The sequence below is a fragment of the Catharus ustulatus genome, chromosome 2 (genome assembly GCF_009819885.2).
Source record: "Catharus ustulatus isolate bCatUst1 chromosome 2, bCatUst1.pri.v2, whole genome shotgun sequence".
Taxonomy (NCBI): Eukaryota; Metazoa; Chordata; class Aves; order Passeriformes; family Turdidae; genus Catharus; species Catharus ustulatus.
Window position 1 is genome coordinate 25986521 of NC_046222.1, and position 144179 is coordinate 26130699.

General features: G+C 44.0%; 2 protein-coding genes across 3 annotated transcripts; both read left to right on the forward strand.

Annotated features, from left to right (window-relative positions):
- Positions 1–30134: 30134 nt before the first annotated feature.
- On the forward strand, positions 30135–70616 carry SLC22A15 (solute carrier family 22 member 15). 2 transcript variants are annotated; one of them, XM_033053274.1, is made up of 12 exons: positions 30135–30424; positions 45381–45593; positions 48588–48720; positions 49758–49922; positions 52064–52193; positions 54531–54746; positions 56086–56226; positions 56950–57035; positions 59178–59298; positions 60134–60206; positions 62758–62946; positions 65837–70616. In XM_033053274.1, the coding sequence occupies exons 1-12, from the start codon at positions 30338–30340 to the stop codon at positions 65921–65923; spliced, it is 1641 nt and encodes a 546-aa protein (XP_032909165.1). In that variant the 5' UTR covers positions 30135–30337; the 3' UTR covers positions 65924–70616. The 2 variants fall into 2 exon arrangements, 1 of the variants encoding a protein (XP_032909165.1); XR_004417169.1 differs by lacking the exon at positions 65837–70616 and having other exon boundaries at positions 60134–61780; positions 62758–62836.
- On the forward strand, positions 65837–102449 carry MAB21L3 (mab-21 like 3). Its single transcript, XM_033053275.1, is given in 8 exon segments — positions 65837–65919; positions 86360–86468; positions 90634–90774; positions 95271–95562; positions 97872–98053; positions 98784–98978; positions 101631–101762; positions 101764–102449. Coding segments are annotated over 7 exon segments (1257 nt in total). The 5' UTR covers positions 65837–65919; positions 86360–86420; the 3' UTR covers positions 102031–102449.
- Positions 102450–144179: the final 41730 nt, after the last annotated feature.

Below are 144179 nucleotides of genomic sequence, written 5' to 3' on the forward strand. Positions count from 1 at the left end.
ATGATTCACTCCGCCTGTGTCTCTCAGTCCCTCTCCCCGGCTCTCGCTCTCTGGAGACAGGTCTAGTGGCCTGGTTGCCATCTGCTGCCTGGGCGGTTTTCTGCGTGAGTGCATGCGCTTATGCGCGCGCACGGGTACACGTGGGGCATTTTTTATGAGGTTGAGATCAGATGGCATCTAATCGATCGTCATGGTCTCCATGGTTACCTGGGTGACAGAGTAGTTGGGAGAGACACATACTCCAGCCTGGGGCTGTCAGACCATTCCTGAGAGAAATAATTTTTTTTAAAATTAAAAGAAAGAAAGGGTGGGGGGGGAAATCAAAGGTTTTCTACCACATTTTATGTATTTACATCTTCCTCAGATCCAGGAAAACGTAGCCTCTGCTTCTCTTTTGCATTGCCACCCTTTGACTTGGCTCGAGGAGGAACAAAGCAGACTTGTTTTTCTTTCTGCATGGCACAGGCACAAAAGTGAACCACATCTTTGGAAGAAGCTTCCCTTTCCCCTTCTGCTTTCTCTGAAAGGTTTGATTTTTTACTTTTTAAAATCACCCCTCCACCTTGCACCGCCCCCCCCCCCCCGCCGGTCACTCTTGAAACCATAATGATTATTTTTATTCTTCTAAAGTGGTTAGTCTCTTGATTTTACTAAAGGCAGTTTTCCAGGTATTATCTAGGAAAATAATTACAGTTCTGAAGAATTACAATTGATTAACTGAAGAATTACAGCATGAGAAGTATCTTTTTCTCCCTGGCCTCAGCTCCTAACACTAGACCTTCTTCAGCTCTTGTTGTAAGAAATCAGTCAATCTGTGTATGATTCTATGTTTGAAGCAAGTGGAGTGTGATCCTAAGAATGAATTATGGAATTAGGTGAGTTTCTTGTCTTTAAAAGCAGATTGAGTTTGGCATGGCAACAAGTCTGAACATGGCAATTAGTGTGTCAGGAGCACGGGAACTAAAACCACAGTGCAGAATATGAACCTGTATGAATCAGGGGAGGAGAAGGATACTGCTGCATTTCAAACAATGTCATTGTAACAGACACCCCACAATAATCCAAGAATTTCACAAAGTTTGTGTACAGTGCACCAGCCAGGTACACCCTGTCTGTTTCCCTGATAGCCATATTCTGCCTGGTCCAACACAAATTTGTGTTTGATTTGACCTCAGCACAGCCCCCAAAAGGCAATCAGATTACATCTTCTGTTGTCTGGCTGCAGCCAAGGTGTTAGTACTCATCAAAGCTCACCTATTACAGTGCTGGGGCAGCTGCTACCTGGCCATGTTCCTGCTCATGGTAGCACACAGAGCTTTGGAAATGGCAAATGTAAACACAGGCAAAGGGAGATAATAGCAGCAGTGAGCATGGCTGTGATGGGCTGAGAGGCTGATGACCCATCAGAGTTCTCCAGAGATCCAGAAGTGCTGACTTAACGCTGCTAACTATGAAATGCATCAGACCAGAGCACCCTGGACAAGCAAAGGTTTGAGAGCTGGATATATCTTTACTTTTCTGTTCCCCAGTTCTGAATTAAACTGACTTTTATTTGGAGCCCATGATCTTGCTTTGCTTTTTTGCCTTTCTGATAGAAGTACAAGATGCCCAAGTTGCTTTGCTCAGTTCAGGCTACAGATAGGCACTATCTGCAGAGGGTGGTATTAAGTTGTCTAAGGGGTGTCATTGCAGGTGATATCCTATCCAGTGTGCATGCAGAACACCCAAAAGGCACATGTCTTAAACTGTGCTTATGTGTGATCTGCCAAACTCCTTTGTTTAAAAAAAAATCCATGATCACGCCTATTTGAATTCTTATTCTGTTCCCTCTCAACAGCGTAACATCCCTGCTTATAACCAGCAGGGTGGGAAATCCTCTGCTCTTCAGTATTCTCTAATATTAAATAACATGGGCCTTCTAGATTTTCATACTGTACAAACACAAACTAATTAAAGTTGTACAAATGCATCCCACACAGAGAATGAGAATCTGCTCACTTGAGGGGAGACCGCTGGCTTCTGTGTCCCAGGGAAAGCTCCCTCACAGTTTACATTGTTCTTTTTACAAGGTATCATTTATGGTAAACCAGTTTCCACTGAAACAGCAGACATGTGCAGAGAGGGGGAAAAAAGGTAAACACAACAGCATCTTTACGAATGCAGCAAGGTGCTGGTGCCAGCCCCTGCATGCTCCATAATATATTAACACACACTGGCTGGCCAATCCCACTGGAGCATTCAATCATGCCACATTATAATAGAATTTAATGGAGTTGACAGCTAAGACCTAGTTGCTGGAGACATGTGAAAGACCTTTGCAATGAGGATAACAATTGATAAAGGAAAGTGCCGTAGATTTTTTGAGAACCTCATAAAAAGGTAAAATATCGACATTGATTACAGCATGCAAGGATATTAGACACGTAAATCAAGCTATTGCCTTTATTTATTTATTTATTTGCACATCTTTAATATTATAGGCACAGGTTTCCCCAAGGCCAAAATGCAATTTCTGTCTCCATTTCTCAGCAGGAGCTTTTCATCTCCCTATTCACCCGGTTTTGAATTGCACATTTAACAAGCGATAAAGAATTCCTGTCTCTTTTCCTTGGGCTTTCAGCCCACAGTTTTTCCCTCCCTCCCATCTTGTGATGGAAACAACAATCCCCTTTACCTGGCAGTAGGTTGCTTGGGGATGTGGAGGCAGTGTAAAAGTGGACCTGGAGCCCACAGGGAGTGTCTGGACTTCAGTGTCTCCTGATGTGCTTTGTGTGCCTTCTTGCACTGGGTAAGGCAAACAGTGCATGGGATCAATATAAAAAGAGGGAGAAAGAGCCTGTAACACTCTAAACCAGCATTTCCCCCTCTGCCTTGCCTGAAATTTTTGGTATGAGGAACAGCTTATGTCTTCACTGCCTTCATCCCTGTCTGGGGAGAGACACTCTTCACCCTTCATGGAATATTGTAGTCCTTTTAAAGAATCAATCCCGTGGGTAAACTGCACCTAGTTCAATCCTCTCCCTGATGAAGGTGGCAAAAATTTCATCAGCCTACAGCTTGGGAGTATTGCTGGTCTCCCACAGGCTCAAATCTCTCTGGATTTCCTTGGCTGTGCTCAGTTAACACGCTTCTGAATTAGAGATGGCTCCTTGACTCAGAGAAGTCCTGAACAGCATTTCCAAGAATATTTAGGTGTGAATTGGTACATGGTGGGATATTTAGAAACACAGAGGATCCTCATGCCCAGAGGTGCAGCCCTGGCCCCTGACGCTCCCTGTCCCTGTATCTGTAAATGCCTGAGTAGCACTGGAGAGCTGCCCTCACAGAATGACAGGCTTCAACTCCTTCTGGCTTCAACTTCACACCTCTACAAGCCCACTCATCTCGTTGGGCTTCCTCTTAACCTCCCCTGACGAACATTGAGGACAGGATCAGCCCCAAATGAACTCAAGTTTCTGGTAATGTAAAGGTCCAGCTTACCTAAGTTAGACTCAGTGATCCTTGTGGGATTCTTCCAACTCACTATTGCTTCATATGATTCCATGATTCTATGAGACCAGCTGTGCAACCTCAGCTGCCCTGCAGCTTGGAGCATTGAGCTCACGTCAAAGTCATTTGGAGCAGTTCGGGAAAAAAGGAGGGGTCGAATCCATCCCTGGTTTAGGAGTGTAGAGACTGATGGTGTTATAAAAGGGATGACTTTAGCATCATGTTTAGAAATTAAAAACAACTGAATGGGCATGGTGCAATTGTGAAAAAAGGACTAAATGATTAGACACTTCCATTTTACAACCAGCTGCAGTAGGTTAATTTCTGGTCAGGTAAATCAACCTTGTTTTTCTGTTACTTACCTATGCACAGATGCACTTCCTCAGGACAGGTGATGTCTTGCTTGGAACAAAAGAGGCCATTTGTCCACATCACAGCAGCAGTGACTGCACCATGTCATCTCATGCACTCCTCCAGCAAATTGAGTTTTACAGCGCTCAGCCACGCAGCTGAGTGGAGTGCTGTGTGATGCCTCACCTCTCCTGAGAGAGAGAAGTTGGCATAAGCCATATTGTAATGGGATCCAGAAACAAAGAAGCGTGAGTGAAGTGCTAATTGCATTCATAAAGACATTAACAAAGGAATTAAAATGGCAGAAGCTTCCTTTTCCCCTCAAAGTTCTTATAAAGAACCAAAATACATTAATAATCACTGAGGCTTACACTGCTTCAAAGGGATTATACAGAGATGGGCATAAGCCTTGGAAAGACCATTTCAGTGGTCTTTTTTATGGGATCCTATATTAGAGATGAGACACTCCACTGCTTCCATTTATGCAAATTTGTTATTTTCTTTCTGTCTTTTCTTTCGTCCTTATGCTCTCTTCAGAGAATAGGAAGACTGCTCATTTTGCCCTGAAACTTTTAATATGCTGTAAAAATAATGATATCATATTAAAAACTGTAAATTTTCCTAAAAACTCCTCAAAACAAAGTGACCTCAGAAGTTTGACCAATGGCACAATGCAAGTTTCTTGTATAAAATGGTCTGAAACATCCTGCCTGGGTTTTTAATATCATTCAGTTCTGCTTACTTTTCCATGGAAAAGAGCTTTCTGCTTTTTTCTCAGTAAGTTTCTATATTACTTCATCCTTCTGTTACCAAACTCTAGCACTCTGCTCTTATTTGCATTGCTACTACTGAGAAAAAAACATTTCCTGTTAAAATTCTTGCCAATTAGTGGGGTCTTTTCCCCCCATGAGAATAGTACTATTAGCCTTAAACATAGAGAGAGCTCATTTCACAGATCCTAAATTCTGAGGCTACTTTAAATCGCTTGTATCAGCAAAATGATAGCTCTTGTTTTTTCAACTACTTAGCTGTATTTATCATACCTCTCCAAGTCCTGCACTCACCTCCTTTCCACCTGCTGATGTGGGTGTTGTGCTAGTGACAGCTTCAGCTAAAGTGAGCTAAACAGTTTGTTCTGTTCATTAATCTTCAGCCACTCATAACTTTCTAAAATGTTTGTTCTGGAGGCTGCAATCTGCCAGTTTCTCACGAATCCACTGAAGGTGGATTTCTCTAGGAAAGATGAGTCCAAGCCATTCAGCAGTTCTGTAGAAGGAGACACTTCTATCACCACAATGCTGAGGCTGAGGTGCCTTGCAGAGGCACCTTGCATGGAGAAGAGGACCCTGAACCGACACAGGGAGGTTGCCAGCCCTGTGTCTCTATGTTTGCTCCATACCCAGACTCAGCACTTGTGAGTGCCAGGATTGATGTTTCCACCTCTGGAGGGCAGAAGGCAGGGAGAAGTAGGTAGCACATCCAGTGAGATGAGATGGGATATGCTACAAACACCTGAAGGAATGAAACTCAGATCTTTGTGCATGTAGGAGGTATGTGAGAGCATGGGATGGGGTCCAGGGTGAGGTTTCTGACTAGAGAAGGGGAAAAGCACTAACCAAGGGAGAGAAGTTGTATAAGGTGGGACAGGGTATGCTGAAAGCAAAGGGGCACAATCCCCCCAGTATTCTCTGCCCTTGGGAAGAGGGGCTTCTCCAAGCAATGTTGGGACATAAGCAAACAAAATAAGCCTTACCAAAAAACATTTTGAAAGAAAAAAGAGAAGAACATAAACCCCTTTGCGCCGCATGGAGTATAGAGGAAGAGATTATGCACCTAATACTCCAGCCCCTTTAAAGGATCTGAACCATTCAGGGAAGTGTTCTTGTTTCAAAAGCATACCCCTTTTCCATGGTGTGCAAAGTTCTTTCCATGAAAGCCAGATTTGAGATCATTAGGACAATGAGGACTATTGGAGCTCAAGCACAAACAATGGTGCCGTAGTTAGTATTAAATCCTAATTCTGAGGTGGATTTAAAGTCTGTAGGCCCTCCCACGCTAACATGACATCTTCCAGTCCTCACTTCCCCATCTTTGTTTCAATAAAGTTGCTACAATAAAATCCCTCAGAAATACATTCATAGCCCATCCTTTCTCCTTTGCCCCTGTCCTGTTCCCCACAAGGTCCTGTTAACACCTCCATGGAACCTCCATCCGTGGTGCTCTCCTGGCACTACTGCACTGCATCAAGAGCTCCCGAGGTCACATCATGGAAGGAGTGAAAAAAGAGTGATAAAAGAGCTGGTGCCAGGGTAAAGAACGAGCAATGCTCCCACATTAAATGCAAAAACTGAAATTTAAGCAATTTTCCATGTTAGAGACAGGAAAACTGTTACAAAAGGAAAAACTGTTACAACAGGAAAACTGGTTACCAGCTAGCAGCAGCAGGAATTTTCAGGTGCTGGGAGTCAGGATGTGGTTCAGCTGTTCTCAGTATCCCCAGTTCAGGAAGGAAACGTACCCCAGGCTGTGTCTTCAGTGCAGGTGAATGGAGTGCAAGGGCAGCCTCAGTGCAAGTCTTCTGCTTCTGAATAAATTAAATGTGTATCTTTCACACCTTCAGTTGGGAGGGAGAAGTCTATCTCAGGAGTGATTTTCCATTTTCCAGCTCTGCACCCTCAGGAACCTCTTTAATCCAAACCACCCATCAAGCTCCACTCACTGGCCCTGAAGATTAACCAGTGGATTTGGATTCATTTTTAAAGCAGTTTTTAATTTTTTTTGAAGTATCCTGCTGGCAGATTTCTGGTCTCACCTGTGACTCAAGAAGACATTTGCAAATCTCATTCTCACATTTTCAGCCATTTAAAGGGAAACATCACATCAAGAATTTAGGTTCTACTTTAAATAAAGGAATCACGGGTGTAAAGGTACATGAAAAGAAAACCAGGAGGTATAGAAATGCTTTGAAAGATTTGTTAGAGATGAAAACATTCTTTATTTGATTTCTGCATTCCCCAGGGCAGTGAGGGGAACCCATATGCAATTGCATTGAACTAAAGTATGAAAATCAGAGAGCGAATTTGACAAGAAACCCCACCAAACCCACCCAGAAACTCAGTGAAGTGCAAAATGTAAAGCTAACAGAGTAAAGAGTGGTGTAGCTCAGGGCCAAGACTTCAGGTACTATGTTCTAAGGCACTGATAACAGGAAAGGAGATAGGAAAATACACAGAAGGTACAACCCAGTGTGATCTTACTTGGGCGTTATGTTCCAGTATTGACAGTTATTGAGAGATCTCAAAAGTAGACAGTAATTTTTTCATAAATCATGCAATTTTTTAGTCAATTCTCAGAAGGAAATACGCACACATGGACATGCGTGTGCTGCTACTGTCCAAGCACCTTTTGGTGTCTCGCTTGCTGAAATGCTTTCAATTAGGCTTTGGAAACGATTAACTCAGTGAGCCTATGTGACACTTGCCAAAGACAAAATTAGTTTCAGTCACTGATGTTTTCCTTCCACAAAACCAACACTCTCCCTTTCTCTCTTTCCCTTTTATTGTGGAGACTTTCACAGGTAGATGTTTAGCTGATTTTTAATGTCATGGAAACTTCATCTGCAAATTTGTTAGAAACTCTTCAGTAAAACAGATGATTAATATTGGTAAGCTCCTCATTTGCATATTAATTAGTCTCTATACTCAACTAATTAAAACAGGTCTGCCTGTTTGTAGATTTTCTGAATTCCAGATTGTTGCTATTGCTCCTATGTAACTGCATTAAATGCAGCTAAGGCAGGTCATTAATACTAGAAACCAGGCACCCCAAGCAGCAGTAGCAATATTTTAAGACGTTTACGTCTATAGGGGAAGTACTTTCAGTGTTTTCTTTAAAAAAACCAAAACCAAGACTGATGCTTGAAATGGCAGGATGTAATCACTAAGCAGTGCTTCTACTCCCCTGTTAAGCTCTTACAGAGCAGGACAATACCAGAAACCAGACAAATCCAAGGCCAGAGGGAGAACAGCACTGCAGTGCACAAAGAAGCCCAGGGTGAGCTGCCGTTAAGCCTTGCTATACTCACTTTTCTCCAGAGATGCAGCCTGAAATGAAGCTCAGGCTGATGAGTCAAGACACAAAAATTCAAAGTTAATTCTGATCTGTGTAGCTCTGGCAGAATTCTGTTCAGTCTTCCAAGGCTGGGGATGGAACTGGGACTTGGAATCCTTGCATGTCAGCTGGATTTGCCGTTGCAAGCCTAGTTCATGGCCCCATGTGCTTTGCAGAGGTGCTGCAGTGGCCAGGCACTGGCTGAACTTTTATAGGTAAAGAGCTGCATTTTCTCCATCCCACATTTCCCTGCCGGCTGTGTAGATGGAACAATGAAGAAATTCCCCTGTTGATTCCTTGCCTTCAAGCTTTAGCACACAAAATGTAGCCCTCCTATCAGCCACAAAGTCTTCCTTCATCCCAGAGCCAGACAGTGCTGCCCTCTCCAACAGGATCCTGCCTCCTCCTCCCTTTGCCTCCCTTGAATAAACACTATTTCCTCCTCTGCCATCCAGCCAACAGGCAGCCCCCTCGTGTTTCTCAGCCTACACACCTGCTGGTGGCCATGACACTCTTCTAGTAGTAGTCTTCCTACTACCCCTTCTAACTCGTCCTGCTGTTCTTGCTTCTGGACCTTGGCTCTTTATCTTCTTCACCTTCTCATGCACCTGTTTTTTGTTCCTCCCAGCTGTTAGCATTCCCCACTTTGCTATCCCCACAGTTGTGCTGGACTCTGTAGAACTCTGTAGACTGAGGATAAAACACCCAGGGCTGAGGGGCAGTTCATGATGTATATTTACTGCCATAAAATATTTTGCATGGCAGTGACAAGTTGGTTTTCTCAAACTGTCTGTGCACTGAGACTTTTCTTCACCCCAGCTGCCGATAGCAGTTTGACAGGTTTTGTTATACTCCATTATTCACAACAAGCCAGGTCGCTGTGCCATATGCTGTCCAGTCCTTCTAAAGCTAACCATGTGCCCATGTTGGCTGCAAACCAAGGTTGGTTAAAACCTGCTTGTTTTTGCATGCCATTTGTTTTGAAAGAATTGGAGACAGGCTTCATATTTCAGTGTGTCTCATCACATCCACTTTGCTCACCCTTAGCAGCCTAAACATCAAAACAATTGGAAATTCAGGGATCCTGGTATGGTTTGTACCTGGGGCTCTTCTAGAAACATGCGCTATTCTGGAGTTGATGGAGTATAAGGCAAGAGACGAGCCTTAAATGTCTCTGGGACCACTGGCAGTGTGTTCAGCTTGGAATGAAGCTTTAGATATGGCTTCATGCACTGCTTTGTAGGACCCATGGCAAAGAAAAGTGCAATGTTTCTAAGATTAAACCTGTGCTTCACCAACAACTGTTTTAGAGGCATTGCAGCTATAGGAGTTATTGTATCTGCATGTGGCTGGACAGACTTCCTAGTGCATTCTCCAAAGCCCAGCCTCCTCCAAGCCTGCACTCACAGCTCTATGGCCCACACAACCTGCTGTTTCTTGCTCTTTAGCTGCTTTTGTTGGTCTGTTTTGTTTGAATGTTTGCTGACTTGCCAAACTCTGCAGTTACCAACACATAACCCCATCTAGAAAGAACATTTATTGCTGCCTTTCAAGTCTGCCAGACTTTGGATCCCTCTCCTACTCATTGTTTGCTCTGTTCCTGTTCTCAGATGTATGTTTTCCTTCCTCTTGTTGCATCCATTTAGCTGATCCTTCTCACTGTTTCCACAGCTTTTTCTTCCCAACTCCCCATCAGGTAAGCTGATGGCAGAGGCTACTTACAAGTGCATCCATTTCTGGACATGGCTTTTGTTTCTTTGGGTATGCTATCTGCTGGTTCTCTTGCATTGCCTTTGATGGTGTTTTCCATTTTGGGAAATGAGCAAAAACTGAAAGTTTTTGCAAAGTGGTGCATTCCTTTCATCCTGCTCCATGTCCATCACCAGCCTGTGATTTCTCTGATCACAATTTCCAGCGACCCTTGTGGTGTGTGGCACTGTAAGGACCAAACAGAGGTCTTATCTGCTAAACATTGTTCATGTAGTGTCACTATGATGGTACATGTGAACATGGTGGCAGCCTCAGGCTGGAAACTGTGTGTCTCCCACTGCCCACAGTGAAGGCATACCTAGGTCTGTACTGATGACATGAAGTATGTTTGATGTTAATTAAATACCCAGATTTGCACTTGAAACACAGTGTGATGCCTGATTCTTGCATCTTCTCATAAGGTCCTTGATTTCCATCACATCCTTAATGTATTTCAGTTTCTAAGAGTCCAGCCATTCACAGAACTTATCATTTCAGTGCTGTGTATGATCATGACTTGTAACAGACTGCATACTTCATTTTTCTTATACAGCCAGGGATCTTCTTGCCACTGTCTTTTTCTCTCCATGTTGTCATAAAACATTTATAGATATTCTTCATTGTTTTCTGGCTTTATAGTCGAGGCCAGCAAAACTCAGCTTCATTAGTCTCACAGCACAAAGGGGTTACTATCTAACTTTATCTTAGTCTTGAAGGGCTTTCACCTTCTTGAAGTATTTTTTTACAGAACTGGATAAGATCATGTATGACAAGGATGTTCTGGCATTCCACCCATACAATAAACTGACTACTAGCATCTCACACAGCCTTTTTTAGGCTATCTACCACAGGCCCAAGGTAAGCTCAGGGCACAGATGCCCAGAACTAGATTGAGATGTACCTTTGCCTTATCCTGCCTTAGTGGCTGGTTTTCCAGATCTGTGTATGTTGTAATCAGCTTTGTCCTAGCTCTGACTCCATCTCCTACAGCTTCTCATTGAGCTCTCTGACCTCACTTCATCTTGTCTGAGACATTGCTCTGCCCTGCTCCAGAACTGTGAGACCATGTGGGTGGAACTGCTGTTCTGCCTATGTTAAGGTCACCCCAAGCTTCCTGCCTGGCATCCTTAGCACAGCAGCCCTTATCATGTTGCTCATGGACAGGTATTGTGTTGATGCTGTTTTGGAATTTTTAACATTTAACATTAAATAGCAAACCAACAATTTTAATTAGAGCCTATTAACACATAACATTCAATAGTAGACCAACACTTTAATCAAGTGGAGTTGACCAAACATGACCTGCCTGACAGCACCAAGATGAATTGATGGCTTTGCTAGATCACTTGATAGACTTAAATAAGACATTGGCAGCTTCTACAAAACATCCCAGGCTACAGAAACTGAAATCTTCAACCTCTGCCCTTCAACTCTCAAGGAAGAATGATGCAACACAGTATTGTAAAAGGATCTGAAGATGATCTTACTTATTAACAGATCACAGAAATGTGCCCTAAACCCTATTGATTTCTGACCTTTACCTAACCATAAATTCTGCTCCTCTTGTCCAGCCCTGGGAAGCACCTTGAGGAGTGACATGATTGACCTTCCCTGCTTACCCACCTGACATGGTGCACTTGCATGAGCTTACTGAGGATTCTCTGCAGGATTTCTAGGCCAGAAAGAAATGTCTGTTGTATATTGTATGACTCCAGAGTGGCAATTCAGACTTGGGAACTCCTACCTCTGTCTTGCTTTGACAAGCACTATTATGGGGTGAGCGATCCAAAGAGCTTGCTGAGTCTCACATACAGGTCAGTGCCTTTGTTTAAACATTCAACACACTTCTTCCAACTGCCTGGCAAAAGGAATGTATTTGGAGGTGTAAATGATTTTGACAATTCAAGTGCTGTGTGTTAATACACTGATCAAAACGCTGAGAATTTTCAGGTCAGGGCACATCTGTTCATTTCCATGATCTTGTTAAGAGGTAAACCCTTATAGCCTGGGAGAGTCTGAGGAAGCATTGCAGGATTTCTCTGTCTGGTGGGATTCCTTTCCAGTATTAACTAGAGCTGGATCTTCACCATAGAAAGATTCCTGTCAGGGCCTTAAGCACTAAACAGAGAACTCAGTAGATCAGTGTTAAACCAAATGGGACCAAAAAGGCCAGAAGCGCCTCCACACTGTTTACCAGCCTCAGCACTGATGAATGGCAAAAGCCAACAACCATTCATCAACATGGCTAAATGAATGCAAGGAATTAGACCATGCTAAAAGAAGGAGCAGAGTCATGGGGCCAATCTGCAGAGCTATTCTTGCTCATATGAGCTATGGGTCAGTTCCCCGCCTGTGCTGCTGATTCATTAGATAAATCTGGGCACTTCTGAGGCTAACAGGAGGTTTCCTGTTGTCTGTCAGGAGTTTGGCTTTAAACTGTCATTGCCTTTCCTGCTTAGGAAATGTGGATATTTCTGCTCACTAGGGAAGCTCCTTTTACCACCTAGGATGTAACAAAAAGCTAAATCTCTCTGTCTGGGTGCAATGCAGCTTGTCTATCAAGAAATATCCCTGAGAATAAACACTTCTGTTGAGTTGCTGCACTTCATTCCTAACAAAGCAGAACAATTTGCATTACAACTCAGTTGTTCCAGAAAACAATGGGTGAAATCTGGAGCTTGACACTTGGCTTTCACTCAGTCTGTCTTCTGTGGGACTATCGCCAGCTAAAGAAGGGATAGAAGACACTGTGTAGTACCAACAGTGCATTTTTAAAGTGCTATTTGTCCAAAGGCTTCAGACTGAGTATATTTACAAAACTAAGGTAAAGCTCAGGGAAATCAGTTGAAATCTTCGCATTGACCTTAAGTAATTTTTGCATCAGTGACAAAATAAGGAGATATGTGGGCTCTGGAAAATCCTGGCATATAGACAAGAAGAATACTCTGGCTCTTCTAGGTGGGTATGGGGAAGAATAGAGGCACAGAGGTGAAATGGCTTGTCTGGTGCTGCTTGGCTAGTCTGAGACTGGCACTAGGTAAATGCATAGATCATAGAAGTACTGAGCATGGTATAAGGATGTTCAATTGATGTGAAACAGGATAAACTTCAAAATGCAAATTCAAATTGCTTCAAGAAACTTTTAAATCTAAAAAAATCCCAAACTCTCACATTTGGTGTAGCATGAATTAAGGAAAAACTTCTAATTTAATCTAAAAAGTTCTCTTGACTATTCTTTCTTCCATTTCTGCCTTTCCCCTCCTTTGGTGTCTTTGTAGCTGTTATGTTTTATTTACAGATAACTGGAAATGGAATATAAATGATCCCAACTGGAAATCCAAAGAAATCAGCAATTTATAAGTGCATTTAAAATAGTCTTTCTTAGAGGTATTTATGATGTATGGGTGGATGGACAGATCAACAGATGGATGGATGGATGGATGGATGGATGGATGGATTGAGTTGCAAAAGGTATGTTCTGACAAATGGGGTGAAAATATCTCAGATTATCCACATCTGTCCCCAGATTTTCCTGGTTTAGAGAAAAACTAAATCCCAGACCTAAAATCTAGGAACTGACTTCCTCAAGTGTTTTGGTTTCTCTGTAAGATTGACCTGCTTCTGATCACAGCTCTCAATTGACAAGCCTTTATTGACTTTCAAATAGCTGAAAATATAGATCCTTGTCTGAATTATGGAGTGTGGTTTCTTCTATTGGTATTAGGAGTATAATTTAACCAATCATATATAATGTAACTGGTAATATAATTTAAGTGGTCATGATGGGCCAGAATATGGCAGAGGAAAACACAGGAGTCTGGTCAGATAACTAAAGTTACAGCAAGTTTTGAAAATGGGGGTGTTGCATTTTACCTCAAGCATTGCATCCCCTTTCCTGGGAGGTGTTTCATTCATACTAGCTGATCATTAGTTTTTCTGTCCTCCCCATGGGCAAATCTGTGGTTCTCATCTCTTGACTATTTGCTTGTAGGTTTAACAGTGCATCACTGTCAAAAAAACCCCTCTCTACTTCCATTTTCATTTTTTCCCTTTCTGTCTACATAGACATAAATGTAACTTTTCTCACTTAACTTCTTTCTGTTGTTTCTTTATTAGCAAGTATTAAACTATAGAGAAGTTTGTAGTGAATCCATATGGCACATATGATAAAGTTGTTTCAAGTGGCACTGTGAACTAATAATTTCCCAACTGTTCTCCACTCACAAAGAGCAAAAGCTGCTTTGCCTGTATTCTTAGCAAATCTTTCCTTGCTTTTATTGGCAATGCTTCTGTTTTGGCAGCAACCTGTCAAGTTTAGAGCTCTTTCTTTCGCATTCTCAGATGGAACGTAGGCAACATGTTTTCTATGAAAACACCCTTCCTTCTCTTCATTAGTGCTTCCAACATTATTGTTCTTGGTACAGAAAGCAAACATTGGTAGTTTCCCTCTCCCAGCATTATAACTTGAATGGAACAGGGCTGAACTGACATGAAGTTTTTGACTGATAAAAAAGTGTTTAGTGAAGAAACAAAATCAAAGTCCCGCTTAGCAAGACCAGAATGACTGAGTCTGTTATGCAAGTACATAGCAAATCTAAGAGCTGGTTTTGAATGAACTGCCAGATCCACACTGTGCCATGCAGAGATACTCGATTCAGACTACTGGAAATGTTATGGTGTGTTAGCTTCACTGCACCATGTTCCATTCATGTCCCATGCATCTCTTTCAGCTCCACAAACTCTTAGAAACACATTTCACAGGAAGCAAAGCAAGTTCAAAAAGTTGGGTTTCTTTTTCCACTTGGTATAAAGAACATGGCACACTTCTGAAGCATCAACAGGATCAAGATACTCTTTGATTAAGAAATGAGCTTGTGCCTACAATCTTTCTTTAAAACCTATCTGGGTCCCTGTGCATTTCACAAATTATTTAAAATCCAAATCCCTGTAGGGAATTTATTTTATTTTCCTAGATCTCTGTTGTCCTAATGTGTCTACCCTTACTATGAATTTTCTACCTTTGGTCCCTTCCTTGCAGGAAGGATTTCAGCCCAGTCTTTGCAAAAAGACCTGAGATAGTGGCAGTCCACTTCACAGCTGTACCTAGAAAAAGATCTTGTAACATCTTCCAGCACTGCTGCTGACTCCCCATGCATCTTACAGAGCTTACAAAAATCAGCTTTGCCCATGGCCTCCATTTCCCTAAGACTCCTAAAACTGACTTGAATTCTTGCTCCACTCTAGCCCCTAGGACATCTGGTAATTTAGGGTAGGATTCAGTTCCCCATACTCCTACGTGAGGATTTAAAAAATAAACTGGGAGGCAGTGAGGAAATTAATCTCAGCTGAGAAGCTTAGAGTCCTTTCTCTTGCCCACCCTGGGGTTAGGATGGATAACCCAGCCCCAGTAAGAGTAATGCAGCTGTTCACACTTGTGCTTCCTTTATCCCTCCAAATGGAGCTTTTGCCCCCTCGACACAACGCTCTTCAGTGACTGCAATCATTAAAGGCGTTGGAAATAGGGTCTGAGACTTATGCAAACTCCTGCCTCAGGTGTCATAACCAACGAACCGATCAAAAATGCCAGCTCCTCTTAGAATGCCATCCCTGAATTCATACCCCATGGCAGATCTGTCACACAGTAGCCAAACATGTTAATACAGCTGAAGCCCTTAGGTACACTTGTACCCTCAAAACTCAGTGGAGTTGCTGTCATTCTCCAACTGTTCAGTGGCCTAGATGAAATTAGTTAGAAGTCTAAATGCAGATGCTAATGAACACACTGTATTTCCACCTCAGAAAAAGCACCAGCTCCCTTTGCTACCAGATGTCCTCCTCGGCAATTTGAGTCAATGAGGACCTAAGTGATGGAGAATGACCCCAGTATCCATGAGGACGCCTCAGGCCCTGAATGCCAATCATGGAAACTGAAGAAGGGAAGTTCTCTATTGCTGCTCCCTAATGTCAGTTCCTACTGATATTGTTTGTCACCAGAATCTAATATAGTTGCTTGTGTGAACCGTCCGCTACTCAGGAAACTTCTTTCCTTGGCTCCACGTAGGTCTCCTGAAGATCAGTCTGGGGATGGATCTGTAGAGTCATCCTATCATGAATTGTGGAGTCTGAGGCCAACTGACAAGTACAGTTTGTGGATAACCAGATTTTGGGGAAAAGAAATATGTATCCTACCTTCTCTGCCTGCTTGTTACTACCAGAAATAATTAGAATGGGAGACCAAACTCAGCTGGATGGATGGTTCTCACAGTCCAGAGTTCCCACAGAAGGAGGAAATCAAGCAGGAACATTGCCTGCAACCTTTTCTGGGAAGTCTGTAGATACAAAGGCTCTGCATAGCTTGAATTCAACACCACCGCAACCTTTGGCAGCAAAAGTGCTCTCCAGCTTTTACTTAATTTATATTAGCAACCCTAAATCAGATTGCTCCAAATAGCCAGCTCTGGACTGAAAGAAGTGCTTTGGGAGCTGGTTACAGAAAATCACACATCTGAGAACCTTTTATGCCCTTTGTCCCTGCATTTCCAGCTGAGGAGCTTTCCCAGATAGTTCTTCCTCTGTGCGCTGTCCTAAAAGAATACCAGCTGTAACAAAGTAGACAGTCTCAGAGAGTTGGGGCTGTTTAGCCTGGAGAAGAAAATGCTTTGCGGAGACCTTAGAACACCTTTCGGTACTGGATGGAGGGAGTCTAAAAGAGAGCTGGAGAAGGACTTTTCACAAGGGTGTGTAGTGAGAAGCCAAGGGACAATGGCTTAAGACTGAAAGAAGAGAGATTTAGATTGCATATTAGGAAGAACTTCTTTACTCTCAGGGTGGTGAGGCACAGGAATAGTTTGCCCAGAGAAGCTGTGGATGCCACATCACTGGAACTTTTCAAGGTCAGGTTGGTAGAAGCTCTGAGCACCCTGGTCTAGTGGAAGACCATGATGGGGGGTTTGGAACTAAGTGATCTCTAAGGTCCTTTCCAACTCAAACCATTCTATGATTCTGTGAAAGTTTACAGAACTACAAGTGACATGGAAGATGCAAAGTCTCCTCCAATTTCACCAAATGAGAACAAGGTATTGGCAGGTGTCAGGATAACAACAGGATGTCCTCTTTCAAACAACATGCAGTTACATGGGGGAAATCTTTGCTACAAGATACAGTGAACAAAAGAGTGGGCAGGACTTCCAAATGGGACCAGACAATGGAAGAGAACCTATCCAGACCTACTAGGCATAAAGGCAACAGCTGTGGCTGAACCAGCCACATATTGCAAGAAGACTGGGCAAGGGGCCTGGGAAATCTTCGGGTATACTTTCCACCTTTCCTATAGTCTTCCCTTGATATCTGCAATTCATCAGTAGTAGAGACAGGACTGATCTTGTTGAGACACACTACAGCTACTTCTATATGAAGTGCACACTAATGATACCGGCAAGGGTCAATGGGACTTAGTCAGGTCATAGAACGAACTCATTTCAAAGTCAGACAGCCCACCCCAGCCAGCATAGAGTGGGCTTCCCCCGTGGCCATAAGGCACTTTAAGGAATTCAAGTGCAGACATTCATGGCCTACGACTTTGGATTGAGGAAGACATCCAAACCCACCCTCACAGAGCTGCATAACAACTTTCACTGAAATCCACCCAGGACAGCAACATGACATTTTGGAAAGGCATCCACATTTCCAACAGATTTACAGAGCACAAAAACTGTCCTGGAAGGAACGCAGCAGAGTCACCAAGTTTGTTCAGGGAATCACCCACAATTTTCCAGGACAGAAATACTAGTGGAAATAAGATCTTCTTTTCCTTTATCATACACATCCAGAACGACCAGAAATGTGGTTACCTGTTGCTGAATGCATTTTTAATTCCTCTAGAACATGTTGATTCAGAAGACCATGTATTTTTAATGTGGATAAATCCTTCTCTATTTAGAGGACAAGGATGACTCTCAGATTTTAGCATCATCCAGATTTTCTAAAAAGCCTTTGAATTTGCTGCATAAGACATGGATTCTAGCATTTCAGTTTTCGAAAAAGATTTCTCCCATTCAGCCTACACAAACTCAAGACAAATTTGCTTCTGCGCAGTAGCCCAGAGACTTAAAAATGTATAAAACTGACACATGCATTTACCTCCAGTTCAGCTATGTGACTCTGTTGCAGTGTGTTTCTTGTTAATGGTGTGTTCTGTTACTGGCCAAGTTAATGTTTAGTCCAAAATGATACCTTCTCATCCACCTTGTCAATCTATCCTGAATTACCTGTCAATCCTGCTTTGTGCAAACCCCCTGCTTGGAATTCTCCTTTGGAAATTCTCTAAAACTCAACCTCTCATTAGTCTGTGTGACCCAGTTTCCCTCCCTACCTCCGTCACTGGACAATGCTTTTGTGAAGCCTACCCTTTACTCCTCCTCAGAATTTCTCCAATTTGCTAATAAGTTGTACCTTCCCCTTAAACCTCCCCCATATTTAAGTTGTTGCACCTTCGCCATTTTTGTCATTTGCCCCCCGGATTCCTCAGAATAATAAATCCTTTTTATCCTATGCAAAAGACCTCCCCCTCCTCCTTGCCTCCTTCGAATGCAATCTGACAGCCAAAAAGGCCACAGACCTGTAGCTCTAGCCACATCTAAGGCCTCCTGTTCACAGGGTGGAACTCACTCTAGGCACGAGAGTTGTAGTGGTAAACTGAGTGCAGCTCTGGCCATTGCATCATGACTTAGACTTGGGAAGGTTCTCATTCTGCCCTTGTCCTAGGTTTTGCCAACATAAACAAATTTTGCAGCTACTCTGTACCTGTTATGGCAATTTAAAACACTCCAGCATTCTGGAAAATGTGACTGTCATGGCCAAGAGACATTATATTGGCAAGACTGGACCTACCATTGCCATGTTGAGGAAGTCAACCCTTTGTAGAGCAGCTGCTGCTCTCACCTCTGGTAGAAAAATATTCTTTGGCTTTTGTTGTGTATTACAGCTCCATGCTGCTAAAGTGTGATGTAGTGATGGGCACAGTGACTAATAGTCATAGCAATTAAGAACTAGATCTTTACAAGCCTGAATGGCAAATTTGCAAATCTTTTGCCAGAAACATCCGATGAGACTGCTTTCATATTCTGACAAAGATTAATCCAGGCTACAGCATCCAACCCCAGATTTCAGACGTGCCTTAATTAAATAGCACATTTAAGCAGAAGATGTGCAAGTTGCTGTTACGCCCTATGCTTCAGGAGACACGCCAAGAGGGCTGATGCTCCAGTGCTGCCCTGCATAAGCGGCTTGCACGGAACTAATTAGCAGCGATCCAAAGCCCGACGCGGCGCACCGCGGCCGCTCCGCGCCCCTCCGCGGCCTCACACGGCGTGGCAGCGCTCGGCCGCCCCCTGCGGGCCCCCGCCGGCGCCGCGGCCACTCTTTGTTCCCGGCGCGCAGGGAACCTCTGCCAGCTGTTCATCTATTGATGGGTTTGGTCCCGTCCTGAAAAGAGATTTAGGCCTCTTCCTCGGCTCCTGCCTTTTGTTGGGTGGAAGGGCTCCGCCCTCACGTTTGTTTCACCCGTGCCGGGCCAGAGTTGGGGGCCAGGAGGGAGCCTCTCACCATGGAGGGCCTCGCTTTTGCCTTCTTGCCACCCTGCTTTTTCCCTAAGTGCCAATTGCTGAGGGTACCGAGCAGAAACACGAGAAACGTGGCACCAGGGTAGATTGGATATTAGGAGAAATTTCTTCACTGAAAGGGTGGTCAGATATTGGAACAGGCTGCCCAGAGACCTGGAAGTGTTCAAAACCATCTAGAAGTGGTACTTGGCCTTGTGGTGAAGATGGCAGTGCTGGGCTAATAGTTGGACTCAATGATCTTAGAGGTCTTTTCCAACCCTAACAATTCTATGATGCTATGAAACTGTGCCCTATATGTCTTCTTTTAACCTACAAATGAATTGTGATGTCAGAACACAAGGATGATTTGAAACTTCCTTTTTCTTTGGGTAATGGGAAGCACCTGGTATTCTCTTTTTCCATTGCCTACCTGCATAAGTTTCAAATGTGTTCTTCACTGCAAAATGCAGATAGTGTCACTGTCCCTTCCTGGTATTAGTGAGTGAGGGTCTTCCTTTGGAGACATCTTTTGTAGATGTTTGTCCCGGTTTAAAGGGACAGTATTACCAGGAAAAGGGAATTCAGGAACTCGCAGGCACAAAAAAAGGTATAGGTTGGGAATAACAGTTCTTTACTGAAACATTTATAAGACAAACAAAAACAGCATCAGTTATACGAAAGAAAAAAAAAACCAGTGACAGAACAGAATGGAATTCAGTCCCAGTCCCTTTTTCAGTCACCGATGGCTCTCCGATGGACCAGGGCGGGCAGCTTCTCAGTCGCGGCTGCTGCAGGGGCAGGGGAGGGGGCCAGGTGGCCTTACCGCCCCAGGTGGAAGAAAAGGGTGAGGAAGGAAACTCTGCTCACCGTGGGCGTCCCAGTTCCCAGTTGTTCAGAGGAAGCAGGAAGCTTTAGCAGTCCAAATCCAAGAAGCCTGATCCCAACAGGAGAAAAAGAACCTCTCTCCTCGAGTTCGGGCCGGTGAGCTGTAGAGTTCTCCTACCCCCAGTGTCCTCTTACTTGCCGAAAACAAAAGCAGGACTCCACCTTTCCCTAATGGGCCATCATTGCTTCAGCTAGTCCTTTGTCTCCAGCTCTTAACGGCTAATAGGAGAGCCATCCCGGCTAGCTTAACATAATAATGGGAAAAAATTTCTAAACCTCGCCAACCCACAACATTATCCACCCCAAATTTTTTCCATGCTAACATACTACATTAAATTAGAACCTTTAATTACATACATACATGCAGTTACAGACACAGTATCATAGGTAGTTCACCCCAGAACAAGGTCTCCTTGGGGTATGCATCGGGTTTCTCCATCCTTTTGCATCACCCACCAGGTACAACCTGGTCCTTGAGCAAAAACCACCCCACGGACAGGATTGTCTTTGCTGGAGGCAGAGTTTACCCAAACAGTTTTCCCTAGCATACCTCTCATGTGTACCACTGGAACCTTATCCCCATCTGGTGTTCCCAAGAGCTCAGATTGGGCAGGGCCTGCTCGGTTAGTGGAACCTCGGGTATTCACTAACCACGTGGCCTTTGGTAGATTACTTTCCCAGTTCTTGAAAGTCCCCCCACCAAGTGCCTTCAAGGTGGTTTTAAGCAGGCCATTGCACCGTTCGACCTTCCCAGCTGCAGGTGCATGGTAGGGGATATGGTACACCCACTCAATGCCGTGTTCCCTAGCCCAGCTGTTTATGAGGCTGTTGAAGGGTGAGTGGGTTTTGCTGACCACCCCTTGGCTCTCCAGCTCACGGATCATCTTGTGGATGGGGATCACAGCGTCTCGATTCGTCCGGTACTGCCGGCGGTGCACTGTTGAGGTGGCAATTGGCACTTGTTGCTCTTCCACCTTCAGGAGTCCTACTGCAGATGGGTTTTCTGACAGTCCAGGCAAGGTGTTCAACTGCTTAATGCCCTCTGCCACTACAGCAGCTATTCCAAAAGCCCATCTGTATCCCTTTGGGTCTTTGTAGTAGCCACTCCTGAGAAAATCTATGCCTAGAATGGGCGGTGCCTCTGGGCCAGTTACAATCGGATGTTTCTGCCACCCCTCTCCTGTCAGGCTCACCTCAGCTTCCAGCAAAGACAATTCCTGTGATCCCCCCGTCACCCCAACAATGGAAACACGCTCTTCCCCCACACGTTCTGATGGTATTAGAGTGCATTGTGAACCAGTATCAACTAATACCCTGTATTCTTGTGGTTCTGATGTGCCAGGCCATCGGACCCACACCATCCAATAGACTCTGTTATCCCGTGCCTCTCCCTGGCTAGAGGCAGGGCCCCTCTAGCCCTGGCTATTGCTCCTTTCCTGAACATATAGAGTGGAGGTTCCTTCAAGTGGGTCTGACAGATCATCCTCCCTTCTGTAATGCCCAGCACTTTGGTCATGGGAGGTTGAGGCTACCTTCACTTTAGTGTAGCTCCCTCGGTTAGCATTTCCCTCCCTGAGTTGACGCACCCGTGCTGCCAAGACAGAAGTGGGTTTCCCATCCCATTTTCCCATGTCTTCCCCATGGTCACGCAGGAAAAACCATAGGTCAGCTCGTGGGGTGTACCCTCTTCCACTAGCTGAGGGGCGTGGGGCTGTAACCTTGGGGTATGAGGCTCGCACTGGTGCTGCCTTGATCTTCCTGATCTCCTCCCTCATCTCACTTATGTCACCTCTCATCCCCCTCACCTCCCTGATCTCCTCCCTCATCCCCCTCATCTCTTGGACCACGGAAGAAACCTGGGCCTGCACTAAGCCATTCATCATACTGTGAAAATCCCTAAGCTTGTTAGCAACAGAGCTCACTGTTTCTCGGTGCTCATCAGCATTAATCATTGCAATGAAGGTGGTGTATTGAGATGGCCCTCGGTTTGCCAGGTTCCACAGCATGTGACCTGTGCACCTGACCTTGTCAGGGTCATTGTCATGCTGTCCATCCCTCCCAAAGAGTACCTCCAGTACCGCCACCTCTCTCAGCTGTTGAATCCCTTCCTCAACGGTTTTCCAATGCATTCTATTATGGTACTCCTGCATTCTTTCTTTGTTGACAAACCTCTCTCTTACACTCATTAAAAGCCGCTCCCAGAGGGGAAGTGGGCCTGGCTCCCTTACGAATATTTGGTCCACACCTGAGTCCTGGGACAAGGATCCCAAATTCCTTGCCTCTGTACCATCCAAGTGCACACCTGTACCCATAAGGTCCCAGACCCGAAGTAACCAAGTTGTCAAAGCCTCCCGGCCCCGTCGTGCAATATCTTTCCGCAGATTGCAGAGATTTTCATAAGACAGGGACTCAGTGATGATTTCAACCTCTGGCTCCCCTGCTGGTTGTGAGGGCCCTCCTCTCTGGTCCTCTTTGTCTAGGTGCCTTGCTTTCATTTTAGACTTCCTAGTTTCTACAGGGGCGACTGCTGCTGGCTGTGAGTGCCCTTGCAATTCAGCTGGACCCTGGGCAGATGTAACACCTATGGGTTCCACTACAGCATCACTGGATTCTCCCCCTTTATGGCAGGGCTTCTCACCAGCTGGGGAGAGGTACTCCTTCATCATCTGGCCCATCTCACTCATCTGCTTCACTAGAAGCCCCACCCACTCCGGGTGGTTTCTTTCTGAGATGGGCTGTGGGGCAGGGTCAGGCTCTGGGGCAGCATCCCTAGTCTTTGGGGTAGGGTCAGGTTCTGTGGCAGCATCCCTAGTCTCTGGGGCAGGGTCAGGTTCTGTGGCAGCATCCCTAGTCTCTGGGGCAGGGTCAGGCTCTGTGGCAGCATCCCTAGTGTCTGGGGCAGGGTCAGTCTCTGTGACCGCATCCCTAGTCTCTGGGGCAGGGTCAGGCTCTGTGGCAGCACCCCTATTTCCTGGAGTAGGTATCAGAGTTGTTATCCAGCTCAATCCCCCGTTATCTCTTAATGTTAAATAGGACAAGCCTATCAGTAACACCAGCCACTGTACAATATCATTAGCATTCAGAGGAAATCTGAACCCTTCAAAAACTGGTGGGGTAGACCCAAAAATTTGGGTGAGGGGTTGGGAGAAAATTTCCCCTGGTGTTATTCCTTCACAGTAGATGCCATTATTAAAGTAATCCCAAAAACATGCATTTAGTGTGTGGTATCCCTGAATCCATGTACCCGCCGTCCAAAGGAAGTTAAAAATCCATGAATTCCTCACCTTATCAACCCATAAAGCAAGTTCGATAACAGTTACAGTAGCCTTAGTTACAGGGCCCATGCTTATGTAAGGGTTTGCAAATGGGAGATATACATGTATGAACACGTGCAGCCCAAACCAGATTAAACTGGACCACATGTTGCTAGCACACACAAAAAAAAAAAAACAGTCTCAGGCAACCGAAGAACTGTTATTCCTTAACCTCGTGCCCCACGTTGGGCGCCAAGATCTGTCCCGGTTTAAAGGGACAGTATTACCAGGAAAAGGGAATTCAGGAACTCGCAGGCACAAAAAAAGGTATAGGTTGGGAATAACAGTTCTTTACTGAAACATTTATAAGACAAACAAAAACAGCATCAGTTATACGAAAGAAAAAAAAACCAGTGACAGAACAGAATGGAATTCAGTCCCAGTCCCTTTTTCAGTCACCGATGGCTCTCCGATGGACCAGGGCGGGCAGCTTCTCAGTCGCGGCTGCTGCAGGGGCAGGGGAGGGGGCCAGGTGGCCTTACCGCCCCAGGTGGAAGAAAAGGGTGAGGAAGGAAACTCTGCTCACCGTGGGCGTCCCAGTTCCCAGTTGTTCAGAGGAAGCAGGAAGCTTTAGCAGTCCAAATCCAAGAAGCCTGATCCCAACAGGAGAAAAAGAACCTCTCTCCTCGAGTTCGGGCCGGTGAGCTGTAGAGTTCTCCTACCCCCAGTGTCCTCTTACTTGCCGAAAACAAAAGCAGGACTCCACCTTTCCCTAATGGGCCATCATTGCTTCAGCTAGTCCTTTGTCTCCAGCTCTTAACGGCTAATAGGAGAGCCATCCCGGCTAGCTTAACATAATAATGGGAAAAAATTTCTAAACCTCGCCAACCCACAACAATGCTCTACAAGATAACTTTGAGAACTACAGTTCTTTGGAGAAACAAAGTCCACAAGACCTTTGTGTCTTTGGAATTCTCGCAAGGTTCAAATCTGTTTGCTGAAGAAATGCCCTACTACCACATATAAAAAACCTCTTTGTGGAATTCTGGTTATTCACATAATGAGTATCCCCCACCTCCCATGTCTAGAGCTGAATAAACATAATCCCATCATCCACGAATGCTTCCTCTGTTTTGTGCAGAAGCCTAAGGTACATCTACACGGTTCCTTAGATCATACTTTAGATAGCCCTGAGCTGGTGCCAGCCAGAGCCTGGCAGCCCATACAGCACAGTCTGTGCCTGCCCATCTGGTCCAACAAGCAGGGCCTCATCAGACTTTCCATGGTGCTGCCACCAGCGCTCCTAGGTCTCCAAAAATGTGATAATTTTGACTATGAGTTTCTATCTTATACTCAGCAGCACTTGCCAGGTGTCTGGCTGTCTTTACACCTTCCTTTATGAAGGGTGTTCCTAAATGATCACACTTCTTTTGCAAGAGCAGGACAGGAACAAAAGCTTTATTTTTCAGTTTGGAGTTGCTGTTGAAAGATAAGTTACTCCTGTGATAACCTGCAGCAGTGGTGATTAAGAAATTTAATGGAGGGTCAAACATACTGAGCAGAACATCAGTACTTCACTACATGGCACACCTGAGATAGAAATAGCTACTGAAATCCATGAGGTTATCCTTACTTTTTGCATTTTGAGGGAATTGTGAAAAAGCTATCACTTGCCGAATGCCCTCTCTACCTCTAAACCAGAGTGCTGTTGCCTTTGCCAGACAAACCACCTTTAAGTGTTTCTGCTTACTTCTGTAGGATCTTCAGTCTCCAGAGAAAGAGACATGGTCCAAACAAGTCTTTTGCATGCTGGTGATATGGCAAATAATGAATGGTGTAAATGTCAGGATTATGAGCAGTACTACAGCCAAATGATGACTACTTGGAAAGAAAAGAGCCTACAGAAAACACATGGATTCTCTCAAAGGCAGTGTGACTCAACTATTCAAAAGAGCCGCTTGGAAGCAGAAGCACTCACCTCTGTGTTCAACATTGTTATCTCTGTCCCAGTCACTTCTGGGAGGCCACAGAGGCCAATCCTGCTTCTTAAGACTACCCTCTTTTTTTCTTTTTCATTAATGTCTAAAATTTTAGTATGTTTAAGCACAGAGGTGTACTTCATAAACTCCTTTGCTCAACCTGAAACCCCTCACAGTGTTTGTGATGAAAGCAGAGCTCCCATCCCAGGGTGGACACTGCAGGCAATGTCTAAATGATGGGAAACTGAGCAGGATTGAGTTAAACAGGCTGCTGGCCAAGAAAGTGTTGGACACAGATGTGCACTTTGGAGCGTGACAGGGCAACTATCCACTGCCAGAGATACATGATATGTGAGCAAGCTCAGATTTCTCAGGAACTTGAACTGGATCTGTTTTGCAACAGACAACTGTCCATCTAGGAGGAGACAGGGAATCAGCTTTTAACATCATTCACAGTTCAGATAGAAATTCAGTATCCCCAAGCCTCATCTAAAATTGAAAAGTGCCTCCAGAGGAATTGTTTGTTGCTTTGTTTGCAAAAAGTACAAACAACACATCAGAGAAGCAAAAATGCCTTGGTGGATTGTTTGGCTGCACACTTAGGGTACATTGTAATGAGCCATATGCTAGCTTTGCATAGTATTATGGGGTAAGCCAGCTGCAACGAGCAGCTGATTAGTCTGGCTGGAAAAAAATCTTCATTTTTCTGTAACAGGGGGCCAGTCCAGAGGCAAGCATTCTGGCAGATACCGTCAGCCCTCTGACTGCTCCTGTCATCATGCTGTGGACCAGATGAAGTTATGAGACAAAGAGAACTTCTGTTTTATTTTCATCCTTAAGGAGGGACCCCTTCTTAGCCCTGGGCTTGTTTAATAGTAACAGGTTTTAGAAACCACAACCCTTTCATATTCTTGTGGAAGAGATTTCCACCACTCTTCCCACAGCTGCTATTCTCACTGCCACAGTCAGACCTCAGTCTTTTGCCATTGAGTGTTCAGCATTCAGTTCAGCTGATGTGGTGGAAACCTCCTGTGAGGTAAGGGGATGGAGGCTACAAGGGAACGGGAACCTAATGAAGTGCAAGATCACAAAAGCGGCAACAGAACCACAAATGTCCTTTCTGGCCCAAATGCCATCTCTTGCTGTGGCCAAAAGCTCATGCCTACACAGGAGTATCACAAGAGAGGGTAAATATTTCCTTCAGATATCAGCTTTGAACAATTTGTCTCCTGGGGACTTTTCAGAGTCAGAAATGTTTCCTTTTTTAGATAAACCTCAGAGGAATTTTGTACTTGTTAGTACTTGTTGATCCTTTATTTGAACCCACTTATCTTCAGTCATCTACAGCAGCCTGGCTACAGAATTTCCAATCTAATTCACAATAGCCACTCATGGATGATCTGAAACTTCCTCCATCAGGAACAGAACTTCTTTAGATCTCATCTGTGCCAACTGCTGAATCAACAATTTGTGTGGATACCTTTGAATGGGTAAGAAATTCCCAGCCAGAACATGGGAATATCAACAGTTCTTTTAAGGTCTTTTTTAAAACTACTATTGCTTGTGTTTCCAAGGAAAAATTATCAGTCATTATCAGAGCCTACTAGAAATGAATATAGCAAATCTGGAAACACAACATCAATGAAGCAGAATGAGTTGAATGAATTTTTAACTCTAAAGCACTAAGATACCAAATTCCTTTTGTTGTTGGGGTTTGTTTGTTTTTTTGTTTTTGGTTTTTTGTTTTTTTTTAAACATAGCTTAGGGTTATCCCTTTGCATTTACATATATCTAGTACTTTGAATGCTCTAGGTCATCATTATATTCAGACAGAAAGAGCAGAATGTATCTGTAACTATTATTTCAGAAAGGCTGAGTAAGAAGCCTGATTTGCTCTCATTAAATGAAAAATTCCCCACAGAATATTCTTATTTGACATGGTTCTTAATGAGGAGGAGGAGGGAGAAAATTCTGCATTAATGAACTTCACCAACAATAATTCGCTGGGAAGATCTGAGGGCTCCAGCAAGGATAGTTGGCTAAGTGAAGTGCAGTGCTATTGTTGACTGAAACCTCTGAACATTGTATCCAATCCTCTCCAAAACCACTGGCCTCATGGTGACAGCGGTGTAAAAGAAGGGACAGGGTCTTCATGATTTGCAAGGTGTCATGAAGCCGTTTATTGATTCACAAAGCAAAGTTTAAATACTTTTTCTATTGATACTAAAAATAGCACACCAATAATATTCGTGTAACTAAGGTATTTTGCTTACATGTAACTAGATAACATCACTCAATCTAGGCCTCATCTAAGCTAGCCAGGTAGATAAAATATTTCTCGTAAATCCCCTAGAAACTGCAGGCTAAGCACTCTGTACCAAGCACCTTCTTATCTTTTTGCATTCCATCTCCAAAATCCTGCTTTCTTCTGCCAAGGCTTAGGCCTACTCACTCCTGCCAAGGCTTGCAGCCTACTATGGCTAACAGATCCACATCGGTAGTGGCAAGCTGAGCAGTACTAGCAGTTCTGCTCTCTAGCTGTATTCCCACATCATGGGACAGTGGCCTTTCATTACCAGTGAGATTTTACTAACTTATTCCCATTGCCTCTTGTCCTGTTGGAAGGCAGCACTGAGAAGAGCCTGAGCTCCTCCACTTCATTCCTTTCTATCCCGTTATTCACACACATTGTGAAGTTCTTCCCTGAGCCTGCTTAGCTTTTGGTTAGACAGTTCTAGCTGTTAGCCTTTCTTCACAGGATAGATGCTCCAGTCCCTTAATCCCCTTCATGGTTCTCTGCTGGACTCAATTTGGGAAGCAGCCGCACAAGAGGAGACAGCTCCCTGACAGCTATTTTCCCCAGGCACAGGGCATTGACAGGCACGGTGTAGACACATGTAATGCCAATGCTGTAACTTCACTATGGTCGGGACTGGAAGCTGAGAGAGTCAGAGGTATTATCTCAGTAGAGGCATGGTAAGAGCAGGGCAGAAGCATCATCTGGAAGGCAGCACCCCATGGAGGTGAATACAGAAAGCTGACAGTTCTTCATTGCTGCCCATATAGCAGGCAGAGCCTGGAATAAGCAAGCAGGGAGCACAGGGAGGAAAATCCTCAGGCAAGAGTGCTGGAGGTCCCAAGTGAGACACAGATGCAGGGTGCACACAGCAATTCAGGAAGCAGTACAATCCTGACAGGGAGCCATGTACCACCTCCTTCCCTAGGTTCTGTTCACCTTTGCTCAAGAGTTGAGGAGCAGCTGGGTGTTGATGGTAAAGCTCCCTGTTGCTGGACAAGCTGGAATAAAGCTGTGGTTGCCACAGAGTGTGGCTGAACTGGCAAGAGTGAGAGAGATGAAGAGGAGACAAGTGCAGAGATCCCAAACACAAGGACATGTCCTCCACATCTTAGCTGAGCAATAAAATGAGACAAGTGCAATTGGGTGCACAGCAGAAAGGTCCTGACATTTCAGAAATCCTTTGCTGTTTTGCCTTTAATCAATCTGTACTAAGCCTCAAATACGAAAAGAAGTGCTTAGGGTGAATTTCATTTTAAGAGTAAATTGCTTTGATGATTGCCGATTTGCCAAGATTTTTTCAGCACAGAAATGGTATTATTTCCCAAGCTCCTGGCATGGTCCTAAAGGTCACAGCTTACGACAACTCTCTTCCTTTCTATTGTTCATACAATAAAAGCTAAAAGCATAAAGATGTTCCTGGTGCTTCTTGGTACCACTAGATAAAAGAAGTCTCAACAATCTAAGTTGTTTCATGTTCCTGGAGCTTTCTTGTAAAAGTGTAATGAAAATGAACCATGAAAAGCTCATTGCCATTTAGCAGGATGACTATTTTACTTGTATTTATCTCCCTTCCCTTCTCTATGCATTGGAGTTCATGCTCCTTCCCAAACCAGTCCCATCACTTCTAAGTGAGAACTTCTAGTCCATGTTCAAAATGAAGGCTCTCAAAATTATTTTCATAAAATGCACTACAATTACAGTTTTGTGGAGACTGGTGTAATAGAGAGAGGCATGTCCTCACCAGGCATTAAATCAAGAACAGCAAGATTTGTGTGGTTCCAGAACTGACCTCTAGTGGCACCTACACAATAGCCTTATGTCAGATTCGACTTTTTTTTTTTTTCCCCAACTATCAGCAGGTAGGCTATGAAGTATCATTACACAATATTCCACAGCTGAGGTGTGTCAGCATTTTGGAGTCCGCTGTGAGCTGACAGAACTTTGGCAGTGTGCACTACAATCGGTACAGTTTCTCAGGCATAGAGCTAGCCCTACTCAGCAGGGTGCAAACCCGCTGAGCGCACACTGTGACTCCACTGTGCTTTGCTGGATGAAAATGGGCGAGTGGACCCCAGCTGCTGGGTGGAAAGTGCCATAAAACCCAGAACACTTCGCCAGCATGGACCCAGTACAGCCTTCTCGCCCAGCCGGCAGGGTCAGCGTGCTGCCCTGCTCTAACCAAGGGTCCAGAAGCAACACCTCTGTGCCCTTTCCCCTTCCCCAGGTGTGACCTCAGGAGGCACATCGCCCCTGCACCTCGCACCCAGCTCCTTAGAGCCCGCTCAGTGTAAGTGACCCAGCCCGAAGCACCTCGGCGCTGTCTCCCTGACAGCGCTCTCACACAGCCCATCATCCCGCACTGCACCCATCTCAAATCACGGAATCTGGGCCGTGCGCCTGCGCTGAGGCGGCACCCGTTTCCGCTTCCCCGGCGGCCGCCAGGGAAGGAAGGAGGCGGCGGCGTTCTAGTTGCTCTTCTCGGAGCCTGCGTCACATCACGCGTCCCGCCCTTCTACTTCTTCTCCTTCTCCGCGAGGGCCCGGCCGCCGCTCCGCACCCCCGCCCTGGGGATGCGCTGCTCGGCGGCCACTCGTAGGAGCTGCGCGGCGTGCGGGGAATGGGATGGAGGTGGAGGAGGTATTCCCGGTGGTGGGGCAGATGGGCCCTTACCAGGTGTATCTGTGCGTCCTGCTGGCCGTGCTCCTCCAGGTGAGAGGCCGCCCTTCCTGCCCGCTTTTGTCCCGAGGGGGAAGCAGTGTCGGGAGGGGAATGCTGTGGGTGCGGTGGACAGCCATTCCCAAAATGTTGGGTGCATGTCCCTTCGGTGAGTGCTGCCCGGTGCGAAGGCTGGTGTGAGAGGGCTGCTGGGGGCTGCTAGTGGCACTAACAAGTCTTCCCCTCTGGGTCTGTCTCGTAGCAGTGTGCTGCGGTCCTGGGACACAGGTGACCTCTCCCAAAGGCAGCGCCCAGTTCTGCAGAATGAATGTGGGGCAAGCAGCTCTCTGTGCCGTATTACTTGAGCAGTTACACCTTGTACCACTGGTGGAGCACACTAGGAGCTGGTGCGGTGAAGGGCTGGCTGAGGTTAAACTGAGGTTTCTGTGGCTTGGACTGGAGGATGTGGACTTCTGTAAGAGGCTGTGCTGGGAATCCTGTGCAACCTAGACTTAATGGGCTAGACTGGGAATTTCTAGGTTGCATGTGGCTTGATTGTCACTAATAAAGTGATAGGTGACCATGATACCTCAGTGTGTAGATGCTCTCATGTAACCAGCTGAAAGACAATGGTTGCTTAGGGTGGTTTAATTTGCCTTGACTTAACCCTTAGAATACAAGGGCAGTGTCTCTCCATTAGGTATTTGGATGAGGCCCTATATTTTGGGTAATCAGGTTTGTGAGATACAAAGCTGTAACTCTCTTAAATTTTGTGATAAAAGTGGAGTCCAAAATAACAGTAGGGTGCTAGAAGAGAACACCCTTCTAGTGCTCTGGAAGAGACAGACTCTCTCTGGAGAGGGAGTTTCAGAGACTGTAAGTGATGTGCTCTGCAGCCACGTTTGTCACCTTTCAATGTTGCTTCATGACTAATACGTGTACTGTCACAGTCAGGTGTATGACTGAAGTATGGTTTGAATCTGATAGAAGTCTGGTTTACCCCATGTTAACATCAAAAACTTCATTGTCATGAATTTAGCTAGGCTGACAAGTGCTGGGTTACTTACGCTGTGGAAGTTTAATATTTACAGGAAGGAAGAGGGGAACTTAAGTGTCCTCCCTCCTATGCTGACCCATATTTTGTACTAAAAACTTCCAGTCATGACCTGTGACACTGAAGATGTCTTCTCCTGGCAGCCCCTGCTTCCCCTAGACCAGTTGAAATATTAAGAAGCTTTATGAAATGACCAAAGAAAATTCAGATGCCCAGTCCCATTGGATGGGAGCTCTACACTTGGTTGCAAAGTTATGATAAGCAACAAAAGCTTTGTAGGTTTCTATTTCTTTGCACTGGTTTTTTTTTTTTTTTTGTTCCTCCTTTTTTTTTGATACTGGTGTAGCTGATTAATTCTTTAAAATTAGACATTGCTTGTTCTGCTGGCCAGCTGGCTAGAAAATGTATATGTTCTCTGAAGATTAAGAATTACGGAAGCAATAGTTACTTCTTCTTCCAGTGCTGGTCATTTTCTGGAATGAACTGCAAACTATGACAAGTGGTCTGTGTTTCGGGAGTTTTTAATATGGGTCATCTGTTCTGTAATGTTTGTGTTCTTTTGTTTTGTTTTTAATGGACTGACTTGCATTTCTCATGGGAGAAGTAAACAGAGGGATTTTTGCAAATCCTGGAACTAATTCAGAATAAATAAAGAAGAAACAATAGCAGGTTCACAGGTCTACTTTTTTTCTTCTCGTGTTATCTTTAATTATTGAACTTTACCGATTAATATCATCCTATGACTGGTAGCTTTTCTTTACTTCAGATCATGCAGGCAAAGGAGTCTAAATGTGAACCTTATCTTTCAGTTCATGAGTAGATGTGGACTTTTCCAACTGGTTCCTAATTGGATGGCTGATTGCCTTTTGTGCTCCTTTATTGGTGCCAAGTTACATAATGTGTAGGACTGAAAAGCAAGACTGAAGGTAGGTTTCACGACTGGCATTCATCCTTTGTGGGGTGTATCATCAGCCTTTGGAGGGTGGACCCAAAGGTAAGTAATGTATCTTGTGTGTGTGATGTAGATCTGGGTAATTCTGTGGCTTCTGTAGTGGGTTACATGCAGCATATGGCAGCAGAATGAGAACTGGTAGTCTGTATCACTGGCTATGCCATGATTATTTCATTTTATTGCTAGTTTCCCTGTCCCTTTCCATGTGCTCCCTCAACTGGCCTATATTTTTATGTTGGCCTGTTGGTATAAAAAGTATTTCTACATTCTTAAAGGTAAGAATACCCAATATGTGAAAAATATTTGTCTGCTGTGTCAAGTACCTTCATCCTTGTTGCCAATATTCAGAGCTTAGACTCTGTACTTTCCCTTCCTGGTAAGATTCCCAGCAGGTGCACTTGCTTTCCTTGTAGGCTTTTATGCTTTTCATCTCTGCATGTTATTAATCTCTTTGAGTTTCATACTTCGTAAATACTTTCCTTCATTTTAATGTGGGGGTTTTTTTGAGTATAAATTTCTAAAGTAAGCTACTTCCACCATGTAGCCTTAGTGATACACCAGTGTATCTGATCTCTGAATTCTAATTACATACATAGTTTAGCTCACAGAACTTGTTTGAGTCAAGCTCTACCAAACACTTCTGTCTGTTGGGGTGAGACTTTCCACATGAGTCAATTTTCAGGTGGGCTTGAGTGAACCCATACTTGATATGTGGAATGAGTTTGTACTGACATTCTGGCAAAAACCTCCAGGTTGCTTGTATTTAGAAAAATGTTATTCTACGTTATCAGTGTAAAACTAGATTAAGTATAAGTCTTGTGGGCTCCTTCTTTCACCTTCTCTGATTTCTGTTATTCCTCTGCTGCCTGCTGCTGTTATTCATTAACCTTCTGAGCTGTTACTGTATCAAGGCATGCCTGGCTTTGTCACTACCAAGGTAATAGGAATTTGGGAGATTTTTAGGCGTATTCTGTAGCAATGGTTCCTAATGGACTGACAACAGCTAATGTAGAGAAATGTTTTTTCCAAATGACTTGGAATTACAGAAAGATCAGACTTACCTGAAGAATGTGAAGATTGACTAGTGATGTGAAATTAAGACTGGATAAATCTTGCATTTCTGGTATATCTTTAAGAAAGTGAGAAAGAAGCAAAGGGAAATGATAACTTTTAAAATACTTAGGATTTTATTTTAAGCTGAAAGTAAGTACTTGATACCTGTTGATTACTAGAAAGGTTGTTGCAACCTTTTGAAGAAATTATACTGAAGTATTATTAAAGAATAGTATTTTGGTGTTTGTTTAGTATGTGTAGCAACATGAGACAAAATCCCACACTTTTATCAGATGCTTGAGAGCACACAAACATACTTAAAAATGAAGTTTCTTTTGTGGTTCAACATATGTGCTTGAACGAGTCTGGCCTCTGCCAGTGGCTTGGAGCTACAGGATTGCCCAAGCCCAAACTGGAATGGAAATGTGCTCTTACTGTATCTCTACTGAAAGGCTTTAAAAAACATGTTAAAGTTTAAAAAGGACGTTCTTGTTTGCACAGCCGAAAAGGGTTTTGCCTTGAGTAATGTGCGTTGCATGATAATATGGGTAACTACCAAGGATGGTTGTTCCCATCCATCTTAGATGCTCTTTACTAACCGAAAGGAGGATGTAAAAACAGTTAAGGGAGTTACATAAAGTTGCTTGAGTTATACTTTTGCCTTAAACTGTTTGTGATGCAGTGCAGCTGTAATGAGTGGTGTTGCAAACATCCCTTTACTGTTGACAACAATATCATATATTATTTTTGTCATTACAATATCCCAGTGCAGAAAGATGGTCTTTAGTCATCCCATCTGCACAAGTGTTTTGAGGGAAAGCACATTCTGGGGCATGTGAGCTTAAGTAACGCAGGCTCATTCTAGATCTCTAGAAATAATTCAGAAGAAATCATATCTGCCTTCAATCAGGATGCAGATGTGATCCCCTATGTAGCCTTGCTTAACTTTTTCTTGACATTTTTTATCTATGCCCTGTACATACTTTACTACTTTTAATGTCATGAGACATCACTGTGTAGTTGCAATGACAGTTATGAGATACTTTGTCAGTGAATTTTCTTTTAATACTTATATTTGCTTGAATCTTTTAAACTTTTCTTTGAACCAGCCATAATTGATCATACTCAACTTATTCCCAGTCCTTGACGATGTATACTATTTGGACTTTATGTGAATAGGAAGGGCAAAACAAACTGGAAATGTAATGAACAATTTAAAATTAGGAGAGGAGAGGGATATTTCACAAATTGCATTACAACTCTGGTGTAGTGTGCTGCAGTTGTTACAGGAGCATGATGACAGGAATGTAGTTTACCCAAAGTTACTTGCACTGTAACTTATACACAGTTCAAATACGAGTGCCTGTACAGTAAATGAGCAAGGTGGCAGATGTAAAAAGGATTTTCAGAATTTCTGTGTAATCTTTTTGGAGTTTGGTTACCTCAATGTTTGCGATTTTTTTCTGTATGAGAGAGAAATATGAACTTTAAGCCTCTGATTCTCAATAAAGCAGTTGCAGAATGTGTGTCAGATGTGCAGCTATGGAGGAGACTTTTCAAATATAACATGAATACAAGCATAAAAAGTGAGGACCCAAATGTTTTTCTTGAGGAAATCTTTCTGTTTCCACATCTTTTTATGCATAGTATCTTACTCAGAACATGCTTATGCTGAAGGATGGTGTTGCTTTCCATGTAGATATGATGACGGCTTTTAGAGTGCTTGCGTCACTGAACATAAATCCTTGTTCTGGTATAGCATACTCCTGTTTGGGAGGACAAATAAATGAGGTGGGTATGAGTATGTAAACTATTGATGCATAAAAATGTGCTACTACTCATTTAGTTAAGAATATTTCCATCTGAAAGTTGATGGAACTTCTAAGTGAAGACAAATCCTACCATTTACTTCAATTGGGTGGGGGAAATCTTTCAAGAAAAAAAGGTAGTTGTTCATGTGTGACATTTGATTTCGGTGGTGCTAACCAACAATCCTTGGCCTCTTCATCCTTCTTTTAGTTCCATAACTAACTTCCTTAAGAGGGACAATCACATACCTTTAATGATATTATATTTATAACCTTAAAAACATGAACGCAGCTGCTGCAGACACTGTGGTATTTTCTGCAGAAAACCTGAAATAACAATGCTAGGCTGTGACATGCCTTATTAGCAGTGGGATCCTTAACTCTCAGATATAGTGCAGAAGTCTGGATGCTAAAAATTACTTCCTTACTGATTAATTTTAAAAAGCTAACTTGGTTCTGTTTGTTTTTCTCAAAAAGAATCCCTAGTGGAGAGAAGTTAGGAATAGCTGTCTATGTCTTCATCTTCTTTTAAAGTTATGTTGTATCTTAATCAAACCAGTGCATCATTCACCTATATTTACCTGCTTTACATTTATCTGCAAGAGTATGGTCAGAGCAAGCTTGAGGTAGAGAAGAAATGTGAGCTTTAACTTCAAGACCTTCCCTTCTTTAGCTATTTCTGAACTGCAAAGCACTTGCAACTGAGCTCATATTTAGTGTTCTTAAGTGCCATTTATAGTTGCTGGATGTTCTTGCTCTTCTAATGATCACAACATTCACTCTGACACTAAACCATACATTCTGTGTATGTCTGTCTGTATAAACACCTCTACTCAGATTCTGCAATTTAACTTACAAGGCTGCCTTCAGCTTCTGTGCAGTTCAGTCCAAGAAGATGCCTGTTCAATGTGCTATTGTAAAGACCTTAACGGAACTGCTGATGATGGGCATAGTGAGAGCAGGTGTTTTGGGAGAGGCACAGAGCAGACATTCTGAAGGCTTACCAACAGAGGAAAGGTAGCAGAGTATTCTGCCTGTTAAAAAAATAAATAGGCAACCCCAAAAGCAAACTAAATCCCAGCTTTTTAAAGAACAGAAAGGTGGCTACATGGTGTGTAGAGTGAAGTTGTCAGAAGGAATTTGCTCTGGGACTCTACTGGACCTGTGGCTGAATGCCTTGATTTTTGCAAAGTCTTTTTAACAACAGGGAATGGAAGGTGCCTGCAGGCGCTGTCAATAGTGATTGATTATTATCTTTGGGCTGTGGGTAAAACATGTGGGGAGATGTTTTCAGATTGTTAATAATAGAGTAGTTATTACATAGAATATTTGTTGCAGTGGAGTGGTATTTGGACTCAGTGGGAGCTGAAGCAATCTCATCTTCTGCTATTTGTTTTTAGCTTGGCAGACTGTAATCCATCTAGCCAATCTGTCCTCTGAGCACCCTTGGAAGAGCAGACTGGGAGTTAGACAGGCATAATTCTGTTGGGTAGCAAACACCGTGGGTTAAAAATATTTGTATTATGACACATTATCTCCCCTTCCTTCTTTCCTGCCCCTATGTACACACAGTCTCTAACTTCCCATGCTTTTTAGGCAGTAAATACTTGCATGAGATAGTTGCTCTTTATTTCTGACATAGATAAAGTTTTGTGTTCTCAAGTGTCTTTGTTATTTTAACTGGAGTAGTTAATATAAAACTGCTTCTTTAAGACAGTGCTTCTTGTATATTTTTTGCATTAAGCAAAACCTGTTTGCTTTTTCCAAGCATTAGCCCAGTGGGACTGGAGTCCCTCTGGGGCAATAACGTTTGTTTTCTAGGTCTTGTCTGTTTACATTATGATCTCTGACTAAGTTTGCAGTTTACCCTGGTTAAACTTTGTGTTCATCTGGTCATTTTCCTAGTCGTGGTGGGCTCAGGGTGAAAGGGTATTAAGAATTTGCCTTGGAAGGCTCGATGAAGTTTTTGAGATCCTAGTATAAGGAAAGATGGAGAGAGTTGTATGTGTAACTTACAAAAATTTGTAGTGTTTTGTTTAGTTACTGGTGTCTTTAAAATATATAAATACCAGAGTTCTTTAATATCTTTGAGTTTGTAGACCCCTGACAGACTTCCTCCTGAAGAGGTTATGCCTTTTACAGTACATTTAAGAGTAGTGAAACAGTTTTGTGAGTCTTAATTACAGTAATTTCACGACTATAAGGTGCACCCTTTTGACTAAAATTTTCCCTCAAACCCGGAAGTGCGCCTTATAGTCCGGTGCGCCTTATCTGATGTACAAAGCGGCGAAATTTGCCAAACTGGAAGTGTGAGTTGAGAGCCGTGGGGGGAGCCGGAAGTGCCACAGCAGCCGGCTGGGGGCGGGCCTGGAGGCCCGCGGCACTGCCCCTGCTGGGTGGAGGCGGGCCAGGGGGCCCGAGGCACCACCCCTCTCTGGTCCAGGCAATCCCGGGGCCCCATGGCTGCCGGGTGAATGTGAGCTAGGGGGCCGGCGGCACCCACCTTCCCGGGTGGAAGCAGTCCCAGGAGCCCATGGCTGCCGGGTGAATGCAGGCTAGGGGCCCCGCGGCACCCCCGCTCCTGGGTCCAGGCAGTCCTGGGGGCCCATGGCTGCCGCGTGAATGCGGGCTAGGGAGCCTGCGGTACCCCCGCTCCTGGGTCCAGGCAGCTCCGGGGAGCCATGGCTGCCGCGTGAATGTGGGCTGGGGGGCCGCAGCACCCCCCTTCCCGGGTGGAAGCAGTCCCAGGAGCCCACAGCTGCCGGATGAAGGTGGGCTAGGGGCCCTGCGGCACCCCCGCCCCTGGGTCCAGGCAGCCCCGCAAGCCCACGGCTGCCGGATGAAGATGGGCTAGGGGGCCGGCGGCACCCCCGCTCCTGGGTCCAGGCAGTCCCGGGGGCCCATGGCTGCCGGGTCTAGGGGGGCCCGGTGGCTAGCGGTACCGCCCCTTACCGGGTGGAGGCAGGCCCTGGGGCCAATGGCTGCCGGGTTGAGGTGGGGCCTCGGCCAGCAACCGCATGGGGTGAGCTGGGGGCGGGGCCTCGCTGCAAAAAAAAGGTGCGCCTTATAGTCCAGTGCACCTTACATGATCTACAAAGTTGCAAATTTTGCCGAATCTGGGGCGGTGCGCCTTATAGTCCGGTGCGCCTTATGGTCGTGAAATTACTGTATTTTTCTGTGCACTTTTAAGAAATAATTCAAGGAATTCTGAGGCCTGTAGACTGTAAGTTGAGAATCAGTGGTTTAGCAAGTTCCATGATGAAAGTGGAAAAACGTATTTTTCCAGTTCTGTAGCATCATGTTACTCTGAAATAGTAGTAGACAGAAGACATTTTTCAGTTTGAAAAACAAAACACAAGTGGATCTAATTGCTTACCCTCAGAGAGGTCCTTAAAATGAATAAATAAATGAAAGTAGCTTATACAAATATCACCATTGTCTTTTAGTCTGGATGCTTAACAAAAGCTTTTTAAGTACAGTAATTTCACAATTATAAGCTGTACCATTTTATCTGAGATTTTGGTCCCACCCAGGAAATGCGGCTTACACTCAGGAGTGGCTAATATATGAAAAAATTTCTGAAATTTCCAAACCTGGAAGTAGAAGCCGGGGTGCCGAGCCCAGCACCTGCCTGTAAAACCCGGGATTGTGCGATTATTACAAATTGGTTACTCTGTTGCGCAGCAGGTGGAGGCAGGCTCCGTGCCGGCAGTGTGGAGGGGGGGAGGCGGGGGGCTCCCTCCTGCCACCCCCGCGGCCCGGGAGAGAAGCAGGGGCTCCATGCCCGCCTGCTGCCGCCGCGGGAGCAGGCGGAGGGCTCCATGTCCACCTGCCGCCGTGGGGCAGCGCTGGGGCAAGCGAGCCCAGCGGCGGCGGCAGTGGTGGCCGGCCCCGAGCGGCCCTGCCGAGCTGGGCCACCTGGCCCCGTCGGCAGCCCCGAGCAGGCCGAGCCCGCCCAGCCTCAAGCCGAGCCAGTAAACCCTGCGATCCTGCGATTCTGTTAGTAATTGACAACTTTGTTGTGCGCGGGTCCTCACTGCGAACAACAGTGCGGCTTATAATCAGGTGCGGCTTATGTATGGACAAAGACCTAAAGGTTGCTGATACCTGGAGCTGCGGCTTATAATCAGGTGCGGCTTGTAATAGTGAAATTACTGTAATCAGTAAAATTACCAAGTTAAATGCTTTAGCCAAGAATATGCTTTTCTTATAGTCTTAGCAGAACTGCCTCTCTGAGATCAGGATGCTCACCCAACATTCCTTTGCAGTGTCCCAAAACATCATGCAAAGATGAGGACTTTGACCTCTTAAAGTACTGCCTGCAACTCAGAGAAATTTATGGACAACACGGGCTGGAAAGTATGGAGAGGAAGAGGGGTAAACATGAAATGAAAACAAAAGAATAATCATGCTTGTGGAAGCAGAAGACAAAACCCTGCCTCATACTTGTCAGCCCATAGTTTTTGCTTTTTTTTGCTAGTGGTTGCTTACTTTTTTTCATGTTACCCTATAATAACAATGGGATGGTCCAGTCCTGGACTGCTTTGCATTATATTAATGAACTGGAATAGGAACTTACAGCACTTACAGTAATTTCACGATTACAAGCCGCACCATTTTGACTAAAATTTTGCTCCCACACCAGAAATGCGGCTTACACTCAGGGGCAGCTAATATGTGAATAATTTTCTGACATTTCCAACCCCAGAAGTGCAAACCGAGGTACTGAGCCGAGCACTGACCAGTAAAACCCGGGTTTACGCGATTGTTACAAATTGGTTAGTCTGTTGCGCAGCGGGTGGAACCGGGATCCCTGCTGGCAGCGCAGGAGGGGGAGGGCGGCAGAGGAGCTCCCTCCTTCCCTCCTCTCCCGCAGCCTGGGGGAGGCAGGGGCTCCGTGCTGCCATCCCCGCGGCTTGGGAGGGAGGCAGGGGGCTCCCTCCTGATGGCCCCGCGGCTTGGAGGGAGGCGGAGGGCTCCCGTCCCTGCCTGCCGCCGCAGGAGCGGGGGGGCTCCTTCCTCTCCTGCCACCGCCACCGTGGGAGCAGGGGTCTCCTTCCCCTCCTGCCGCCACCGCCGCAGGAGCGGGGGGGCTCCTTCCCCTCCTGCTACCGCCGCCATGGGTGCCAGCAGGCTCCCGTCTCCTCCTGCCGCCGCTGGTGCCAGCAGCATCCATGTGCCCCTGCCACCACGGGGCAGCGCTGGGCCAGGGTGAGCGAGCCTAGAGGCGGCGGCGGCCAGCCCTGAGCGACCCTGCTGAGCGGCAGCGCCAAACCCTGATCCTGCGATCTGTTACTATTTGGCAACTTTGTTGCACGCGGGCCCTCGCTGCGAACGACAGAGCAACTTATAATCAGGTGCGGCTTGTGTATGGACAAAGAACGAAATGTTTCCCAACACCCAGAGATGAGGCTTATAGTCAGTGCGGCTTGTAATCATGAAATTACTGTATTTGCTTTTTTCTTTTCTAAGTCCTTTTTCTCAGAAGAAGAGTGGTGTGACACTTTTGATGTGATATGAGCTAAACTATGTAGCTGGTATTTGGCTGAGGAGTTGTGGCACTTGATTGCACCTTAATGTAGTTTGGCTTCCTTGAATATTCCTGTTGAAGCAGAGGCAGTATTAATAGTGGTTTTTGCAATTTTGGTTCATGTGTGTTGCCTTGGTTCTTTAACTTACCAGTCTGTGAGCTTTCTTTTTGCCTTGTGTTTTTAAAGCCGGAAAAATAATACATCCAACTTCATTATTCATGTTCAGAGACCTGTCAACATGTGCTGTGAGTGAGGGTGCTGTGTTCTCATGGCCGTGTCTGACAAAGGCGTGTATACAGGGGTCACTTGGACAGATGCTGCAGAAAGCTTGTATAGTGAAGGTATTTGCTCTTCAGATTCCAGTGTTTACCTGGGGAAAGTAAAGCAGCCCTTATCTATGAATGGCACAGTTACCTGACCCATGGGCACCCCAGGCTGAGCAGGAGCAACAAACCCGTGCTGCTGCCACTGCCCACAAAATAACACTGGGCATGAAACAGAGGTGAGAGGTGTGTGTTTGGATATTTGGAACAGGAGGGGGAAGCTAGAGAGGCATTTCCACAAACCTGTAGGAGGCAAGGCTCTAAGAGTTGTGGACTGCTGTGCAGTGTTTTTCTTCATTGTTGATATTAAAGATTTTCTAGAATGAAGTTATGTAAGGTTTTGGACAGACTTAGGATTTTTTTCTGTGGATTCTGGAGGCCGGCAGTTTCAGGCTTAAAAACTCTAAACTGTGTAGGTTTTCCCTGTTTCTCTGCAGAATCCCTATTTCAAAGTATGTGTCTGCTCTGTCCTCAATAAGTAACACGTAATTATGAACAATGGTTACATTCTACTTGGGAAGTATTTCCTGTCAGAGTGGGTCTGGACTTGGTAAGTAACTGAGATGTAATTTTCTTCTACTCATGGTGGTTCTTGGCTTTAACTGCAACAGCTTTTCCTTCTGTCTTATGATGTTCTCCCTCCTGCTGTGCCACCAGGAAGAGAAGGGCACTTTCATAGAGCAATACGTTGTCAGCAGTAAATAGTAATTTTGCTGCAAGAAGACATTGTAGGGTTTTTCTATATAAGAGTTACTGAGGAAAAAAACCATGAATTTAGAGCCAAATCACCCTTTGGAGATGACTTGGAGCAGATGAGATCATCAGGTTTTCAAAAATTAGGTTGCCCTCCAGCTTTTCAGCTGCTTGTCATGGATTCAGAAGAAATTGCTCTAATCCTGAACTGTAGCCATCTCTTTGTCAAAAGCTTCTGCCACAGCAAGATTATTCATTGTTCTTTTATTTTTCTTCAGTTGTTAATTTCTGTCTTTCCTCAGGGTACAGTTTTAATGTTTCTGTATTTGAAAGATCAGAAGTTACTGTCTTACTTATTATTTTGTTCTGCAATGAATGCTTCAACTGATACTTTTCTAGAACGACCAGGCTAGTTGGGAATTGCTGATGAGATGACTAAAGGTTGACAGCTCCTCATCCTAGAATTGAAGTCTTGCTTTTGTTTTTTCATTTGTGTTTCATAATGGGTAAATTATGAGGTCTAAAAAGAGTTTGTTAAATTATTTTTGTGTTTATTTTCACTATACACAAATGAAACTTTAAATTCATTCTCCCCCTTTCTTGCTAGTCTTATTGAAGATTCTACATCTTTCTTGGATGTAATTTATTATGAAAATGAACATCCGGAAAGCTGGTCAAGACATGGCAGGCACCTCTATTGATATTAATTTTAAGTTAATTTCAAAATCTACTAGTGAAATAGCTTTAATTGGCTAACTAAAATCCCTTCTACTTAGCAGGGAGTGTGAAAGTTTACAGGTTTTTAAGGCATTGCCTTTTAATAAATTCCCTTACACCCCAGGCTTCTAATTTAGACAGACTGTAAAATTTTAACCTAAAGAGAATATTAACAAACAGGAGAAATCTCAGCTAACAGAATATAAGTATCTCATCATCAGTGACTGGGAGCTGGTTCCTTGTCCCCCTGTGCTTGGTATTCATCTTCATTAATACAGATCAATGCAGGGAATTTGTTAGGGAACTGTTAACATCCCTATAGAGCCAATTAAAATGTTTTAGGAACAGGAAATATACACTAAATGACATATATCTGACTTGGGTTATAGAGCAAATGAAAAATGAAGGGCTTTGTTTGCCACAGTGCATATAATGTAGCCATTTTATATTTTATATAGTTGTTTTATTTCTATTTGATTTGTTACTGTTTTATGTTGTTCACCAGTCTGCACAACTGTGTTACTGTTAAGTGTAAGCATTTCAAATTCTTAAGGGAGGAATCTTCAGATTCATTGACTAAAATCTTATTTAAATGAAAACTTTATTTTGTAATTAAGCCTAGAGTTCCCTTCATCATGTTTTTAAAATCACTTCTAGAAAATGTTTCTGACCTTCAGAATTATCAATGAATTTTAGAGGGTGTTTTGTGGGCTTTTTGTTTCTGCAATGAAATTAATGGGGTTTACTGTACCTCTTATCCAAAATACAAGGCAGGTGCTCACTAGGAAGGAGAGTTTTGTGTCAGCAGTGACTCAGTGAACTTGAGTATATACTATTTGATAATATCAAAACACATCGCCACCTTCATATGGTTTACTGATTACACAAATCAATTGAAAGTGTTTCTATCTTTGTGATATTCTTGGTTGCTGCACCCACTAGCATGCAGAAGGCTGGTTGTCGGGGTTTTTTATTGAAAAATCCCTGTAGTGTTTCTCCATGTGCCTGCAATCGCTTATTTTTCTATTCAGTTTTCTGTAGCTGAATGTACCTAGTGCAAAAATGAAAAGTGTTATGTTTTCCTTCTTGAAACCAAATGCCTTGAGAATTTAGTTTCTTGATCTACTTCAAAAATATGTCTATTATTTTGCAAAACAAAAGCAAGGATGTTATCACTTAGTCCTGACACATAATTGTCTGAGTGAGTCAGAGTAGAAAGATGCACCACACAGCACAATTCACCTGTAATTCTCAACTCTCAGTAATTTCAAGCTGTTCTTGAGAGTACTGTGTCCACACATCCCTAGCAACATTGCCACTCAGCTTTTTAAAACCTCTTTTCCCATGTGATCTTAGGCATTGCCTTCTCATATGGTAATATGAGTTCTTTTAATTTTCATGTTGTTGATCTAGAAGTTCTTTAGCTTAAATAATAACTGTATTTTTCAAAACTACTTCTGATGTTTGATAATTTTAATGGAAAACAGAAAGAGAAGTATTTTTTAAAAATATTTACCTCCTGCCACTAAAGTAGCAGTTTATCATGTAAACTACAAAGAGGAACGGATGGGAAAAATTGCTTTCAGGTAATAGCTTGAGGCTCTGTTTTAATTTAGTAATAATTCTTATTTACATCTGGGTATAACTCCAGCTGCTCAGCTGTTGTACAGAACAGAGAAGTATTATCTGGTGTTGCTTGCATCAGAATTCAGAGGTCCTCAGGCTGCTTTTTTTGTAGCTATGGTTCTCCCAGCTTTGTGAATTAGCCTTCTGAGAGAACACGCCTCCTGTGGGTATGTTCTTCCCAAGAGCATGCAGAGGAGATGCTAGGAGCAGAGCAAGGGCTGTTCAGGAGATACCTAAGTGGTGTCTGAAGAATGGGGAGGCATGAACGAGGGGTTTTTTATGGAGGAAGACATTTGTTTTGTCAGGAATCACTGTGCTGGTTACAGTTCTTCAGTGAGGGCTTGAGATGAAGCTGTTTCATTTGGAGAGTGTGTGGGGTTGTAACTAGCAATGCCTTTTGTCTCTCTGAAGACTTTATGATCCATCTTCACTTGCAGGATTTGTGCCACTTCTATGTTCAAACAGGTCTCAAACCATGGAGTTTTAAAGCCGTACCTGTAACATTGTTCTTCTGAGCAAGTAGCAGCAATATAGCTCTAGACCAGGCTTGAAATGTCCAGATTTCCAGCAGTTTTATTTATTCTTTCCTAAATAAAAGCAGTTGTTCATTGCTGTTTAGACCTTGTGCCTATTTGTAAATATGTAGGTATATAAAAAATGCATGTGTGTATTCACTTGGTTGTCTCTGAGAGTAAAACAGGTCCAACAGAAGGTAGAAAACCAGCAAAGAACTAATTTTGTCAAAACTTGGAAAGATTAGATCTGAAACTGAGGAGGAGGTCTGGTCCAAATACCAAATTGGAGGAGTGAACAACACAGGTGGAAGGAGAGGATATAAGAGTAGTATACTTACATTAAAGAATAGGGGTTTTCTTCTCCTTAATACGTCTAGTAACTCCTCCTCCATCCATCATGTGTCCCTGCTATGGGTGTAAGTTTGGGGCCATCTCTGATTGAGGGAAAGGTGTTAAGAGGGGAACTTCTTTTCTCTTAAATATCCGATGCATAAAAAATGCAAGAACCACTTTGTTAAAGCTGTGGTTCTTCAGTGTGTGCTGTTTGGTAGAGAGGGGCTACCAAATGATAGTAGACATGTCATGTAGACAAAATGTCATATAGACGTGACATGTCATAGTGGTAGAAGGCGAATATAAAAATAAGGATATTTTTAATACTGATTCGATCTGGCTGTGGAGGAGACATTGCTTGGATTCAAGCTGAGCATCTCTGATGGTTTTTGCCTTTCACACCAGCTCTATGTAGCCACTGAAGCCATCCTCATCGCATTGGTGGGTGCAACACCTCCCTACCACTGGGATCTCCAAGGGCTCTCAGCTAATCAGAGCCATGGCAACTATTCAGTGAGCGAGCAGAAAGCTTTTGGAGAGTGGCTTCTAACTGCCAATGGCAGCGAGGTGCATAAACACATACACTTCAGCAGCAGCTTTACATCCATAGTCTCTGAGGTAAGTCTGAAATGTGTTTTGCAACCTCATGTGTAAGTAGTAAATCTTACTGAGATGGATTTGGAGGTCTCCTTGTACTACTTTTTTCTTACATACTAGTGCATGTTTTGATTAGTAAATGAAATGTGCTACCTCCTGTTACAGCACAGGTAATGTACTCCTGTCTTTACTGAGCTAGCTTTATATATCTATGCAGATCTTGACCAAATTCTGCTCCACCCACCGTTTCTGTGGAGGTTACATATTGCATCCTGCAACCTGGTTCCACATTTGAGCTGACATTCATTTTCCAAATTTGCTCAAAATCCTTTATGGACTCTGAGCTCTTTCTGGCCATCCCCTTGCTGAGCTCCAGTTCATGTAGAGTGTCCATCATGTAATTAGCAAGCTCTGGAGGAAGTGGCTCCTGCAGTCTTTGCAACTCCAAATACAAGAATATGGGCAGTGGTGTGTCAGATGGACAAAGCAACAATGAAGCTTTGGTTTCATTGGCATGGCTCTGTGTTTTTAAACTGATTTCTTTCATGGTCTACCCACAGTCCCTATAGGAATGACTCCAGACTGCACTGATGTGTGCAGCGCCTGCCCTTCCTGGGTCTGTCAGTATCTGTTAATGTCAAATTGTTCTTTACAAGAGCCCTGAGTGCATTGGTTACAAGGCCTGAATGTAGAGTAGAACTGTAGAGTCAAGTGTAGTGCCACTTGATAATTCATGGCTATTGTCCAGAGGTATTAATGCTGTCTAAATTACTCCTGTAAAGGAGTTTATTGGTTAGGAGCATATTAATAAAAATGGCCAACTTTGGAGTAGTACCAAGCCATTGTGTACAAAAGGCATTGCTTCTTATTCTGACAATAAAGAGGATATAAATACTTCTGCTATAATTTAAATTAAAATTTTAATGGATAGTGGATTTCTTAAGCATTATTTAAATTTCTTTTTTGGTTGTTTTTTTTTAACTTGCCCAAAAATCTTTTACTCTCTTAAACTTGACAAGTCAGACGTCCTTGTAAAACCTAGCATATAACACAGATTTTATACATTTTGGTTTCATAAATAAGTAGTGCTGGTAAAAATCAAAACCTGATTGAGCAATAAAAACCCTAAAAACACTCCCCAACCAAAACAAACAAAAAACCCCAACCCCACGGCAACCTGTGTAGATTCCACTTTCTAATTCTTTAGCGTGTGTTTCAGTAGAGGCCCATTTGAATAAAATCTTCTTACCTCTTCTGTTTCCCTCTATTAAAATAGTTTTTATTAATTTATTGGCTGAATGTTTGGTATATTTGGACGTTACGTGCTAAGCACAAACATTTTGAGTAAGAACATACATACCTGGAGAATATGTCCCCACTATTAATCTAATTTCATGATTGATGATAAAGATGTTTTTTCCCTACATTTAAAGAGGCTGTGTCAAGTGCTTAACCTTTTGGCATCACTGCTAACATGACCATTACAAATTTACACTGAAAAATATTCTGATGTAAAAAACTTGATTTGTGAATAAGCATATATGTAGCATGTTTTTATGTAGAAGAGAAAAGCCTTGAGATCTCTAAAGGGCTAAGACACTGAGAACAGATTTTGCTTTGCAACCAAATTATCCCTTGATCACTGAATGATTCAGAAAGCATCTCATGTCAGCAACTTTCATGTTGGCAGCTTTTAAAATTTTTATACCAAAAGTTAGGACATAATTCTTGTAACTATTATAAAACAAACTGACCATGTTATTTAGGATAAAATTAATCTCATATTCAGTTATTTTACAAATGTGTTTTTCTGTGAATTGTTTTTGATGTCTGCAGAAGCTTCAGAGCTGATTTATGGTCATGTGGTTAGTTCCAGTTGGATTTTGCCAGTCTTAGCACTTTAAGGGCACACTTGCTACTATTATCGTTAATCACCTCCCTGTTAAAGTAACAATTCAAAATTAAGCAGGTAGAGAAAGTAAACAAGTTATTTTCTTGGAGCTTATGAATGATGTTTTGTTAGCATCCTAATCTTTGTGAGGTTTAGTTATGTGGCTCTATTCTCCTGCTGAAGTAGTTTATAACTGAGCTTTGAAACAATACAAGCTTTGCTAGAAAGGATATTTAATGAGATTTTGGTAAAGGAAGAGGAGATTGAGGAGAAGATTAGAGAGTTATTGCAACGATAATGACATAATCACCAGCTTACCAGCACAGGAGTAAAAGTTGGTTGTCACTAAAAGGAAATATTATCTCAAGGTGCAAGAGGAATAGAAAAAGAAAAGAACAGAAGATGTGAAGTATTTAGAATGCGAAAGGAAATAACTTTTGAACATTGAGAGCATGGCATATTTTCATTGTGCATTTCTGTCAGAATTTTGTCAGGTTCAACTTGAGACATAAAGTCTGTAAGAATCAAACATTTCAAGATAAGCTTTGTATTTGGAATTGAAAAGAGCTGGAAATGATGAAGTACACTAAAAGAGCCGAGTGTGTGCAGAAAACCTTAGTAACCTGTCTAATGTTACCAGAGTATTGCTTGGGGACAAGACAGTTTATCAAGAGAAGCATGTGCAGGAGTATCTTCAGATATAAACCACAAATATTTTTTCACAATGTATGTTCTACACACTGCAGTCACACAAGTCAGTAGGAGGAACTGAGTCTATTTAGGTTAATAGCTTTATGTGAAAGAAGGCAGAAAAAGGGAAAGTGGGAGAAAACTGCAAAATAATTAGAGTATTGTGGGGAATCTGTTTTTAATTTCAAAATCAAAGACTACATTTGATTTGGGAGAACTGCAATTGTTAGTATTCCACAGTGAGTTTGGGAGGCAACAGTGGGAACTTGTGATTTACTGAATATGGTGCTTTGGAGATTTATGAAGAGTTTGATCTTCTTTAAAATATGTAACAACCCATCCAACTATTAGCTGTTGGTGAACTGTTTGGATTCTGATTAATTTGCCTTTTTGCTGGTTTATTGTTTCTGTTTTTGTCTTCCCCCTCCATCCAGTGGTTTTTAATTGGCAATGCATCATACAAAGTCAGTGCTGCCAGTTCTTTCTACTTCAGTGGTGTGTTTGTTGGAGCCATCTCCTTTGGCCAGCTGTCTGATCGCTTCGGGAGGAAGAAAGTCTATCTCACAGGTAACCCCTAAACAAAAGGAATGACATGAAGATGTCATGTCTTTGAAGATCAGTGGCAACGGTCCAGTTTCTGCTGAGAGCTTGATGCACAGCTGTTAATCATATGCTGTGCTTTTGTTTGTTTGTTTTGGTATTTCAATATACTTGTGCCATAGAAGTTGAGACAATAAATTAATATTTCACTGTTCAGTCACCATTTGAATTTCTGCAAGGTGTTTTGGGTTTGTGAGTCAGGCCATAAAGGCTTTCACTCATGCAATGTTATGCTTGTGGGATCTCTGCAAATTGCAATTTTTAGTATTTTTAATATTTGGTATTTTTAGTAGTTTTGTAACAGCATTCTTACCTGTCTAACCTGTTAGAAATTTGTGGCACCTTTTATCCCCTGTCTGCATGATTTAATTTTTATGTATTTGTGATCCTCATACTGTTTTGAAGCTCATAAGCTTTCTAGCTATCCCTAGATCAAAAAACATTTGGAACTGCATGTTTTGTGTATGTATAAAGTTGTGTATCAATGGATGAGCGTGTAGAGTTTAAAGAAATGTTTTATGCTTTTTGTTTTTCTTTTAAGGAACAGCACTTGTTGAAAACGCATAAAGGTGGTCTGCATGCAGATCCACCATGTATTGTCCCCAGCATTGTTTCTCTTCTCTGGTTTCTATACACTGCTGTCTAAAAATGAGGCGAGGTATTTGGTCATATATTTAACCTGTGGCTTTTGTATCAGAGATAAATATAAAGCCATCTTTGACAGGAGTCAGACAATGGTTCTGAGTGTATTAAAAAATTGTCTGCTATGAACTGAATTTAAAGGTTCAAACTGCAAACTATATATGAAAAAAACCACTCCTTCTGTGTCCCCTTCTTTTTGATACTGGCTCTAGGTATTTAAATTTCTTTTCAAACTTGTAGTGGTAGTGTTGATGGTGATGGCTTAGGACAGATGCCAGTGGGCATCAAGTAAAGATACCAGTTAAATGCTTCTGTTTCTTTAAGTACCCTTCTAAAATGAACCTTTATACCTTATTTTACAGGTTTTGCACTTGACATCTTGTTTGCCGTTGCAAACGGATTCTCACCCTCGTATGAATTCTTCGTCATTTGCCGATTCTTGGTAGGGATGATGAATGGTGGGATGTCACTGGTAGCCTTTGTTCTACTGAATGAGTGTGTGGGTACAGCCTACTGGGCATTAGCAGGTAAACTGCCTTTATTAGAATTCATAGATTTCAATCTCACACACCACTTGAGGCACACAAAGCAGTTGCAAATTTAGCTGCAGTTGAGCATATCTGTGATCACAGTCTTTGAAATCTGCTTGTTTCATATGGACCTTAGGAAAGCAGGATAGATTACGTGGGGGTTATTCAGATCTCTGCATCACTCAAGTTGACAAAGATCCAGCTGAGACATCTCCCATGAATGATACCTGCTAAATATTCATCCAAGGTTTGTCATAACTGAGCTTTATTAATCAGAATGTTGGACTCTGCCAAACAGAGACAAGTGTTCATGTGCTAAATATAAATTACAGTAAATTCACGAATACAAGCCGCACTGATTATAAGCCGCATCTCTGGGTGTTGGCAAATATTTTGGTTTTTGTCCATAGATAAGCCGCACACGAATATAAGCCGCTCTGTCGTTCGCAGCGAGGACCCGCGTGCAATTAGTAACAGAACGGCGGGAGGGCGGGGTTTACTGGCTGAGCTAAGGCTGTGCAGGCTCGGCCCGCTAGGGGCCGCTGACGGGGCCAGGTGGGCCAGCACGGTGCTGCAGCTCGGGGCCGGCCGCCGCTGCCACTGGGCTCGGTCACCCCGGGTCGGCGCTGCCCCGCGGTGGCAGGCAGGGACGGAGCTTCCCCCGCTCCTACGGCAGCGGCGGCGGGGGGGGACGGAGCTTTCCCGCGCCCGTGGCGCCGGCGGCAGGCAGGGACGGAGTTTCCCCGCTCCTGCCGCGGCGGCGGCGGGCGGGGACAAAGCACCCCGTCGGCTCCCCGAGCCGCGGCAATGGCTGCGCGGGGCTCCCGTCGGCTCCCCGGGCCACAGCAATGGCGGCGCGGGCTTCTCCCCCCCTCCCCGGGCCGCAGCAATGGCGGCGCGGGCTTCTCCCCCCCTCCCCGGGCCGCGGTAGGGGCGGCCCGGGTCCCCCCTCTCCTCCCCGGGCCCCGGTAGGGGCGGCCCGGGTCCCCCCTCTCCTCCCCGGGCCGCGGCAATGGCGGCGCGGGCTTCCCCCCCCCTCCCCGGGCCGCGGTAGGGGCGGCCCGGGTCCCCCCTCTCCTCCCCGGGCCCCGGTAGGGGCGGCCCGGGTCCCCCCTCTCCTCCCCGAGCTGCAGCAATGGCGGCGCCGGGGCCCCCCCCGTCTCTCCCCTGGGCTGTGGCAGAGGAGGAAAGAGAGCTCTCCCGCCTCTCTCCCCGCCCCCCGTGCTCCCTGCAGGCAGCCAGGCTCCACCCGCGGTGCAACAAAGTAGCGATTTGTAACAATCGCAAAATGCCGACTTTGCAGCAGCTCGGCTCAGCACTCTGGCAGGCACTTCTGAGGTTGTATTAGCCGCTCCTGATTATTAGCCGCATTTCCGGTTTAGGAGCAAAATCTTAGTCAAATTGGTGCGGCTTGTATTCGTGAAATTACTGTATTTCCTTCCTGGAAAGAAGGAAACTTCCTGGCAGTTGTTAAAAAGAAATCAAAAGTGTTTTTATATCATAGGAGGATGAGAAAACTGTTGCTTATATGTTATTTTAAAAGTTGTCCTATGTCGTAATTACCCTGAGAATTTAGACAATACAGACCCCCTTAACTGTCCTGATTGCTAGTGTTGGACCTGTGCTTGAGAAGTGTTTGTAAATTGTACTGCTGCAGCTCCAGGACCTGATTTACAAAGCCCAAGAAATGGTGGCTATACTGAGACTGTTTTAAAATAGGTGTCTCACAAATCATGGGAGTTACAAATGAATACTGCATATTCCTAAAACTACTAGTTTTTCAATGTTTTGTAGTATTTATTTTTACACACAGAAAGGTGCATACTTATGCTACATACATACACATACTTGCACTTGGAATTAGAAGACTTCATTGTTCAAAGGGCTTTGTTGGGTGTGGAGGATGTAGTAGACGGTTTTTGTGGCTTTTGTTGATCTTTGCAATTAGATGTAATACTTATGCTCTTCATGAATGAAGGACAGGGTGTTCTTTGGTCAAAGAGCTGTGGTTCTGCCTGAATTGCTGAATGAATTTTTGCTTACAAAAAGTTAGTTCTTGTCTGATCCCATTTGTCAAGATTTATTAATGTTTCTTACAGAAGAGATAATGTTTTGTTATGTTTTTAATTGTATGTTAGGTTCTATTGGTGGCTTGTTCTTTGCTGTGGGAATTGCCCAGTTCGCTTTATTAGGGTATTTCATTCGTTCCTGGAGGACTCTGGCTGTTGTGGTTAATCTGGAAGGAGCCGTCATCTTTTTCCTCTCTCTGTAAGTTGTTTTTCAAACCAAGTTCCATAAAGAAAGATGTCAAAAAAAAAAATCAAACAAACCAAGTACCCAAACTACTAAGTCAAGTTGGCTTTTTAGGATGGCATGAAATGATGTAAATAAGGTATTTCTCTCAACTTGTATACACCCTCCCTCCCACATGATCTGTGATTTCTTCAAATAAGAGTGCTGCAATATTTGAGCCTGTAAATCTACAATGTACTGTATGTGCAGTATTACTGTAGATGGGAGCAGTCTCTAGGGTGGTAGAGAAGCATATCCTGTTCTTTAGGTGTATGTAGATGACCTAAACTGGTGTGCTACGAGGCACTATAAATACATGTTAAAAGATACAGGAATGATTTCATATTTATGTGATATCATGGTGCTTCTCTTATGTTTATGCAGAAAGAACAGCATCAAAATTGCTTGCCTGTCCAGTCTTAAAAGTGACATGCAAAAGAAAAAATGGGCAACTCCCTGGAATTTTTCAAATGTGCTTTTTTTTGGAGATAATAGGATCTTTGTGAATTTCAGCACTGAAAGCTCTGTGATGCAGTGTGGTCTTCTTTTCTTACATGTTTTCTGATATCTAAATTTCAATAACTAAAAAGTGAAATTACTTTAGCTGCTGTTTAAATTAGAGGTCTTTTCCTTTCCAACCTCTATTTCACTTCAGTAACTCTTTGAAGAAAGCCTTTGCTCCTCAAAAAATCCACACACTCTTTCAAAGGAAGCATCACAACTCAGGCTGTGCATGAGGTGAAAGGCAGAGATGACTCTGGGTATTTCAAAACCTTGTGGTGATAGGGACCCTTGGAAAAGAAAATTAACTTTCAGATTTATGGGTACAACTTTTTAAAGTGAGTTATGCTTGTGACTTCAGAACTGTGCTCAGAAACCTATCTTTCTTGTAAGAAAAGGAGCTTTTTTTAAATTCCGAATTTAACACTACCTCCCTGCCACATTGCTTAAAAATTACTCAATGGAGAAAACGCTATCAGATTTTTTTATCCCGAGGAAGAAAATATGTTCCTTTCTAAGCTCTTTTTTTGGTGAAAACAGAATCACATTATTTTAAACTTAGAGGGTGTCCCGGTTTAAAGGGACAGTATTACCAGGAAAAGGAAATTCAGGAACTCTCAGGCACAAAAAAAGGTATAGGTTGGGAATAACAGTTCTTTACTGATATATTTATAAGACAAACAAAACCAGCATCAGCTATAGGAAAGAAAAAAAAAAACAGTGACAGAACAGAACGGAATTCAGTCCCAGTCCCTTTTTTCAGTCACCAATGGCTCTCCGATGGAGCAGGGCAGGCGGTCTCCCAGTCGCGGCTACTGCAGGAGCAGGGGGGCAAGGTGGCCTTACCGCCCCAGGTGGAAGAAAGGGTGAGGAAGGAACTCTGCTCACCGTGGGCGTCCCAGTTCCCAGTTGTTCAGAGGAAGCAGGAAACTTTAGCAGTCCGAATCCAAGAAGCCTGATCCCAACCGCGGAGAAAGGAACCTCTCTCCTCGAGTTCGGCCGGCGAGCTGTAAGAGTTCTCCTACCCCGAGTGTCCTCCTACTTACCGAAAAACAAAAGCAGGACTCCACCTTTCCCTAATGGAGCCATCAGGTTGCTTCAGCTATTCCTTTGTCTTCAGCTCTTAACGGCTAATCGGAGAGCCATCCCGGCTAGCTTAACATAATAATGGGAAAAATTTCTAAACCTCGCCAACCCACAACAGAGGGAAAATATAATTTTTTATCTGAGGCAAAAATCTTATAAAGCTTCTGGCAAAAGACTAAATTTTAAATTAGTTCTGGAAGCCTGAAAATAATAGAGAATTTGTGTAGTAGACAATGTTGGAGTTACAGGTCTTTCAAGTGAACAGTGCATGTGAGGAGCATGACCTTTGCACAGTTTCTGCCTTCTTGTCTACAGGAAAGAATTTGTCAAAAAGCTGAGGAATGGGAAATGGAAGTTGGTCTTGTGGAAAATGAGAAATTGAACTAGTGGGCCATACAAAAGCATTCTGTGTTACTTGTGTGCCTCCTTAATTCTGAATTCTCCGAAGATGGGATCCTAATCATACTGTAACTTGTAATGTTGTTCTTTCTATGTATATATATATATATGTATACACTCAGTGTAATTTCTTGGTATCTAAATTATGTATGGCTTACATTTCCTTTTAACATACTTTGTGTCTCAGTAAGTGAATTTTATACCTGAAAGGTTGTTTGAGAACTCTTTATTATACTGAAGTGCATTTCAGCCTTATTCCTTTAGAAGAGTCCAGCCTCATAGAGAAGAAAATCCCTAAAGCTGCGTGCATGTGTGTGTGTGTTTCAGATTCATTCCTGAGTCCCCCCGCTGGCTCTATTCCCAGGGCCGTCTGAATGAGGCAGAAGATGCCCTCCACCTCATTGCAAAGAGGAACTGCAAGCAGAAATGCACTTTTTCATTAAAACTCCCAGCAAAAAGTTGCTCCAGAGAGGCTGGCAGCTTTCTGGACCTCTTCCGATACAGGATTCTTCTGGGACGCACCTTGATCATGATGTTCACCTGGTACTGGAAATACTTTGTAGGCCCAGCTGTGCTACTGGGACCTCTTTAAGTCTTTCAGAGAATATGGTGCTGAGAATTCCCTTGTCCTACAGATTATTAGGGACGCTGTACCTAAAAAGGATTCTTTATGGTATTTAAGTATCTATTACAGTATTTCCTTAGTGCGTATCCAGCACAAAGCCATTTTTGCAGTCCAGTTCTGAAGTGTTTTATCTCTACATTTCTATCTTGTGTTTGGAGTCTCAAAACAGTTGAGAACTACCCCTTCAGTTCTGATCCACAAGGCTGCTGAGATTAGTCACAATGTCCTCCTCTTAGACCCAGAGCTGTCAGTATCTATTCACATGGATTACTCCTTGTTTTGTGTGTAAGGAGCCCATTGCCAGGTGGGTGGCCTACCTTGTTTAATGAATAGGCATCATAAAGTAACAGTTCTTAAGAGGAAGTTCTGGCTGTTGCTATAGTGAGGAGCAGGAACCTGTGATGCTGCCTCTAGTCACTAGCAGAAATTTAACTCCAAAAGTGCGTGGTTTTTTTCAAATATCTCACTAGCCCTGAGGTCTTTCACTGCTTCTTAAAAAAGCATGTGTGACATGGTATGCAGGTCCTTGGGCATTACTGCTCATATAGTTGCTTTTGTAATGTGTTTATTTGGGAAAGATGTGTTAGTTAAGAATAAAATAAATGTTTTTGTCAGCATACAGCACTGAGCTGTTTTTGTGTTGCTTTTCCAAGTGCTTACTGCAGAGTAAATTGTTTGTTCTGTTCCTTAAATGACAATTGTTGATTTGCTGCAAAATGAATTAGTGACCAGTTTCTTTCCTCTCTGTAAAGACAATTCCCTTTACAGGGGTTAACAAAAGGTTGCAAAAGAAAAGTTGAACAGAGTTGGAGAATGAATGAATAAATCTGGACCAGGGTGTAGAAATTAAAAGCAGGTTGAAGTGTTGTTTAAACTGCTTGAGAAACTTGGTTTATACACAATTGGAAAAACTGTGGATGAAAGTGTAACCTGATAAAAACAAAAGGGACAAAGACATTCCTGAAGTTAAGAAATATAGCCATGATGGTATTTTAATTTCATACTTAACTTTTTGCACACTGTTTGTAAGTGTAGTCTTAAGTTTTACTCAGTAGTAAGTCAGGAATTGGCTCTTGGCTGAGACAAAATTGTTTATTTGCCTTGGGGGGCATCATATCCTTACATAGAAACATTTTAGACCTGTCTGCTGAAATACTAAATATAGTTTATAGTGTATTGTGCCAGACCAGTGCTTCAGTTTGACAGGCGAAGTGTCAGCTCTGATTTCACTTTTTTTTCCCCTCCTGTCTTTTGCAGGTTTGTGTGCAGCTTAGTTTACTACGGTCTTACCCTTAATGTGGGTGATTTAGGCGGAAGTATTTATGCCAATTTAGCCCTGTCAGGCTTGATAGAAATCCCAGCGTACCCAATCTGTATTTACTTGATTAACCAAAAGTGGTAAGTATGGAATTCATTAACCCATTCAAGATTTCTTTACAACTTTTCTCAAAGATGGGTTTTCTGTCTATCACATCTCCTAGCTTGTATCTGTAGTGTGGGGCTTCCTACTTGAAAGTGAAAGTGTCATTGTTTTATCTCTATTTCACATCGCAGTTTAGCTTGTTTTCAGTCGCTCATCTAGTGGTGAAGCCGTCTTTCTGGCTTAGGTTGGGTGGATGTTGCTCGCAGGAACCTGCGTTGCCTCCAGGCTAACACTAGATAGCGTCCTTCCCACCACTGCCCTGTGATCCCGTCCTTGCTGCTGGGACAGAGGTATCCCGGCTCCACTCTGCTGGGGCTGGAATAGCAGTACCTGTGTGAGCAGAGCAGACATTCAACCTTTGCCTGAACCACAGTACTCTGGACAGAGTCTCTCAGTTCTTGTAGAATTTCCTCCCCATCTTTTCTCTGTGTCTCCTGAGGAGGTTTACTAATGTCACGCACAACGGGAAGCAACCCCAAATCCTGGAAATTGTCAGGTGCTGTATAAAGTCAGCGCTTGTTTTGTTAGGTGTGCAGCAGAAGCTTGTTTAAAAACGGTATGAGAGGAAGCATTGGTGTAAGATGGTATTCAGAATTCACAACTGCAAATAAAGAGTCAGTGTGAATTCAGAGGATTCATTGCTTTGCAACCCACCAACCTAATGCAGAATATAAACCTTTATTATCTTTGCTTATCAGGTTTGGTCGGAAGCGAACTTTGAGTGCATTTCTGTTCTTGGGAGGATTGGCTTCTCTTATTGTCATGTTTCTGCCTAAGAAGAGAGGTAAGTATTTTTTTGTTTTTGGAGTATGTGGTAAGAATTGGTAAAAGCAGCATCCTACAGCATAACAATTTGATTGGCTGATGGAAGATTAGGCTCATACCACGAGAGAGTCTCAATTTTTGAAGCTGGAGAAGCCAATTCAATAAAAGAATAAGCGGTAACCTCTCTAAGACCTTTGAGAAAACTTGTTAGTAAGGTCTGGATATGAATTTTTGCCTTTGGGTTTTGCCCTTTACTTCTGTTCACATCAGTTACTCCTTTTCAGTGTTTTTGACATAATCCCAATGAATGATATTTCTTGTGATATCTCCAGTAGCTAGATCATAGGTTAGTGTAAGTAATACTCATGCAACTTGGATGTATCTCTCCAAGTAGAAGATCAGTGTCACAAGATCTGAAGAACTGAGTGATGGAGCAAGTCTCTATCTTTCCCATACTACTTTGTAATGTTCAAGAGTAGTGTGGTTGTGTTAATAGTAATGTGACCACATAACTTACAGCTGAGAGAGCATTCTCATAAACTTCTGAACTGGGGGGGTCTTTAAGAAATGTAAAATTAAACTTCTTTTGTGTAAAGATGCGCTAATGTTAATTTTCAGATCACATAGCGATTTTTCTTTTTAAAACCAGATAGATAAATTCGTGTTGCTAGTAAGATCTATGGATGCATATTACCTTTCATAAAGTGAGAGAATGTTTCAAATGCTTGAAGAGTGATTCAAGAAGTTGAACATCTATGACACAGTACAGAATTTGCTCTAGATGGCAGATAGATAAAACATTTTTTATCTGATGGATAAAGCTTTTTTAAAGGGGTGCAACTCAAGTTTTCAGAATTATTCCGGATGCTAGAGCATGGACACTTGGAAATACTGTGGTTTGCCTGGTACCAGTCGTCGAGTATTTTTTGCATGTCATTCCAAACATGAGATGTGAAAAGAGAAGACAGAACTATGAGACCCCAGGAAATCAGCTGTGTACTGAACTGCTCGAGTCAAGGCAAGGGTGAAATGCCTTGTGAAGTGAAAGAGCTCATTGGTTAGAAGGAAGCACTTGTCTTCACTGGGCATGAGCTCTGATTTGCCTATTATAAGCAAATAAGCACTGGCTGTTCTGACAAACTAAGCTGGATGAGAAATTTGGTATGATTCTTTACAGCATCTTCCTTTCAAAGTAATAATGTTAGAAAAATACTATCATACTACAGAAATGACAATGAATAGGACTCTTGTTAAAAAAAATGTGCTCACTTTTGAAAAATGTATCTCTTATACTCTTCTTCACCTTTCTGGTAGAATTAATTTAGTATTTAATTACAGTAATTTCACGACTATAAGGCGCACCAGATTATAAGGCGCACCTCCGGGAGTCAGCAAATTTTGCAACTTTGTACATTATATAAGGCGCACTGGACTATAAGGCGCACTTTTTTTTTGCAGCGAAGATCTGTGCCATGTGCAACAAAGTAACGAATTAGTAACCGAATCCTGCAATTGTGGAGTTTACTGGCAGGTGCTCAATTTGCAAACATTTTTCACAGATTGGTGTAGCCTTTAAATGCAGCCCCAAGTGTCCTCCCCATGCGTGGGCCCCGGCAATCCCGCCTGCCCCCGGCTGCCACGGTTTGGGGTGGCTAGGGGAGGCTCGGGGCCGCCCGCGGCTCGGGATGGCGCGGGGGCCACCCATGGCTCGGGGTGGTGCAGGGGCCGCCCACTCCCTCCCTCCCCATGCGGCTCCTGCTGACCGGGGGCTGCCCGGTCCCGCCCACCCCGCATGGCTCCTGCTGACCAGGGGCTGCCCGGTCCCGCCCACCCCGCGCTGCTCCTGCCGGCCTCGGCCACCCGGTCCCGCCCCCCCCACAGCTCGGCTCACGACTCGCCTTCCAGGTTGGCAAATTTTGCAACTTTGTACATTATATAAGGCGCACCGGACTATAAGGCACACTTCTGGGTTCAGACCAAAATTTTAGTCAAAAGGGTGTGCCTTATAGTCGTGAAATTACTGTAGTGGTAGACTGAAAATACTGAGCTTTTACATTCTTTACTAGATTCCTTCTCACACCATACTATTGTGTGATTTAAATGATCAGAGGTGTATTGGAGTGCTCAAAAGCCTTACAAGGGTCACATTTTTCTCTCCCAGATACTGGAGTGTTTGCAGTGGTGAATAGTCACTCTCTCTCTTTGCTGGGAAAACTGGCAATCAGTGCTGCTTTTAACATTGTCTACATCTACACATCAGAACTTTATCCCACAGTCATAAGGTAACACAAATCAATTTTAAGTCTTCATTTTTCTGTTTCTCTTACATGATAATCTTTTATTTCTCTTATTTTTTTTCTATTCACTATAGTAGATGTAGTTTTACTTCTGAAATTTCTTCTTTTATCATCTTCTCACTCCCTCTTCCATCAAATTTGCAGTGTTCTCTTCAGACTAACCATATTTTTATGTAACAGTAAAATAGACCTTTAGCTGCTTGGCGTGCTTACAACTCCCTTTCTACTAATAAGGGTAACTATAGCACTGCTGATATTTATTTTAATGAGTGCTTTATAAAGCCAGACAACTCTATCATCATACATGCTTGCCCAGGAACATTGAAGATGGCTGATCAATAAGCTTTATAAAAGTAACTTTATACTTCACAGGCTGTGTGTCAGCAACAGTAAGGTTTCACTCACTAGGGGCAAAAATACCCCCTGCTTGTGCTGACAGAGGAGAAGGAAGCTTCTGCCATGTGGGTGTGTATGATGGTCAGCCACCAGTGAAACCATACTGTGGTTTTTTTTGATGAGTGGGTAAATCTGATGATAAGTAGGATTTGAATAAATTGACCAGAGTTTCAGACAGAGGCAAGATGCATGAACTGGAAACACGCTTGTTTTGCCTAGGTGTGTATGGAAAATTTCTGAATGTAAAGGGGATTTTTGCTTTATTTTAATCACAAAAACATGTTTCATTCCTGTCTTGGGATGCTTTCAGTTGCATTTGGCTTTTCTTTGCCAGTTAATGTACTCAGGGTCATGACTGATGAGTCTTTTTCCTTGCTCAATAACACTTTTCAAAAGAATTAATGATTTTTTGTTTTCTTCATAGGAATGTTGGAATGGGTGCCTGCTCCATGTTTTCTCGTGTTGGTGGAATCATTGCACCTTTTGTCCCTTCATTGGTTTGTCTGGACTTCTGTTACGTGTATTTTTGTTTTGTGGCTCTGGTGTATCAGAGGCTTAAAGAGATGGGAATGTTTGGTATAAATTCCATATATAAAGATACATAAATGGCCTATCTTCACAGTATCATGGAAGGCTTTCAAAAGCATTGCATTATCATGTGTATGGTTAGACAAAACCTCAACATGATTTAATTTAGAAGGTATTTTAGTTCTGTAGGAATTTTGGGACCTAGCTAGTGGATCTTAAAATATAATAATTTCAAATCACCAAGATGGTGATACCTAATTTTAAACCATGCACAAGCAATAGCAAAAGATCCATGTGTTTAAAAGAACTACTGCATCAAAATTAAGCACATGGGCTCAATAACTCATATTTTTGAGAAAAAGTTCGTTTTACTGTCAGTGCACTTCATTAAATATCCATGAGTTATAAATATCAGCAAAGCAGTTTGTCTTTCAGTAAATAAAGGTGTTGTGGAGATCTGATACACCAGCAAGGCAAGGAAACATTCTGAAGAACAAAACATGGGGATGATGCCGTTACTTTCCTGTGCTTAGAGTGTTACATGTATGTAGGTAAAAAGTGTGCCAGTTTTTTCCCAGCTATTTGCTGAGGCCCATTGACAACTCCTTTAATGTGACAGATTTCATCTCAGGTGACTTTCCTCTTTGCCATTTACATGTGAGGCAGAAGATTAGCAAAAGGGCAGGTGAGCACAGGGGGCCTTTTAATCTGCAGAACGAAGTGCTGGACAGGTGAGAGTGTGAGTACCTCTGGGAAAAACAGGCAAAGCCAAGACTGCTGCCAGTCTACCAAGTGGATTTAATAGGCAGCTTTTATGTAGCAGTTGGGGCATCCATTATATTGTGTCTGCCAGACATTTGATACTGCATAAGACACAAATCTAAGATGGTAATGAATATATGAATATTGAATAATGAAGGAGTTCCATGACAATGAAAGTAGTTCTGGTTAAGTAACAAATGAACCCTGATTTGAGAAAACAAGAAATTATTTTTGTATTTCATAATTTCTGCCAGTATTTTAATGCATTTTCAGTGTCTTTTGTCTGGAGATTTCATAATAGTAAAAATAGGAGAAGTTAACTGCTGAGATAAGAGATGAAATGTTGGTCTTATATTTGATCACAGCCTGTTATTTTCCTCAATTTAGAATTGCTCTCTATAATGTGAGTTTTTGAAACAAACAGCTAAACACTTTCCCATTTTTAAAATAAGCCTTCTTTACTGTGAAAACAGGGACAGGCATCAGAGGAGTATAAACATTGCTGTCACAGGTAATGCGAGGAATGTCAAAGCTTAGCTGAAGTTAAAACTAGCAAGGAGCATAAGTAGGGATTCTGTCAGCTTGTGGAAATTCAGTGAAAACACCTACTGATGAATGGAATGGGCATCCTATTGGTGATGGGATGACTCAGTCTTGAGAGACAAAGCTTGACTCCAATACTCTGCCTATCTGCACAGCTGAGGAAGCAGAAGGCCGGCAAACAGTAGGAGGAGCAGTGGGTTCAAGAGCACTTAGAGCTGAAGGCTTTCCATTCCGTTGGGTAAGATTACATAAGAATGGTTGTGATAGTGAAGCGAGTGTTCATCATCTGTGATGAACCACTATTGTAGTGAAGGATCACTGGTAGCTGGGAGAGGAAAAAGGCTAATCCTGTGTGTGCCTTCAGTATAAGAAAGTAGAACCTGGGTTTTACAAGCTGAGCACTTCTAATTCAGTCTGTGGGAGGATTGAGACATGACTTCCTAGAGTCTGTTTATAAGCATGTGAAGGCAAGAAAGGTAATTGGGATGAGTGAACATGGATTTATTAAGGACAATTCCTTCTCAGCCAACTTGATTTGATAGTCAGCCATTGATTGTGGAAGGCAGTATGGATGAGGAAAGGGTGGAGAGCAGGGAAGGCTTTTGTAAGGTTTTTGACACTATCCTGCATTGTTAGCATATTTTTATCACAAGTTTTGGCTTGGGATTAGATAGAAAATTTAGAAAATAATGTTTTTGAGAGGTGTAATGCAGCCTATAACAGTCTACTTGGAGGGGATATCACCATCCTTGGAGTTTCTTGGCTATTTGATTATGTGAAGCAGTGATCGATCTGATCTAATTGAGGCTGTAATTGTGCTTAGAGTAGGTGGTTGGCCTAGATGATCTCAAGAGATCTCCAAGCAGTATGTCTGTGTTTCTGAATTATCTTTTTCCCTATTACAAAGGGACACTGCATTTGTTAAAAAGTACGTATGTTAGAGGCAAGAACTGAGTTCAAATTCAGCAAGTGTTTCTTTTAATGTTCGTGACAAAATATGGGGGGTTCTAATAGTATTGACAGGATACAATTGGCAACACTGGTAGAAAACCCAACTAATCAAACAAAAAAGCCCACAGCAGAAGGGTTGGTGACTTTTGTGCTAAATAGGAGCACAAACACTGTCAGAGGGAATGGTTATAAAGGTTAGGTCCTTTAATATGCAACATGAACTACAAAGAACCAATCTCAATCTAACTCTGTTATTTTTTCCAGAAATCTGTACAGTGGTCTCTGCCTTACATTGTGTTTGGAGGAACTGGTCTGTTGTCTGGGCTCTTAAGCTTATTGTTGCCAGAGACTTTAAACAGCCCTTTGCTAGAAACTATTTCAGACCTGCAGGTGTGCTCCTACTGGAGGCTGGGTGATGAAGCTATGTCACTACAAGCGCTAGATGGTTCACAGGTATACTAGTTTTTTTTCCTAGTACTCTTCTGTTGTGTTTATTTCAGCTCTCAGCTTGAATCTGCTACTCTGAATAGATTAGGATAATGATTCTTGGCCTGTGGAGGATAGGCCCCAAGGAGAAGATAATGTAGACGCTGCCATCATGTCTGAAATGTTTTCTGGAAATGCAGGCTGAAATATAGGTGGATTAATTCATCCCTTCAAGGCCACAAGTGTACATTTCCCTTTGGGATGTAGTGGTATCTGTGTGTCTCTAATCTCTAAGACTGACTGCTGCAGTGTGCTTCAGCCAAAGCTGGACACTGAAGCTTGAGAAGCCTTAGATCTTAACAAAACCAGAAGCCTGTTTGTGAAGGGATGCTCTCAAAGGCAGCACACTACTTCTGACCTGTCCCAGCTGTTCTGCAGTGCCAGTTACCAGGTCTGTCCTAGACAGGCTCTGAATGGGTTAACACCAGACTAAATTCTGAGATCCCTCCCACTATTGGCTCTGGGAAATGAGATTCGTTGAAAACATTGGAACTACAAAACTCCCAGGTATAAGCATAAAAAATGTGGCAGCAGGATGTTTCTCAATGAGGTTTCCTTGAATTGTGTTTTTCAGATTGCTTCATTTTGTTAAACTCCTGGACACCTCTCTAGGTGTCTGTATCTTCCAGTCATGTGGAGGTTTTTTTGACATGGTTACTTCTCTGAATGAAGTGGGATTAGAAAGAAGAAGGTAGAGAGCTGGAAGTGGGTGTTTGAATTTGGATAAATTTTAAAGTTTAAATCCTGGTCCCAAAACTTTAAGTATCGAGGGACTTACAGAAATAGAATAAGCAGTCAGAAGACTTGAAGGGAAACTCGTAACAAAAAATGTTAGTTGTCCCATTAGTCTGAGAGATGAGACTGGATCCTTTTAACACCTTTATTTTCATTTGAATAGTGGTTGGTTGAGCACTCTGAGAATCACAGGTAGTCATACATATTTTCACAGAAATCATGTACTTCTAGAGTAGGGACATTTGCTTTCTATCAGAAGCTTCAATACGTTGCCTTGTTTACCAAGTTTAGCTGTAATAGTTCTTGATAGGAGAGCACTGTTTAGTGACAAAAGCACCCTTGAAGAAAGGCTGAAAAAGGCAGCCCTGTAACTGTTAATTTTATACTTTATCTAGTTTACGTGCTTATTTTATAAACATTTTCAAGCATACTCGATAATGTGTTACAGCACCACATTCTTGCTGACTACACAAATCCATCATATACATTTACATCAGCTGTTATTTTGGTAATTACATGATTGTTACATCTTACTTGTTCAGATGGTTTACCAACAAAAGCAATTTTTGCAAGCAGTGCAGGTGTTACAGATTAGAGGTGGGAAGTCACATTTTAATTTTCTTTAACCAACTACAATCGGTATTACCCTTTGAAGTGGCAAGTATTGTCTGTTAGTGTTCCCACAAATTGGTTTGCTTATGTCAGTCAGTACTCTCAGGTTTAAATCTTCTTTGTTTGTGCTTCTGTAGGCTTCTTAAAAATCCCAACCTGAACAGGACCCACGAAAGCGAATATTGTTCCGAATGTTCTTCAGGAATGTTTTGCCCAGATGGATTAAAATTACTGAATCCAAATGAAAAAGTCATTGGTTCAGGCCTTAACAAGGCGATGAGAAGTCTTATGAAGCTGTTGTAAAAAAGATTTAGAATTTATTTGGCATACCCGGAATTTGCCCTGTGGAATCCGTTGTCCTTTTGTACTGTTTTCAAGATAATGTGTTCTGATTGCCCAGAACAGAGGTTTTGTTCCTGTTAACATACATGAATGTGATATTCAAGTTGGACAGCATCCAATGACAGCCTGACTTTCCTCAAATAGGTTTAGAATTCTAGGGAAAAAAATGCCTAACATGATTCCCTTTACATCTTCTGACAGGTCATAGTGCTCAAACTGCTTGAAATTCCTTTGCAGTTAACCCACATTGCTGTAGCAAAGCTCCTCTGCAGAGAGATCTGAAGCTACTGATTTTGCTTGCATGGTACTGTCAGTCAGGAGCACTATTTCCATTTCTCTATTTTTCACCCTCTGTCTCACTCTTCTTAGCATATGACTAGGCAGGCAGAGGTCTTAGGATGAATGCAAGCATACTGGGGAAAAATCCTAAATAATCAAAGTAGATGGAGTTTATACTAGCAGGTGACCCTTTTTGATTGGAATAATTTGTGTCAGTTCCATGGAAAAATGCTACACTGGCCAAATAAAAATCAATTAGCTATAACAGCTGACTTTATTTTGGATATATGGTATAAATTATGTTGTGAAAAGGACTCTGACTGGAGTAGGTGTGCTATAATAGGGATTTTGCCTTCTGAACATACAGCGTGGTAATGGTTTTTCCCTTTTCTGTAACCCTTTGATTTGGTATTGCAGGGATATTGTTTAATTCAATTTGCACAGTAAAATATCTGTGCTACCCAAGGGAAAGTATTACTTCTGGATGGAGAAGCTTACCTAAACAAGTAATGTGTGTTCTGAGCTGTGGTGAGCTATGTTTCCAGTAATTCTCCACAGAGTAGGCACCTTCGACTAAATTTAAGAAAGTTTAGTAGATTAACCACTTCAGAACCACTCTAGCCAGTCTCTCCTGCATGTATTCTCTAGTGTACTGGTGGAGCAGAAAAAGTCCACCCACTACAATTCCATGTCTCTTAAGGCTACTTGGAGGAAGCAAGGATTTGAATTCACATAATGTCTTTTACAAAATTTTAATGCAGTAGTTTCACCTGTGTTTTCTTACCTTTTCTATACCAGCATTTTATAGAAGTGTAATGGTTCATGCTCATGTACGTTGAGATTGATTTAGTGGCTTCAGTCTAACTAATGACTTTCTTTTTGCTTCTAGTCTGGAGACGAAGACAGCTCTACAGGGAGTGGAAGTGAATATGAGGAGTTCTGTGATGCTGATGAAGAGACTCATATGATCAAGTAATGAAAAGAAGAAACACTGACCTATTTTATGCCTCTTCTTGCCCAGTCAGTCCAGCAGTATGACAAGTACTGGGGACCTTGCTTTCCAGGCAATGTAATTGGGCAAGTGCTTGTGTTTTTTCTTACTAGGAGAGGGATTTAAGTACTGTTCAGACTAATGACATCACTGATGCTCTCCATATGAGGCAGGCATTTCAATTCTTGTGGTTCAGAATGACAGTGCGTGGACTGTATTTGAAGCCAGGTGAGACAGCAAGAGCGGGATGATGTATTTCAGAAGCCCAGGAAATAATCTAGGCTTAGACAGATTTGGACAGATCATTAGTGCACATGTATTTCCTTTTCTTCTTAGTATTTCTTTTCAAGGTGGTGGATTTTGTTTCAGTACAGATTGGTAAACCTGGAAGCAACCACTGATATTTTTCCGAAAGGGTAAAAGTGGTCAGAGACTGTGTTGTGTGTTACTTCAATGGGAACAAATTGCTGAACTTGTATGTTAAAATGGCTTTTGCATATTTGGTAGAGAAGAGACAGCTGTGAACAAAAGGTTTTTCTGTGTGGGCACCTGTGCAGAGTTACAGGTGCAGCTGATTAGTCATGAGCTAGGCTTAAACTTAGTGATAATGGAAGGCTGGGAGGACGGACTACACAAAAGAGCAGCCACAAAGCCTGTGAGCGTAAGGAACATTACTGACTTTTTTCCTTCTTTTCATACACAAAGCTTTTTCTTGGTCTGTCTTGAGCATATGTTTGCTACATTTTCCCCACATCTCAGCATGTCTGTTCATAGCTTTGCCTACTTTTGCCTTGTCCTCACTTTACCATAAGTATTGAAGCTCAGCAACTTCTCTGTGGAGTGAAATAATTCTGTGATGGATATAATTTCCTGGGTGTGACAAAGGTAAGGTATTTATCATGTACCGTGTGTGTGGTGTATTAGAATGTATAGCTCACTTTTCTGGACCTATCTGGGTCTTTATTTCTGGAAAGGCTTAACTCTGAGTGGTAAGAGGAACTGTGGGGTGCTGTTATATTTTGGGTGTTGTCAGGAAGCTGCTAGTGTTTATTTTAAAATCTTGTATGTAGCTATGATTTTCCTTTAAAAAGAAAGCAAATCTCTTTTGAATCTTTTTGGTTACTTGATATTTTTAACCAGTGCTTGCTCAAGCACTTGGTTACTTGACCTTGTTAAGGAAAACAACTTCACTTTCCTGTTTTCACTGAGCTTTCTATAAGTGCTGCATTAGAGGGATATGTAATCCTGAAATATGAAACATGAACATGTGAAATGTTCAAACTACAAAAATGAGGCCTTACAAAGATTCACTTTTCTTGATTGCATTGTCATCTTCATCCTCTAACCTGTGGCTTTCTCTTTGTTAAGATTGGTTTCCATGAAATGTTGATCTTTCCTACTTTGAGTTCCTAGCAAAGTGCCACACAGTGGCAGCAAATATATTTTCAGGCTGATGAACCATTTTCTGCTGATCCAGGAATTAAAAAAGGTGGGTCTAAAAATATTAAAAAGCTGTCTGCTGGATATTTCATGGTTAAACTGAGTTCTTTTACTCTGCAAGGAAGTGAAAGTAAACAGCATCTGGAGTTTGCATCTAGCTGCTTGAACTTCATTCACTGGGAGGTGTAATGCTGAGCAAGGTGCAGCTGCCCTGGTTGGTGCAGAGGACAGCCCAGAGTCTGCAGTTTCACACATGCAACAATCCATTTGGATCTGAACTTGATCCAGGTGTTGACTGTGAGACAAGTTGGGAACTTCAGTCCGCATGGACTGTCTGTAATATTGTTATGTTTTTTGCCTGCATTATGAGTGTCACTGGAAGAATTCTCAATCATGGTCTTTGTTCCCCACCCCCAACTGATGAGTAGTTGTTTGTAGGTGTGGCACTTTTTAACACAAGTGGGTAGTCTTTCTGCCTTATTTGGCCCTTTTGTGTATAAGAAAATTTCACCAAATAGGGTACTCAGAAATAGTTGGAAAAGTTGAATCTATTCAAATATTTTTAAATTTTTTACTCACACTTTAATTTATGGACAGCTGTTAAAATGACTTTTTATTGCTGATGGCAAACAACAGTAAGCCTGACAGTATTAACATGTTGCCAAGAGCTAACAGTTGTTTTTAGGTGTTTGTTGCCTGTGTCCTTCTTTGGGTGTTGGGTGGAATGTGTCAGGAACTGTCATTATCTTCTCCTGGCAGCCCTGTGTAATGCCACAAGACCCTCAATAGAATTTTCATTAACAGTAGAATGCTGCAATTGTTCAAGTGGAGAAGATTACTCTTTACAGGACCTGAGCTAGATTTTGTTGGTCTTCAATTAAAATTTATCTCTTCACTCATGCACTTTTATATCATTGGTATGCATATGTAAAATTGCAAAAACAAGAGTGAAGACATAATGAGTGATTTTTTGGCATAGGAATTGCTGCTCTTCTTTTAACTTTAAATCTGTCCAGTGTTTTCACCTTTGGAATTTTGAAGGGAATATTTAAAAGAGAATTTTAAATCTTCCATTGTTACTTTCCCATATCAGTTAATTAAGAAAGTTTAGAGCAGAGAATCCCTGCAGGAGGAGCTCAGCAACATAAGCATGAGACTTTGCTCTCCAGTTTTGTGTTCTGAAGTTCAAATCCATTAGATTAATAAAGTTTCTTTTTTGTTCATTTGTACTATAAGCTGGCCTTCTGGTACTGAAACCTGTAGGATCAATTTTCTTCTTACCCGTGATATGTAATGCTCTACAATATTGAGATTAGTTGTGTCTGAGTGTCTGGGTAGTAAGTTTGTCATGAGGAACTATTGGAAAGCAGAGGATGATGCAGCATTGGATAGTCAGTTTAGTGCATGTTGTAGTGCTAGGAGTCTGAGACCAAGGTTCTTGCTGTAGTTTAGTGCAGTATAATAATCTTCTGCCATGTTTTTGCTAGAGTAGCCAGTAGTGTTAGCTATTTTCATGTTGTGCAGGCACTAAGATACCACTTTTCCCAAGACAGAATTTCTTCTCTGAATTCCTTTGGCTGTGGTTTTTTGGTTTTGTTTTGATTTGGTTTTTTTTTCCAGGTAGCTCGCTTAGTGGGGTTATGCCAGAGAGAAGAGAGCCTTTCCCATGGTGCTGATTAGTCAGGTCTCAGCAGAATCCCAAACATACCTCACATACCTGGGGAGCTCACAAGTGATAAGTGAATACAGCTAAGAGTGACAAGTCATGTGAGGCAGCACGGAGGAGAATGAGCTGGAAGAAGTTAAAAAAAAAGATTCAACTGAAACACTTTAGGGCTAGGGTAAATAAAGCACAAAATAACAGCTGTTGGGTAGAAATGCCCTTCTTGCTCCTTGTCTTGTCTTGACTTGAAGCTTTTGCTTTCAGAGCTAGTATTGGTTCCAGGATGACATATTGGGGATATCAGTTTCATAATTTCCTTTTTAATGTCTACTGTGTCCAGCACTGCCTCTTCAGTGATGAAACATTTATTTGGATCAAAATAAAATGTGGCCTGCCTCTTTTCTTTTGGTCTCAGCTTCTTTATGAAATGGCATTGCACCAATATAATTAAAATTGCAAAGCCCTGTTTTGGAGATTGTTGTATAACTGGTCATTGTGGCTTAATTTGCCAGCTTTCCTTTAGGATAGGAAGGTTAGAATTATTTGTTGTGTTTGTCATACAAACTCTTGTGAAATTATGCTTCAGCCTTCTAAAAGGATTTTACTACCTGGCTTCTTTTGGTAGGCTGAAGAGAATACAATACAAAAGTGATTAGACAAGTTCATTTTTTTAAATTTCTCCTGAAAACAAAGCTAGTGCTCTCTGTTTAGGAATTGGGAAAGTGTTGTTCAGAGACCCCTGACATACCAGAAATTTAGAAGCTATGTTTTAATGGAAAGCCAGAGATGACTCTGTATTCAGGTCAGGATACTGAGTGAAGAACCTCTCCAGAGATACCTAACTAACATGGAGCAGGTTGTAGCTTGTTTCTGGCATTGTTATAGTCAAGGCTTTAAGGATAGGAGCCACATGCTCATCAGCTCCATGCCAATGTTTCCAAACTGTGTGGATCTTCTGAGGTAAGTAGGATATCATTTACGAAACCATGGGGGATGCAGTTGAGCCATACATTTTACACTGTATTTCAGCTAAGCATATAAAAGCAGTTTGCAAGAGAATGTTTTTCTTGCACTGAGGAAAAGGGAAAAGTGAGGAATTTTTTCATGGAGTGTGTTAAAGGATCATTTGAGCTAAAACTCTTGTTCCTATGTCTTCTCAATGCAGATAATAATCACTGAATAGAGATTGGGTTAGTAGTATTTTGTTTTAGCTGAAGGTTGATGTGCTGTTTATCGCTTTTCCCACCCTATGAGAGCCTCTCTGGTCATGCTCTTTGACACAGCTGAATCTGTGACAGCAAACTGTGAGCTGTGCAGTAAAGATGTCAGAAAAGCCTAAGAGCGGTGCTGTCATTTGATGGTGAAAGTTAGTCTAGCCTGACACAATGCTTGTATCAGAAATATCTATATTCAGCTGTTTACCAAACCGGAGACTTAGGGTATAGCTATATTTTGAGTCTCATTCATTGTATCTTACTGCAAGATGTGTGGTAGAAAGACACCTACCTAAGAAAACCTCTTTTGGCAGATCTAAATGTAGAATTGGAAGATGAATAAATTTATACATGATTTTTCCATGCTGTGTATTTTAATGTATTTTAATTTTGTCTAGTTTGTTGTAGCCTTCAGATTTTCCAGGTGCTACTGTTATTTAAGGCTAGTAGAGCTGGGTAAAACTTTTACCCAGATAGTCTGAATTTACTGAACCTTCTCATCTTAATTTTGGTACTGTTCTCTGTTTCTGTCATTCTGAAAAATGCTCCTGTATTGCCTAATAGGGAACTGATTTTTTTGTTCTAATTTGAAGTACCTGTTATGTAAAAGTAGTCTTTCATTTCCGCAGTCAGTTTTATATGGGACTATGTGTAAAGTAACATCATAGAATTGGATTATGTAAGTGCCAAAGACAGTTTTTGCTGCAAAGCAATACTCCAAAACTAGTTCTAGTTGCCTACATTTAGAATTTATCTATGCAACCTGCCAGAACTGGTATTTACAAGCATCCCTGAGACTATAGGGACAGAGTGTTACCTTTGTTTACTTGTCTTTCATTGCTCAGTTCACTTAAGTAGCTTTTGTTTCTGAGTAACCAAAGAAATTAAATGAAGGATAAAAGTGTTTGTTTTGTAGAACATTCAGAATTTATACTATGTAGCCATTACAGAGAAATCTGCAGGACCTGTTTGATTCTGAGTCGCAAATGTCAAAGTTTAATTTAAGACTGATAAAACCTGGTTAAAAACTGCACACTGTAATTTGTTAATTCATTCATCAGTCTTACAAATTAGCATTGCTAGTAAACAGTTTGCCTGGAACTTCATGGGATCTAGCAGAATTTTATAAAATGCACACTCTGTTTAAAGCATTGCTAAATAATAATTTATGGATTTTAAATCCCTATTACAACTAATATTCACTGCAAGTCAACTTTGTCATGACTGCATGTTTGTCAGCAAAAAAGCAGGTGGGTAAAACTTCGTGCAGCAAGGACTGATTAGACCCAGAAGAAGGATTATTTCTTTCAAGCCATTCCCCACTATGCATACAGAATAAAGGGGGGAGCACAGGGTGTATACAGCAAGACTGTAGGATATATTTAAATACTTGCCTGCCCTCATTCACTAAAGGTTTCTAGAGAAAATCTGTCTTTATCATGCATGTTACTGCTTCTTACCAATACACCTGAAGTGCTCATATTATACCTACTCTGTCAGGAGCCAGGCAGAAAGTACAGCGGTAAGAAAACTTTTGCCAGTATTGAAAGTTGTATTTACAGTAATTTCATGATTACAAGCCGCACCTAATTATGAGCCGCATCTCCGAGTGTTGGCAACCTTTACCTATTTGTCCATACATAAGCCGCACCTGATTATAAACCGCTCTGTCGTTCACAGCGAGGACCCGCGTGCAGCAAAGTTGGCAATCAGTAACAGAATCGCGGGATCGTGGGGTTTACTGGCTTGGCTCAGGGCCACGTGGGCTCAGCCTGCTCGGGGCTGCCGACAGGGTCGAGTGAGCCAGCTCAGCAGGGCCGCTCAGGGCCGGCCACCGCTGCTGCTGGGCTCGCTTGCCCTGGTCCGGCTCTACCCTGTGGCGGCAGGCGGGCACGGAGCCCCCCCCACCCGCTCCCGTGGCACCGGTGAGAGGTGGGCACGGAGCCCCACCGCCCACTCCCGCGGCGCCGGTGAGAGGCGGGCACGGAACCTCCCCGCCTCTCCCTCGGGCCACGGGGCCAACAGGAGGGAGCCCCCCACCTCTCCCTTGGGCAGCAGGGCCGGCAGGAGGGAGCCCCCATCCCCTCCCCCGCGCTGCTGACGCGGAACCCACCTCCACCCGCCGTGCAACAGACTAACCAATTTGTAACAGTCGCACAATCCCGGGTTTTACTGGCAGGTGCTGGGCTCCTCACCTCGGCTTCTACTTCTGGGTTTGGAAATTTCAGAATTTTTTTCATATATTAGCCACTCCTGAGTGTAAGCCGCATTTCTGGGGTGGGATCAAAATTTTAGTCAAAATGGTGCGACTTATAATCGTGAAATTGAAAATATCCTGAGAGAGGTATCTGGTACACCTGTTTTCAAACAAAATGTTTTTAAATTATGGAAGTCTGATTGGGAGACGTGAATTTCTGATGTTAGTCTGTAGGAATAATCAGTTTTGCAGATGCTGATGAAAGTAGTTACAGAGCAAACAACTGCTAGGTGATTTGTGATGAGAGTTGTGTATGCTTTGATTTCAAACATGCCTCTAAAATACTGGTTTCTAGTATTTGATCCCTTTCACTCCTCAAAATCCAAACCAAGTTTTATTTTGTTCTTCTTAAAACTTGAATGGAAAAAAAAAATGTGGAAATGGAAAGTGTACAGTAATTTCACGACTATAAGGCGCACCCTTTTGACTAAAATTTTCCCTCAAACCTGGAAGTGCGCCTTATAGTCCGGTGCGCCTTATCTGATGTACAAAGTTGCGAAATTTGCCAAACCGGAAGTGTGAGCTGTGAGCCGTGGGGGGAGCCGGAAGTGCCACGGCAGCCGGCTGGGGGCGGGCCTGGAGGCCCACGGCACCGCCCCTGCTGGGTGGAGGCGGGCCAGGGGGCCCGAGGCACCGCCCCCCTCAGGTCCAGGCAGTCCCGGGGGCCCATGGCTGCCGGGTGAAGGCGGGCCTGGGGGCCCACGGCACTGCCCCTTCCTGGGTCCAGGCAGTCCCGGGGGCCCACGACTGCCGGGTGAATGCCGCCCAGGTGGCTCGCGGCACCCGCCTTCCCGGGTCCAGGCAGTCCCGGGAGCACGTGGCTGCCGGGTGAATGCGGGCTAGGGGGCCCGTGGCACCCGCCTTCCCAGGTCCAGGCAGTCCCGGGGTCCCATGGTTGCCGGGTCCAGGGGGGCCCGGTGGCTCGCGGCACTGCCCCTGCCGGGTGGAGGCGGGCCTGGGGGCCAATGGCTGCCGGGTTGAGGTGGGGCCTTGGCCAACAACCGCGCGGGGTGAGCTGGGGGCAGAGCCTCGCTGCAAAAAAAAAGTGTGCCTTATAGTCCCGTGTGCCTTACCTGATCTACAAAGTTGCAAATTTTGCCGACTCCGGGGGGGGTGCGCCTTATAGTCCAGTGCCTTATGGTCGTGAAATTACTGTATTTTTCATATGGATAGTTTTATTGCACTCTCTTTGCTTCCTGAATCAAATACTGTTTTGATTTTGTAAGATACCTCTTTATGTTGAGCTTTTTTTTTTGTTACTTTTGTATTTAATTGATTTTGGGAAAACTACAAATAATTCCTTTTTTTATTTGTGTGGGAATACATGACTTAAAGTACTGAAGTCATCCTTTTCTTTCAAAGGTTCTGTCAAAGGCCTCTTAAATTTAGTTAAAAGACTGGAAACTTCCAAGGAGCATCATAATTGCACACTTAGAACATGGTTTTTCTGTATATATTATTTGCCTTTGAAAGGGACAGAAAGCCCTTAATTTTATACTAATGTCAGCTGAAGATATGACTTTTCAGGGGCGGTAAGTTTTGAGTTGCGAGCTTTCATCAATTTAATTTATTGCCAGTTAGAGTTTTTTATTACTGCTTTGGTATTGGAATTAAAAATAATGAAAACAATTAGGGAAAACACTGCTACTTTTCTCCAGACACCGGTCTTCCTTCTCTTTCCCCATGCCATCCTCCTTGGCTGCTTGTTATGCTCAGTCTCTTCAGCAAGGCAGCAGGCAGTGCAGGAGACTGAGAGCAGGCTGTTCTGCTTCTGTTTGTTCACTGCTCTTTGTTTCTTGTTCCACTGCTCTCTCCTGGGTTTCACCACCAGCCTCAGTCCCTTTAGAGTTGTAGCTCCTTTTGAGTCCACTCTCAGCCTCTGCTCAGGCTGATTTTTCTTTGGTGTTTCTCTTGCTCAGCTGTATCTCAGTTTCTCTTGTGCTGGCATAGGCTTATCCTTTTTCCTTATCCTATTGTAGCACTGTAATCTCTTTTTCTTGGCATCTACAGCCCTGTCTTAAACATGCTTTTGTCCACATGCCAGCAACTCCTCTGGCAGTGTTGGAGTGCAGTGGATCAGTGCTCACTAGGCCCAAGAGGCAGTGGGCTCTACCTGAAACATCTGAACATAAGGAAGCACCTTTTTAATGTCAGGGAGATGGAGCACTGGCAAGGGTTGCCTGGAGAGGTTGTGGAGTCTCCCCATGTATGCAGATGACCAGGAATCATGGTGACATGGTCCTAGGCAGTCTGCTTTAGTAGTTGACTCTGCTTGAGCAGGGAGGCTGGGCCAGGTGAGCTCCAGAGGTGCCTTCCATCCTCAGCCATTCTGTGATTCCTGTACTGGCTGCTGCTGAGCTGTCTGCAACCAGCACTGGCAGTCCCTGGCATCTCCCCTCACAAGACACCCTGCAGCTCTCTCACTGCCGAAGCCCTGACAGTCATGCTCGTACACCACTCTACAAGGTTTTCTTGCAAATCAAGTCCTGGGCTTGGGCTGACAGGTGGTTGGTACTGTGTTGCCTTTGTGTGTTGCTGTTGTCTTAGGTCAAGTAACTGCAACTCCTAAGGACATAAACGGACATTTCTAGCCAAGCTCTGTGTCTGTGTGCATTTACATCCTTGCTGATTTCAGAAGACAGAAGTTAGACCTCCTTTTGACCACAGGACCAGCCGAAGGAGTAAACTACTTTTTTTGCTGCTCCACATTTCATCAACATGAAAACAAATCTTTGTCTTGTCTCTATATCCTGTAGACTTTTGCATTGTTTTCTCATTCCTGCTTAATTTGAACTAACAATCAAAAGTCCTTTGAGAGATGATTAACAGGGAATTGGTAATGGGGGCAGGGAGAGCAGATTCAGTTCAAAAATGAAGTTGTATAGAGTTGATGTATGTACTGTTAATATTTAGTTTGGATTAAAGGAATACTGAGTCTTATGATTCTTCTATGTTAAAGTGAGGACTGATATATTTCAGAAGTACTTTCTCTTTAACTGTATTACCATGGTGTTATTAACTCAGGGCTGTACTGTTGGAAAGTCTGTTTGTAGAATACTATGTCTGAGAAGTCACAACTGAGACAGCATAAACTTTTCCATAGTAGACCTTTTACAGTGCTCTTTTCATATGTTCTGTGAATCTGTTGCATCCATCTTTTTAAGATATTCTTTGCCATAGGTGAGGGGCCATAACAAATGTTGAAATATTCAGAATAATTGCACTTATCTATTCTGTTTTCTTAATGTATTTTCTATGCATACTGCCTTACCTGTATGTATTGTACTGCACTGGAGGTATGAAAAGTAAATGTCAGGTTCTTAATTTGCAATATGTTAATGAGCTTTTAAAATAATTCTGTAATACTAAATATTTTCCATATTCAGTAATACTAAATATTATTCTCTGTCTACTAAGAGAGGGTGATAATGAGTAAGCCCAGGCGAATTTAGTCAAAAATTAATATTGGTGATCTTTACTTTCTCTTTTAATTTCAGAATTATTTCAATAATTTTAAATACATCTTTTAAGAATTTTGTAGAGGCTAACCTATGTTAGTAAGCCAACTTTTAGGTGATTTGTAACAACTCTGATACTGCCTCTGACTCATACAGTTCATCCAATGTCTTTGTAACTTATTTTGTGCCTTTACTTCCCCTGACACAAAATGTCTCAATAAAAACAAGTTCTTTTGCAACACCACAAACCTATTTTATTGTACTGATTTTTTTTTTTACTTGCCTGACCCTTTTGTTTTGTTTTGTGGAGGGACATGAAGCTGTCCGAATAGAATGGGTATTTCTAATGGACACTGCAGAAGAAAATTGACAAGGTAGAAAGCAGATCATTTTGGAAAGGCAGTGCTATAAAGCACCTGGGAAGCTGGGACTGTCAGTACTAATCAATATATTCCACCATATCTATCACAAACCATTTCTAACAAAATCTGGCACCAGTGAAATGTGAGAATCAATTTACTGCTGGATTCAGTTGTACTGGTTGATATTGAAAGAGTGGAAACACTTTGGGGGTTTTAGCATAGCGAAATGTCTATGGTGGTGTTACTAAAGTGTACTGGGACTGTAGTTGTCTCTTTTACTCCCTTTCTTAAAGTGGGATACAAATGCACAAGACCATAATCCCTGTTCTCAGTACTCCTGCCAAAACATCTTGTCAAGGAACGGCAGAATTTGAACATTTGTCTTCATTACCTGGCAATGAGGTGATAAACAGCTTGACTCCATTTTCTGTTCCCTGTCCAGTGGCAAAGAAAATACTGTCAGAATCTGGGAAAAGTGATTGTGGGGAATAGGGATCAGTGCTGTCTTCTAAACTGCCATCTGATTGTTTTCTCTGCCAGCCTTTGCTTTGTTAGATGGCAGTTCATGGAGTCCCTGGTAGCATAAACTGAGTAACATGTGCTCTCATGAATGTTGTTCTTCCCTCTTGACCCAAACTGTCCCTCTCCCACCAGACTACTGCTAGCATTATTTCACCTCATTTTCCCTTTGAAGCACATCTACCCTGTTCCCTCCTTCCATGAAAACCCAAGGAGCAGAGGGATGGCTTGCTCCTTCATGCACTAGCCTAGCCAAGCAACTTGCTCTGCATATTCCCAGTGGTTTTATTCCACTGTTGTTTTTCCTCCCCCACTCCTGTTTTCAGTGCCCTTAGTCTGCATTTAACTAGTTCTAGCCCTGAATATCCTGTGACCTGTCACCGCCTGGAGCAGATGCAGCATAAACGATTGACCCTCTCCCTTTGGCAGTTTAGCTTTGACTGCAAAAAACAACCAATAAAGTGGAAAGGGCTGGGCAGCTGATTATGGGAATTAGCTTGACGCTGTATAGTTTAATGGGTCTGAGATGAAGGAGGAAGTGTTTGCTTAAGAGTGAAATTGCTTGCTTACTTTCTCCTGCTGCCTGCTCTTGAGGATGACAAATTTTCAGAAGTTCTAGACTAAAAGATTGTCATATGTATTAGCCAGACATAGGTTAGACTGGAGGCTGTTAGTTCATCTTCCAGTGACTGAAGCTGGAGTGTGTAGCTATGGAGGTCATTATCTAATCTGTCCAGAAATTCTCTGAAAAGACTTGACTGAAGTCTCTGTAGAGATTCTCGCTAGTTTGCCAGTTATCTTGGTCTGCATTGTGGTACTTGCATCATACTTCTAATAAAAAGCAAATTATTTCTCACCTCTGCTGGTGCTCCCATTGTACAGTAATTGTAGCCTCATGGCAGTTGCTTCCCTCTGGGCCCATGCATTGCAGAGTCCTAGTGACTTTCCTCCCCTTTCTTCCCACACAAAGCATGTAGGTGTCTGGGCCTTCCCCTGTGCTTTTTTTTAAATCCTGGTTGCCTCTTCAGCTTCTCTTTTCCATCCTCTCCACAGTGCCATGTTAGCCCTGCGACGCAACACGGTGTCCAAGTTGAAATATCCCAAGGAACACCTGGGAAATTTGGTACCTTTGTGTATAAGGTGGCAATCTTAGGAGTTTGATCAGACAGCTTTTATAACAGGTTGGCAATACTGCTAACCAATATCATACAAAAACACATCTGCTTTTCATGCAGTTCAGACAGAATGTGGTTGTCAGCTGTCTTCACTCTGTTGGAAGATTTTTGTGGGTTTTTGTTTGTTTTGAGTGGGACAGGATGGGGGTTTTTTGCTTCCTTTTTTGTTATTGTTGTGGGCATTTTTGTTGTTTTTTGTTTTTTGGTTTAGCTTTTTTTTTTTAAACCTCGTTCTCCTGCCACACAACTATTTCGTCTAGCACTCTTAAATAGCTCCCAGGGATGAGGCTTTTTTGGGCCTGGGGACCCTTCTCAGTTTCCTTGCTCAGGCTGACCTGTTTGTTCTGCAGTAATTGTGTTTTGATCAAGAGAAGGCAATAGATCTTGTGGGTATGTAACTGTTATTGGTCTGTGATATATGAGACCTGGTTTCTAACTCTGACTCCAGTGAACTCTTGTACATTTTTTATTAGCCAGTGACTGGATGAAGCACATAAACAGGTATACCAGTCTGAGTATTCTCTCTCTCTGGTGAGTTTGGAGTGACTGTTCTCACCTAGCACTGGTCATTTACTCAATTTGCTTCAAACTGTCATGGGCTCAAGCAATAAGTTCTGAATCAGGTAAATTTGGACACAACAGCAAAGTGTAAAAATAATAGAAGCTAACATTGTCCTCTGAGAACAGTCATGAAAAAAATACCAGCTCCTGGAAATGCGATCTCCTTCAGCCCCTCTTGTTGACAGAGCATCATTGCAAGCATGCTTCTTGGTTTGGCTCTTTTAAATCTCAGGCTTGGTCGGTCTGTCCAAGTTAGATTTAAAAGATTTAAAGTCCTTTTCTTGACACCTGAAAATAGTCAGCAAACCTATGCTGAGACCAAAAGTGAGGCAGCTTTTTTTCACCTGGAAAGACTTCCAGTGCTAAAAGTTTTTCCAGTTGCACTGTGCTTTGCCAAACACGTTTTTTCCAGATGCTGTTTTTCTAACCATGTGTTTAAATCAGTGGTATCAAGTATTTCATTTATGGCATGCCAGCTTTTAACCTAGGCATATAGATAAAAGTACTGCAGGATGTTGGTGTTGCCCGACAGAGAGACACGAAACAACTAGGTTGTTTAGTGCGGTGCTTTATTGAGGGCCCTGGGGTCTGAGGACTAGTGTCCAAAGTCAGAGCCCACCATTCCCCTTTTCCGACAGGTTTTTATATCCTTTACAAAGTGATTTACATACAATAGTACAATAGCACATATTCTTCAAGACAATACAGTTACGTAAATCCCATAGATATTATTTCTAAAAAGTCATAAATTCTACACGCTTGTCTACTCAAAACTATAGGTTACCCCCCTTTAATCCCCCTTGCTTGTCATCCCACCACCAGAACCCTTTATCATTGATTATACATTAACCTTTATCATTTATTTATTTTACTGTGTTCTACATGCCCTGCTAGATCCTTTAATTATTAGTTTTGCTGTGTTCTGCATGCCCTACTAGATTCTTTAATTATCAGTTTGTGGTTCTTAGTACATTCCCAGGGCCTGCTTGTGAACTGCTGCTTTCTAAGCCTTAGCATAACTACTGCTATTGCTATATCTACATTAGCTCTTTTCTCGTTATTTTCGGTATCATTGGTTGCAGGTAGGTTTTCAAGATGGTGGGACATCCTGATTGAAACAGTAGAACAGTAGGTGTAGTTTAGTGATGAATAAAACATAGAGGAAAAATATCCTTACAAATTCTTGGAAATGGTCTAGTGGAATATTTTATGTTTAGATTATGGTGTACAGAACTTACACTATTTCAGTGAACTTTCAGTACATGGATTCAAAACTCAAAATGCCAGTTTTCCTGCCCAATATCTCAGTAAACTTTCCTGGAAACCTCAGAGCTGATGCTGCCAGGGCTCCCCAGCTTCCTGCTTTGTAAGAACTGGACGGAGAGATGGAGACTTCAGATGGCTCTTAAGATGCTGTTTATTGCATAGATGAGGTTACAGTAGTTGTGGGTCGTGGGTGAGGCTATAGCTGCTGACTATATTGGCAAGCTGAGTGTTCTGAAGCTTTGTTCTATTCATGTTACAATGCATTATATTTCTTTCTCTGCTGTACATTTTATTACATAACAACCAATCAACACCTTTACTATTGCTTACAGCCTATCATAACTGCTAACATTACCATATTTATGTTACTGTTTTCCAATCACAAAAAGTTAGTATGTTACAGTTTTAGCTAGAAGTTGTTTTTCAGTTTTCTTGCAGTGGAAGATCTGAGATCTTTCCTTTACTTGCAACATTGGTTTTTTTGTTTGTCTGTGAAAATCTTTTTGCTTGGTAAAAACATTTTTTTGTTTGAGGTGGATTTATCCTTTGCTCAGAGTCATAAAAGCCCCTTCCAACTCACTTGCTTTTTGCCTTCTAGTTACTCAGCAAGACTGGCTCAACAATTCTTTTCTTCTATCTCAAAACTTGCTATCATTTCTATTCCTTCTTCAGATTCTACATTTAAAGATCTTTCTGTTATACATACATATCTGTGAGATCTTGCTGTCAAATCCTTATCCTTCCCAACACTGCCTCTCCGGCTATCTTCTGAACTGACTATTTTAAACTTGGAAACTTCCAGACCCTGAACACATCACCACGCTGGCCCCCAGTGATGTTGGCAATACTAGAAGTACTGCTCCATGACCTATGTTTGCTGCCCAGCGGCTTGATGCTTAACAGCAGCTGCAAAATGGACTGGATTCTGATGAATTCCCTGGTTGAGGCTGGTCAGTGGTGGGTAGCAGCATTATAATCTCATCATTTTTCAGAATTTCCCACATCCTCAGCCAGTGATCCTGGAGTTACCACTTTCTTTGGAAATACTACACTGCAGCCTGAAAAGATTCAGGGTGTAAACAATTTTGGGTTTCAAATCCTTCCCAGGTTAAGAGAACTCATTTCTAGCAAAAACTGTCATTTTACTAGCCTTTTTTTGATGTGTCTGGTATGACCACAAATGAAAAAACCACGAGACCTGATCCAATGCTGTGTGTAGTTTGGAAAGCATATAAACCTTTAAGTTGCATGATATAAAGTGCAAGCCCAAGGCTAATGCGAGATCATGTGGCAGTGAGAACAAGCAGCATAGGCATTCAGAGCATTTTGACCCTGCTAAGTTTTGATTGGTAACAGAAGAGAATGAGTGGAGAACCATTTTCATTTGGTATCCATATGTGATTCTGGTGCTGTCACAGTGAATTAGCAGGACTTTCTTTTCCCTGTAGTCAATCCCAGGCTTTTGTCATTGAAGTACCCCTTTGCTCATACCAACTTGTTAAAAGACAAAGTGGAAAAAAAACCCAAATAAATTCCCAGAACTTTTGCCCCCAAAATGCCTGATTATGTTATGCTGCTATCCTCCGAATGGAGGCTGAATGAATGTTCGTAAATGTTGCAACATGTTGCAAGGGAATTCAAGCTAGAATTACTCATTTTGTACAGTCACTTAATCCACTAATGGGGAGAAATGGGACAACAGTTTAAGAGGGCAAGAGAACTGTTAGAGATTATTAAATCTGTTGGGATCATTTGCTTTAGTAGTCTATCTTGACCCAAGTACATGCTTCAACTAATGCAACAGACTTAATGCCTCTGGTAATTAGAGCTAGAAGAGATGGGTCATCCTTAGCAACTAGAAATTCAGAGTTGTATTTCATCTGGCAGGCAGCATCTTCAACAGGGCTTATTTGTTGCCACTGCAGGATCCATCTGTGAGTCACAAGTGGTACATTGGACTGACTCATTTGTGTGATTTAGCAGAGGCTTTTTAATACATGATCGCTATTCCGTATGTTTTTCTAAATAGTTGCCCAACAGAAAAAAAGCACAATATTGGACAGTCTTGTGGAGTTAATACTACTGCTCTTATTTTACAAGATGTTGGTGATTTCTTTATTGTTGTGCAGTTCACAGTTCAGATTACTTTTGATTGTAGATTTGAAATGTCTTTGTCATATCTGTGAAAGTGAAGAAAGGAAAGCCAAGCAAGCATGGAAAGCATCAGTAATTGGTACCTTCAGAAGATACAAGAGCCTGTCTAATGCCATTCAAGGCATATATTCACAGAATACTTTTACAAGGGTTTCACAGGTCCAAAATCATATTCAGTCCTGCATATTGCCAATAGCATGAATGAAAACTATATGCCACAGATTCAGTGTTTTTGAAAATACTAGGAAATTTTTAAATCCTCTTCAAAGAGTACTGATAAGTAAATGAAGATGCAGTTACAAAGGAAAATTACTCACAATCTTAACACTCATTACAAAGTACTATGAAGTGGGAACTGAAATAATATAAATGAAGTGATGTAATATAGCTGAGTAATTTTATATGATCTTATGCAGATCACCAGGCAGGGAACTGTGACTTGAGAAGACTAAAGTATTGAAGTGTGGCTTGAAACTGCTTGAGAGAAACTGTATAAATCAATGGATGTTCATCAAGCAGAATTTGGGTGGCTGTGGTTGTCTAGTTAGGTATGTGATGCCAAATCCTCCTCAGGGACGCCACCAAAGAGGGAAGGAAGGTTTCAGTGCTTCAGCAAGAACTGTCTGGAGATACTGTCTCTCAGAAATATGCCAAGATCCCAGCAGGGGCTTACGGCACTTCTAACAATCGCTAGAAAGAGATTCTGAGATGTCAAAAAGATAGCTGTTTTCAGTGTGGATGGGAACAAGTATACTTGGGAGTTTAATTTGCCAAATTAATCAAGTTCGAAAGCTCTTAACAGTGCCCATGATATCTGATGGATTGTGAGCTAACTAGAACTGGAGAGACCTTCTGTGGTTTTGCCTTCACATGGTTGCCTGGCTTCAGCAGAGTGCTTTTTGTCTCCCTGAGGCTGTTGTGAGCTTTTTGCAAAAGAATGGGTCATCTGGTCCAACCTCCTTGCTCAAGCAGGATCATCCCAGAGCATCCCAGATAGCACACGATTGCATACAAACAGTTGTGGAATATTTCCAGAGAGGGAGACTCCACAATCTCTCTGGGCAACCTGTTCCAGTGCTCAATCAGCCCCACATTTAAGAAGTTCTTTCTCATATCCTGTGTATCCATTTCTGCTCATTGCCTCTAGTCCTGATGCTTGAAACCACCGAGAGGAGCCTGGCTTCATCCTCTTGATGCCCTCTTTCTGTGCTTCTTGAAGAGTGAGAAAAAAGAAGGAGCCATTCTTCATTCCCTCTTGCTGGTGTGCCTGGGTAATTAAGATGTTGTAGGCTCAGAGGAAATATTTTGTCACGAGATTGTGTTTATCAGCCTTTGGAGCTTGAATCCATCTCAGATTTTCTCCACCTTAGTCTTACTTTATACAAGCACTATCATGGTAGAAGGTTCCTTAGAAGGACCAATATGATGGAGGTTTCTCTGCAGTAACACTACAGCAGCTCAGTAGACCTCATTGGAGAAGCCTGGATTCTTCCCACTTCGTGTCTACATCCTCTTTTTTCTATATAGATGTTCCAATTTCTGCACTGTTCTTTCTCTTTACTCCTTCCTTCTGATGCAGATTCTTCCCACAGTAACATTCCCTCTTCACGCATGGCCGTCTGCCTCTACTTTTCTGTTGCATTCTGTGCTATCTGGTCCTCATGTGTCAAACACAAGTTCTTATCAGGTCAAGACTGTCAAGAATGGCTGCTGCCTCCCATACCACTCTAATCTGTATTTTCCTGGTGGTGTAAAGGTCTTTATCAATTGTAGTATTTACTGTCAGCCAAATAGCACTCTTCCCATCCTATAAGCAGCATAATGTGTCCTACTTACACGATGGAAATAGTAGATGGATTATAATAATAAGGATTATGAACACTAGGGATGTTATTATATAATATAAAAATGACCAAAACTACTTCATCTCTCTGCCAGCACCATGTCTCTGGACAGCTGTCATGAGGAGAGACCTTACAGGTGCAAGAAAGAGAGACCCTTAAATCTCTCCTTGGTACATAATACATGTCTGAGGTTCTGAGTATTGAAGTAATGTGTGGTGGTGTCAAGAGCATTAAGGAAGTTGTCTGCTGTATGTGCAACTGACGGTCTGAAGGGGCAAAAGGGACTTAATGTTTTAGGGGCATGCTTTTAATGGAATCTGACCATTTAAAAGGCTAATTCTCCTCTCCTGTACACTCTTGCTTTGATGTAATCCCATCCAACCTGCCCCTACAAATTCTGTTCCAACCTTGTTCCTCCGTTCCAAGTTGTTCTTGTTGCCTTCTTTCAGACCCTGCCTTTTTTCTGGCTTCCCTAGCAGAGTTCACATAAACTGCTGGCCCCTCAGGGGAAAGATAGCCAGTAAGTCTTGAAGTGAGCAAGAATGTGGTATGAGTCCCTAAACACTGAGGAAACAAGAAAATCTTTTTTAGTGCCCAGCTCTAGTGGAAGCTGGTTTGGGAAGTACAGTAATTTCACGACTATAAGGGGCACCCTTTTGACTAAAATTTTCCCTCAAACCCGGAAGTGCGCCTTATAGTCCGGTGCGCCTTATCTGATGTACAAAGTTGAGAAATTTGCCAACCCAGAAGTGTGAGCTGTGAGCCGTGGGGGGAGCCGGCAGTGCCGCGGCAGCTGGGTGGAGGCGGGCCCAGGGGGCCACGGCACCGCCCCTGCCAGGTGGAGGCGGGCCTGGGGGCCCATGGCTGCCGCGTGCAACAAAGTTGCCAAATAGTTACAGAATCACGGCATGGCGGGGTTTACTGGCTTGGCTCGGACAGTGAGGGCTCGGGGCTGGGCCAGGTGGCCCAGCTCGGCGCTGCCGCTCGGCGGGGTCGCTCGGGGCCGGCTGCCGCCACTGCTGGGCTCACTCGCCCCAGCCCGGCGCTGCGCTGCAGTGGCATGCGGGGACGTAGCCCGCCGGCTCCCGCGGTGGTGGTGGGAGGTGGGGATGGAGCCCCCCTGCTCCCGCGGCGGCAGGAGGGGAAGGAGCCTGCTGGCACCCACGGCGGCAGCGGCAGGAGGGGACGGGAGCCCCCTGCCTCTCCCGGGCTGGGCTGCCTGAAGGAGAGAGTACCCCGCCTTCCCCACCCCCTGTGCTGCCTGCACGGAGCCAGCTCCACCCGTGGCGCAACAGAGTAACCAATGTGTAACAATCACGCAGTCCCGGTTTTTACTGGCAGGTTGCTCAACTTGGCACCTCAGTTTGCACTTCCGGGGTTGTAAGTGTCAGAAAATTATTCACATATTAGCTGCTCCTGAGTGTAAGCTGCATTTCTGGTGTGGGAGCAAAATTTTAGTCAAAACGGTGCGGCTTGTAATCATGAAATGACTGTACTTCATATTTGACTCAATGAAGGACATAATGAAGGACAACTAGCAACAACAGTACCTGTCCTGACGTAGCATCCAGTGCCCACACAAGTACTGCCTTTTGCCAGCTGCTGCAGAGGCAGTAAATCAGTGAAGGGATGTCATAGTTCATTTTCTGGGGGGATATAGTGATTTTACTCAAAAGCTGAGTGTGCCTTCCTTAATAAGGAATGCTTAGCAGCATAGGATCTCATCTCTATACTCTGTCAGTCCCTTCTATGTGCTGATGTATCCTTCTCTCTAAAAACCACCAAGCTTCACTGGATCAATGAGGCCTGATCAATTGTTTTTGCCTCTGAATCATCCATATGGGGTTGTTAGCTGAGCTGCTGGCAGAAAACGAGAGGCAGCTTTCTGTCTGTTTACTGTAAAGAAAGCGAAGCAAGCTATAGGAGGGGACAGGCTGCACAATATTTACTGTAAATACAGCTGGAGAGAGAGAGGAGATAAGAGGAGGGGGGAGCAGGGGCTGCAGACTGCAACCCCAGTGAATGACCTGAGTGTAAAAATATCCATGCATTTTCAGATGGAAAGAGAGTGGGTTAGTCAACAAGGAATAACTGAGAACATTTAAGAAAGGGTGTAGTGAAGGTCTGGTGAGGCAGAGACGTATAGTGGCATGCAGAGAATAATGCTGTGTATGAATGTACTGAAGCTGCACTGCAATCTGAAAAGCACTTCCAGATCTGTCCTAAGACAAAGCGGTTGCTGGAATATTTTTGTGTATGCCTACATGCAAGATCCACCATTTAAAAGTAATAAGATGAATAATAACAGTTGAACTTAGAGAATAATATTTGGAGCTAGTTTTCCAAGGGAGCTAATTGTAGCTGAGACCAGAAAAGGAAAATTATTTAAAATAGGCATACTTCCTTGTTTCTCTCTCCTTTTATTCATCCACAGAGGTATTAGGTGACTGAGCTTCACAGGGCAAGAAGGCTCTGAGCAGCTCTCTCTGAGTGTTCCTCTACTTCCAGAGGCAGGTGACCAAATGAAGAGCGAATTCTCACTTTAAAGAGCAGTGAAGACCATCTTGCCATGAAATCATTCACAGATGAAGATGTAGAAATCTACATCCAGAGCAAGGTAAGACTTTATCTGACCAGATTTTCTGTCTCCCACACTAGGTGTTGATTCTAAGGGTGCCAAATTTGACAGTTAGTTGCTCGCCTGCTGTCTTCATTTCTGAGACAAGATTGGGTGAAGTTTCACAAGAATTGTATTTCTAATGAGATTTCTAGGTTTCTGTTGCAGAACCTTGTCTGCTGGTAGCCTAATTTTTCCAGGTGCTTGTCCTCTTCTTCTAGGTGTCCTGAATTTTTGCTCCTGATCTGGAATCCTAGATGTGAGACTAGCTGCAATTGCCAGCATTTATCTAAGGAAACATCCTTGCCTCTCTCCCTGTTTGGTGGTCTTGGCTTGACCGAAACAAGACCAACCCCAGGTGTTGCCTCTAAGAAAGATCTAAGATATAGGAACTGCAGAGACAGACCAATATTGTTAGAATTCAGTGATCAGTCTGTCACCTCAGTTTAGCATACTTCTCTATATACCATAATTAAAATAACATGTCTCATTAGCACATGCAGACTAGAATCTCATTTTCTATTTTATAAGATATTTCCGCCCTCAATTTTTTCCCATTATGAAATGAAGTAGAATAAAATCCTCTGTGAAACTATACTGTTTAATAAAATCTCTAAGTGAGCCATAATATTTTTTAAAGCTGACATGTTTCATGGCAGTACTTAGCTAGATCTTGTTTTATAATCTGCTTTCCCCAACAAAAAGCAAGCTACCAAAGTGACAAATAATTTCAAAGTCAGAAAGTGTAAGGCTTTATTTTCTGTAAAAGATCACATATTCTAGTACAATCAAGGGGCTGGTAAGGAAAGTTTGTTTTCTCTACGGAAATGTTTTGGTGGCAAGTATGAAAGTTCTCACAGAAATATACTTTCTTCGGGTGTGCAGTGTTGTGCACAGGAAAAAGATTCCATGAGAATCTGTTCAGTGAGCTATAACAGTGAATGCTTCTCTGAATATTTAAAAAGCAGAGTTACAAAAGAGGGAACAGAGGGAAGCCATGCACTGGAAGATGTTCATATGACAGCCATAGGTACAAGGAACAGAAGCAGACTGTAGTTAAGTGAGGCTCATAGTTGCCAATATTTTAGCTTATACTGAAAGTCTGTTTTCTAGCAGCCCTCTAGCTCTGGTGGATTCCTAGTTTCTACCTGCTTCTGAGTTTCTTGTCCAAGTGATGCTGCCTAACCTTCAGGCAGTTCAGCTTGTCAAATGCTGCCTGGTTTTGGAAATAGATCAACCACCTGGTGCAATGAATCTCAATAATACCAGAGATTTCGTCCTTAAGCCTCTCATCAAAGGAAAAATTTGAATGCATATGGAGTGGATGTGGCTGGGTAAATAAGAGAAAGCCCAAATGTTCTTAACAGTTCCTAATAAATCCCAATCCTGCTTCCTTCCCCCTTAATAAAACCTTAATTGACATTGTTATTCAGGTTTTGTGCATTTGTTTTGGCACAATTCCCCAAGTTAAGACCTGATAAGGGAAATGCCAGACAGAAGTGACTGTTGAGCAAAGACCTTACAATGTCTTTCTCCCAATGTGTCTATGCTGATACTAGAAGTATCTGATACCTTGGCTTTCCAGACGCATGTTGTTTTCTGTTTTTTTGCCCTCTCTTCTGTAGGAAGGTTATATTTTCCAACAGCATAATTAGGGAGCTAATTATGGTTAGTTAATTATAGTGAACACTCTCTGTCAGTCACATGCCCGTTGTTCTTTTATCCCTGCTCCAGGGATGGGGAGTACACATTGAATTGTTTAGTCACACTCCCTCAACTGGTTTTTTGAGTATGTACTCTTATAAAGAATTCATGACAACTGCTGTAGCCTAGCCAGTAGGTGATGAGGATGGAATTAAATGAGGCCAGGCTGGGTTGAATTATTCTCCCTGGATACTGGAGGTGGCAAAAAATTTCCAGCAGGTGCCCCTTAGAGAGAGCAGAGCATGAGCAATGCATACAGAGGGCATTCTAGGCCTCTGTTTGAGCTGACCCATTGTGAGATTGTATACTTTTTATACTTTTCCATTTTAAAAAGTCTATTTTTTTTGTCTAAAAGCACTTAGCGTTGGACAACTTTCTTTGCCACTCACCATTCGCTTACTGGAGAAACCATTAGGTATCTTGTTGAGCAAGAAAAGCTTATTGGACTGTTCTAAAGGGTTGTTCTGGATGAACAAATATAAAGTGGAGAAAATAGATACAGTATAGTACAGCTAAAATCTTTCGGTGTTTTTGGTTTTTTTTAAATACATGTAAGAAGTGAAAACTGCTCTTAGAGAAAAGGATGCACTGGAATGAGGAGGACAGTGAATTACTAGGGAAATTAAAGACCATTATATAAACATAAAGGACTAGGTGGTGTTAAGATAGCAAAGAAACAGGAGTGGATGAGAGCCCAGTGAAGGGAATATGATGTTTCTGTCTGACATATTTCCCACTTCCAAAAGCTATTCAGGCTTAGTAAAAATACTGTTAACTTTGTTGTCTGAGAGAGGAAGGTATTCAAATTCAGCTCATCTTCAAGTTCAGTACTAGTCAATTGCTCTTTACTGGTCAATGGAGGAGGCAAGCACTAATCCACTTTAGTCCATTGAATGGTTCCTTGTTGTGAAGAAGTGAATCTATTTGACCCCTTCCAGGGCCTGGGGATGCATTTCAACACACTTGTGGTTTTGGCTGATGGTTCAACATTTGGCATAAAGGTATCCATCCAAGAAGACTTTAAAAGAAGTACTGGTCAATTATATTTTTTAAAAGAGAAAAGGGCATTGTTTAGATGCTGCAGAAGATGCTGAGTAAACAGGACACATGAATTTTAGAAAGCCATAGGCTTGTTTGGGTTGGAACACGCATTAAAGATCATGTAGTGCAATTTCTGTGCCAAGGACTGTGACACCTTCTACTAGACTAGGGCTCAAAGCCCCATTCAGCCTGGCCTCGAACAGTTGCAGGAATGGGCCATCCACAGCTTCTCTGAGCGACCTGTGGCAGGGCCTCACCACCCTCACAGTACAGAATTTTTTACTTGTTTTTGCTTCCTTTTGGTGTTTGATAATAACAAAAGACACTAGTGATTGTGTTTGACTATCATGATTATGCTTTATCATTCACATTCTTTTTTTCTTGCCTGCAAACAATAAGATTTAGTAGAATATGGTGAGGGAAACGAAGAGTCAAGAAGAAGGCAAAAACTGCAACCAAATGAGATGAAGCATAGGGTCCAAAAAAGAACAGTAGACAGTCTTAATACTTCACTCTACATAAGTAATTCTGGTCATATAAGTAATGACAAATATGTTAATGAACTTCATTAACAGTAGCTGAATCTCCTCACTTCAGTAAATGTGTAAGGATATTTGGGAAATATTAGATGTCTTTTACATGGTTCCTTCATGTCCTTCCTGTTGAATCTCCTTGTTCAGATTGTAACATGCTCCCTTCATTTTTAGTCATAAGTGAATGTTCAGGTTCATCTTATATTTTTCTGAATTGTCCAACCCTCACCTCAGTCTTTCCAAGACTCAGACATTTCACTGAAGTAATTTTCAATAATCATACTTCTACTTCTTGAATTGAAGAACTACCCTTTAAGCCACACAAACTTCTAGTTCCCAATGGGACCAGGTTTGGAAAGATGCTTTCTCACTATCTAGGAGTAGTCTCATCTGTACTTCAGCTATAAATAGAGTGTGGAGACATTCAGTGTATAAGGTAGGCATCTAAATGATGCCACGTACATCTACCACCTGACTAATGGGCAGATCTGTAGCTCTTGATGTCCTGTCAGTTCTTGGAATGAAACATATTCTGTCTTTGAGAATGGCTACCATGTGCAGGGGAGTAACTGATGTTCTGCATCAAATAGATAAAGAATTGATACTGTAGCTGTAGTTGATAACAAATTTATCTGTGTAATGAACTCCTTCCCTTCCATCCAAAGGTGTTGGCATGGAAATATTAATTAATGCTCAGTAGTCTTGAATATTGACCCTTTGGTGTTCACAGCTCTGTTTCCTAGTAAATTGGTTGCAATACACAGGGAATAATTTTTATTCCCAGTGCAGCACAGGCACAAATGTTTCAGGATGCTTTAAGCTGATTTGTCTGCTTCCCACTGGACAAAGACTGCAATTACATGAAGTATATTTCCTGGAACTGACAGGTGGAACGGCGGCATTACCTGGTTTCCAAAGCAGTGGAGGAAGTGCAGAAAATCATCCAGCAGCTGACTGCAGAAATCAGCTACAAGGCTGTGCGATTCCAGGCTATCTCCAACTCTGGCATTCACAATGAGAACATTAAGGTATGGACAAGAGCTCTACTGCACTCCCTGGCAGCCTGTAGGCAACCAGGAAGTGATTTCTCCATTATGTAAGTGTTTGTATGGGCAGGTACCTCACTCAAAACACCACAGAGATGTGCTGACACTTCACTGTGGAGTTCTAGTGACTGGGACATTGACCCCCACATACGGACATCTCACAGCCAGAGGAGCCTCAAAGAGAGATGGGTAAATCAGGCAGAGCCTCTTCTTACAGCTGCTGTGTTTACAAAGAGCATCTATTGCCAGAGCTGTCAATCCACAAGCAGAAGGCAAAGCTTTTTAGGAGACAGAAGGAAAAACTTATGCAGCAGTAATGTGAGAAAAAATGCTCATGCCTTCATGAGCTATGACTTATATTTTTCATAGGTGGAAAAGCTGTCAACTCACTAAAAAAAAGATAGAAAAATTAGAAATCCTTCTGCTATGAGCATTAGAAAAGCTCCTTCTGAAAAAGCTTTTCTTTTGTTTTTTTCTTTGTCATGGAATGGAATTTCTTTTTTATTGGAAAAAAAAGGTTTATTCATGGGAGAAGTGAAATGCCTCCCCATTTTAGACCTTCAGATGTGAAAATAATAATGCTCTGTCCCAGCTGTGACAGAAGGCTGATTATTTCTTGTGACTCCATTAAACAAAAGTAACTACTAAAGACATAAGAAACAATCACAGCAATGACAACTTCAGAATAAAACAATCTTTTTCCTCTGAACTAGTTGAAATACTAATGCCATTATCCTAAACCACAGCCATTAACAGATCAAAACACAGCAAATATGTAAAAGCATGAGGCAGTTTTTGCAGCTCTCTGGGACTGAAAGGGAAGAAGTCATTGTATGAAACTGCTGGAAGGGTATGGAGGTGGAGGCAAAATATAGTCATCCAGTCTGAAATGTGACTACTGCAGATTCATAGATTTTCTGGAATTTTGTGCATCCCAGAGCATGTGGTCTTGTCAATAAGTATGGCCACAGTAACGTAAAGCAATGCCACATCCTGGTCCACAAGTTCCTTAGTGCCAGAGTCTGCCAACCACCTCTTGCGCTGCAACAAACCTGCTTGGCTAATGAGGTCTGACAGGACCAGGGTCAGGGTAAAATTGTTGCTCTGGAAAGCAAAGCAGAACAAAACCACTAAGGCAATCTATTATGAGCAGGAGCTTGGTGTTCTAGAATGCAGATATGAACAAATTCTTCATGAAAGAAATCCTCAAAATCTATTTCCTTAAAAGTGGCTGATCTGTTGTTCATGCTTAACTGAGCCCAGTGTTACAGATCTGTGGAAATAACACTAGGAGGACCTGATTGAGTGTTCGGTATGTATGGGACAGCAAAGAATGGGTTGATGAGAAATTATTTTGGTTTGGGCTGTCTACTTCCAAGAATTGAAAACTTTAATACCATTGCTGACATACTTAAACGTAGAGGAGACTTGTGTCCAAGGAAAGTCAATGTATTCATTATTCTGTGTTTAATTTTGCAACATCTTTTTTTCTGCCAGTTAAATCTACAGTGGTTTTTCAGAACTTTCAGCTTCTGGCTAAAAGGAATCAATTAAACATGGTGAGAGATCTAGATTTGTTGAGATGCCTCAAGCTCTCTTCTAAATATGAAGAGCTGAGTGGAGAATAGTTAAGAAAACTCTTTAGGTATTCAGTGTTTTCCTATGACCCCTGTAACAAAAAGTCATTCTTTAATGAAAAACCTGAATTAAAATTCAGATTAACAAAACAGATTATTTAATTTTTAAAAGTTCTAAGTGTTTGGTTTTTTTTGTTGTGCCCCACCATGTTTGGAGCTGTCAACAGTGCAAGCTGATGCAAAAGCTGTGGAGGCTTCAGTAAAGTTATAATGAAGAGGTCTAGACTAATCACTGGTACTGCACTACCCAATGGCATTGCTAAGTGTTTAATCAAGGTGGGGGAAATGGGGGGATTTTTCTTTAACAAACTCCGAGCATCCAAAGAAGCTTGCAGCTTTGCTCTGTGAATGAATGACCTAGCACATGCTTTCTCTCTGTTCTGTGTACTTCTTGTTTTCCTTTCTGCTTCTCTCAGGATCAACCAGCTTTACTGGCCAAGTGGTCAGCTATGCTTCAGAGGAAGCGCCCATTCCACCCATCCATCCAGGTACAAAGCCTTCCTGGTGCCTGAGAATCCCTGTGCTTGCTTCCTCCTCACATACCCTCTTCTCCAGACAGCTTCACCCACCAGACTGATCCTTCCATGACTGTTTTGTTCTCTGCACAAGAGACCTGCTTTTTTTCTCTCAAAGCATAATTATTTCTTTCTAACCTAATGTTTCTGCCTCCCTGCAATATCCTGTCCAGGTTCACAAGAATGAGGTTGTATTTAATTTGCCCAGCATACTCTAGAAAGGATTTTAATACAGCAGAACTGGCCACAAGTTTGACACCACAGAATTGGAGACTTTTGCTTGAGCCTGTGACTTTCTGGGGCCAGTGGCCTGCATATAGTGTGTGAGACCATCGTGTGAGAGAGCATATGTGTGGGACTGGGATTTGAGAAGACACCAACTGCCCAGCTTTGTTTACAGTGCTATTCCCAGCCTCGTGTATTCTGTTGTACTCTGGTAAGCCCCAGGTGGAGGACCCTTGTGACTTGCATCTGCAGGTACTCACATAACTTGTGCAGCTCTTCCCTTTACAATCTATTGGATGCCAGTGCATACAATACAATATTTTGGTATTGCGCCAGGGAGGATGGTTGTTTACCTGCAAATGTGGCTGAGGCAGTGAGAGGAGCAGTAACTGCATGACAGCCATTGTACTTTTTCCTTATGGAGTCTACTACTCTGTTTCTGAACTGCCCACAGGATTTCTCAGCCCCACCAAACCTGATGTGTGCAGATCAGCTTGGTCTGCAATGTCATCCTTTCATCCTTTCAGCATCCTCCTGCCTTTATGGTTTATATTTGACAAAAGAGTATCTTCCTGGTGTTTTCTTTGCTATTTCTGTGCTTCTGGCTGGCCATCTTTTGTTTTCCAAATCAGAGGAGACCAGCTGCTCCCTGTGAGAGAGAGAGAGACAGGAGGTAAGTGTAGCAAGGCAGCCCCTTCCTTATGGTCCCTGAGTGAGATAGACACTAGGAGAGCAGCTGGGTCAGAGTCTGGATCCTCAGGAAAGTCTGCTGCTAAGTCAGGTCTTAGGTCAAGCCACTACCCTACTCACTGGGGCCCAGGGCTAACCTGAAATGGGTGTCCCAGATCCATGGGCAGAAGGTGTGGTTGGAAGTCCCAGAAAGGCTGCTTAGGGGCAATAAAGCCTGTTAGTGCCCTCAGGACCCTGGCATCTCTGTGGTAATACTTTAAATCAGCTGAGCTGAGCTGAAGGAGGCTACTAGAGTGTTTGGATTATTACAGGAAAGTGACAAGTGTGTTTCGTTCACCATGGGTGTAACCACCTCACAGCAGTGGCTGTCAATTCACATCCTGCTTGTGCAGCAGCTTCACCTTAGCCAGTGTAAGTTAGGCTTGGTAGCAAGTGGTCTTGAAAAGCTCCTAAGCCAACATGGTAGATATCTGACAGAATTTGAACACCTCTTCTGGAGCCACAACTGCCAGATGCTTTCAGAGTAGCACTTCGACATGTCTGGCTATGCCCAAGGCCGAACAGATGATGTTTTGTGGTGTTTGAGTCACCTTAGTCTTTCCTTGCAAATACTGCCTCAGAACTGGTTTGTATTGGAAGTGAGACAAATTAACTGGCCTGCAAACAAACCTGTTTAAGGCTTCCTTGTCCATTGATTACAGCCTCCATCCTTACACTGTTTCTGTCATGCTTCTCCGGAGATGCAGTTCCATGCATTACAGCTGGCCAAGACCTGGATTTATTTCTGAGAGTGACACTGCCTCTGTAGGCTCAGGCAGGTCACTTGCCTTATGTCTCTGTCCCTTTAAAGGCCAGTCGAGCAGAGTGAAACACTTTTGAAATTAATGGGCCATAGCCTTATTTTGCTAATGTCTGTAGTGGACTTTGAAAGAGATCAGGAAGGTGCACTTTTTGCCATAGTTATTACTAGTATTGGACTCTGGGCTTATCTCAAGTAACAATTTTGAGATAACAACTAGCACTGTTTGGGTTTCCCTTGGCTAGATCTCAAAACATATTCCCTCATGCCTTCATGCTCCTTGGAAGCTGCTAGTTATTACATCTCATATAATTGCAGACTAGAAATAACAAGAAAAGGAGGAAAGCATGGCAGGTCTGGTGGCAAATCAACCAGTGAGCTCTTATCTTTTAAGAGCTTCACATCAGACACCTTCTAAGACAATTTCCTCATAGTCTGCATGCCTCCAAGGTAACCCTTAGACAGGTCCTGGCTGTGTTCAGTTAGTCCCATCATACCATGGTTTTTCCTTCTTTTCAAAGCCCCCCCTAGTACTTTCTCAATCCTATTTTCCTTAATTTAGTTCATGGATCTACCCTTGTCTCCTCTCTCAACCTCTGTGAACTCTCCTAGGTCTTAGGACCCAGCCAATTCCTCATCACAGTTCCTCTGCGAGGCCTGACCGGTTATAGGGAATCCCAGGTACGGCACTGGCGCTATTACACTGTGAATGGAGCCAAGCTCCTCTCCTCTGTACGGGACCCTGAGGAATTGCATCAGTGGCTGGAGGTGGAGCAGTTCTCAAAAAGCCTTCAGCAGTGGCATGAAGAGGATGTGAACATCGAAGGTGATCTGGTTCCAGCCAAAGTCCTTATCGTCTTCCGGGAGCTGGTGGAAAAGTCGATTGTCTCCTGTAACCTTTCCAGTGAGTTTGGTGGGGACAGGTGTAAGGGAAACCATCACACACACAAAGTGCTTGGCTTATGTGGTCAGGAGCTGAGCAAAACCCTTCAAAACCAGGAAGCATTTGAGTGACTGCAATGATGTTCACAGACCTGCATTGAAGATAGAATTCAGTAGTTCTTGGGCTCTTTGTACTCTAGATGTTATTCCTTTCTTAGGAATTTGTGTAGGGTCTCCAGCAACATCACCTTCACAGTTCAACTAAGAGGCAACCCAGATTTTTAGAACATTTAGGAGTTTGTTTGGGAAAAAAATCTTTCTCTACTACGGCGCCTGCAATATGTTTAGATTATCAAGGAAGGTAGTATAGGAAAATTGGATACTGGAAGGATGCGGAAGTCTGAGGAGAATACGTTTTAAGATATTTATAGGGCAAAGAATGCTCTGGGGAAACTTCAGCTGCCCACAGCTTTCCTGCATGGGATGGTGGGAACTAAGTAGAAAAACTTCTACTGAAGCAAAGTGTGTTGGACAAGTGTTCTTTCCTGTGTCCAGGCTACTCCTGTGGTGTCTCTTCCCATAGCATGTTTCCAGAATTACTTTATTCATCAGTAGCCTAATGAGTCTTCTGTATTTCTGAGCAATAGAAGCTATTTCTACTCAAGTGATCACACATGTTAAAGTCAAGCTCTGCTAGATAATGACATTTTTTGCAGGAAATACTTGTTATCATAGGAATGGAAAGGTGGATGGGAATGAAATTTTACCACTGAGGCTCACAAGAAGGACCAGCTGAAACAGGCTTGCTTCTGAGGCTTTACTTAATGTGAAAGTTACTGTGTTGGGCAGCAGTCACATGAAGTTATTAAGTGAAAGTTGAGTGTTGCAGGAAAGGTATCTTCAAGGACCCCAGAGAGTGATGTTTGAGTTGATGATTCTGATGCCCTTTTTGTAAGGTCCACTGGGAGGCGATGAGCTAAGATGAAGTCAGGAGAAGTAATTGCCTTTTTTGTTTGTTTCTGTGAAGAATGGACTTCCTTCATCCCACAGTATGGCCTAACTTACAGAAAAACTTTGCTGATGTCTTTGCTTCCCTGTGTTTTTAATTCTTTCAGCACCAGCAAAATCAGTTTTTGAGGTGTCTCACTTTTCATTAGTGGAAAAATAGGTATGAACATTGAAATGCTTTTGGAAATGCCATGAGCATATTTACATGCTGACACAGTGGTTGCTCTAATATTTTTCAGCTGCTAGGGATCATTGTAGGGAGCTTGGAAACAGAACAGTTCCTGTTTTGATGCCAGGCTTGGCTCAGCAGGGAAATAGCACATAGATTTTCTGAGGTTTATGAAGTTCTTCTTGGGATGGACTCTGCTCTTTGCTAGATAATTCACCCCATGAATTGCTGCTTAGCCCATGCCAATCAAAATTAGGTGGAATAACACACTGCTCTTTAAACTGCTTACGTTCATCTGCTCAGGCTTTCAGTTTAGTGGGTTAGAGGATGAACACAAAATTGGCTCAGATGTCGGAGCTGAAGAGACAGTGATCCTGCCAGAGTGACTGGGAAAGGAACTTCTTCCATGAACTCAACTGGACCAACAGGAAACATCCCACAAAGTCCATTAGTTGCAGCTTTCTTTTCTTTTGGTACTCTTAGATTGTGTTGTTCCTGGAGACAACCCACTCTTCTTTCACACCGAGGAAACTTCTTTCCTCTAAATAATCTTGGAAGTAACTCTTCTTAACACTCAGTCCTTGCAGTGGTGTAGCAGTTAGCCTTTTCTGTGTGACTGCTCTGCATAACAGACCATACATTCTGTTATGGTCTTCTGTGCAAGTGCATCTCCAGAAACAAACCTTACAGATACCCCACAAAACATTCTGAATGACTGGCAGTGGTAAGTGTGATCTGGCAAGGGTCTGATCTCAGGTTCTCTGAAGGAAGAAGAACATCTTTAGATAGGAAGTGTTCATCTGGTCCTCTCCAATCTGCAGTGATCTCCTTGTAGTGTACCATTAGAAATGTTAGGTTGTACTACTTGTCTAGCTTTATTTTTAAGAAGCTGATCCTAAGGTTTAAGAGAACCAACAAAGGGAGGAAAAAAGCATGATAATTGAGTGTAAAGTTAAGAACTTTGTTCTTTCATCCTCCTGTTCACATTCCCCAGGATAGACTTACACAGGTTTAGGTTTCTCTTACATTCTTCATGTGTTATTGAAGAGCAGGTATTAAGAGAGACCAATAGAACTGCAGGTCCTAGACACCCTCTTGCCTGGCTTGTGGAAAAGGACCTTTTATTTATGTTTTCTTCTCTTGTTCTTTCACAGGTAAGGTGACAGTGCTGGAGAGTTTCAGCTCGGTGGTCCGGGTGGCTGTGGAGACATCAGAATCCCAGGTAGAGGTGGAGCTGGTCCCTGCTGTGGAGATTCCAACTTGCTGGCCTGAGAAAGCCCGGTGGCCTCGCTGCCTTAAGCGTTGGCCTTCTCAGGAAAAAGTGCAATGCATCAAGGTAAACAGTGTAAAAAACACACTTAACTCTGGGATGGAATTTACCTATCAGGTGTCTCAGTGTTTTCCCGAAGGAAGAACTGCATGGTGATGGCAACAGGGTCAGAAGATATATTCTCTAAAGAGTGAAGCAATGTTTCAAAATATTCTGTCAGATTTTATTTTGATTTTGTGTTCCTCCCTTACAGTAGTGAATTCTATAGAAAAGAATTCTAGTTAACTTTTTATTGCATGATGCTGGTGTGCATTATTCTTGCTCTCCCTTATGTAAGACTTCAGAAAATGGGCTTCTGTCTTGCACTTTTCCCTCCAGCTCAATCCCATCTTTCCCTACAACACTCATGGCTGGATTCCGGCACTTCAGCTCAGCCCCAGCTGCCATGTTCCGGCAGGTCCAATTCCACCTTCCAGTCCTGCTCCCCTCTTATGCACAACCTCCTGCTCCACAGGAAAGTATCTGCTGAGCTGCACCTCTAGTGGCCCTGCTAGAACTGTGCCCTATGGCTCTAGAACAGGATCTCCCTGCAGTAACTGATACCAGCACACAAGGAAACAAAGCAAAATGCATTGTTTCAACTAAGAATTAAGATGGAAGCACACCTCATGTTTGCTGCCTCTGCTAACCCTGTTTAGAGTAGGCTTCAAGAGATGTCACACGTGCTTTTATAACCTCTATGCATTGCTGGGAGTTTGCCTCTGACCTGCTGTCATACTTCCCCTGTTTTCCACAGTCGCTGGGTTTCGATCTTCTAGCCCGCTCTAATTATCACTGGCAGCTGAGCTTCTCCCGTGCTGAGCACATCCTCATGGAGGGACTTGATGAAGATGGTGGTTGTCGCATGAAGTGCTTCAGGGTCATGAGGCAGATGAAGGAAGATGTCTGGTGTGCTGGAAATAAGCCTGTCATCACAGCTTATCACCTTCAGGTAGGCATCACCCTGCTACCAGCATACAGTCATGGGATCTGTTGTAGTGGCTTTCATCCAGTAATGTCAAAATGTTGTGGTATAAATCAGTGTAGCATCTATGTAAGTTCTAAGGTAAGTGTCTAAACTGATGTGCCTTTTCATTGCTTTATGGTGGCAAGGAGTTCACTAAATTTGCATTCCAAACTTCAATAAGAAACTAAGGCCTGTAGGAACATTATGATTGCAGCAACATAAATAGAGTCGAGGCCCTTGCTCTGTTTTGACTTCACATTGTACTGTTGTCTGTAATTGCACACTTACTTCCTGCTTCTTGACTATCCCAGCCATCTATATCAATCTGTCTCTCTGGTGGAAGATAGTGCTTTTTTTCTTTGTGGATATGCACCAAACAAAACTGTCTTAAGTGAGCATTATTAACAAATTAGGTGCAAACTACAGTTCTGATGGTGATCCACCTGGGGTAGGAAGGGAAGAAAGAGTTAAAGGGGTGATAGCATCTTCCCTGCACCTATTTCAGGGTTCAAGATGGTTTCAAACAAGATTTATGAAGAAGAGAGAGAAGACTCTGCTATGACTGTGTCCCCACCTCTGACAGCTGCAGACACTGATGGGCCACAGTCCAATTTGTTAGATTATAAATGAAAAATCCTGCTTTCTGGGACTCCATCCTCCTGGAGTTGCCAGAGAGAGGCTGTACTTTTCTCACCTTGAAGCCTCAAGCCATTAGGTTCCTACAGTAGTTACTGATCTTTTAGTGTCCAAAACCAGATGCAATGCTAAGATTTCTCCTAAAGAAAAAGCTGGTAACCATCAAATGCTGTTACAGTCATGGCAGTACTGTAAGTAAAGATGGAATTAAAAAAATAAATTGGTGAGGCTGATTATAGCTTAGCTGAATGCAAAACTCCTCAGTGCCTGTAAGAACAACCTGATGGGAAAACTCATATGTAAGACAAAGTGGAAAACTATTTAACCATTAGGAACAATGCTTTTCCCCTGGCTGAAGGAGCAGATGTGCAAGAAGTGCTGAGGTGTGGACTCTTGATCAAAGTAAGAAACTATTTAGAAGCTCTTCAGTTCTTTACTGTAACTGTGCTTCCAGCTTTTATGGCAAGAGAGTATTGGTTTACCAGACAGAAAGAATTTCTCAAAATTACTCATATTATAAAGAAAAACAGGAAAAACAGAAAAATGAGAGAAACAGTCAGAGAATAAACCAACAGTTGAACAGAGGCTTAGTGTTAGGTTTCTTCACATTCTCAGGTTCCCCCTGTCAGAGGTACCCAAAAATTAGGATTAGACAAGAGCCTCTATGGCAGAGAATATCTGCATCCCAGAAGCTCTGAAAACCAGAGAGGACCAAATAACTGCCCTTCTTTTGCTTACCTGCATAGAAATGAAATTCAAGACCTGGGATTTCCAAAATATCTAAGTACATTCTGAAAGCCAACTCTATGGTGTTGGTAGAGAGCTGGCAGTTAGGGGCATAAATGCTGGGGATAAATCACCTGTTTGAACACCTGACTGAAAAAGCAGTGCTGTTTTCCTTGCCTCCAGAAACGTCATTGCAACTGCTGCCTGCTGAAGTAGTTTTAGTGTGTCAGAAGGTAACTGCTTTGTAAGTCTTCAAGGAGCAGCTCTCAGAGAGTTAGAGCTTGAATTCCTCACTATGTCTTTGTTCCCTAGTGACATTCAAGAAAAGGCTGTGGTTCCTCCACCTCTCACAATGTCTGTGAGTCTCTTTTTGGGTAGCTGAATTTGCATAATAAAATAGGGATTCAGAGGACAGTTAAGGGACTTAGCAGAATTATTGAACACGGGATAAATGATTTCATACTTTAAAAAGTTATTTATGACCAAGGCAACCAATAGGACTATTTTGGTACCGTAAGTCTAAGTTCCTTGAGAAAATTATTTACAGTCATGGGAAAGTCTGAGAAAATGCAGCATGGACAGTGTAAAAATAATACTGTAAGAGCAATAATCATATGCATTTTCTTATTTTATGTATTTATGTATAATTATGTATTTCTCAAATGTTAAATTACGTAAAATAATTTTGGAGGAATAGAATGTAAGACATGCAGTATCACATGTCAGAAAAAAACAGGCAGCATTTGACCAGAAAGCAAGCCTTGCACCTGCAATAGTTTCTTGGAATTTCAGTCTGTTTATGATGTAGACCTTTGTATATCTTCAGCACAAATACAGCTGTAGCTTACAAATAATTATGCTGATCTCATTATGCTCTGTCCCTCCTTGCTTCTATTGACTTCTACCCTTGCAAAATAGGCCATTTTCTACAGCCTAAAATGCCTGACACAAAAGCTCCTGCTGGAGGATGGCAAATAGAGCAAGATTATTTTAGCAAGATCATTTTCCTTGGGCTTCCTGGCTCAGTCAGTGAGAATGGCTCCTCTGGGGAGAGATCCTAACCAGACACCTCCAAGCTGCTCTCCCTGGTCCCCAGGGGAGACTTTAGTTGGTAATCCCTCCACTGAAGAAACGTTAACACAGGGAGATAGCAGCACAAGTCTCTGTGATTTCCAAGGCTGTCAGCCATTTACCAGCACTAAAAGTGCCTTAGTAAGCTGTGTGAGCCCTCTACAGAACCTCTAACACATCTTCTCTCCCATCTGCTTCTTGCAGACAGTGCTATTCTGGACGTGTGAAAAATACCCACGCACCAAAGATTGGCGCTGCTTCCCTGAAGCCTTTCTGAGGCTGATACAGAAGCTGCACAAGTGTGTAAGCCAGCACTTCCTCAAGCATTACTTTCTCAAGAAACACCAATCTGCTCAAATATGCCAACACCAGTGACCTGGACCTTGTGGCCAGCAAGCTGACAGTTTTTCTTGGAGAAACCTGTTTTCTGCCTGGACTAAGGCAGCAAAGGTCTTGCCCCAACCCCAAGTCAATCCGCCAGCTCCTCTCCCCACCTGTGGTTGCTGTCCATAATCCTTCCAGTAGATGTTGTAGCTGGCTCTGTGAGACAGTTGGCACATGCAGCATGAAAGAGAAGTGTCAAGCTGGCAGTGATGGGTGGTGAATGAAACTGATGGGAGGTATCACTTGATGCCCAGCTGATCTAATTTGCTTTCAACAGTGACAGCCTGCCTGGAAGCTACAGCCAAACGCAACTTTCAGTGTTAGTCAGGAGCAGGCAACTGCCTTGTTCTGTGTCTCCAGTCTTGTGGCATGTAAGCTGAAAGACAGCACAAAGGAGTCTTGCCTCTGCTGCCTCTGTAACACAGCACATGTATTGCTGCTGCAGTCACCTTTCTCACAAGGACAGTGGGTTTAATTGCCTGCTTACCTCACAGGGCCAGCTCTGCAGAGGGGCAGAGAATGCTTCTGAGGTGTTTCTGACCTGGAAGCTTTCTCAGAGGAAATTCAAATCAGTGAGATCCTGCTCCAGTAGGAATTTAACCATGCTGCTAGTGTTAAAGAGCTCAATGGAAGCAAGTAGAGCAGTGCGTTTTGCCTCTTCATTTCTCTCTCCTCCACTTATATTTTTCCTCCAATTGCTTCAATATTGCCTTTTTCATGTTTGCCTTTGCAAGTTGTGTTAGTGCCATACGATCAGCAGGCTTTGGTAGGGCAGATTTCACTCCCATCCCTGACTCTATCCAGCAGGCTGGATGAGGAGCTTATCTTTCCCTGGTTGTTAGCACCCACATATTTTTGGTTGCTGTGCAGAAGGAGAATATTTTTCAAAGGCTCTTAGCTCCAAGATCCCTATGTGGATGTTTCAAAGAAAATGGATTTTAGCATTTCAAAAGAACAGAGCTTTTAGAATTAATATAAAGAAACCTGGGTTTGATGTTATTAAATGCTGGGAAAAAAAAAAAAAGATAAGGGGGATTTTGGGTTTGGTTTGGTGGGTTTTTGTCAAATCTGTGCAGGAAAGTAAATAAGTCCTTTACCAAGGCGAGTAGCAGAGATGGGGTTTGCATCCTGCACTCCAGGGAGCAGCATGAGGCTTATTCGCAGCGCAGCGTCTCCCCATCGTGGCAGACTGCAGTATAACCATGCATCTCCAGTGCAGCCTCTGCCTCTGGAGCAGGCTATCTTCTACAGTTTTTGAACAGAGTAGATATGGGTCAAGAAGGATCCCAGCTGTGTGGTCCTGGTCTGGTCATGGTCCTGCATCTCAGATCTCTGATCCAGCTGGCACCCTCTTTGCTGAGATCCACGGAATACTGTCCAAGTCACCTTTCCACATGGGTAACTGCATTATGAACTGGTTTAAATAGTTAACTTCTCTTGCTAAACCTTTGTTCTCCAGGCTCCCTAAATGGGACACAAGTGTCAATTTCATGATGACACCTCTTGTTCAAGTGTGGCTTTCCTGTTTCCTGTGAGCTGAGGCTGTTTTCAGTAAAGTGCAAGGAGATGCCAATCTGCCAGGCAGAGTCAGGCAGCTGTTGCAATGAAGTAATGTCTCCTGATTCATCTTGGTTTTTGTCTTATGGTTGAAGGGCTGGCTTCTGAAGTTAGAGGAGGGCAAAAACAGTTCAAACTGTTAGAGGACAGTGCAAAACATTCAGAGCTATTAATCCCAAATTTGATATTTACTGCTCTGATGTATGGTCCTTTTGGGATTTAGTTGTGTCTGTTGAAGAATTTATCTCCCTTTATAGCTGAGTGAAAAACAATTGTTTTGGTGCTGATACCTTAACTTGGATGCAGCTGTGTATCAGTCCTCAGCTGCTGGGGTTCACAACAGAACCATGGGCATGCATCCTGTGCTGCACAGCCATGACATGCAGTGTTGTGCTACTCTGCCAGAGTGGCAACCTCTTACAACCAGGAATGACTCAGCAAAGCCCGGAAATAGAACAGAATGATGGATCCCTGCTTTGAGGCAAGAATGATCCATTTTTTGCTCGTTTTCTTCTTGTTTACACAAGCAAATGCATCAGCTAGATATGCTGCTTGCAGAAAGTATCCTTATCACCAGTGAAACATGGAAGGTACATTTTTATTGACCACAAAGACACAGGAGCAATCCTGCAACTCTTTCTCCAGAAGTGCAAGATGTGACTGTCCTGGTTTGGAGGACAGGTGTCTGCTAAGAAAGGCAGGAGCCTCTCTTGGAAATGGAGAATGTAAACCCCCTCCCTCCAAATTATTAGAATTTTGAAATTAAGGGGCTCTCAGGCAAAGATATGGGAATTGGGAATAGCAGTTCTTTACTAGGAAAATTAAAATATAAATACAGTACCACAAAGAACAAACCCCAAGTACTGACAGTTTCAGAATACAGCCTGACACCCCATCAGTCAGGGTGTTGGTAGCAATCCCATTAAATGGTGGCTATAGTTCTCTTGCAGTGATAGATGTGGTTCAGTTGAAGCAGTGGTTCTGTAGAAAGGGTGCAGTTTCCCTCTGAAGTGATGATGTGGAGAAGTCCGGTTTTCCTCTGAAATCCAGTGGAAAAAGCGCTCCCTTAGTGTCACAAAATCTCAGTTTTTATCTTGGTAGGAAAGGCTTGGCTCTTCCCCCCTGGCTGGAACATCTCCCAATGGGATGAAGTAATTTTGTCCATCATACAGTGGGACTCAATTGGCCATTAGCAGAAGATAACTCTCTGGAAGAAGGATGGGTTGTGAAAAAACAAAGAACAATGCCCCACCTGGTTTCAATGGATGGCCCATTAGCAGAATATCTGCCATAGAGGTAAAGATCACTGTCCCTCCTGGTCTCAACAGATAGTGATAGAATAGATACCTTTTACACATCACTGTATTGTAACCCAAGACAGTGAAATAGCTGGCCACTGGCAAAGGGAAAAGGCTTTGGGGAAACCATTAACATGTTTCATGGAAGTAGTTGAATGCAAGAATTAATTCCTTTCAGAGATATCTTTGAGGTACTATCTTATATCATCTTGTGCAAGTCTGCTTGGGTGTGTAGGGTTTTGTTGCGAGGAAGTTTTTTTGTGGTTGTGGGAGAGTTGTGCAGGAGATCTCTTATTAAAAAAAACCATACTTGCCCAATATATTTATCTCATTTCTTACCACAGAAAACTTTCTGCAAATAGGTTTTCACTTATACACCAAGCCTAATCACAGAATCATGGCATCATCCCAAGATTTTCCTCCGAAAAGAATACCACATTGTGTTTTGGCTACAGAATAAATTTTATGTTTCATATTTGCATTTCTTCTTTTTTAAAAGTGAGCATCTGGACAAATACAGGCTTTCTTGAAATAATCAAAAGTTCTTCATTCAGAACATCTGGAAGGAATGTGATGACCATTTTCTCTCCCTCTTTTTCATTGCTTTCATGAGTATTTGCTGCATTCTCAGCCCTCACCACAGTCAGCATCGCTCCATCTGTCAGAAATTTAAATTGAATGTGTTGCTCTGCTATATAAAACTGTACAAAATTCATGATGGTTTTAGTCTTTTTACACAGCCTGCCTTCTAGTTACTAGAGACCGATGTCTCTCTGAAACACAAACACTTATCCAGGATCTTGCTCTTGAAATCATCATCTTGTTATTATCATCGTGCTGAGACAAATGAGCTCGATTAATTTAATGCTGAATTCTGTTGCCAAGAATGAGAGAAGAGACCATGGGAGAGCTTTCTAATAAATGGCAAGACATGAGTAAAAAGTCTGTAAACTCTGGAAGCCACTCTTAGAGCCAGAATATGGATTTATTGTTTCTGACGGTCTTGTCTTCTGATGGATATTGTCTTCTGATGGCCTTTGGCTGGGAAAGCACCAACAAGCAAAATGCAGGCAGGGTTCTGGGAAGGAGGGAACTTGCAGGAATAGCCACTTCCCAGCTCCATTAGGGTCCTGCCCTCTTTCCATGGGACTAGGCCAGTACTCCCATTTGTGCCTACCCTTCAGGCTCCTCTGTCTCCCTCTTTTTCTCTCTCTCCTCCAGAAAAAAAATAAAATTCTGGGAACAAGTTTTCTGATTGCCACCCCCTTTGGCTCTGGTGAGAATGGTCATTTTTCAAAGCACATCAACTCTTTTAGTTCATGGGACTCAGGTCTACACAGAGGCTATTACAGACCATCTACTCACCCTCACGTACACTCCATATTTTAGTTTAAAATGATGCCCAGCAATGAAGTTAGATCACCTTGCAAACTATGTTCCCAGTGGGAGCAGCCTGGCCACTCTGAGCAAAGCTGGGATATTGACAGCAATAGGCAGGATAATTCTGCCTTCACACTAAATATTTTTCTACTTACCAATGCTAGGATTTCTGGTTTTGAGGAGAAACACATTTTTTTATTATTATACCCCACCCCCAACGCTCATCTGAGGGCCTTGCAATGTCACGTGAGATATTGACACAGAAGCCAGTGCTCAAATCATGGTAAGAGATCCCACTCACCCTATCAGGCCAACCTGTGCCATTACTGTAGGAGACTGTGGTGCCCTTGACCTCCTTGAGATCTGACTTCTTTGGCTGGAATAATATGCACAATTTCAAAGGAAATTAAACAACTCCAGGTAGAAAATGTGTTTGAGTCTGTTCTGACCCAAACCATTGCAGCACAAAGAAATGGACAACAATTTCATCATGTTACAGGTACTTGTCAGTTCTGCTCCAAGCAACATCTTTTAATTGAAAGAAAGGACAGGATCAGCACCTGGCTTTGAAAGCATCTCCTGGATGAGTGATGAAGAATGCACAGATGCTGCCAGAGACCAAGCTATGGAGAGTACAGAATGTATTTTTCACAGGAAAGATTGTCTAATTTGCCATTAGCATCTTCACAAATACAAATTACAGTACAGTAGTTTCACGAATACAAGCCGCACCATTTTGACTAAAATTTGGCTCCCACACCGGAAATGTGGCTTATACTCAGGAGCGGCTAATATGTGAATAATTTTCTGACATTTACAACCTCAGAAGTGCCAACCAGGGTGCCGAGCCAAGCACCTGCTAGTAAAAGCCGGCATTTTGCAATTGTTACAAATTGTTACTCTGTTGCGCCGCAGGTGGAGCCTGGCTCCCTGCAGGCAGCACGGGGGGCGGGGAGAGAAGTGGGAGAGCTCTCTCTTTCCCTCCTCTGCCGCAGCCCGGGGGAGAGACGGGGGGGCCCCGTGCGACCATGGCCGCGGCTCGGGGAGGCGGCAGGGGGGCTCCGTCCCCACCCGCCTCCGCCGCCGCGGGAGCAGGGGGAGCTCCGTCCCTGCCTGCCACCACGGGGCAGCGCCGGGCCAGGGCGAGCAAGCCCAGAGGCAGCAGCCAGCCCCGAGTGGCCCTGCCGAGCGGTAGCGCCGGGCTGGGCCACCTGGCCCCGTCGGCAGCCCCGAGCGGGCCGAGCCTGCACAGCCCAAGCCAAGCCAGTAAACCCCACCCTGCCGTGGTTCTGTTACTAATTGGCAACTTTGTTGCTCGCGGGTCCTCTCTATGAACGACAGAGTGGCTTATACTCAGGTATGGCTTATTTATGGACAAAAAAAAATATTTGCCAACACCCGGAAGTGCGGCTAGTACTCCGGGGCAACTAATATAGTAACCATATTCTAAAAGCTGCCAACACGGAAGTGAGAGCCCGCGGCAGCCCCAAACCAAGCTGGAGCCCAGCCAGGCCTGGCAGATGTGGGAAAGCCTGGCAGAGGCGGGGCCAGCGGTGCAGGGGGTGGGTGCAGAGCCCAGGCCAGCAGTGTGGGGCGAGGGGGCAGCAGAGCCCCGAGCCAGCAGCACAGGGAAGCCCGGCGGCGCGGGGGAAGCCCAGCAGAACCGGGACTAACAGCACAGGGGAGCCCAGCAGAACCGGGCCAGCAGCACGGGGAAGCCCGGCAGCACGGAGAAGCCCAGCAGAACCGGGGCCAGCAGCGTGGGGGAGCCCGACGGCACAGGGGAGCATGGCAGAAGCAGGAAGCCCAGCGGCGCGGGGAAGCCCAGCAGAACCGGGGCTAGCAGCGTAGGGGAGCCCAGCAGAACCGAGGCCAGCAGCGTGGGGGAGCCCGACGGCGCAGGGGAGCATGGCAGAAGCAGGAAGCCCAGCGGCGCGGGGAAGCCCAGCAGAACCGGGGCTAGCAGCGTAGGGGAGCCCAGCAGAACCGAGGCCAGCAGCGTGGGGGAGCCCAGCGACGCGGGGGAACCCAGCAGAACCGGGACCAGCAGTGTAGGGGAGCCCAGCGGTGTGGGGTAGCCCAGCAGAACCGGGGCTAGCAGCACAGGGGAGCACAGCAGAACTGGGGCAAGCAACGTGGGGGAACCCGGTGGCACGGGGGCAGCAGTGCCGGCAGGGTGAACAAACGCGGCGGCGGCAGTGCAGATGGGAGGGGTGGGGCGAGCGAGCCTGGCAGCAGCAGCACCGCCTGGCCGGCCCCGAGCGGCCCCGCCGAGCCGTGGCGCCGAGCTGGGCCACCCGGCCCCGTCGGCAATCATGAGCAGGCTGAGCCTGCGTGGCCCTGCCCCGAGCCAGTAAACCCCGCTATGCCGTGATTCTATTACTAATTGGCAAATTTGTGAAAGTTGCACATGGATCCTCGCTACGAACCAAAGTCGGCTAATATTCGGGTGCGGCTTTTTTATTGACATAGACATCAACGTTGTTGACGCACCAGAAGTGCAGCTTATACTCCGTGTGGCTTGTATTTGTGAAATTACTGTACAATGAAATGCATTAAGGAAAGAATTAATCAGATTGAAAGGCTTTGTAATAATCAGAAAAAAGAATGGCTTCTTCCTGGGCTCCCCTGGGTGATGATAATTACCAGCTGCACAACTGTGGCTTGTGCCACTTAAAGATTTCTGGACTAAAAATCTTAATATCTTTTTGTTTCCATTCTTACAGAAGCCACTCTTGGAATCAGGCAGCAACACAGGCCAGCAGCTCCGAGAAGCATGAACTGAGCCTGCTTCAGCCTGGGAGGGCACCACTTTTCATGCAGGGCAGTCCAGAGCCTGATCCCAAGCCATGGCTCAGTTGCATCTGGCCCAGCACATTTTTCCTGTTACCTTGGAAGACATGGGTACCATTTGTTATCCAGCAACTTGGACAGCCAACCCTCTTCCGCCACAAGTGCAGGCAGCCTTACACCATCTGCTTCTGCACATCCCAGCAGCAGAAGGAAGGCCATAACCCCTTCTGGTGACAGTATTGTCACCAGCACAGCTGAGGGACCTGAAGAGCAAGGCTGTATGCACTGCAGGTCCAGGGGGCTAGCTAATGCATTCCAGGGAAAAAGTTTGGTTAATTCAGGAGAGCTTAAGAAAGTCTGGTTTCAAGCTGGTAGTGAACCAAAAGAAAAATACAGCTCAGAGGAAATTTTTAAAAATCCATGGTAAAAATTACTAAGAAAATCAACGTCAATGTTGACTTCCTGGGATCCCGTGAACTATTTTTGTCTCTGGTGGATCTTTTACCAGAGCAAGAGAGTGCTGATATCAATCAGTGAACTCTCAGCAGTTCACTCAGCCAGCAGAGAAAGACCAGGGGCCTTGCAAGACATTTCCACAAGATTTTATTTCATGCAAAAGGGGGTCAGGCAGAAGTCCTGTAGACAAAGGGGAGGCAGTCATATTTATAGATTCAAGGAGGATTGAAATTATAACCAATAGAAAGTTATACAGAGAACAGCATCCAATCTAAGTCAAAAGTTTTCTAAAAGTAAAATGACTAATTACACAAGCTAATTTCTAGCCAATTATCTTCCAAAGTGATAGGAGAGTGACCAAATTCCTAAAGAATTTATTCAATCTTGGTATCTAGGAGACCTTATCTACCAAAGCAAATTACAGGGGCCTGAAGCAGACAGTTTGGGAGGTATCATCCACTGGATCCCATTTTGAAAGGGTGAGGACATGTTGCTGGGAGGAATGTCATCAGCCACCAAATCCATCTGCTGCTCTTCCTAGTCCCTTCCTCCAAATTAACCAAGAGCAGTTTCAAAGGTAGGTAGATACTTTGCTGGCTCCTGAGGCAGGCAGATTATTTCAGACCCACATGGATCATTAGGAGCTTTCTTTGAACTTTCAGCCCAGATGTGTTCACAACCAGTGTAGTCTGGTTTGCACCAGTACAGATCAAGCTGCTGCTCACCCTCCATGGGGTTCACTGTCCATGCAACCATCACAAGGGTAATCATAAGCTCCCTTGCCTTTAGCTGAGAGTGATTAGATGTGCCAAACCGTGGTCTCTTTTTATCTGATAAAACCTCTGTTCCAGTCCTACTCTACACAGAGTGTAATTCATCTCTGAACAGATAACCAGGCTGGTTTACAGCCTTCCAGATGGAGTCTCGTCAGTATCTGCTGTAATGACATATCACATTGATAATACTAATCCATACAGTATATCCCCTGTGCTGAAGAAGAAAGAACAGAGAAGTCAAGTTCCCTTAAAAAACAACTGCAACTTCAAAGGAAGAGCGATTATCATCAGTGATTTCCTTGGCAAACCAGGTTAGGCTAGTTGAAAGGCTTGCCATGGTCTGGTTGTCTTGGAAGTGAACTGAGGCTGTGGGCCAACAGCTTTATCATCTCTAGAAGATCTGAACTGAGACCAGAATCAACAAGTCTGCTCCAACCTGTTCCTCTCTGTCTTCCCCAAGCAACAACCAGCTCTGGCCTGTAATTCTCCCACACTTCTTCCCCTTGAGCTAGTGGTAGACACCATTCCTCCTTGTAACGCATATCCAGCTTTTATCACTTAAGCTGAAGTGTTCGGCTGTTTTCTAGCTGTGTCATTAAAATGCTATAGACTGGAAAGGCAACAGATCAGTGACCAGAGCTAATAGCACAAAAAACATTAAATGAACAATAGATCTTGAGTGTAGTTTATGAATGCCATTAACCACTAAGAGGGAATTATATTTTGGCTGCAGTTCTGAGGGGGAGGGGTGTTACTGTAAGGTGTTGCTGAGAGATGAGAGGACATACAGTAACATGGCACTTCTTGCATTCAACAAGAAAGAGAGCAGCTTTATTAAAACTCAATCCTATATTTATAGCAAGGATCAAAGGCAAGAAAAAGAACAGCACTTATTGGTCAGAGAAACAACACCCCTTGTCTCCCCAGGCTTTCTCATGGATCATGGCTCTAGCAGGTGTATATATTTTGTTATAATTCTTTCTCTTATGTTTACATTAGAGAAAGGTCTCTAGCTTGGGAAAAAACCCTAGCTGAGCCTGAGAATGTTAGACTGGAAAAAGCCTCCAAATTTTTCCCTGGGCCTGTAACAGCCACAGAAGAGTGGGTCTTATCTAGGCAGGAAGAAAAAAGTATCTGATTGCATTTGGATTAGGAGACAACTATATTGATTTGCCATGTGATACATCTTGGGCTTTTATGTTTAGATCAGATGTAGTAACATCTGACCAAAGACAAACTGTATTTTCTCTGTTTTGTGTTCAGACCCTCGTGGCCAGACAACATTGTGGTCACATCTCACAGCTGCCAGTCACGGAGCATCTACCACCCTGCCCGATAGAGCACAATTCTCCATCAAAACTCTTGCAGAAAGGCAGGCCCTCTCCTCTTAGCGAAGAGATATAACATTTTTTTCATGAATGTTTCCTTGTAACCCATGCCCTACATCCCGGGGATGGGACTGTGCAAGCAATGCCTTTGTTTGCAGTCTTTCATTTGATAACTGACACAGTATCTCATTAAACCGCTTAGCTTGGCAGCTGGGGCCATTTGTTGGAGTGTGATATGGAGTATCATAATCACATTAAACCTCAGGATCATATTGTGGAGATAGAGATTAGATTGAAGAATGAAGAAAAAGTTTAATTTTGTATGACAGTGCAGAGTTGCCTCTGCTTGGGGTGATAAGGAGGGTTAAAAGTGATTGTGGAGGCCCGAGCCTGAGGGGATTTTTTCCATGTCTCCCTGCTCAGTTTTGAGCCAGAGGGGTTTTAGCCCCCACTTTGAAATAGGGAGGAGCTCTGCAGCCAACAGCCCCTCACTACTGTCCTTACCTAAATGAGGGCCTGAAGAGGGGGCTTGCATGGAAAAGGAAACCTAAGCAGATGTAAATGATGCCAGAAGCCAAAGCTGCTTGCTGCACTGTTCTGGGAGGGGGTTGCCCTTGGCAATAGCCACTTAGTTGTCATTACTCTGTGCTGGAAGCCCAGGTTCTTGACTTGAACTGCTGTTCCCTGGGTCCTTCCTGTTCCAGTGCATTTAGCCCAGCATCCTATGAGTCCTCCAGCAATCTGGGGACAGGAGACGCCCTCCAAAAGTCAGCAGGAGCCCCACAGTGAGAATATATATTTAGGATGTCTTCTTGTTGTGATATATGTTGTTATAATTCATGTTTATATAATATAAGAAGGTTGTATAAAATAAAGAAATAAAGTAAGAGAACCTTTCAGCCACTGCCACCAGCACCTGGAACCATAGACAAAGACCTTAATTAGCATATCAACAAACCTAACTCAACCAGACAGGGAAAAGATCATCGATAAAGAACATGTCAAGTACCACATATCAGACAGCCTGGTGGTTCCAGGGAGCTCTCCCATACCAATGCCAGTTCCTGTAAATCCAGTCATTCCAAAGCTTCAGTTCCCGTAAGAGAGAAACAGCACTCCCAAGGAAAATTACACCTCAATACGGAGCGGACACAGCCCTCATCAGGATTCATCGATGCGCAGGAAGGACCTTTGTCCAGAACAGCACCAAGAAAAGGATTTAATCTGAATATGAGAATCCGCAGTAGAAACAAAAGAAACTCTCGCCTCAGGCCAGAAAAACTGTATAAAAACTGGGCTCCCTGGGATGGCAGTTGTGAACACAGGGGGATCTGATGCAATAGAGGTCAGATCAGCCTGTGTGTTCACACAGCACTGATTCCCGGGATTGGTGCTGTCCTGTTTCGTTTGTGGCTTCCCAAGACCATATTTTTGGTTGCAAAAGTAAAAATTGCTGTTTTACTATTTAATTCGGCTTGATTTGATTATTATCTATAACAATCTGATGACCTCGACGTGATCCTGATTTGGGGTTCAGGGGGGACCCTCTTTTCCGTCCAGGAGGGGCCTCGCTGATTTCAGCGGCCTGGCGGGATCAGGGAACTCCCCAGAACCAGTCAGGAACCCAAACTAAAACCAGAGCCACAATCGAAAAGGGGGAAGACGAGCTCTCGGATTACTGCAGCAACTTTGTTTCACTCATAAAACTCGACATGCACAAAGAATCCACGCAGGAAAAGGAACCGTAAGTATTGCGTGGTTGAGTGAGGTGTGACTGAGCATGTGGGTGAGACGTGATCTGATCATGGAGCGAGTCCGGACCCCGAAATCGCAGTTCCACCATCCCGCGAGGGACGTGGTCGGTTGAGGGGGAAGTGAACATTATGTGTAAGAACTCGTTCTCACGTGTCAAGCCTAAAACTAAGGGTATTTTGGGGGTCGGTCATGGGGGGGATAGGGAGGGAGGTACATTTCCTAGGATTTGGAAAACTGGTAAACCTCCCGGTCCAGGGGCTAGTTCAAGCCCAGGAAAAGTGAGCTCGTCTCCTTTCTAAAAGCTCCACCGAACGGTTCTCTGTGTGAAGTGAGTAGATTGGAAAAATTGAAATAAATAAAGTTTAAACTGCAGTTCAATACTTCTCAGATTCGGAAGGTCCCGGTGTGAAACACGATAAGAAGGTGTACTAAGGTAGCTTGGGATTTTTTTATTTTTTAAAGAAATAGGACATGTTATATATAAATAACCGAATCAAACCGAATTAAATAGTAAAACAGCAATTTTTATTTTTGCGACTAAAGATATGGTCCTGGGAAGCCACAAACGAAAAACCTGACGGCACCGGCCCGGGTAATCCGTGCTGGGTGATCATATACACTGATCTGACCTCTATTGCATCAGATCCCCCTGTGTTCACAACTGCCATCCCAGGGAGCTCAGCTTAGCTTATATACAGTTTTTCTGGCCTGAGGCAAGAGTTTCCTTTGTTTTTGCTGCAGATTCTCATATTTAGATTAAATCCTTTTTCTGGTGCTGCCCTGGACAAAGGTCCTTCTTGCATGCTGATGAAGGCTGTGTCTGCTCCATATTGATGTGTAATGAAGTGCTGTCTTCTCGCATATGGGAACTATCGGGAGGTGATTCTAATATGTGGTGCTTGGCAGGTATTTTATCAATGATCTTTTCCCATCTGTTGTGGAGATCCCCGGGCTAGGTCTGTTGATATGCTAATTACGGCCATTGTCTATGGCCCCGGGTGCTTGGTGTTTAAGAGGTTCTTTTTATTTTATTTTATTTCATACAACCTTCTTATATTATATAAACACGAATTATAACAACATATATTACAGACAGAAAAAGAGCAAACCCCAGGAAAAACCCTGGAGAAACCAAAGAAGAAAAGGTAAGTTGCCCGAAATAACAAGGGACAGCCAGCTGGGTTGGATGATAGAACACTGGGAGGGGAGTCTCGATAAGAGAAATAAGTCTAAAGAAAAATTAATCCATTATTGCATAGAGATTTGGGGAAGAGGGGGGGCAGCTACGGGTCCCCTGTGTCCTCCACTTCCAGAGCGGGGGGGGGCGGGCAGTAAAGGCGATCGGGAGGGAATATCAACGGCAGCAAGGGGGGGCAAGTGGTGTCTGTGTGTTGCGGCAGAGTTGGTGGAAGGGAGAGCGTGCAAAGATATGAGTGAGGAAATGAACAGCCAGACCGAGCGCAGAGGTGCGGGTCCGGGAGCATGGCCTGTGGGGGCTGGGGGGCACCTAAGGGCCGCGGGGACTCAGCGTCGGTCAGCACTGGCAGCCCCGAGCAGGAGCGGCAGTGACCGCTGGTCCCCGTGAGGCTGCGGGACGCCCGCTGGCTGCCTGTGCTGCTGCCAGCCGTGCCGCTGGGAGCACCGGCGGGGGAGGAGCGGTGTTTAAACCGTAACAGGACAGGACTGGCCCTAGGATACAGTGTCTGATAGAGAGGGGGAGAACAAGGATAGAAGAATATCTGGGAAATGCAAATTGTATGTAGAAAAATTAAGCTTCTGTTTTCTTGTGAATTCTGCTAGAAAATAAAAGTAATACAGAAAAGGCTGTGAAGGTTTGCTGAATGTGTGAAATGAGTTGAAAAAGCATGAGTTTCTGATTGTGTTTGCAATTTACTGGGAAGGTATTTAACATTACATTGAAGAGAATAGTAAAAACGTAAAAGAAAAAAGGAAGAGAAAAATGGTTTGTGAATTAAAGTTTCCACGTGCCAGCAAGAACTGCTTTGGATTTGCTTCTTTCTTTTTAGCAGCAGTTACTGCTTGTTTAAGCCTTAAGGAAGAAGGATTCAGGGCTTGGACAGCCCCCTTCCTTTATTCCAAGTTGGGATTTTGAGTGCTTGAAAGAGCAGTCGGGACAATCTGGGGAGATGATTCGGAATTCACACTCATGTGTGCTGTTCTCTGTAAATCAATCCTGCTCCCCGGCACGCGTAGAAAGAAATGCTTGGGGGAAGAGGGAGAGACCTGGCCCTTCCCAGGGATTGTGTGCTGGCGCTTTAGCTATTGCTAGAAGATGTGCAGGGACAGCACTGAAATGATATAAGGTTGTGAGCAGAGCAGCTGGAAAGGGTGTTACTGTTTTATTTTGCTCCTCTCAGAGAAACTCAACCCCTTTTGAGGAGAGGGACTTCCGCACGGATAGTGCTGGGAGATGTCCTGGTATTTAAAGTGAAAGCCGATGGTGCTGCTCCACTGTGACCAAGTGTGGGGATGAAACCTTCCCAGGTGCTGTGTGAGTGCAGGGTCCCAGCTCCAACGGCTCTTCCCAGCCCTCTGGAGCTGTGTGTGCAATGCTAGTGGTGGCACTGGTGTCCCTGTACTCCCCAGGACTGTCAGAGCCAGTGGGGCACTTGAATTTCTAATATGGTTTAGTTGAATTAACCCTGTTCATGGCAAAAGCTGAATTAGGATAGTCTTGGGGGTGTTTAACATGTGTAGCTATCCCTAAACCAATGAAGTTGCAGTTGTTTTTGATATATGTGAAAAGGGTGTAGAAAAGAGCATCCTGCTTTGTGTCTGCCCTCTTCCCACCATCCTGAAGGAAATTTCATCTTAAATCCAGAACTGAGTGTGATGTGTGGCAGGTGCAAAGCAGGTTGTAGAGCTAAAGGTTTTGCAGGAGCTGTTGGTGTGTGGATTTTCCTTCCTCGAAAGCCTGTGCTTTGTTTTTTTCCTTTTCTTTAACCTGTTTAAATTGAGAAGAGATGTACGTTTTGGTAGGGTAAGAGAAAATGGCCCAGGGGAGGATTTAGGGAGGCAGAAGTCAGAAATGGGATGTTTGGGCCTGGGAGAGAATATAGTGTCCTTTGGATCACTCTGGCTGCAGCAGAGTGTCCCTGTGAGAGCAGAGAGTGTCTGTGTAGAGGTCGAAGAGAAGTTTTGTGAAGAGAAAATCGGGATATGCAATCATAGATGGGAAAACAGGGGAAGTATTTGAATCAGAGCCCCTCAATGCGAGTTGGTCAGCTCAGGCATGTGAATTGTATGCAGTTTTACAGGCATTAAAAAAGATTAAAAGGAAAGAGAGGAACGATATTTACAGATTCAAAATATGCCTTTGGGGTGGTTCCTACTTTTGGGAAAATTTGGGAAGAAAGAGGATGTCCCGGTTTAAAGGGACAGTATTGCCAGGAAAAAGGAATTCAGGAACTCGCAGGCACAAAAAACGTATAGGTTGGGAATAACAGTTCTTTACTGAAATATTTACAAGACAAACAAAAACAGCATCAGCTATACGAAAGAAAAAAAAGAAAACCAGTGACAGAACAGAATGGAATTCAGTCCCAGTCCCTTTGTCAGTCACCGATGACTCTCCGATGGACCAGGGCGGGCGGCTGCTGCAGGGGCAGGGGAGGGGGCCAGGTGACCTCACCCGCCCCAGGTGGAAGAAAAGGGTGAGGAAGGAAATTCTGCTCACCGTGGGCGTCCCAGTTCCCAGTTGTTCAGAGGAAGCAGGAAGCTTTAGCAGTCCAAATCCAAGAAGCCTGATCCCAACAGGAGAAAAAGAACCTCTCTCCTCCAGTTCGGCCGGCGAGCTGTGTAGTTCTCCTACCCCCAGTGTCCTCTTACTTGCGGAACACAAAAGCAGGACTCCACCTTTCCCTAATGGGCCATCATTGCTTCAGCTAGTCCTTTATCTCCAGCTCTTAACGGCTAATAGGAGAGCCATCCCGGCTAGCTTAACATAATAATGGGAAAAATTTCTAAACCTCGCCAACCTACAACATTATCCACCCCAAATTTTTTCCATGCTAACATACTACATTAAATTAGAACCTTTAAATTACATACATACATGCAGTTACAGACACAGTATCATAGGTAGTTCACCCCAGAACAAGGTCTCCTTGGGGTATGCATCGGGTTTCTCCATCCTTTTGCATCACCCACCAGGTACAACCTGGTCCTTGAGCAAAAACCACCCCACGGACAGGATTGTCTTTGCTGGAGGCAGAGTTCACCCAAACAGTTTTCCCTAGCATACCTCTCATGTGTACCACTGGAACCTTATCCCCATCTGGTGTTCCCAAGAGCTCAGATTGGGCAGGGCCTGCTCGGTTAGTGGAACCTCGGGTATTCACTAACCATGTGGCCTTTGGTAGATTACTTTCCCAGTTCTTGAAAGTCCCCCCACCCAGTGCCTTCAAGGTGGTTTTAAGCAGGCCATTGCACCGTTCGACCTTCCCAGCTGCAGGTGCATGGTAGGGAATATGGTACACCCACTCAATGCCGTGTTCCCTAGCCCAGCTGTTTATGAGGCTGTTCTTGAAATGAGTCCCGTTGTCTGACTCAATTCTCTCAGGGGTACCATGCCTCCAAAGGACCTGTTTCTCAAGGCCCAGGATGGTGTTCCGGGCAGTGGCGTGAGGCACAGGGTAGGTCTCCAACCATCCGGTGGTGGCTTCCACCATGGTCAGCACGTAGCGCTTGCCTTGGCGGGTCTGAGGCAGTGTGATATAGTCAATCTGCCAGGCCTCCCCGTACTTATATTTGGACCAACGCCCACCATACCAGAGGGGCTTCACTCGCTTGGCCTGTTTGATGGCAGCGCATGTCTCACAGTCATGGATAACTTGAGAGATACTGTCCATGGTTAGATCCACCCCTCGGTCTCGTGCCCACTTATACGTGGCATCTCTGCCCTGATGACCTGAGGCGTCATGGGCCCATCGAGTCAGGAACAATTCTCCCTTGTGTTGCCAATCCAGGTCTATTTGTGACACCTCTATCTTTGAGGCCTGATCTACCTGCTCGTTGTGTCGGTGTTCCTCATTAGCCCGACTCTTGGGGACATGGGCATCTACATGACGAACTTTCACAGGTAGCTTCTCTACCCGGGTGGCAATGTCTTTCCACTCGTCGGCAGCCCAGATTGGTTTTCCCCTACGTTGCCAGTTTGCCTTTTTCCACCTTTCCAGCCAACCCCACAGAGCATTGGCTACCATCCACGAGTCAGTATAAAGGTAGAGCTTTGGCCACTTCTCTCTTTCAGCAATGTCCAGGGCCAGCTGAACAGCTTTGAGTTCAGCAAATTGACTTGATCCACCTTCTCCTTCAGTAGCTTGTGCAACCTGTCGTGTGGGGCTCCATACGGCTGCTTTCCACTTCCGGTTCATTCCCACGACGCGGCAGGAGCCGTCGGTGAAAAGAGCGTAGCGTGTTTCATCTGCTGGCAGTTGGTTATACGGTGGGGCTTCCTCAGCGCGGCTCACTTGTTCTTGCTCCTCATCATCGGCGAGACCAAAATTTTCACCTTCTGGCCAGTTCGTAATTATCTCCAAAATCCCAGGGCGATTTGGGTTTCCGATGCGGGCGCGTTGCGTGATGAGGGCAATCCACTTGCTCCATGTGGAGTCAGTGGCGTGGTAGGTAGAGGGAACCTTTCCTTTGAACATCCACCCCAGCACTGGTAGTCGGGGTGCCAGGAGGAGTTGTGCTTCCGTCCCAATCACCTCTGAGGCAGCTTGGACTCCTTCATAGGCAGCCAAGATCTCCTTCTCTGTGGGAGTGTAGTTGGCTTCAGACCCTCTGTAGCTCCGGCTCCAGAATCCCAGAGGTCGCCCTCGAGTCTCCCCAGGCACCTTCTGCCAAAGGCTCCAGGACAAGCCATGGTTCCCGGCTGCAGAATAAAGCACATTCTTTACCTCTGGTCCCATCCTGACTGGGCCAAGGGCCACTGCATGAGCGATCTCCTGCTTGATCTGGGCAAAGGCTTGCTGTTGCTCAGCACCCCAGTGGAAATCGTTCTTCTTACAGGTGACCAGGTAGAGAGGGCTCACAATCTGGCTGTACTCAGGAATGTGCATTCTCCAAAAGCCTATGGCACCTAGGAAAGCTTGTGTTTCCTTCTTGCTGGTTGGTGGAGACATTGCGGTGATCTTATTGATGACCTCAGTGGGGATCTGGCGCCGTCCGTCTTGCCACTTTACTCCCAGGAACTGGATCTCTCGGGCAGGTCCTTTGACTTTGCTCTTTTTAATGGCAAAGCCGGCTCTCAGCAGAATCTGTATGATCTTTTCTCCTTTCTCAAATACCTCCACTGCCGTGTTCCCCCACACAATGATGTCATCGATGTATTGCAAGTGTTCTGGAGCCTCACCCTTTTCCAGTGCAGCCTGGATCAGTCCATGACAGATGGTGGGGCTGTGTTTCCACCCCTGGGGCAGACGATTCCAGGTGTACTGCACGCCCCTCCATGTAAAGGCAAACTGAGGCCTGCACTCTGCTGCCAGAGGAATGGAGAAAAATGCGTTGGCAATGTCAATGGTGGCATACCACCTTGCTGCCTTGGACTCCAGCTCGTACTGGAGTTCCAGCATGTCCGGCACGGCAGCGCTCAGTGGTGGAGTCACTTCGTTCAACGCACGATAGTCCACAGTCAATCTCCATTCTCCATCAGACTTGCGCACGGGCCAGATGGGGCTGTTGAAGGGTGAGTGGGTTTTGCTGACCACCCCTTGGCTCTCCAGCTCACGGATCATCTTGTGGATGGGGATCACAGCATCTCGATTCGTCCGGTACTGCCGGCGGTGCACTGTTGAGGTGGCAATTGGCACTCGCTGCTCTTCCACCTTCAGAAGTCCCACTGCAGATGGGTTTTCTGACAGTCCAGGCAAGGTGTTCAACTGCTTAATGCCCTCTGTCTCTACAGCAGCTATTCCAAAAGCCCATCTGTATCCCTTTGGGTCTTTGTAGTAGCCACTCCTGAGAAAATCTATGCCTAGAATGGGCGGTGCCTCTGGGCCAGTTACAATCGGATGTTTCTGCCACCCCTCTCCTGTCAGGCTCACCTCAGCTTCCAGCAAAGACAATTCCTGTGATCCCCCCGTCACCCCAACAATGGAAACACGCTCTTCCCCCACATGTTCTGATGGTATTAGAGTGCATTGTGAACCAGTATCAACTAATACCCTGTATTCTTGTGGTTCTGATGTGCCAGGCCATCGGACCCACACCATCCAATAGACTCTGTTATCCCGTGCCTCTCCCTGGCTAGAGGCAGGGCCCCTCTAGCCCTGGCTATTACTCCTTTCCTGAACATACATAGTGGAGGTTCCTTCAAGTGGGTCTGACAGATCATCCTCCCTTCTGTAATGCCCAGCACCTTGGTCATGGGAGGTTGAGGCTACCTTCACTTTAGAGTAGCTCCCTCGGTTAGCATTTCCCTCCCTGAGTTGACGCACCCGTACTGCCAAGACAGAAGTGGGTTTCCCATCCCATTTTCCCATGTCTTCCCCATGGTCACGCAGGAAAAACCATAGGTCAGCTCGTGGGGTGTACCCTCTTCCACTAGCTGAGGGGCGCGGGGCTGTAACCTTGGGGTATGAGGCTCGCACTGGTGCTACCTTCATCTTCCTGATCTCCTCCCTCATCTCACTTATGTCACCTCTCATCCCCCTCACCTCCTTCATCTCCTCCCTCATCCCCCTCACCTCCTGGACCACGGAAGAAACCTGGGCCTGCACTACACCATTCATCATACTGTGAAAATCCCTAAGCTTGTTAGCAACAGAGCTCACTGTTTCTCGGTGCTCATCAGCATTAATCATTGCAATGAAGGTGGTGTATTGAGATGGCCCTCGGTTTGCCAGGTTCCACAGCATGTGTCCTGTGCACCTGACCTTGTCAGGGTCATTGTCATGCTGTCCATCCCTCCCAAAGAGTACCTCCAGTACCGCCACCTCTCTCAGCTGTTGAATCCCTTCCTCAACGGTTTTCCAATGCGTTCTATTATGGTACTCCTGCATTCTTTCTCTGTTGACAAACCTCTCTCTTACACTCATTAAAAGCCGCTCCCAGAGGGGAAGTGGGCCTGGCTCCCTTACGAATATTTGGTCCACACCTGAGTCCTGGGACAAGGATCCCAAATTCCTTGCCTCTGTACCATCCAAGTGCACACCTGTACCCATAAGGTCCCAGACCCGAAGTAACCAAGTTGTCAAAGCCTCCCGGCCCCATCGTGCAATATCTTTCCGCAGATTGCGGAGATTTTCGTAAGACAGGGACTCAGTGATGATTTCAACCTCTGGCTCCCCTGCTGGTTGTGAGGGCCCTCCTCTCTGGTCCTCTTTGTCTAGGTGCCTTGTTTTCATTTTAGACTTCCTAGTTTCTACAGGGGCGACTGCTGCTGGCTGTGAGTGCCCTTGCAATTCAGCTGGACCCTGGGCAGATGTAACACCTATGGGTTCCACTACAGCATCACTGGATTCTCCCCCTTTATGGCAGGGCTTCTCACCAGCTGGGGAGAGGTACTCCTTCATCATCTGGCCCATCTCACGTATCTCCTTCACTAGAACCCCCACCCACTCCGGGTGGTTTCTTTCTGAGGTGGGCTGTGGGGCAGGGTCAGGCTCTGGGGCAGCATCCCTAGTCTCTGGGGTAGGGTCAGGCTCTGGGGCAGCATCCCTAGTTTCTGGGGTAGGGTCAGGCTCTGGGGCAGCATCCCTATTTCCTGGAGTAGGTATCAGAGTTGTTATCCAGCTCAATCCCCCGTTATCTCTTAATGTTAAATAGGACAAGCCTATCAGTAACACCAGCCACTGTATGATATCATTAGCATTCAGAGGAAATCTGAACCCCTCAAAAACTGGTGGGGTAGACCCAAAAATTTGGGTGAGGGGTTGGGAGAAAATTTCCCCTGGTGTTATTCCCTCACAGTAGGTGCCATTATTAAAGTAATCCCAAAAACATGCATTTAGTGTGTGGTATCCCTGAATCCATGTACCCGCCGTCCAAAGGAAGTTAAAAATCCATGAATTCCTCACCTTATCAACCCATAAAGCAAGTTCGATAACAGTCACAGTAGCCTTAGTTACAGGGCCCATGCTTATGTAAGGGTTTGCAAATGGGAGATATACATGTATGAACACGTGCAGCCCAAACCAGATTAAACTGGACCACATGTTGCTAGCACACACACAAAAAAAAACAATCTCAGGCAACTGAAGAACTGTTATTCCTTAACCTCTGCCTGCCCCACGTTCAGGCGCCAAGATCTGTCCCGGTTTAAAGGGACAGTATTGCCAGGAAAAGGGAATTCAGGAACTCGCAGGCACAAAAAACGTATAGGTTGGGAATAACAGTTCTTTACTGAAATATTTACAAGACAAACAAAAACAGCATCAGCTATACGAAAGAAAAAAAAGAAAACCAGTGACAGAACAGAATGGAATTCAGTCCCAGTCCCTTTGTCAGTCACCGATGGCTCTCCGATGGACCAGGGCGGGCGGCGTCTCAGTCGCGGCTGCTGCAGGGGCAGGGGAGGGGGCCAGGTGACCTCACCCGCCCCAGGTGGAAGAAAAGGGTGAGGAAGGAAATTCTGCTCACCGTGGGCGTCCCAGTTCCCAGTTGTTCAGAGGAAGCAGGAAGCTTTAGCAGTCCAAATCCAAGAAGCCTGATCCCAACAGGAGAAAAAGAACCTCTCTCCTCCAGTTCGGCCGGCGAGCTGTGTAGTTCTCCTACCCCCAGTGTCCTCTTACTTGCGGAACACAAAAGCAGGACTCCACCTTTCCCTAATGGGCCATCATTGCTTCAGCTAGTCCTTTATCTCCAGCTCTTAACGGCTAATAGGAGAGCCATCCCGGCTAGCTTAACATAATAATGGGAAAAATTTCTAAACCTCGCCAACCCACAACAGAGGACTAATAAATACTCAGGGACAGGGACTGGTCCATGGAGAAATAATAAAGCAAATCCTAGAGGCTGTCTGAGAGCCAGAAGCAATCTCAGTCGTGCATGTGAAAAGACATCAAACAGGAATACAATTTCAGATTAGAGGAAACAATTTAGCAGATAAGGAAGCAAAAAGTGCAGCACTACTAACAGTAAGTACCCCAGAATTCCGGGGAAGTGGGACTCAGGGACATCCCCCTTGTCCTTCCTAAAAAGAGATTGAAGAATACAAAAAAATAGGAGGTACATTAGAAGAAGGTAAGTGGAAATTACCAGATGGGAGAGAATTAATATCTAAGGATTATACCAGGAAAATTCTAAGGAGACTACGTTTGCAAACACATTGGGGATCACAGGCTCTGGCAGAACAGTTTCTGAGATTCTTCGGGTGTAAAGGGATTTATGAATTAGCTAAACAGGAAGTGCAGGGGTGCCTGATATGCAAAAAGGTTAACAAAGCCAGGACACGACAGGTAGAGTAAATTCACGAATACAAGCCACATTGAGTATAAGCCGCATCGCCGGGTGTTGGCAAACATTTTGCTTTTTGTCCATAAATAAGCCGCACCTGAGTATAAGCCGCTATGTCGTTTGCAGCGAAGGACCCGCGTGCAACAAAGTTACCAACTAGTAACAGAACTGCGGCAGGGCGGGGTTTACTGGTTCGGCTCGGGTTGTGCAGGCTCGGCCCGCTCGGGGCTGCCGACGGGGCCAGGAGGCCCAGCCCGGCGCTGCCGCTCGGCGCAGCCACTCATGGCCGGCCGCCGCCTCTGGGCTCGCTCGCCCTGGCCCTGCGCTGCCCCGTGGTGGCAGGCATGGACGGAGCCCCCCCAGCTCCCACGGAGGCAAGTGGGGACGGAGCACCCCGCCTCCTCCCCAAACCACGACCATGGCGGCACGGGGCCCCTGCCTCCTCCCCAAGCCGTGGCGATGGCGGCACGGGGCCCCCGCCTCCTCCCCGAACCACAGCCATGGCAGCACGGGGCCCCTGCCACCTCCCCGAACCGTGGCAATGGCGGCACGGGGCCTCCGCCTCCTCCCCGAGCTGCGGCAGAGGAGGGAAGGAGAGAACTCTCCCACTTCTCTCCCCGCCCCCCGTGCTGCCTGCAGGGAGCCAGGCTCCACCCACAGTGCAACAGAGTAACAATTTGTAACAATTGCGAAATGCCGGCTTTTACTAGCAGGTGCTCGGCTTGGCACCCTGGCTGGCACTTCTGAGGTTGTAAATGTCAGAAAATTATTCATGTATTAGCCGCTCCTGAGTATTAGCCGCATTTCCGATGTGGGAGAAAAATTTTAGTCAAAATGGTGCGACTTGTATTCATGAATCTACTGTAATTTGGGGTAGTGGCTCTATAGCCTATCGTCCATTCAAAAGAATCCCAAGTGGATTTCACTGAGTTACCAAAGGTTGGGAGGTATAAATTCTTGCTGGTACTAGTAGACAAACTAACTCATTGGGTAGAAGCTTACCCAAGTTCAAGGGCTACAGCCCAGACAGTATCTAAATTTCTTCTGGAAGAAATCATCCCCCGGTATGGTATAATCAACTATATAGACTCAGACCAAGGAACACATTTTACCTCATAGGTTATTAAACAACTGGCTGAAGCCCTAGGAATTCAGTGGGAGTATCATACACCATGGCATCCCCAGAGTTCTGGACAAGTTGAGAGAATGAATCAGACCTTAAAGCCTCAACTATCAAAATTAATGATAGAAACCAAAATGTCCTGGCCAAAATGCCTCCCCTTAGCATTATTAAATATTAGGACGATGCCTCACTCTGAGACAGGGCTATCTCCTTTTGAAATGTTATAAGAGATGCCATATGATCATGTGATGCCAGTGGGACATCCAAAAATAGAAGACGGACAAATACAACCCTACTTGATAACAATAAATAAAAATTTACAGGAATTGTGAAAACAGGGAATTGTCACACAAAATGCTCCTTTGGGGTTTGCCATACGCAAAATATAGCCGGGAGATCAGGTCCTCATTAAAACCTGGAAAGAGGTTTCTCTCTCTCCTCACTGGGAAGGTCCTTTTCTTGTCCTTTTAACCACAGACACAGCAGTCCAGACAGCAGAAAAAGGCTGGACACATGCCTCCAGAGTGAAAAAGATAGAGGCAACCAAAGAAACACCCAAGTGGAAAGTGACTTCCTCCCCTGGAGACTTCAAGATAAAATTGCACCGAACAAACCAATGAGCAACCTAGATCGGATAAGGTGTATAGCTTCTGGGTGCAGGTGTTTTCCTTTTGTTCATTTCAGGTGCCAGATCTGTCATGGGATTTGGGTTACACATTGTGTATGGGGGATCCGACCTAGAGGGCTCTGTACTAAGTGTTTCGAAAAAGAGCTGTCTCTGACTGACCGAATTCTAGTACTTGCCACTGAATTGAATATCATTGAAGTAGATTCTGTAGAATTGTTTCTCTTATATCAACATGGGATTAGTGGGAAACTAAATTGCAGGGCTGAAATTTTAAGAGTAGAGTGCCGGAGAACAAATAAGGTACCTTGTTGGATGGACACGATAAAATTATTGAGGTGGGATATCTCTAAGAGGCAATATGCAGCTCGGACTTTGTGCTGGTCACCTAAAGAATACCTCTGCTGTCACCGCTAGCAGCAAACCAGTGGGCGTAGGCAGAGGCAGAGAGGTATGCCTATGGGGAATCCTGGTAAGCCGGAGCCTAGTCATGTTCCCACTGATTAACGCATACCCAAGGAATTCTGCAAGCCCTATGGCACAAAACCGTAACGATGAGTGTGGGGGATGCCTACCAATTAGCACCCCGACTCACTCTGTCCTGGCCAACTGCACCCGTAAAGGAAAGGAGGAGTACTGTACCTTTAACGGCACTCAGTATGTGAAGTGTAAATGGGGAAAGAAAATTATATGCTATGATCTCAAGGCAAGACATTGGAAAGGGCAGTCAGAGACATTTGCTCACAATATCCAGAAAAGAAATGCCAATCAAACACCTCTTCCCACTTGTGGACAATGCAATCACTCGGTGTGGGTAGGGGGAAAACAAAAGTCAGTATTTGTGACTTATTTTCAGGTGAATGAGTTATGTTATGACAATACCCAATTAGATATGTGTGTCATGGAAGGGAAAACATATTGGGTGGGCAAAAATCTTAAGTGTGAGAATGGATTAATCTCGGACGGTAAACCAATCATCATCGACCTACTTGAAAAAAATGACAAACGGGTTTGTGCCCAGTTCAATAACACTTTTTGTTTCTCCAGAAACAAGGAAGGCATGGATCCTGAAAGCAAGATAGAACAAATAGCCTTAGAAATGAAAAGACAGGAGTTAGAAATGAGAAAGAGGAGACTAGAACAGGAAAGGTTGAGGACCTTAAGTGAGCAATATGATTTACCAGAAAAACAGTATGACAATTTTGGTTTCCCAAGATCGGACAAAAATTTGTTTATCGATATGATGCAAGAAATTGCAACTGAATTAGGATTGTCCAACTGCTGGATTTGTGGAGGACTCAAGTCAGCAGAAAAATGGCCCTGGAAAGGTGAGAGTTTAAGTCCAGAGCAGCTCCTAAGATGGGACAAAACACAAATCTCAAAGTCGTTCCGAAGACCCGAGGGTTGGGTCTTAGATAAAAGAGTAATTGGGACCATTTGTATCAGTCAGGAGGGCAAGGAATATACAGAGGTGGTGGGATATACCCTGTGCATCTCCACCCTAGCAGTAAACTCTAAACAACAAAAGCAAAACTTGGCAACCAGAACCTCGTGCTGGGTACTGGAGCCTAGAAAGAGGGAATAATTGTGAATGGAGTGACAAAATTGGACTTTGTTGGAACAAAGGCTCTGGAGCTAACCCTTACCAATCACTAGGGGGGTTAAGTACTTATTGGACCAAACCAGAAAGTACAGAAATTACCTGGAAAGCTCCAGATGGGATATACTGGATGTGTGGAAGGAAAGCAAACGCTGAATTACCACAAAGGTGGAAGGAGTCATGCACTTTGGGGATAATTTAGCCTGTTTTCTTTACCTTGCCAAGATCTGACAGTGGGATGTTGGGGGCACCTCTCTACAAGACATTGAAAAGGGAAAAAAGAGAATTGAAAAAGATACTCCCTGATGTGGGTGCCAAACTTGGGGAGGGGAAGAATGGCCAGCTGAGAGAATAATAGAGTATTATGGTCTTGCAACCTGGGCACAGGATGGCAGTTGGGGTTACCGGACTCCGGTGTACCTGCTAAATAGGCTAATAAGGCTGTAGGCAGTGGTAGAAATTGTGTCCAATTACGCTTCAGATCCTCTCAAATTATTAGTCAAACAGCACTCCCAGATGCGAGTTTTTGTGTATCAAAATAGAATAGCCCTGGACTACTTGTTAGCTGAGGAAGAAGGGGTTTGTAGGAAGTTTAATGAATCCGAATGTTGTGTGGAGATTGATGACTGTGGAGAAACTATAAGGGATCTTGCTACAGAAATAAAAAGGGTGGCACATGTCCCTGTCCAAAAGTGGAATTTCATTCTCCAGGCGTCTTGGTGGGAACAGTTATTCTCGGCAGCATAGTGGAAAAATATTGTGTTCTTTATCCTGTGCTCAGTAGCTGGAGTCATCTTCCTACCATGCTTAATACCTTGTTTCATCGGATTAATACACTCAGTAGTGCAGGGCATGCAAATAGCCGCTATGCCCATGGACCCAGAACTTGCATCTGGGAGAGTGAATGCTAAGGCAACCAAATTACTGAAATTTGGAGAAGGGGAGGTGTATACCAGTGCAGTAGAGGCACTTGCAAAATTTGAAGAGCAAATGGGGAAAAATAAACACCCTTACACAGATTATTGAGAAGAGTCAATGGAGAGAAGGGATAGCAGTGATGAATCTGAAGAAAATTGAGAAGGGAACACGAATTAATTTGGTTATATAGAAGGGGAGGGATTGTGATATATGTTGTTATAATTCATGTTTATATAATATAAGAAGGTTGTATAAAATAAAGAAATAAAGTAAGAGAACCTTTCAACCACTGCCACCAGCACCCGGAGCCGTAGACAAAGGCCTTAATTAGCATATCAACAAACCTAGCTCAACGATCCTGAAACCACTCAACAACCAGACAGGGAAAAGATCATTGATAAAGAACATGTCAAGTACCACATATCAGACAGCCTGGTGGTTCCAGGGAGTTCTCCCATACCAATGCCAGTTCCTGTAAATCCAATCACCTCCACCGGAAAAATTACATTCCAAAACTTCAGTTCCCGTAAGCGAGAAACAGCACTCCCAAGGAAAATTACACATCAATACAGAGCAGACAGAGCCCTCATCAGGATTCATCGATGCGCAGGAAGGACCTTTGTCCAGAACAGCACCAAGAAAAGGATTTAATCTGAATATGAGAATGCGCAGCAGAAACAAAGGAAACTCTCACCTCAGGTCAGAAAAACTGTATAAAAACTGGGCTCCCCGGGATGGCAGTTGTGAACACAGGGGGATCTGATGCTGATCTGATGAGGTCAGATCAACCTGTGTGTTCACACGGCGCTGATTCCCGGGATTGGTGCTGTCCTGTTTCGTTTGTGGCTTCCCGAGACCATATTTTTGGTCGCAAAAGTAAAAATTGCTGTTTTACTATTTAATTCGGCTTGATTTGATTATTATCTATAACATTGTGATCTCCTGTGAGCTGTTTTGGCTAGTATTAAAAGTAGCAGTAAGAGAAAAGTTGGCAGGTTGGGAAAGGCAGCATAAAGATGGATTTCTGGCATCTGTGCCACCAGAGAGAAATGACCGAAGGTCAGAGCAGCTCGGTCCCCATTGTGAGCCCATTTAATAGACAAATCTCAGGAAAGACCCCAGCTACCACCAGCTATAGAATCAAAGTCAGACCTCTGCAGCTCTTTCCATGGACCTTTTCTACTCACATGATCACATCCACATCCTATCATAAACAGTGAAAACAGTGGGAACATATAAATATATATATTATCAAAAATGGTGGCTAGGCCTAGTCCAATCCCAAAGAAGTAAACAGATGTCAAAGAAGAGGAGATAAAAATGGGTATATAAATTTTTTACAACTGTATCTAAGACCATTGTAAGTTCTGTTCCCGCACTCCCTCTGTTACTTGTTCTGGAGATATACTCAATGAATAATATATTCTCTCACTGGCTTGATTTTTTTGTTCAGATATTGTACCCTCTTTCTTCTCTTTTGTCTGCCCTCTATTCCGTGTAGACTAAGTGCTTTAAGGCAGGGGCCTGGCATACAAATATTTTCAGTTACTTTGTGCTTCCTGAAACTTAACACAATGCAAACCCTTAGCAAAACCTCAGAGTAACAAAGGAGATGCTGATCTGAAGAGTTGGAAAGACAACACAACCTTTCCAGCCACCCAAGATAAGTCCTGGGGTGATAAGGAGGTACCTGGAGAGGAGCAGGTAGATGAATGCTCTTTGCAGTGCCATAGTGTCTTGGGTTACAATACAGGATGTGATAAAAGGTATCTATTCTATCACCATCTGTTGAGGGTGGGGGCAGTGATCCTTATTTACATGGGAGATATTCTGCTAATGGGCCATCCATTGAAACCAGGTGGGGCATTGTTCTTTATCTTTTCACAACCCATCCTTCCTCCAAGGAGTTATTTTCTGCTAATGGCCCATTGAGTCCCGCTGTGCGACTGATAAAATTACTTCATCCCATTGGAAGTTGCTCCAGCCAGGGGTAAGGGCCCAACATTTCTTACCAAGATAAAACAGAGGTTTTGGGACACTAAGGTAGCCCTTTCTCCACTAGACTCCAGAGGAAAACTGGATTTCTCCACATCACCACTGGACCTCCGGAGGGAAACTGCACCTTCTACAGAACCACTGCTTCAACTGAACCACATCTGTCATTGCAAGAGTACTGCAACCACCGTTTAATTGAACTGCTACCAATACCCTCCCTGTCAGGGTGTCAGGTTGTACTCTGACTTTGTCAGGGCTTGGGGTTTATTTCTTTGTAGTACTGTATTTCTATTTTAATTTCCCTAGTAAAGAACTGTTATTCCTAATTCCCATATCTTTGCCTGAGAGCCCCTTGATTTCAAAATTCTAATAATTTGGAGGGAGGGGGTTTACATTCTCCATTTCAAAGAGAGGCTCCTGCCTCTCTTAGCAGACACGTGTCCTCCAAACTAGGACACACAGCCATGCAAATCACTAATGATTTCCCCTGGTTTAGGATGATAAAGTGGCAGCATTCAGGGGATGGCAGTGCCAGATACTCGGTATATGTCTTCGGGGAACTCACACCCGATATTAACAAGCAAAAACAGATGACAGCAGACTGTCTTCCCCTTCTGGTGCTTAACAGAGACTGCAAAAGGACACTAGCACAGTGGGAAATCACACACCTAGCTGTGACATTCCTCAGCCTTGCAGTTGGATGGAATGACTCTCTCTGCTTTATCTGGGCCAGTCATAGTCCTGGACTGTTTCCGGGATTTCTGCATAGCATGGTGACTTTGAACAAGCGCCTGGACCCATGAGGAGCCAGAGAAGTTGCTCAGGAGGCAGAGCACTTTGGCAACATTCAGAGAATTTCTGCTCAGCCTACAGCCGTGGTGGGAGTGGGGCAGGGGCAGAAATCCTGCTCTGGTTGGCCAAGCACACCTTGGGTGTAGTGGCAGCTTGAGACACTGTTGTACAGGATGGCAGCAAATTTGTGCCCCCAGAAGCTGCTCCTTCTCTGGCTCCACACACTCCCAAAAGCATCTCTGATGATGAAAGAGGCTGCTTCCAGCAATGGCACCTTGAGTCTTGATGAAGATTTTAATAAGTGGTGATGATCATAAGCAATATGCAATACAACAGATATTTTATAATGTATGCCCCAATCTAGCCAGACCTGGACTGCATTTTCCTGCATCACTCTCTGGGGCACAATCAGTTTGGGGCAGATCCCAAGTTCTCCTCTAGCTGTGCTTCCAGCTGAAACTGAAGGCAGCTGCCACTGTAAGTACAGTGCAAAATGAGCCACCCAAAGGAGCAGACTGGTCAAATGTTGTTGTCCTGTCACCCTGGTGACTCCGTCAGCTAAGGTAGCCTGTGCTCAGGTCCTGTCTTTGTGTTATAGGTTCCTAAATTCAGTCATCCTGCTCGAACCCCCGTGCAGGGAGGCGCAGTCCTTATTGTGCCTCTTGGAGCTGCTGTAACTTAAGAACTGATTTGGAAGTATTTTCAATTACAGTAAATTCACGAATACAAGCCGCACTGAGTATAAGCCGCATGGCTGGGTGTTGGCAAACATTTCGGTTTTTGTCCATAAATAAGCCGCACCCGAGCATAAACCGCTCTGTGTTCGCAGTGAGGACCCGCGTGCAACAAAGTTGCCAATTAGTAACAGAACTGTGGCAGGGCGGGGTTTACTGGCTCGGGCCATGAGGGCTCGGGGCTGCCGACAGGGCTGGGTGGCCCAGCTGGGCGCTGCCGCTCGGCGGGACCGCTCGGGGCCGGCCGCCGCTGCCTCTGGGCTCGGTCACCCCGGCCCGGCGCTGCCCCACGGCGGCAGGGGGGGCACAGAGCCCGCCGGCACCTGCGGCGGCCATGGGAGCCGGGGATGTAGCCTGCCTGCTCCTGCGGCGGTGGCACGCGGGGACGGGAGCCCCCCGAGCCGCGGGGCCAAGCGGAGAGAGCTGCCCCTGCCTCCTCCGAGCCGCGGGGCCAGCAGAAAAGAGCTGTCCCTGCCTCCTCCGAGCCGCGGGGCCAAGCAGGAGGGAGCTGCCTCGCCTTCCCCATCCCCCGTGCTGTCTGCACAGAGCAGCTCCACCTGCCGTGCAACAGTATCAATTTGTAACAACCGCGTAAATGCAGGGTTTTACTGGCAGGAGCTCGACTTTGCAGTTTGCACTGACTTGGTTTGCACTCCCAGGGTTGAAAATGTCAGAAAATTATTCACATATTGGCCGCACCTGAATATTAGCCGCTTTCACGGTATGAGAGCAAAATTTTGGTCAAAACAGTGCGGCTTGTATTCGTGAAATTACTGTAAGTTCCTCCAGGCACAGAGAGAGGGGAATCTGAAGCACAGTGGTGGAGACTTCAGAGTTGACAAAGTCAAACCACATGATACACGTGAATTTGGGACCTATAGCAAGGGAACATCTAAAAACATGGGTACCAACACTCTGGCAAATTGAAATACTTCAAGAGCTGTTAAAGAAACCTCAAAACATGATCAAAGACCTAAGATAATCACTGCTCTTCCTGCTGCATGTGAAACAGCCTCATGGTAAACTGGACTGATGGAAGTCAGGATGTGATAGAGGTCAGGATGTGGGGATGGCTGAGATTTGGAGGTGGCAGCAGCCTCATCATGCAGCCTGGGCAAAGCCTCTTAATGTGATCCCATCATAGAGAGGCTGCAGCAACTGGTTGCTTTAATTTGCTAGGATTTAACAAGAGGAAAGTTTTTCCATTTGAAGTGGAGGACCACTTCCCTGTTTGTGTTCTAGTATGTAACATTCCCTTTTTGCTTAGGAAACCACACCAAAGGCTACTTTTGGTGTTCTAAAATTTAATCTCTTTGAGCCTTCAACCTACAGCCAAAACAAGAAAATAGAAAAGGACATTTCAACAAATAATCACTGTTTACATCCAAAATATATGTACAGTAATTTCACGACTATAAGGCACATCCTTTTGACTAAAATTTTGATCGAAACCCAGAGGTGCGCCTTATAATCCAGTGTACCCTATATATGGACAAAGTTCAGAAATTTGCCAACCCAGGAGTGTGAGCCGTGAGCTGAACCGTGAGGGGAGGCCGTGCGGCAGGAGCCTGGACCCGTGGTGGGAGCCTGGACCCGTGGCAGCCGCAGTCGCGCAGCAGGAACCAGGAACCCCAAGCCGTGGCCACGTGGTGGGAGCCCCAAGCCATGAGCCATGTTAGCTGGCACCGGGGATGGGCAGGAGTGCCGGGGCCCACAGCATGGGGAGGGCACCTGGGGCTGCGTTTAAAGGCTATGCCAATCTGTGAAAAATGTTTGCAAATTGAGCATCTGCCAGTAAACCCCACGTTCGCACGATTGCATTACTAATTCGTTGCTTTGTTGCGTGTGGCGCAGCTCCTCGCTGCAAAAAAAAAGTGCACTTTATAGCCTGGTGTGCCTTATATATGGACAAAGTTCAGAAATTTGCTGACTCCTGGAGGTGCGCCTTATAATCCAATGCGCCTTATAGTTGTGAAATTACTGTAATTTATTAAAAATATGCTACCATCTAAACCCAGTGTTTGCTTCCTGAGCTCTGTGTAGTATCTGTTTCATGAATAGGATGTGAATAGGATGGCACTGGGGGCTTGGGGTGTTTTTCTAAATAGGAAACATATTAGAAAACAAATAGAACTTTTGGCAATACTCAGTAGTTGTTAAAATACAGCCTAAGGCAGTCTGGGAGAGCCCTAATACTAATTTCTGTTTTACCCAGAGCACTTCAGGCATAACTCCTTAAGAGGCTGTTCAGGTACCTACAAACATGCTGTGCTAAACCTTCATTGAAATTTCACACAAAACTTGAGGGTGTGAACAGGGGTATCCCTTAGTTTACACAGAGACTGATCTGGTCTGTGACCAATAATAAAGGAAAACTGTAATATGTGCCCAAGTCTAGGGCTTAGCACCAATGTCAGCCCAGCAAGCATTTTGTAATGCTGACAGCAAGGCTATGTGGGAACAATACAATGGTTCATAACTACATATGCTGGACAACAGCTCAATCTAAACCTTGTTCTATCAGAGGCTGCAGCTCAAGCTTAATTTCTATTGATTTTTTTCCAGTAGTCCACTCTCACAAGCTGGAAAAACCTGGTCAAATGAAGTGCAGCGGCTGGGGTCTCATTTGAAACCCTTGTAAGTGCTTTGAAAGATGACCATTAAAATCAACTCCCTATTTTTCTTTCTTCAGTTATCCCTACAACATCCTCAAAAGTATCTTCAGACCCTCTTCCTGGCCTGGGCAAGACACGAATCGAACCCACATCAGCCCATCTTGAGAACCTGGAAGAACTGGGTAAAATTTCAGTTGGATTTAGCAGGATTTTTAAGGTGAGGGATCCGATGTTTTTCCTTCCAAGTATGACATTTGGCACAGGTAGAACTGTGCACCATTTTGGGAGGAGGGAGGGAGGTGTGATTGTGGTGGTGCATATTTAAGGTTTCTCCTTATTTGTATTGGTGCATAGGGCAATAGGACGGACTGTGACTTATCCAAGATGATGCAGCAATGGGTGGTACACAGACCTGGACCCAGCTCTCCCAGCCTTCTGGCCTGACTCATTAATGAGTGCTGAGCTGTGAAAGTCAGCCAGCTGTGACTGCCTGGCTGCTCTGTAGGCGGAAAAGCTGCTGCTGCTGCTAGTGAAGTTCTGTTGTTTTTCTCTCTGGTGATATTTTATATCATTAATGGTATGGTTTCCTTTCTGTTTGTTTGATTGTTTAAATCCTTCTTGGTGATTATAGAGCCATCTCTTGCCAAATTGCAGTGCTCAACCTGCACATCTTTTGTGCCTTGGATGTAAATATTATTTACAGTAGTTTCTGGCTGTAAATTCAGGATTTGTCATGAGAAGAGCATTTCTTATGCCACTGCCTTGGCCTTTGTTTCAAAAATGGTTCCTGCAACAGGGCAGGACTAACTGGCAAGGTCATATTCCTCAGACTGACCACAAATAGCACTATTTGCAGTAATTATCTTCCTCTGGCTTGGACAGTATCAGGAAAATTAATCTACAAACGCCAGAGGTTTATATCCAAAAAGGAGACACAAAATATAAATGGGCTCTCTGGCAGCTGATACTAATTCATTAGGATTCCAAGTGGGTGGTCCATAGTGCTGTATGATTTGTTCAGGTGGCATTCCTCTTCACCCCACTTTTGGGTGCTCCCTCCAGCCAGGGATGCATCAATTGACCACTTTTCTGTAATTGGATCATCATATACCTTGATTCCTAACTGATTTCCCCGAACTTGTGGTAGTAGAAAGAACAATGGTCTAACATACCCCCACATAACATATCTTTGACCAGTTTGGGGGTAACCTGCAGTAAAGCGTATTGGCCACAAATCCATTAATGCCCTTTTATTAAAGCCCAGGTCCCAAAGGAACCTTCCTAAATTTTATCATCAGTTGTTTGGTCAAAATAGAGCTTGCTTCCTGGACCTAGTGGTCCCCCAACCTAACTGACAATATAAAGGTAAGATTATGAAGAGAAACATTCTAACGGTGTCACCTAATTTCTTAACTTAATTTTCACTTTCCCATTGTCTTCTGCACTACCTGTGGTGAGTGAAGGCACAGAAACAGCTCAACATAAAGAAAACAATGACAGCAAGGGTTGACCCCCAAAGGCTTGAGATCTGAGAGGAGGGATGCCCACACAAACTATTTCAGTAGTCTGTGGGTAGGCACACAGGGCTTCCCTCAATGTCAACGCACTGGCTACTGCTCCAGTCCACTCCTGCGGAGTGTCAGTTGTGGCATCCTGTTGTTCTCCTCTAGCTGAGATGTCCAAATCTCTGGGGCCTTAGAGACCTTGACCCAAGTGTGATGGGTCTACCTGTTCAGCATTTTTGATGTCTGTTTCTGTGATTAGCAACACTTGGAAAGGTCTACACCACTTAGCCACCAGTGGTGCTTCTTTCCACTCCTTAACTAGGACCCAATTTCCTGCTTGGATGTTGTGAACAGCTAAGTCCAAAGGCAGGGTCTGTGCCAACTGACCTTCCTGTCAAAGAGATTTCACAAGAGACAAGTATCCAGGCCACATATTGTTTCATATATACATCACTTATCTCTACCCCCCACATTAGGCTGAGAATGATAAGGAATTCCAAACATCAATTCAAAGGGAGATAATTGAATATCTCCCCGGGTTTGGCCCTTATTCTTCCAAAGTCAGGGGCAGGAGCCGTACCTATGGCATCTTAGTTTCTATCATCAGCTTCAGAAGGCGTTTCTTTATTTCTCCATTTATCCTCTCTACCCGATCTGAACTCTGGGGATGCTAGGGGGTATGGAGGTTCCATTGTATCCCTAAAGCAGTCATAACTCCTTGAAAAATTTTCCTGTTAAATAAGTTCCCCTATCTGAGTCTACTGCTTCCACAATCCCATATCTTGGAAATATTTGTTCAAAAAATACTGTAACAACTGATCCTGTAGTTGCTGAAATGGCTGCAAATGCTTCTGGCCACCCTGTTAATTGACATACTATTACCAGAAGATATTTAAATCTTGCCACTCGGGGCATTTCAGTAAAATCCACTTGGCATTTCTGGAAAGAACATACAACCCAAGGCCTCCCTCCCCTGCAAAGTTTCTTTGTAACTGTTACTGGATTTAGCACAAATTAACAACCCTCAATAGCTTACTTTGCCAGAGTAAAAAGACCCACAGCAGCATACTTTTGAGGAAGGATTCTGCCAGTTCTCGGGAGCCCCAATGACTCCCTTCATGAAGTTGGTTTAACAATTGTAAGGCCACAACTTTCAGTATCCACTGCCTCCCATCCCTTGTAAACCAATTAACCCCTCTTTCCTCTGCCCCAGTCCTTTTAATTATCTCAAGTTCCTCTGGTGGAAAAGACAGTTTCTCTGGTCAGGGTGCAGTTACTGGGAGTATGGGGAGTATCTTAGAGATTTCTGGCAACAATGTAGCTTTCCGAGCTTCTTCATCAGCCAGTCGGTTTCCTATCGCCTCCTCCGAGCATCCTGCCTGGTGCCCTTTAATGTAGATTATTGACACCCTTTTGTGGGTAAATTCACGACCTCACATAGGTGAGAGATTAAGTTCTCATGAACTAACATCTTTAATAAACCTCTTTCTTCCCATAGTTTCCCAAATGCATGAATCACCCCATATGCATATTTAGAATCAGTATAAACATTCACTGTCTTGTTCCAGTATAATCCACATGCTCTCACAAGCACATACAGCTCTGCTGTCTGAGCTGACCAGGTGGGCAGTAATGTCCCCCCTTCTTGTAAATTGTTTCCCTTCTACCACCCTTGAAGACGCACCAATGAACTCATCCTCTCCCTTAGGCCAGGGAGCATCTCGTAAATCTTCCCTAGCTGGCGTCTGGCGATCTATAAACTGGATACAATCATGGATTTCTTCCTGCCCCCCTCTTTCTTCAGTGCCATTCAAACAGGAGGCTGGATTAAAATCTTCCCTACTTCTAAATTCTAAATCGTCCTATTCCATTAAACAAGATTCATACTGTAATAACCAAACACTGGTCATCCACTTAGAAGCTCTCTCAATTAACAAACCTTTAATCTGATGTGAAACTTTAACTATTAGATACCCTCCCCTTGTCAGCTGTCGGGCCTCAGCCACCATCAGAGCTGTGGTTGCACAATTCTGCAGGCAGCCTCTGGCCACTAGGTCTAACAACTTAGAAAAACAGGCAACAGGCCTCCTTGTTCCCCCATGCTCTTGCACCAAAATTCCTTTAGCATGACCCTGTTTAATATCCACACATAGTTGTTGTGAGAGGAATGTGGATTTATCTTTGCAAACAAGCTGTGGATCTGCTGGTAGATAAGACTAGCCCTGAAGAGATAAAAGAAACAATGGGATGGATTCCACTGATTGATGAATGGAAGAAAGATATTTGCCTTTACAAACAAACTGTAGGTTTGCTGATAAATGGAATTGGATACTGAAAGATAAAAGAAGCAATGGGGGAAAATTATGATTTCTATAAGAATTAAAAATTTAAAGGGAGAGTTATACATTAGACAGGAATCTTAGGTATTAGGTGCTCTGGGAAGTCAGTACCTCTCAAGTACAAGAGAGAGGGAAATGCTGCTGGGAAAATAGGATTTAAATGGTGGCTGCATCCTCTAAAAATTTGAGAGATCCCAGGGGAATGCCCCATGGCCTCTCTCTTTGTTCTAATAAAGCAAAAAGGACTCCTCTGTCTCCTTTTTGGACATAGATCTCTGGTGTTTGTGGATTAATTTTCCTGACAGTTGAAATCCCTCTTCTGCGTCTGGAAGAGCTAAGACTAGGGCATTAACCAATTTGTCTTTTAATTTTCTAAAGCTTTACTCTTCTTCTGGTGTCCGTACTATGACATTAGGACTGTCTTGGGTTAAAAAGTTATATAAAGGTCTGGCCACAACAAAAAAATACTCAATCCATGCTCTGCAGTACCCCATCAACCCTAAAAACTGCCATAACTCCTTTTTTGTCTGGGGTAATGGTACTTGTATTCTTTCTGGATCAATACACTGTAACCCTTCAGTTCAGAATGTGTCACAAATATTTGACCTTCCTTTCTACCAACTGTGTTTTCTTTTCGGACACTCTAATTCCGTTTTTTTTTTAGCAAGAAAATTAAGCAGCTTTACAGTAGCCTCTTCAACCCCCTGTTCCCCTGATAAGAGCAAATCATTCACATACTGCAACAACTTAACTCCTGAGAGTGGAGTAAACATTCTTAGTATTTTCTGCATAGCTTGCCCAGACAAAACCCGTGACTCTGTATATCCTTGAGGGAGGACTGTCCATGTCAATTGTTGTTTTATCATTTTCTCTCCTTCCTCCTGTTCCCACTCAAAGGCAAAATACTCTTTATTATCTTCTGTAATCAGACACCCCCAGAAAGCATCCTTCAGATCCAATATGGAGTAATACTGATGTGAAGAAGGGATATGATTCAGGATTGTATAGGGATCCAGAACTGTGGGATGCCTTAATTTGACAATTTCATTCATTATTCTTAAACCCTGCAAAATTCTGTAGGTTCCATCTAGTTTCTTAACCAGCAGGATAGGGGTGTTATAGGGAGACACAGCTCTAAAAGACCTGCCTTTAGTAGGGACTCAATGACAGGCTATAATCCCTTCTTTCCCTCCCTTGAAAGAGCGTTATTTTTTTAGACACCAGTTGTCCAGGTCACCTCAGAATAAGGTGGAGAGGCTTCCTATGCAGTTTTCCATATTCCCTTTGTGAGATATTACATCGTGATTCATATCATTATGAAAACACACCACAAAATCAATATAAACAAAAATACTAGATCCAAAGTAAAGTGTGGACATGAGACACAAGAAAATCTAATGCTTTCATTATATTTATTTAAATCACTTTGCTGTAAATTGTTGGGTTTTTGTTCTTATGTTCTTATGTATTTTTATTACTGTATTTTCAGGACTATAAGGTGCACCAGATTATAAGGCACAGTATCAGTTAGCGGTTAATTTTCAAACTATTTTCATATATAAGGCGCAGCGGATTATAAGGCACACTTTTTTTTTGCAGCTTTGATCCACACGCAACTTTCGCAAACAAGCAAATTACTAACGGAATCGTGTGATCACAGGGTTTGCTGGCAGGTGCTCAATTTGCAAACATTTTTCATGGATCGGCGTGGCCTTTAAACACAGCCTAAAAAGAATCAAAACACTAAAAAAAAATACAGATTAAAATCATTCACTTTTATTAAACCTTTAAACGGCTTTATTTTACAGTCGACTCTATTCATCTTCCATGAAACCTTCGAACTCTTCGTCCTCCATATCAGAAATCATCAGTTGGGCAATGGCGGCATCCAGCAAACCCGAACCCATATCGCAGATCTACTTCCATGTTCTTTTGCATGGTTGATTGCTTTCAATTTAAAATCTGCCTCGTAAGCAAGTCTCCTTTGTGGAGCCATTTCAAAGTCACTTTCGACTTACAGGACTTCTGATTTCACAGCATACTAATACCTCGTAAAGTCGGGGTCAAGGTCAACAAGCACGTAGAATGAAGGAAATGTGTCTGTCTCCCCATTAACACCCCCCTCAATAACGCCTTCATCCCCGGGTAGGCAAGAGCTTTTCTCTGATTGGTTTATCGTGGTCAAAAACGCTTGAATCGTCAAAATCGCCACGCCCAAATATTCCCCTAGTCTAAACAACGTAGGTTAATCCACTTCAACCCATTTTTGCTTGGGAAAGGTGTGGTGGAGTGTCAGTTAACAGTAAACTTTCAAACTATTTTCATATATAAGGCGCACCGGATTATAAGGCGCACTTCCGGGTTTTGATCAAATTTTAGGATTTTAAGTGTGCCTTATAGTCGTGAAAATACAGTATTTTGTCACTATAATTATGAATTATATCCCCTTTTATGTATAAGGAAAACATAGGTTCGTGTGGACATGAGCAGACTTGTCACTGCTGTTTACTGATTGCTAAGAGTATAACCTGACATGTTCGAGCTTTGCCCAGAGTTGGTGGGGGCTTGTAGCCACGGCCACTTAGGGTTGGCTAGCATGTTTGGGCTTGCTCAGACTTGTACTCCAGCACAGTGGGCATATCACAGCCCACCAAGAAATTGCCTATGAAAGGGGCAGTGACCAAAGGTGAGACGGACGTGTTTTGGCAGAGCGCAAGACTCCCCACATCCCCAGCGCTGCTTGCCTATTCCTTATCAATTAACTAATAAATTGCTTTATTAATTGACCTACCTGATTCTGATGAGTCATTTATAACACTCTGGGGCTGCCCACACCTCTGGGTTTACTCCAGCCTTCACAACACTGTTAACCTTCCCACAACACTAACTTGCATTCCCAACCCCAGCCATCAAATCCCCTCCCAGCAAACCACAATCACAGCTAGGAATAATCAGAAACTCATGCTTTTCAAACCCATCTCACACATTCAGTAAACTCTCACAGCCTTCCATGTATTATTTTTACTTTCCAGCAGAACTCTCAAAATCCTTAAAAGAGAATCCTAATCTTTTCACATACAGTCCGTATTTTCAAGAGATTCCTTCACCCTTGTTGTCCCTCTCTTTATCACACACTGTATACCACAGCCGGTCCCTGTCCTGTCGAAGTCCGAACAGGGCTCCTCCCCCTCCAGTGCTCCCAGTGGTGCAGGAGAGACACGGATTTCTGGACGCCAAATCAGTATGATTATGCAGAAGCTGATTTACTCTTGTGCTCCCGGTCCCACATTGTAAACTTTCTTCTTGTCCCTGGACTTGAGAGTGCTGATATCAATCAGCGACTTCTCAGTAGTTTACTTTTAGCCAGCAGAGAATGACCAGAGGCCCTTGACACAACTAGTTCCACAAGAATTTTATTTCATGTGAAGGGTTGTCGAGCAAGATCCCCTGAGACAAAGGGGTGACAGTCATATTTATAGGTTCAAAGCGGATTCAAAACACAACCAATAGAAAGTTAAACAAAGGGCAGCATCCAATCTAAGTCAAAAGTTCTAAAGGTGAACTGACCAATTACACAAACTAATTTCTAACCAATTATCCTCCAAAGTGTTAGGAGAGTGACCAAATTCTTAAGGAATTTGGCTCAGCCTTGGTATCTAGGAGACCTTATCTATTAAACTACATGCCAGGGGCCAGGGGAAGATGGCTTTGGAGGAATTTTATCATCCACACCACACCTCTGTGCCCAGTCCGGCCTCTCTATCTTCCACACTTCCCTTCAACTAATTCTGTTCCAACACACAAACACTATCCATCCATCCGCCCCAAGACCTCCCTGACTGATCTTCTCATCTCCCCTGATTGCCTCCCACTGGGCATGGATTGTCGAGACTTATTCTCAACTCCCTTTATTACCCCCTTTGGGCATCTATATGCTTAATTACCTCTGAGAGAATGTGTAAACCAACTCCACATTCTTCCAGGGATTCCAAAAGAGATAATGATGGGATTGTCATTGTTTTGCTGGGGTCCCTTCCCGTTTTACTCTTGCTACCCTCCATGTACCCATCTTGGGTGCCCTCCCAGGTTATCTGTCCTACCCTCCACGGCTGCCCTCCCAGATTTGCTCCCCGAAGATCCCATTTTACTCACCAGTGAGATTTTCAGTGGACTACTTCACGGACCTACCTGGTCTGCATCTCGTTTGTTTCTGGACAGTTTTGGGAACCCAATCAATAGCCCAGTGCCAGCTGGCACCAAGGGGAGCTGATCACTGAAACTGGGTGAGACGTGCCTTCAGTTCCACTCACTGCCTGCCGCCCTGGATGAGATCCCCTAGAATTGTCAGGAAAATTAATTCACAAACACCAGAGGTTTATGTCCAAAAGGGAGACAGAGGAGTCCTTTTTGCTTTACTCGAATAAAGGGAAAGGCCATGGGGCATTCCCCTGGGATCTCTCAAATTTTTGGAGGATGAAGCCTCCTTTTTATCCTATTATCCCCGCACTTCCCTCTCTCTTTCCCCATTGGCTGAGGTACTTGAGAGGTACAGACTTCCTGGAACCCTTGATACCTAAGATTCCCCGCTAATGTATAACTCTCCCTTTTAATTTTTAATTCTTATAAAATTCATAGCTTTTCCCCATTGTTTCTTTTTTCTTTCAATATCCAGTTTCATTTATCAACAAACCTACAGTTTGTTCGTAAAGGCAAATATCTTTCTTTCAATCATCAATCAGTGGAATCCATGCCATTGTTTCTTTTATCTCTCAGGGCTAGTCTAATCTACCAGCAGATCCACAGCTTGTTTGCAAAGACAAATCCAACATTCCTCTCAGTAGGAAGCTGTGCAAGTATCTGGATCACTGTCAGTATCTGCCCAGAAATACAGAGGCAGGGTGTGAGTGGATGCTATCTCACTATCCTGCTGCAGGGATGCAACACTTCTCTGCCTTCCTTTTTGTTTCCTGATCCAGCCAGCTCAGGTGGGAGTCCTGCCATGGGTTGTCTGTGTCACAGCTCCACAAAAATGCCAGCTGTATTTGAGAACAGTTTCTGCACTGCAGCTGCACCTCCAGGTGAAGGGGGCGTCACTCTGGCCCTGCTGCTAGCAGCTGGGTGCTCTGCTGCCCATCAGGGTGACAATGGGTGCGTAGCTTCAAGCTCTGTTCTCAGCCTTCCAGGGAGAGCCCTTCTTGCTCTCGTCCCATGCTCCTGAGCTTGTAGGGTCTGGTGTGTGCGAGCTGGCAAGGGTACAACTCATGCCATACATCCAATGCATGCCACCTGGTCGCCTCTAGAGGGTCACGATGCTATCCCCCTACTTCTTCCCCTGGAAGAGCTGCGAGCACTGGGGAGAAGGGGCTGGGAGGTTCCAGATTGCCTTGGTTGTGTTCTCCCTTGTGCTCCATATCTCTTTGGTGTGTTAAGGAAGAAGGTGCTGCCAAGGGTCCTACTCTGTTTACTTATTTTACTCGTGTGGTCCTGTATCTGCTGCAATCAGCCTCCAGCTCCCCAAACCCTGCGTCACAGTCCTTGTGCAAGCTTTTCCTCTGGTTGCAGTGTTGCTGGAGGAAAACTGGGAAGCAGGTGAACGGGAGGCACTAAAGTGGCTGTGATACTCGTCTTTGTGACAGAGAGGCACTGGGGAGGGCTAGGAGCTGTCGTGGTGGGAAGGCTGAAGGTGGTCTGAGGGATGTGGAGGGAGCCGAGCCTTTTCCCACCAGAATTCTACTTGTGGGAGCTCAGCGGCCACTGGAGTGCAGTGCAGCCCCACTATCCGCCCGCAGTCGGGCTCTGGCCTGAGTCCCCACTCGGTCCTGGCTCGGGCCCCCACTCTGAAGCCATCGAGGCGGCCAAGGGCTGCTTGAGAATAGCAGTCCGGGCACGCATAACCCTCCTCCTTTCCCTCCAAAACCTGATGTGGAGAGCGTGGTCCTCTGTGAAGCACGCCTTGGGAACAAGCCTCACTCGTGGGGAGTGGCACAAGGACTTGGGGCAGGTAGAGTTAACCCTCCAACCCATTTTAAGCAGGCGACTCCTGGATTTGGGACAGTCCAGCACCAGAGCCATCCCTGGCAAGGCAGTAGGTACTTGCCCTTCCTGGGCAGAAGCCAGGGGTGATCATGTCTTCACCCCGAGCAGATTTTGTTCTCACAGTCTGGTAGTGCAGAGCATTGCTTCAGACATAGGCACCTCCTTGTAAATTTTCCTAAGAAGTTTCTCATGCAATTTAGTTTCATCTGAAGCTGCACAGGTTTGGGATTTTTGTTCTCACCTGCTCTGATCAAAACCTAAATTTTTCTCTGCATTATCTATGCCAGCATGACTGAGAAGGCCCTCTCCCAGGCAACAAAAG

Bases quoted from the DNA above. Each gene is read 5' to 3' on its own strand.
- SLC22A15 (XM_033053274.1), top strand. From the start codon at position 30,338: ATGGAGGTGGAGGAGGTATTCCCGGTGGTGGGGCAGATGGGCCCTTAC. The intron at 30,425-45,380 runs GTGAGAGGCCGC...CTTTCACACCAG, and splicing joins TGCTGGCCGTGCTCCTCCAG to CTCTATGTAGCCACTGAAGC. The intron at 48,721-49,757 runs GTAACCCCTAAA...CTTATTTTACAG, and splicing joins GAAGAAAGTCTATCTCACAG to GTTTTGCACTTGACATCTTG.